Genomic DNA, 115,662 nt, shown 5'->3' on the forward strand with positions numbered 1-115,662 from the left:
AGGTCAAATGACGAGTCCACCAAGGTAGTTAACCACCAAGGAGCTCGTCACCAAGTAGCTCACCACCAGGGAGCTCGTCACCAGGTAGCTCACCACCAGGGAGTTCATCACCAGGTAGCTCTCCACCAGGGAGCTCGTCACCAGGTAGCTCTCCTCCAGAGCTCGTCACCAGGTAGCTCATCACCAGGGAGTTCGCCACCAAGTAGCTCATCACCAGGTAGTTCGCCACCAGGGAGCTCCATCATCCTTTGAGTCACAGGCCACCTGGGAGCAGGTCAAATGATGAGGTACTTAGCCAAAAAATTGGTACGTGACCAGAAACGGTTACATCAATTGACGCCGTCTGTGAGAACACGCTACAAAAAGCAAAGTTCGCATCCTACAAAAGCTAAGTTCTCATCTTACCAAAGCTAAATCCTCACTTTATAGAAATTGAAGCTATCGCTTTATACTTTACATTTTTTATGAACTCAAAGACTATGCAGGGAGCTAACAGACTAAGTAGCTCTACCAACCTTACTTTCAATTAAGATAATGCCTCATCAGTCCTCTTCGCAAGGTCCCCTGTACAAAGATGAGCTCTTCGTGGCTTCCGCGGGAGTTGGCGGCCAACAGACTACATAGGCACCCTTACCGATCGAGCCTTCCAAAGCTCCCGTGTGAGCTGGCAACCTAAAGTTAGTAGTGTTGCCCCCGAAGGTTGAGCTCCTAGTAGCTTCTTGTAGGAGTGGGTGACCGGCATTGCGAAGCTGATGCAGCACAATCATAGCTCGACACCTCACAGGCAAAGCCTACGAGCCACGTTACTGCTTAAGACCCGGTCGCCTCTCTGGCACGGGCAAAGTCAAGAAGAGTGGACTACGAGTCGCTCCCAAAGCCTACGGGCCACACTATTGCTAAATACCCAGTCGCTTCCTCAGCATGAGCAAAATCTGTAAAAGTGAACTATAAGTTGCCCCCAGAGCCTAAGGGCTACACTACTGAACTGGCGGAGACCTCCTCACCTTACAGGCAGCTCGCCACATACAGGAAGCTCCCAAAGCCTAAGGAATTGGATCAACACTTACTAGCTCGTCGACTTATGGGCCAAAAGAAGAAATCTACTCCCTTCGCTGAGTTACTCTCAGCTCGGGAGTGGGGGGCAAGTGATGAGGAAGGATTTGGCCCTCCAGTGAAATTGTGACACCTGGCACCTCATGCAAACCAAGTGATGCCTCTTGACAACTGGGCAGCTCGGCATAGCTCGGGGAGCTCGGTATAGCTAGGGGCAGCTTGGCATAGGTAGCTCGCCACAAGCAACTGGCCACTCCGCAGGTAGCCTAGCGTCTTACGAAGAGCTCACCACATAGGGGCAGCTCGGCACTCACAGGTAGCTCGGCATAGGTAGCTCGCCAGTTGGGGGCAGCTCGGCGTATCGTAGGAAGATCTCCTACCTGACAACTGTACCTGACAGAAATGGAGACCTGCACCCACGTCTCTCGCCAAGCGGCGCCGTGCCTACCAGCCCTGAGAGCTGCCCCTTGACTGGCAGAGCCGTACTCTGCAGCAGCTGCCTGCACCCGCCACCTCAGCTCTGGTAGTAACGGCTGTGGCAGAGAGATAGAGGCGGTTACGCCTGATTTGACAGGACACCACTATATAAGGACTCTGACCCCCAAAGACAAGGGGGAGAGAGGTGTAAAGGATGGTAACCCCTGCTCTCTAGCTCTCTCATTTCTCTCCAAGCTCTCTGTAATCAGAATGCTAACTTAGGCATCGGAGAGTCCCCGCTGGGTAAATACCCCCGGGCCCCCTGGTTCAGTTTTCGCAGGTTCCTCAGCTCTCACCGCCTACAAAGAGGAGGAAAAGATGGAGTTCTCGCAGGTCCCTCAGCTCCTACTGCCTACAAAGGAGAAGAGATCACCTCATGCATAGGGCAGTTGGGTTGCGCTACACCAGGGAGCTCCACCATCCTCTGAGTTACAAGCCGCCTAGGAGCAGGTCAAATGACGAGTCCACCAAGGTAGTTCACCACTAGGGAGCTCATCACCAAGTAGCTCACCACCAGGGAGCTCGTCACCAGATAGCTCACCACTAGGGAGTTCGCCACCAAGTAGCTCATCACCAGGCAGTTCGCCACCAGGGAGCTCCATCATCCTTTGGGTCACAGGCCACCTGGGAGCAGGTCAAATGATGAGGTACTTAGCCAAAAAATTGGTACATCACAAAAAAATTGGTACGTGTCCAGAAACAGTTACATCATGTATTGTATAAAATCCTGTATAATCCATGGTTTATGAACCATTATCAACTTGGATGGTCGGACCATTTGGCCCAAAGATTGTCCAAACAACTAGTTCCATTAAACAATATCATCTTTAAATTAAAGAAGAGAATAATAGAGCATCAAAACTCATTGAAATAAATTTAAAAAAAAATAGCTGTCAAAAATTTCTTCATCTTCAATTCTTCATTGACTAAAGTAAAAAAAGGTCATTTACTAAAACAACCTTATAGTTTCATAGATTTACTAAAACTTATCTTATAGCTTGCATTTTACTAAAACACCCACTATAGTTTACAATAGATTTACTTAGTCGACCTTACATTATTTAATAGTGGAAAATGACAGTTTTGATCCCAATGTTCATTTTAATAAATTTAATCAAAAAAATAAAAATAAAAATATTATTTTTGCACTTAGTAAAACTAAGTGACCACTCTATTTAATTTGATCAATTTTGTTTTTTGTGTGAAGAAGTGTTAGGGGTAATTTTGGAATTAACAATCATGGGCCCTTGAATATTTTTCATTCAGTTTAGGTGATCATGTTACTGTTTTCAGATGGAAAAACAAACAATTCTTAGTTAAAGGTCAAGTAAGTAAATAGGTTGCAAACTATAAGTGGTGTTTTAGTAAAATAAAAACTATGGGATAGGTTTAAATAAATCCATAAAATTATAGGGGATGTTCTAATAAATGACCCATAAAAAGCTTCATCCTCATTTTACAATATATTACAAAGATATTTTGATCAAAACTATAGGAAAATGACACACACTAATTGAAATAAATTCAATTATATTTTCCATATATCTTTTAGAAAGGAATTTTTTAAGCGTTTAAACAAGCTAGTCTGTGCCCAGATCGACTTCTTTAACAAGCTTAGAAGATTCAAGTTTAAGGCTTGATATAGCATAAATAGTCAAATACCAATTAATCAAATTTGACACGTCCAACACTTGAATATCTTACATGCATCTTCCATTTCAGTATAGGGCTTTAATGGTCAAATTCAAATTCAACTAGCATTCTATCTTCACAAGAAAGAATATCTAAGAACTAGGTATTTTTCACTTTCAAATAAAAGTTTTTGTCTCAGAACAAATGAGAATATTTAACTCAACTCTAAGAAAAAAACGCTAACTTTAGATGTATGGTTATACATAGAAAAAAGTATCCACTCCAAATGATGTGGAATCCATATTAATTTTTGGTAATTCATCTTCTTAATTTTAATAAAGGAATCACAATAAAGACTTTTAAATTACAAATTAAACCTGATTTAATAATTTAAATTAAATATAATTATTAGATAAATAATAAATTTCAAATAAAATAATATTATTACAAAAAACAAATAAAAAACAAGCATAGGTGTAATTGCCCCATACTTACTACCGGATCATTCTCTAATAAATTAACAAATGAAAAATAAAGATCTAGGGGGTTTTTTTTTTGAGTAGCCTTATGGTTATTGTGTTGATCCCGACTTGAACTAGTCTAATAGATGCGATGTTTTAATCACCCACCCTTCATTTATTATTTTTTTGTGATAAATATCATTTCAATATTTATATATAAATCTATTTTTGTTTTTTTATTTAATAGAAAATTTTCAAACAATCAATTTATCTATTTATCTATCTATCTATCTATATATATACCCTAAAGTTGAAACATGCCACTAAAATCCAATAGGATTAAACATCTCCCAGACAAAATAATATCCCTATATTAGAGTGCCTTTGTGCTAAACAAACAAATTAATGATAATATCCTAATTGCATAGGAGATGATTCATTCGATGAAAAAGAAGAAAGGAAGCTCAAGGATTATGGCTTGTAAGATTGATATGGAAAAGACCTATGATAAATTAGAATGGGAATTTATTGGAAAAGTTTTGAAGAAATTTGGCTTTCATGAGAAATGGATTGCATGGGTTATAGAGTGTATTAAAACAGCCTCCTATAAGATTTTAATCAATGGGAGTCCAACAAACGAATTTAAACCGAGTAGAGGTATTAGGCAAGGAGACCCTCTTTCTCCTTACATTTTCGTTTTATGTGCTGAAGCACTTGCAAAGAAGTTAGAAAAAAAAGCAAGGGAAAATGAAAAGCAAGTTGATTGTAGAGTTTCGAGAGGGGGTCCAAAAATTCTCATCCTAGAAGTTGCAGACTGTTTTATTTTTGCAAATACTACCATTCCTACATGCTTAAAAGTTAAGGCAATCATTACAAATTATGCAAAGGCCTCAGGCCGATGTCCAAATTTTAACAAATCTGTTGTATTTTTCTCTAAGAGTACACCGCATAGATTCTAAAAGACGCTCTTTAAAATGCTCAAAATCCCTCTGTAGACTAAATGTAATTCTTATTTAGGGGCCCCCATTATCACTGGAAGAGTTACAAAGAATACATTTTCTCAAATTAAAGAGAAAATGATTAATAAATTGGCAAATTGGAAAAAACATTCCCTTTCAACTACAGGTAGATTAACTCTCATCAATTCAACAACAAACATGATGCCTCAATTTATAATGAATTCATTCAAAATCTCTAAAAATGCCAATAATGAGTTGGATAAAATTCAAAGAGATTTTCTTTGGGACAATACCACTAATAAGAAATCCCTCCACTTGATGAATTGGGAAAAAATCTGCACTCCCAAAAGGTGGGGAGGTATGGTAATAAGAAGACTTTATTGAGTCAATGAGGCCAGCCTGGCTAAGTTAGGGTGGAGGATTCTTAACGAAGAAGATAACTTGTGGGTAAAAGTTGTTAAGAGCAAATATTTGAGAAGGGAAAACTTTTTGGTCATTAAAATTAAAAAAGGGATCTCTTGGGATTGGAGAGGCATCCTCCTTGCTAGAGATGTCATTAGTTTGGGGTCTCATTGGCATGTGGGTGATGGAAGCTCTATTAAGTTCTACCTAGATAATTGGGTATATGACAAACCTCTAATTGAAACTTCGAACCATGAAAATATCACAAATATTAATATCAAAGTTGTAAAAGTGATTGATTTTGAGGAGTGTTGAAAGGAAGACAAAATAAAAAATGAGGTCTCTAAAAATGTTTGGCAAAACATTAAGACTATTCATATTGCCCCTAATAACATGGAGGATAAAAGGGTTTGGAGGTGCAATCCTAAGGGGACCTTTTCTATCAAATCAGCTTATTTACTCAAATGTTCCACTTTATCCAATTCCCCTAGCAACTTTAATTAGTTGAATAGCATCTAGAATTTGAAATGCCCTCCAAAGATAAAAGTATTTCTATTTTTTCTGTTTAATAATAGACTGCTTACTAAAAGCCACTTAAGGAAAATATGACTTAATATTGATGGCTCTTGTAGTTTTTGTGGGTTGAGGAAGATACTGTACATATTTTTAAAGTTTGTGATCACACAAAGCAAGTTTGGTCAAATTTAACGCTCCTTTGGAAGGGCTAAAGGAAAATGAAAATCTAAGGGACTGGTGGAATAATGTGAATTAAAGAAGAAAGCAAAACTCCTTTCATTAAGGAAAAATTAGCCTTTGTTTTATGGGTGGACTAGAAAAATAGGAATTTCAAAACTTTTAATGATGGTACTACTCCCATTCCAATACTATTAGATAAAGCTCTAAATAAGTTTACAGAAATTCTTGATGGGAATAAATTCAGTACCTCTACCACATCTCACAAGTGGTGGAATTAAATTAGTTAGAATGCTCCAAAATATGGTTTTATCAAAATAAATTTTGATGCCTCTCGCAATAGTGATGGAAAATGTTCGGTGGCCTATATAGCCTGGGACCATCTTGGTAAGGTGCTAGCGTTCAAAGCATATAAGATTGGTACTTGTTTCATTAACCAGGCTGAAGCTTGGGTTGCATGGGAAGCCCATTTCCAAGCTACAAATTATACGGAGTTTCCTATCATCATAGAAGGAGATTAATCTCTTGTCATCTCCACCCTCAAACGAAAGGTGGATGTTCCTTGGAATCTGGAAGGTACTATCTCGAGATACTTACGGAAGAGAGATATGTTCGAAGGAGATCTTTAGTATCAACATGTCTACAGAGAAGCAAATCAAATAGCTGACTAGCTGACTAACTGGCTCGGGAGGCTCTTTCTTCTTCTTCTTCTTCTTCTTCTTCTTCTTTAGATTTTAGCATCTAATCTCTTCCCCCTTCTCTTCTTCTTATTTGTTCTACTAACTTTTGGGGACATACTACCCCCATTTTGTGTAGTACATTTTTGTTTATTTTCAAAAAAAAAAAACACGCCACATCATGGCCTGAGCTTTCTCCCTTACCCCAACTGAGAACACTCAAACACTCTTCATTTATGCCTTTCTTGCTCCCTCATGAAGCCACCTCATTACTCCCTTCTCCCTCTGTCATAATTAATTATTTAGTTTATTTTATTAATTATCAATAGTAATTAACATTGTTTTATGATTTCTTTAATTATTTAATTAAAAATATTAGCAATACATTATTTAATAGTATTTATTAATTAATTATGGTATTTATTTAATTAAATGCCATAATTAATAAAAAATATTGTTACAAAAATATATATAATATTGTTAATAATTAAATAAATACCATAATTAATAAAAATATTGTTAATTAATGAATTACTAATTAATTATATCAAAATACCATAATTAATTATGGTATTTATTTATTTATTTATTTTAAGTATTTTGGTAATTCTAGTAAGCTTGGGGGGTATTTTAGTCAAATCATGTTCAATGATGCCAAAACAAAATTCTAATTTAATGGTGGATATTTTGGGTTAAAAAAATGAAGGGTGAAGATGGATTTAAGTATATATAGTGTTTTTGCATGTATGGACCAATGAGATTGGCCAAAATGGAATCTTTTATGGGTTAAGTACTCTACAACCCAATGTAGAATTCTGAATGACAACCCCCCATAGTCTACTAGTATCCCCCCTATAAACTACATCCTGCCCGTAAAATTGGCATTAATTCACGATCAGAATTCATCACCCCTGTACGTTAGGGCTACAAAATTCTGACCTGGACTAATCAGTCATTCTTCCTCTTTTTATATGGAGGGCAAACAAGGGTATCTTTTTATCGAAATTTTACAAGGTGGAGTTTTTAGGCATTTTGAATCAATTGGTGAGGTCAGATTGGCCTAAATAGGCTCAAATTAGGCAGATCTAGAGGATCAGTGATTTGGTTAATTTATTAACTTTGAAACAGAATCTTGGTGTGATGGAAGGAAAAATGGGGCAATTTTTTGTTGAAATTTGGCAAGGTGGTGTTTTTGAGCATTATGGGTTGATTGGTAGGGTTAGATTGGCCCAAGCATGCTGAGATCGGGCAGATTCGGAAATGACTTGGTCTAGTCAATATGAAGCTCTAAAATAGAATCTTGGTGTAATTAGGGGGAAAACAAAGGTATTTTGGGCTGAATTTTTGTGGGTAGGGTTTTTAGGGTGTCTATGATCATATGGAAACATCTAATTGATTTTAGAGGGCCAAAATCATGGAAATTTGGGTCAATGAGAGTATCCTAAATAGAATATTTGTTCGATGATAGGGCAAACGGGGGATTTTAAGTTGGTTAAAAATTTATGGGTAGATGTAGGGGTGCAACTTGGGCAGGTCCAACTCGAGCCCGAACTGGTCCAGCCTGAAATTTTAGACAGGCTGGGCTTGGACTTTTAGTCATCAGGCTAGGCTCAAGCCTAAGTAATCAGGCTTCTCTATTTTCGAGCCTAGCCCTTAAGTAGCCCAAACCTGGCCTAAGCCTGGCCTAACTATACACATATATATGTGTGTGTGTGTGTGTGTGTATGTGTGTGTATATATATGTATATATGTATATATGTATGTATGTATGTATGTATGCATGTATAATTTTAGAATGGGTTCATTAACCAACCTGAGGCTGGCTCGGGCCCAAGCCTAACTCGAGTTCATCAAATTACAATGTGGGTTGGACTCGGGTTGGGAAAATCGGGCTTGACCTTGGGTCCGGTCCGGGCTTGGGCCTTAAGTCCAAATTTTAGGGCTGGGCCTAGGTGATCATAAGCCCAGCCCAACCCGCCCAACTTGCATCCCTAGGTAGATGTTTTTGGTGTGTCTAGGGTTCAATTATGTGGTCTAATTGATCTAGAGGTGTTAGGATCAAAGAGATATGGGTTGTAGGTGCTCTAAGCTAACAAGAGGGTTTGAATGGAAATCTTGGTTTGATAAAAGAAAAAATGGAGGGGAATCTTGGGTTGAAGTTTCAGGGGTAGATAAATTAGGAGGTCCTAGGTTTGATGATGGTATTCAGGGATTTTTAGGTACTTTGGAAGGATTAAAATGGTCTGATCGGGTTTTTGGGGTAAATTGGGGTTTCAATGGTGAAATGAGCAAAAATCAGGTGCTAACAATGGGTTTTCTAAAGGTATTGATCTCTTGGATCATTTGGTGAGGTTTGATTGGTCCATAAATGGTATGATCAAGGGTATTTAAGAAACGAATATCTTGAACAATAAGATAGCCCAAATTAAAATCTTAGTGTGATGAAGGGTTAAATAGGGGATACCTGTGATGAAATTTTGTGGTATGGTGTTTATAAGTTTCTAGGGCTCTTTAAAATCCCATTAACTCTAATTTGCAATTCGGTTAAAAAATCATGAGCATCACATGGGTTCTAACTAGTTGATTGCTAATGGTCAATGACCTCATTTATCACTTCAAAACCATCAATTGTCACTTAAGTTATTGTCTTTTTTCTCTTTGAAAAAGGAAGCTCTGCTAGGTCCAAAATGCTATGTTTTACACCCAAATCAACATATTTGCATTGCTTTAAATTCATTCAAATGCCCAAAGACAATTGGTCATATTAGATAGCTCAAATAACTGGCTTTTAATAAGTTTTCCATAGTAGAAACTAAAAACTAATTTTCTATGTGTGAGAGACCAGTATGAGTTTCATGCCAAATAATAAATTTCAAGCTCATCTCTTAACATACAAAAGATATTAATGAAACCAAAATAAGAGGAGTTTGGTGACTTACTCTAGCCATGATCACTTGAACATGACTCCTCTTTTCCTCAGTCTAGAGGATTCTTCGAGTCTATCTAGCTTCCTTATTATCTCTGTTTGTCAATGATGACCACACAAATCTTTTTCTCAGTCTAGAGGATTAGGGCCCATTTGGCACGTCTTTTTGGGAAGATCTTCTAGTAGCTTTGGCATGCAAAAGATGCATTGAGCTTTTGCATGAAGATCTGAGAAGTCCAAAGCATGTTTCGCAAATACACGTCTTTCCACATCTTTCCACACGAGAATAAAATGCGAAAGACACAGAAAACTTCATTTGAAGCTTTCCGAAATCAGCCCAAAGTGGGCTTCTCGCATCTTTTCAATGCTCCATCTTTTGGTGGCTAGATCTTCTGTGAGCCAAACGGGAATAGACCAAAAATCAGTCTGCCCGACTTATAAACAGCCAAAAGGTAGCGCGAAAAGACACACCAAATGGACCCTTAATCTCTGAGTCTATCTAGCTTCCTTAGTCTCTCTGTTTGTCAATGATGATCACACAAATAGAGAATTTCATGGTCTGTTAGACTAGGGATCCTCTTTGTTTTTCTCCGTTTATGTCTTTTCTCCCATTAAGTAAAACATCACATGTAGTTGTGAAGTTAATGGAACCTTCTCCAAAAATAACCACCTATTTAACCAACTAGTGTTTCTTTGTTGAAGAGAAAAAATCCAACAAATTTAGCTTCAACTTCCAAAGCTCATTATAAGCAAAGTTCATGGAAAGTACTCCCATGCCATCATGTATCTACATCACCACCTTCCTAGCTCCTATACAACAATGAAACACATTGACCTTCATGGAAAGTACTCTCATCTCTTCATATACACCTCATCGAGGACTTATATTTAGTGTTGTTGATGTATTTTTCTGATTTATTAAAACATTTATAGTATTTCTAAGTATATCTATGTGTATCTTAGTTTTTCTCTGATAGGCATGCATGTTTTGACACGTATCTTAAAATTGCCTTTCCGATACACTTAACATTTCCGATACTTTGAACCTTGGTCCCAATCTCATGATGACAAATACGAGAGATTTTCCCAATGCGAGTCTGAATCTGCTCCTCACATAGTGCGCCTCATACCAACCTCATAGTATGTTTTTTCCGTACATCAAGAACATCTCCCATATTTATATTTACTCGTGGAGAGATATTTCTGATACAAAATGGGATGTCGCTGTGAGGTTGATGTGAGGCGCTCTGTGTGAAGAGAAGATCTCAATTCTCCCAATGCACGCTGCGGCTGAGATGTACTTGGCGCGCATATGTTAACTCCTATTTTACGTCTTGGTAGTTATCAAAGGGGAGATCTGTTGAATCTGGTAGAAATAGATCCGTTGGAATTGAAGTACCAAACAGCTCCCTCCACTCTCTCTCGCTCGCTCGCTGGCTCGCTGAAATCTGAATGCAAAGAGATGGCCACTCCTAAACCGGGAAAGAAACATCAATATCAGCTTCACCGCCACGGTGGATGGTGGAACCGGGCTAGGAGATTTTCTAACCAGAAACTCTTTCCTTTGCTTCTGATCCTGGCCTTCTTAGCTATAACCCCTCCAATATTTTTACATTTCAGACTCAGGCGATTTCAACAGGTTTAATTCCTCCTCCTCCCTTTTGATCACAGAATTTGTTTCTCTGTGGGTTGGTGAAAAGGGTTAGTATTATTTTCTATGCAGATGCAACTGAGGAAGTGTGGTTGGTTGAGGGAACCTCCCCTTGTATGTGCTCATGGCGGTGATTCATCCAAGGCCTTTCCCAATACAGTACGTCTATGTTTTGTTTCTTGGTTATTGCTTGTTCGATCAATGACTGCTGTTATTTTTTCTTTTATTTTATTTTATTTTCTTTTTGAGTTGATTATCGCCTCTAGGTTTAGGCCATTTCTCCTGTGTGTTGTGTTATTTATATGTAGACAACTCTTTGACGGGTACAATTTGATCTGTGTTCTATTCCCTTAGAACACAAAACTGTGGATCCAAGCTGGGGCCGGTGGTAGGAATTTTATCTTGTGGAAGGGTCCGAAGGGAGACCTCAAATTCCACAAAAAAAAAAAAAAAAAAAGATGAAGAGAAAAGAGCATTGATATCCATACAAGTTAAATAGCAAGTACTAAAGTGACTTCTCAAAGAGTTCTGAAGTGGTTTCAAACTTTGGCTGCTTGATGAGAATTGGAAAAATTGAACGCCCATGAGAGAGGGAGAGTGCAAGAGGAAGATGAAGTGGTTATGTATTTCTATTTTTGGTAGGAAAACTGAGGGTTGATTTAGAGCATTCCATTGTTTTGTAATTCTCAAAAAATAAAAAAAAGGATATATGAAGACAGAGGTTTTCTGGTTAGTAATTGCGTCCATTTGAGGTCTGTGCTGACAAGGGTTTTTTACCATGAGGATGAATAACCTGGGAAGTTCAAGCTATTTTATGAAATACCAATACATGTTCTGTCTATGTCTGTTTCATTCCTTACATCATTATGAATGATCACCCTTAAATTTCTTGAATTTTTTAAATGAACATGGGTGGGGAAATGATCTTACTCTTTTGTGTCGGAGGGGCTACTCACTTGAAACTTTCCGAAAAGGTGTATAGAGAAATAATTGTCATTTTGGGCTTGTATCTTTTTTTTTTTGAAGAATAAAGAGGAAAAATCATAAATAAAAGAAAGAAGTACAAAAGAAAGGTGATAAGATATCCCCTGAGAGAGAGACACAAACAGTGGACTCACCAAACAAATTCAGCAACCACCAAATACATCAAGATTACAATATGACTCAACAAGCAAACAGCCACAACAAACTAGACTCAGCCGAAGACCAAAAGGAGTCCCTTGATCTTCTTCCACGAACATGTCCACCTGGCTTATATCATCCTCATCCCAAATCTCTCTTCCTTCCCCAGAAACTCTTTTATTTAACTTTTCTTTTTTTTTTGATGGATAACTTTTCTTATCTCCTTTTGAATTCCTCAAAAGCCCTCCTAGCACACTCCTCACCACCCCAAAAAACAGACCAAGACTTTTTCCAACCATGACATCTCTCTCCACTGTTTTCTGAAGAGGCACAACTTGGTTCTTTTCTTCATTTCTTTGCACCTTCACATTCCCATCAGAATCAGAACGTTCAATACTCTCCTTCTTGTCTTGATGCACCTTACCCAAATGAGGGTCCAATGATTGAACTTGTATCGTCACCCCATTGTGGCTAGAGACTGATGAAGAATTGCCTTTTGAATCTTTTCTTTTGTAAACCCATTTATAACTTTTTGTAGGTCCTGCCCCCTGCCAGACCAAGCTTCAAATGAGAGAATATTTTAGTCACATGAACAACATGAGGATTTCTTGAACCACATGCTTTCTTGCTGATTTCCCCAATAAATGACTCCACATTCTTCTCATCAACCTTTCTCTTCCGAGCCAAATCGGTGCCCAACCTTCCAGCCTTCACCTCTTCAAAACACAAGTTGTTACAGTTATGGCTCTCGTCCTAGCAACCATCGTTGTCGCCTGTAACAATCCTCAATCCTATTGCCTCATCTCCAAGCTCATTTTCAGCATCAACAGAGACACTTTCTACTGCGGTCTCCTCTTCCCCCTCTCTCCAACCTTTTCAACTTGGCTAAAAGATCCTCCCCTGAATCATAAGAATCAGACTTGTCTGAAGCATACCCTTTTTCCTGAGGCATTGCTGCATTTTCCTCAACAAGAACAGGAGCATCAAAAACCACCATGGAATCTCCAACATCTTTATAACTGGGGCTTGAAGCACCAGCAACAGGAGGACAATGATCAGCATGCTCCACTCCAGCTGTAGAGAAGGACAAGGGGGATAAAGCGAAGATTAAGAGTCTGGTTGGTAGGGAGGTTAAAATTGGGAAGAGCTTAGGTTTTTTTTTTTTTTTTTTTTTTTCTGGGGAAGTGAGGAGTTTGCTAGAAGAGCTTTTGAAATTTTTGAAAACAAAGCAAAAAGGAAGAGATCATGAAGAAGAAGTTGGTGAGGGAAGGAGGTAAGATCTGGGATGAGGACGGTGATTGTTATGATGAGACATTTGAAGCTGAAGACTAGGTGCTTTTGCAGTGTTGGGGGGTTTCCATCATGTTTGGTCATGTCTTTGTTGTCCTTTTGTAGCTGGTTTTGGGTGTTATTTTAGCACCCATGTTTGGTAGTAATCAGTTTTTCTTTTTTATCAATAAAATTTTATTCTTATGGATAGATCTAAGTGGAAACCTTGGAGAGGAGGTTTGGGGAAATTGAAGTTAAGGAAGCCATTTTCTCTATGGATAGATCTAAGTCTCCTGGGCCTGATGGTTTCACTAAGGCCTTCTATCAAGATTGCTGGGAGATAATTAAGAATGATTTGATGAAAGTGTTCAGGGAATTCCATAGAAGGGGAGTAATTAGTCCAGGGATGAACTCAACTTTCTTAGTTTTGATCCAAAGAAGCAAGGTGCCACCCAGCCAGGAGACTTCAGACCTATAAGCTTAGTGACTAATTACCAAGGTCCTTTCTTTGAGGCTTAAAAAAGTGCTCCCCTCTCTCATCTCCCAATACTAAGGGGCCTTCGTCCAAGATGGACAAATTATTGATCAAATTCTAATTGCAAGTGAGTGTGTGGAGGCTCAAAAAAGGTTAAAGAGGGAGTAGCAATTAAGTTGGACCTGGAGAAAGCCTATGATCTTGTGGATTGGGAATTTTGATCACTATAATGAGAAGGAGTGGTTTTGGAGACTTATGGTGTAAGTGGATCAAAGAATGCATGCAAACAAGTCACTATTTAGTTCTAGTGAATGGCATTGCAGTTGATTTCATTGAAGGGACTAGAGGCCTTAGACAAGGAGATCCACTTTCTCCCTTCTTTGTACTTTGGTAGCTGAGCTCTTGGCTAAACTGATTTTAAAGGCTAACTCTATGCAATTGATCAAAGGCTGGTCAATCAGGAGAGATAGAGTTCTGGTTTCACATTTGCAGTTTGCAGATGATACCCTGATTTTCTGTGAAGGGGATACCAGTGAAGATGTGGAAAATCTGAAATTAGTTGTGAACTTGTTTGAAAGAATCTCCAACTTGAGAATCAACTGGTCTAAGAGTCTAGTGGCTGGCATCAATTTGGAAGGGAGTGAGTTGAGAGATTTGGCTGCACTGTTGGGTTGTGAGACTAGAGATTGGCCTTTGTGTTATCTGGGAGTGCCCCTTGGTGGAAACCCTCGTTCGGTCAGTTTTTGGAACCCCTTGGAAGGCTACCTTGTGCACCTTGGAAGGCTGTCCATGATATTCTTCCTTTCTTTCTTCCCCATATATGGTATGACTTAGCTTTGGGTCAGAAAATCAGATTCTGGGAGGACATCTGGGTTGGGGACTCCCCCTTGTCAGAGGTCTTCCCTTCCCTCTTTGCTCTTTCCGGACTCAAGGGTAAACCTATTAGTGATTTTATCAGCTTTTCCTATTCCTCTTCAAACTTGAGCTGGAATTTGGGTTTTACTAGAAATCTAAGGGAATCTGAAATTTCTAATGTCTCTACCTTGGTTGACTTGTTGAATTCAGTAGTTTTGGGGATTCTAGAGTTTGGGTCCTCAATCAGAGGGAATCTGAAATTTCTAATGTCTCTACCTTGGTTGACTTGTTGAATTCAGTAGTTTTGGGGATTCTAGAGTTTGGGTCCTCAATCAGTTAGGTTCTTTTTCTTGCAAAATCTTCTTGAACTCTCTTGTTACCACTTCATCCTCTCCTTCTTTTCCTATTAAGGTGATAGTAGTCGAACAAGACTATAATCTGTCCTAGGTTTAATGAGAAAAACAAATAAAGGTTGAAGAGAAGAAGAAGAGAAGAGAAGAGAAGAAGAGGAGAGGAGAGGAGAGGAGAGGAGAGGAGAACTCAAAGAGAGAATTCAGAAAAGAGAGAGAGACTGACTTGCAATAGCCGCCCCACTCTTATAATTTATTTTTATATTCGAATAACTAGAAAAGGGCTGAATTACCCTTATTGCTTACTGTTATGATTCGGCCTGCCTTGGAGTTCTATTTGTCTGAGATCGGTTATGTAGAAAGAGGTAGAAAGGTGGAAGAAAGAGAGAAAGAGAGAAAGGAGAAAAGCTGGTTCGAACTGGTAGTCAAAAGAACACGACTCCCAGTGGGCCAGGCAGTACTTTTATTATTAAAAATAATTGAAAAGACATATGTGCCCTTGTTTAAGTAAGGAGCACTGGTTCTCACACAACATTACAGATCAGCAACATTAATCTAGGTATAAAGACAGAAATACCCCTACGCTAACACTCCCCCTCAAGCTGGGAGTATATATCATATACTCCCAGCTTGTTACATATGTAATCCACTCTTCCCCGACTCAAGCCTTTTGTAAATAAGTCAGCCCACTAGTTTCCTGTATTAACATATGCAGTGTCTAGCTCTCCATTCAGCACCTTCTCCCTCACGAAGTGACAGTCAACTTCAATGTGCTTGGTTCTTTCATGAAACACCGGATTAGAGGAAATATGAACTGCAACCTGATTGTCACAATGGAGCTTCATTGGAGTGTTGATGTTGTACCCTACTTCCTGTAGAAGGTTCCTTAGCCACACTAATTCACAAGTGGTGTGCGCCATAGCCCTATATTCTGCTTTTGCACCACTTCTTGCCACAACTGTCTACTTCTTACTTTTCCATGTCACCAGGTTACCTCCCAGGAAGGTGCAATAGCCTGTGGTAGACCGCCTATCAGATATAGAACCGGCCCAGTCAGCATCAGAATACCCTTCTATTTCAAGTTTTCTGCCACTCTTGTATATCAGATCGCGACCCGGAGCCCCTTTTAAATACCTCACAATTCTTAGAACTGCATTCCAATGAGGAATCAGAGGTTTTTGCATGAACTGGCTTACCACACTAACCGCAAATGAAATGTCTGGTCTAGTAATGGTTAGGTAGTTCAGTTTACCCACAAGTCGTCGATATCTGCCAAGGTCTTCAAACACTTCACCCATATCACTGCTTAGCCTGGTATTTGTGTCCATAGGTGTTTCAGTTGGTTTAGCACCCAACAAGCCTGTTTCTTTCAGCAAATCAAGCACATATTTCCTCTGGCACAGATTAATACCATACTTGGATCTTGCTGCCTCTATCCCCAAGAAATATTTCAGTTTACCAAGATCCTTTGTCTGAAAATGATCCTGCAGATAAGTCTTCAGCCTGTCAATACCCATGTTATCATTCCCAGTAATAACAATATCATCTACATACACCACCAATAGTAATTTTCCTCCCAGAGAGTCATGACTAAATACAAAATGATTAACTTTGCACTGTTTCATACCAAACTTCTTTACCACCTCACTGAATCTACCAAACCATGCTCGAGGAGACTGTTTAAGCCCATATGTAGCCTTCCTTAGTCTACACACCTTACCATCCTCCCCTTGAGCAACAAACCCTAGAGGTTGCTCCATGTAGACCTCCTCAAGTAAGTCACCATGCAAAAAGACATTCTTGATATCAAGCTGATGTAGTGGCCAATCATACATGGCTGCAAGAGAGATCACAACACGAACTGACCCTATCTTAGCAACCGGTGAGAAGGTCTCTGTGTAGTCAATACCATAGGTTTGGGAGTACTCTTTTGCAACCAATCGCGCTTTCAGGCGTTCAACACTACCATCAGGCAGATACTTAACTGTATAAGCCCATTTACAACCAACAACTTGCTTCCCAGGAGGAAGAGCGGTGAGGTCCCAAGTATGATTATGATGAAGGGCAGAGAGTTCTTCTTCCATCGCTCGACACCACCCTAGAGAGGCAAGGGCTTCCTGGACATCCTTAGGGACAACAACTGATGATAATAAGGTGACAAACTGGTGATGGGAGGCGGAAATGTGAAGTAAGTGAAACATAAATAGAAATAGGATGAAGGGTGCAAGTACGTTTACCTTTCCACAAGGCAATGGGGAGATCAAGCTCAGATGCTGAGTGCGGGTCTGGTGCCGGATCTGTCGACGGAGATGTAGCCGGAGGAGTAGCAGCCGGTACTCGTGGGCGTGTATACACATGACAGATAGGTGGGCCTTCAACAAGTGGTGGCACCGGAGGCAAGGGTTTGGTCACGACTGGAACAAGGGGAAGAGGGTCGGCAATGGGAAGTGGAAGAGGAGGAGGTGATGAGGAGGAAGAAGCATCACCGGACCCCGAAAAGAATGGAGTAGACTCAAAGAAGGTGACATCAGCACATACAAAGAAGGTGACACCCTTTCTGGGTTCGAGAATAGCTAAGGAAGATGCACTTGAGAGAACGGGCATCGAACTTGTCATTCTCGGGACCCAGATTATGGACGAAGCAGACACACCCAAATCCCTAGGCATAAGAGGAAACAGAGACAAAGTGGGAAACAAGACCGTAAACGGGGAATGACCATCAAGGATGAACATGGGCATCCGATTAATCAGAAAGCAAAAGGTAAGCACTGCACTACTCCAAAAGGGTTTGGGAACATTCATGTGATGCATTAGGGATCGTGCTGTTTCCAGGAGATGGCGATTCTTTTTCTCAGCCAACCCGTTTTGTTGTGGGGTGTAGGTACATGAGGTCTGATGTATAATGCTGTGTTGGTCTAGGTATTCTTGAAAGGAGGAGGATAAATATTCACGGCCATTATCAGAACGAAAAACTTTGATGTGGGTACCAAATTGGTTGCGAATCTCAGCATAAAATTTCTGAAAGATGGTAAACAATTCACTTCTGTTTTTCATTAAATAGAGCCACGTCATCCTTGAAAAATCATCTACAAAAATGACAAAATATTTATATCCATTATATGACATCACTTTATAAGGACCCCAAACATCTGAATGAATTAAAGAAAAAAGACTCGACACATGGTTATCAACCCTAGAACTAAAGGGAACACGATGGTGTTTCCCAAACTGACACGACTCACAATCCAAAACAAAAAGTTGACTCAAAGACGGAACCAAAGACTTCAAAACTTTTAGAGATGGATGACCAAATCGGCAGTGCCACTGGAGAGGAGAAAGGGATGACTGGAGAGTTGTTGAAGTTCTGTCACCACCGTCAAGATAATACAGTCCACTAGCTTCATGCCTCCCACCAATCTTCATCCCTGTCTTGAGATCCTGAAAAACACACATAGAAGGATAAAAGGTAATGGAGCAGTTAAGTGATTTGGTCAGCTTACTAACAGACATAAGATTAAAAGGCAATTTAGGAACATATAAAACCGAGGAGAGGGATACGGGGTCTAGGTCAACATTACCAACACCACAAATTGAGGATGTGGAACCATTAGCAAGGGTGACAGATTGTGATGTTGGGCAATGAGATAAGGAAGAAAACATACCTGGAGTTCCAGTCATGTGATCGGAGGCTCCAGAGTCAATGATCTAGGGATTGGGTGTGGGTGCCAGACAAGCCATACCTGAGTGAGCGAAAGTCGCTGTGTTTTGTTGTGATTGGATAAACCTCTCATATTCATCATGGGGAACACTCACCATCTCCTTCACGGGACCATCTGTGGATGTAGGAGGTATCTGATCAGATGAATTATTCTCCTGTCTAATGCTGGAACTAGAGTAACTGGTCGTGACATGATTGGCCCAGGTTGAGGGTGGACCATGTAGATCATAACAATATTTAATGGTATGTCCATCCATACCACAATGAGTGCACTTCCTTGGGCTTGAGCCACGTCCTCTACCACGGGCTCCCCCTGAATCTCTGCCCCCAGTACGACCACCACCACGATTATAAGTAGGTCCACCATTGCCACTTCGGCCATACACAGAACCACCACTACCACCACGGCCAGATTGAGCTCCCCGACCTCCACCTCTCGCACCACAGCCTCTTGATACATTTAAGGCAGATCTATCTGAGATATTAGAGCTCTCAGTAGATCCGATAGAAATCCTCCGAAGTCGAGCAAATACCTCTTCTAAAGAGGGGAGAGCTGATCCTCCTAATATCTGAGTCCGTACTAGTTCATATTCAGACTTCAGTCCCACCAAAAATCTAGTCACATCAAGCTGTTTTCTCTATTGTTGCTGAATCTTGACATCAGAAGTGAGAGGATGATTGATTCAACTCATTATGTATGTTTCTCATGCTGGCATAGTACTCCTCAAGACTCTGATTGCCCTGTTGCAGATTAAAGTACTCTTGATACAACTGGTACACTCTAGTTGTATTGTCTTGACCCGAATACAATTTCTTCGCATGGTCCCACACATCTTTGGCAGTGTCAAGAAACATGAAGTTTACACTAATCCTGGGTTCCATACTATTCCACAACCATGTGATGATCTTAGCATCCTCTTGCTCCCAATCTTCATACTCGTGAGAGTCAGTGGAGGGTTTCTCCTCTCTTATGTGTTTTACCTTCTTCTTTGCCTTTAGAAAGACTTCGACGGATTTAGCCCAAGGCACATAATTCTCTCCATTTAATTTAATGGAGGTCATCACACTAGGTTTACAATCACTGTTATCTCCCATTCTGTTATCACCGATTCTGCACACTTGCTGAATTCTATTACCACTGAATTCTGCACACTGCACACAACTAGATCACACTCGTCACACTGATTTCAGCACTTGTTGTTGCTGAAAAGTGTGCTCTTTACACCACAAACCCTACTCCTACGGCTACCTGAAATCTCACCACTATATGATCACAACTCTTCCTTCGGAATACACAAAAACCAGCATAAACCCTAGCACACTACTGTCTAAAACCCTAGCATATGATCTGAAACACACTTCCTATTTGAACCATAACAGATATCATGCACAGAAATCTCTTGCCTTATCACTGAAGGAACAACCACACGAGCAAGAAACCAGTCCACACGAGACAGCCACTGCACCACACAGATCGGCCCACTATTCTTCATCGATTAGGGGAGGGCGATCTTAGAAACCATAGCAACCGATCACACAAGACCTGACTGGAGGCATAGAAACCTCCAAGGGAAGAGGGCGATCACTCCTTTTCAGCCCTTTCCCTTATCTCCGGTCGAATGCAGGAAAATCAAGAGAAACCCTAGATAGGGTGCGCAGAGAATAGAAATCTAGGCTGACAGAAAACTTGGCAGATTCAAGTTGCTCTGATACCATGTTATGATTCGGCCTGCCTTGGACTTCTATTTGTCTGAGATCGGTTATGTAGAAAGAGGTAGAAAGGTGGAAGAAAGAGAGAAAGAGAGAAAGGAGAAAAGCTGGTTCGAACTGGTAGTCAAAAGAACATGACTCCCAGTCGGCCAGGCAGTACTTTTATTATTAAAAATAATTGAAAAGACATATGTGCCCTTGTTTAAGTAAGGAGCACTGGTTCTAACACAACATTACAGATCAACAACATTAATCTTGGTATAAAGACATAAATACCCCTACACTAACACTTACATGGCAAAATAGTAAAAGAAAAACTAATAACATAAGGCTGAAATAAACTACCAACTAACAAATTGAAATAACTAACATAACTAACTGTCTACTACTGCCATATGAACATAGTGGGGACCACATCAGTGTTCTCTACACTCCCCCTCAAGTTGGGAATAGATATTTGTCATTCCCAACTTGCATAGGTCTGCCTCTAACTTCTTCCTAGAAACAACCTTGGTGAGAAGATCTGCAAGCTTCATGTCGGAGGTGATATACGGAAGACATATTTCTTGAGATGCAACCCTTTCTCTGATAAAATGTCGGTCCACTTCAATGTGCTTAGTTTTGTCGTGTTGTACTGGATTATGAGCTATATTAATAGCAGCCTAATTATCACAGTACAACATTTAGGGCTTCTCATAAGCAATACCCAACTCCTGAAATAGTGATTTCAACCATAGAATTTCAGCTACACTATTTGCCATGGACCTATATTCAGCTTCAGCACTGGAACAAGAAACAACATTTTGTTTCTTACTCCTCCAAGAGACAAGATTACCTCCTACAAAAGCACAATATCCAGAGATAAATCTTCTGTCATCAACACACCTAGCCTAATCAACATCTATGTAAACTTCTATCTTCATGTGATCATTATTCTTGAATAAAACACTTCTGCCTGGGCACCTCTTCAAATATGCCAATATCTTCTCAACTGCAAGTAGGTGAATAGTTCTAGGAGGGTGCATATTACTGACTAACAACACTGACTGCATAACTGATGTTCGCATGTGGGACAAAGATAGAGGAGTTTTCCAACTAACCCTTGGAATATAGCTTTATCTTCAAGAGGCTCTCCATCCTCTGCACTGATTTTGTGTTTCTGTTCAATAGGTGTGTCAACAGGCTTAACACCCAACTTTCCAGTTTATTCCAACAAGTCAAGAACATACTTTCTTTGAGAAACAAAAATCCCATGCTTGGACCTAGCTACCTCAATACCCAAGAAGTATCGTAACTCTCCTAGATCTTTTACCTCAAATTCTTGATGAAGGAGTTGTTTAAGAGACTCAATCTCACTGTTATCACTCCCTGTCACTACAATATCATCTATATATACAGCAAGCAAGGTTAAGGAAGAATCCACTTTCTTAATAAACAAGGTGTTTGCAACTAATCGGGCCTTATACCTTTCAATGGAATCATTAGCATTATGTTTCATAGTAAACACCCATCTACATCCAACTGGTTTCTTCCCTTTGGGCTGATCAAATATCTCTTAAGTATTGTTTCTCATAAGGGCATCCATTTCTACCTTCATTGCATCCTTCCACTCAGGAACTAGCAAGGCTTCCTACACCATTCTGGGAATGGGAATATTAGCAATGGATGCAAGAAAGGACTTGTAAGAGGGGGATAGATGATCATAGGACAAGAACTGGGAAATGTAGTAGGTTGTGGATGTGGTGCAATGGCGTTTGCCTTTACGGACTGCAATGGGGAGGTCATGGTCATCCAATGGAGGTTAGGGTTCAACAGTGGAAGGTATCTCATCTGTAATATCTAATAAAGGAACTGTGGTGCCTGGATCTGGATCCACAGAAGGAATTGGGGCTGGCCTAGACTATTGATGACCAAAATCAACTTGCCTCCACCGTCTGTGCTAGTCTCTCAAATCCCGGAACCTCTGACAATCCTCCCCATTACATCCCTCTTCATGCAATGGGACAGGTAAAGGAACTTCTGATGAATTAATCCTAACTTCTGAACTGTGTGCTTATGCTTGCCATCCATTAATGCAATACAAGTAGTCTTTTTCTAATTCGTGTGCCATCTTTGTTGCCTTTTCTTGTGTTGTTGCTTGTTGCTTAGGCTTATTCGTCGCATTCGAGTGCCGCACGGGGTCCCAATGACTAGCCTCGCGACATGGTGGCGTGTGGCGCCCCCAAAATGCTCTGAGGCATATGCCAGAGGTGTTGATACTTCTGAGGTGTATGCCTCATACACCCTTTTTGGCTTCATGCACTTCACGCACACCTCATATAAAAAGGCAGCAAAAAGAAAAAATGAAAGAAAAAAGAATAGAAAGGAAGGGAAAGGAAAATAAGGGTAAGGGAAAACGAGAAAGAAAGAAAGAGAAGAAAAAAAGAAAAAAGAAATTAAAGGAAAGGGAAGTGAAGGGAAGGAAAGAGAAGGGGAAAGAAAGTTTGGGCCAGGGCAGGACCCCCTTGGCTGGGGGGCAACAAGATCCCTCCTTTCAGTTAGTTTTATGCATCTTCATTCTTCTTAATATATTTTACTAAAAATATAGAAAATGAGTTCCTTCTTTCTTTCTCTTCTTCCTCCTTATCCCCCTCCTATTAAGGGGGCTCAAAAAGAGGCTTACACCTCTTAGTTCTTTACTATGCCTTACACCTCCAGGTAGTGGAATGCCTCACTTCATGCCTCAATGTTTTAAAACATTGGTCCCAACTATATGGGGTAGGTTACATGAATCATGTTTCACCATTCTGTTCTGTTCATTGCCATATATATTGTTAAGTCATAATGCCCTAGCATGAGCACAAAGAGACAAATTATGAGGATCCATGAACATGAGAGTTTGGCATATGAAACCCTCCTTATCCTGGCTTGGAACTGGCTATGTAAGGCAAGCTCAAACTAGTGTAGTTAAAGGAGATGATTTGAACTATTAAAACTAGACTCAAATAAGGAAGGGATTCATCCAACAATATAGATTGGATTAGGAAATAGGAACAAAAACAGGTTGTGAACTATAGAAATTAGTTTTTCCTAGCACAAATTGATTACAAAAAATAGGGGGATGAATTGTAGTTTATCCTAACAAGATAAGAACTATTAAAACTAGACTCAAATAAGGAAGGGATTCATCCAACAATATAGATTGGATTAGGAAATAGGAACAAAAACAGGTTGTGAACTATAGAAATTAGTTTTTCCTAACACAAATTGATTACAAAAAATAGGGGGATGAATTGTAGTTTATCCTAACAAGATAAGAAGAGCAAACATATTTGAACTATAGTAGAAAAGTCAAAAACAAGTAGACACCAGATGAGATGAACTATAGCTGGAAAGGAAAAATGGATGATCAAAACGCAAAAAACTCAACAAACATATCTGAACTCAACTGATAGATATGGAATAATCATTGTTGCCATCTTCATCATTCTTATCAGAGTCTACCTGCTTTGCTACCATGTTGTGAGCGATATGAGAGAAGAGAGGAGAGAAAAGTGAAAGGATGGAAGAGAGAAAGAAAACTAGGGTTTTAAACCACAAGAAATCTCTCTCTCTCTCAGATGAAAACGATGGTTATTTATACACTAGAAATATCTAATTTACTAAGAAGCCAATGGGACAGATATTACATAAATGTTTGATTATAGCTTCACTTCCCAAAGTACCCTCTTTCTTCATAAAGTTATGGTTTGAACACTCCAATAATTATCAAGGTCATCATCATAACTGTCTTTATTTTCTTGCTTGAATACCACCTTGGTTTTCTTGTTCAAGAGTAATCTAAAATCTAAATTGCTTCAAGAATCCAAACATAACAGAAACCAGAAAAGATTAGATCAAGGAAGAGAAAAGCTGAACTAATCTGGGTATAAAAGCCTTTTCATATATCTCAGTACATAATGACTCTAGATTGGAAATGGCAGATATTCACTGCCATCATTACCAATGAATGAAATGGAAAATAATAATTTGACTTCGAAATAACTAAGACCGTGAATACATGTAATGCTGAGATGATCAAGCTTTCTCTTTTTCTTTGCAGATGGCTGCATATCGTATTGCTCTTCTTTCTCAAGTTGATTGTATTGAGATTGATATTTCTCGTTCTTCTGATGGAATTTTGTTTGCTCTCCATGACAGGTTTGTTAGTGTTAGTTTCTTTAGAGAGATTCTACTTCTATATGCAAAATCTAAAGTTCACCTATTATTTAGACTATGGAAGCAACTTTGATTTGTTGTGTTTGCTTGAATGGAAAACTGAAATTTTTACTAATTTTCCCACTGAAGAGATTTAGGGGATCAAATTTAACATCTGGAATGCTTCTCTCTAGTTCCTTTCGTACTTTCTTTGATCAGTACACAAATAAGTTACTAATATTTATGAGAAAGAATGATATGAACACATACAAACCTGTGCCAAAACATCCTATGTGGGTTAGCTTCTGTTATCCACGCCACTGCATCTGCATTTTTACTTTCAAATTATGAACTTCCTCTTGGAAATTTATGCTCCCCTCAAAATATGAGAGGTTCATCCTTGCTCCTTGTCTTTCCAAATCATCAACAATACTATTGACTGATCTAAGTGTCCCTTCAAATGTTTACTCCTAATTGCCTCCCTTTTTAACCTCTCTTATTGCAGGACTATGAATCCAAGGGCCTGTGCTGTTTTGTGTTCACTAACTTGTTGTAATGTGGCTTGTGCCGTGTTGGCACAACACGGTTTTGCAGGCCGCCCGCACTTGTAGTTGGCCGTGTCATGCCAACACAGGGGCTTGTGTGGGCCATGCCTGCCTGGCTCGTAACCCCTTAAAGGTCAAGCTCGGAATGACTTGTGGTATGAGCTCGGACGGTCTTGTGTTGTGTTGGGCCGACCATAGGTCAAGCTTGGGTTTTGAGGCCCATGGGCCAGCACGGCACAATATGAGAAAGTGGGCCATGCTAGCATAGTTGGCGGCCCAACACTACATGACCCACTGGCACAACACGAAGTCGGCTTGCTATGGGCTGCGTGGACCTGCTTCAAATATAGCCATTGGGGGGTCCCCATCATCATTATCAACATCCATGCCTTATCCCAAATATATGGGGTCGGCTACATAAATCCTATTTTTTAAATCGGTTCTATTTAAAGCAATATCCACTGTGAAATTATTAGTGCTTAAATCATTTCTTACTACTTCTATCCATGTCCTTTTTGGTTTACCAAGTGCTCTTCTAGCCCCTTCAATGTGTACAAATCACTTCTTCTAACTTTTGCAATTGGTGGTCTTCTATGCATGCGCCCAAACCATCTTAGTCTATTCTCTCTCATTTTATCACCTATTGGAGCTACTCCTAGGTTCTTACAGATAACTTCATTCCTAAACCTATCCTTTTTACTTTTATCCACTTGTGCATCTTAGTATTTGTGTTTTTGCCACATTCATTTTCTAGAGATGTTTCTTGACTGCCCAACACTTTGCTCTATACAACATAGCTGGCCTTACAACTATTTTATAGAATTTTCCTTTTAATCTTAGTGGTATTCGCCTATCACGTAAAAATCTAGTACACCCCTCCATTTTGCCCATCCTATCCTTTCTAATTCTTTGGGTAACATCCTTCTCAATCTGTTCCTTGTCATATTGCTCTTGCCAGATCCAGATCTAGAAGGTAGAGTCACCTGCCTTGATCTTAATCTTTTCTTTGGGATCTCACCACCCATTCTTACTTTAATACGAACCCACTTGCAAGTTTTCAATTCCTCAGCTGAGTCATCCGTTCCTAGAAATCCCCGATGCTCCCTATTCCCTCAATAACACTCGGGCACCTGAGTGATAGTGGTAGACCGAACACTTTAATTCACAGATCTATTGGATAATGAAAGCTTTCTTTCTTCTGCACCATCTCACAGCCCACTGTCTCAAACCACCAGTTGGTTGCAAGTCGAGCTTGCCTAAACCTCCACGGAGTATAGCGCAACACCCAGTCTGCCTCCACTTTTGATGGGAAGATGAATAGGTACCTATCGCCAATTAGCTTTTTAATTGGAGATGAATAGGTACCTGGAACGGGATTTGGTTGTTCCAGTTTGCCTCCATGGACTATTGCACAACATCAAGATGAATAGGCCCCTGCTACTACACCCCAACTTTTGGCTGCCCAAAACTCTAAATCTTCCATCTTCAACCTCCTACCGGAACAACCAACTAGGCACCTCTTCAAAATTTTTTTCCTTGCTACTCCTTTATTCTCCGTTTCCAGGTATACCTGATCACCCTCCCTACCCAAACGAGTTTCCCCAAATCCCGACCAAACTCCAATTACAACCACAGTTCTGAACGAGAGATTGTTTCTTAGACCTGGGCCCTTTTTGTTTGTTATACCACTAACTCACCCCTACCTTTTGCCTAATGCAGGAGCTGAGGAATCAAATTTGGAATTTTCTGAAATTTTCTATATTTCTGTATATTTGGACAGTATGGGTATTTTCGTCATTTTGACTAGTTCCATGTGGGCTTGGGCTATAACATCTTGTTCCTCTAGCTTAGTAGTGCTTGTCTTTCAATTTTCAGTTTATTTGCATTAATTGATAGGAAGCTATTGTGTTTCTTGATGCACAAGACAAAGAGGGGCATTTTTGTAATTATGATGAACAGTATTCCGGGCCACACAAGTCACTCTATAAATAGATGTATTCTCTTCCTTTAGAAGCTAATGAATGAATGAAGATTTCTTTAGAGCAAGTTTTCTGTATGGAGTGATTCCTACAAAACCCTAGAGTGATTCTAGGACCCCTTGCAGTGATTCCTTGGGATTTCCCTCTCTTTTCTCTTTCTATACCCTTTCTACTCTCTCTCTCTTTCTCTCTTCATCATTTCTGTCTTCTGATAGTTTGTTCCAGCCCTACTGCATCACTGCCTCCTCTGATAGGGAAGTTCCAACTTTACTGCATTTTCTCCACTAGATGAACTTACTTTCTGGCCTTGAATGATCCTCAAATACCTTCGTCGATCTTCATCTTTGTCAGTCCTCACCTTTCTACAATCATATACAACAAATGGTTTTCATAATTCCCTTTAATATTTGTTGTTACTTGTGAAAACCTTACTTCCTTCACACTGAACCATTCAATATATGGTTTTTATCTATTGAAAACATAGTGAAAATCACCTTTGGTCTATCTTTTGAACTGATCGACCAAACCAATAAACCAACCCAAACTGATTCTTTATAGTAGGGTCAATTTCCACTAGTGGTTGGCCGGTTTTGGGTGGCCAATTTCCTAGCTTGACCAAGTCGGTTCAATTGGCCAAACAGCTTGAAACTGAACTGAACTGACCCGTGAACATCCCTACCATCTAGTTTGGAGCAAGTTGGGGGAATTGAAAATTTGACCATGTAAAATCCGCTTGCAATAGGAGTTTTCTCAATTCAAAGGAGTCAACTAAACCATTAAATTTCCTCATGATAGTAGTGATTCCTTGGTTTGGGTTATTTGTTTTCCCCAATAATCTAATAACATCGAAATCACCACACGCGCACACACACACACACACACACACACACTGTGGCCCTTCCCAAAGTCCTCTAACAGTAGACAACTCCCAAAACAAGGCCCCATCTCTATACGAATTAGGGTCATTAGCATTTGTTAAGCATTCATGGATTGGCAGACAATGGTTGGGATGCAAGAGTCAACCCAGGGGTTTCCCGGTGCTCTCCTTGGAAAGCTATTCATGGTATTTTACCTTCATTTCTTATGTCAAATTTGATGCTTGTTCAGGAAATAAGGTCTTATTTTGGGAAGATGCTTGGGTTGGAGACACTCCCCTTAATGAAAGGTTCCCTTTTATTTATTCACTCTCTGGAAATAAAAGAAAAGTGATCACTTCGGTCTTTAACTCTTGGGACTTGTGTTTGAGGAGAGGCCTAAGGGAGTTAGAAATGACAATGGTGGATGAATTAATTAAACTTCTAGGGTCAACTTACCTGGATCAATCTTGTGTGGGTAGTAAAATTTGGAAACCTTCCCCTTCTGGTGTGTTCACTTGCTCTTCCTTTTTTGATATCCTTATTCAATCATCAAACCTTGTAAGGTGCTTTCCTTCGAAGGAGAATTGGTGTCAGCCTATACCCCCAAAAGTTCAGGCTTTTTGTTGGGAGGTGGTTATCCAAAAAATCAATACTCTAGATTTGTTGCAAAGAAAAAGGCCAAATGTTTGCCTATCACCCCATGTTTGTAGCCTCTGCTTGGGATCTGGTGAGACGATCACACACCTATTGATTTCTTGTCCATTTGTATGCTTTATTTGGACTTGGTTCTCTTCTATCTTTGGTTGTAAGGTGGACACCTCCCCCAGATGTGGCAAGCCTTTTTGACCCAAGCTTTTTCAGGCAACCGAAGAGGCGTGGAAGATTAATGTGGAGAGCCACAAGAGCAGATATCTTATGGTCAGTTTGGGAAGAAAGGAATAGTAGAATCTTTAAAGGTGTGGAGAAGTTCAAGGAGGCAATTGTAGAAAGGATAATTATTATGATTATTCATTGGTTGAAAACTTTGGATTTGTTTAAAGACTTCTCAGTTGAAGACATTTACAGGAATTGAGAAGTGGTGGCTTCTACAACTTCCGTGAAACCTATTGTGCAGTAGTTGTGGTCCCCACCAACACAACGAAGAGTGGAATTAAATTTTGATGGGAGTTCAAGAGGTAACCCGGGCCCTTCAGGTATAGGAGGAGTTTTCAGAGATGAAAATGGCAGAATTGTGGCTTTGTTTTTAGGACCAATAGGAGTGGGGGACTCATTGAGAGCGGAGGTGATGGCCTTGCTTCAAGGTGTAAGATATGCAAAACAGTTGGGGTTACACCAAATTGAGATTGAGGGAGACTCTAAATTGTTGATCGAGTGGCTGCAATCTGGTAAGTTGGGAGCCTGGATTTATAGACAGCCCATAAGGGAAATCCACAATACAACAAGGGAGATCGGTGCCTGTTTCAAATGGACAAGGAGATCAGCTAATGGTTTAGCTGACACGTTGGCTAAACAAGGGACTGTGAGGGAGAGTATGTTCTGGGCAGTTTTGTAAGAAAGATAACTGGGGCTCAACACCTACTTAGGGGTTGACAGCTGTACTTAAATCTGGAAAGTTATTTAATGAAGTTATCGTTTCCAATAAAAAAAAACAAAGCATTTGTTAAGGCCCACTCCCTTTCATCTGAGGCTTTTTTAATTTTTAAGGAAACTCCTCCATACAATCCATTTCCTCATTCCTCTAGATAGTAAGAATCCTCCCTAAAGCTCCCCACGAAGGTGCAAAGGAATAGTTAAGACCCCTAGCTCCCTAGATACTTCTTATCCATTTTCTATCTACCACTTGTCTTTCTTTTTTGAAGACATTCCTGATTAGCCTTCTCTTTTCTGCACTTCCTAAACTTCTCACATTCCAACTTATTATCTTCATTTCAATAGATCGAGAGTCCCTGGAATAATGCTGAAATCAACACTCCCCTTTTCTTCTTTCCTTTCTCCTGCTTTCCTCCTTTTCATAATTTATGCCACATTTAAGTTTTTTAATCTCACTCTTTTTTCTTTTTCTTTGCTTATCACTCTTCCTCCAGTAAACTTTAGTTCCCCCTTCTTTCCTTCCCTCTAATCTTTTTTCTTCTACCCCCTCTTTCGTTACTTGGTCTAAGTTTCACCACTCCCTCTTGAATCCCATTGGAATTTTGACATGGGTCTCGGACTTGGGGAGTGAGGTGATCTAGACCTGCTCCCATAGACTCCTTTTTCTAAGGCCAAATATACCACTGGTTCATGATTTTACCACTCTTCTACATTGCTATCCAAGAATTTCCCAAACACTAGGCCAATGCCACTTCATTTAGAATCATTCTGTGAAGGTATGGCTTTGGCTGGACCTGCAATAACAAGAGGAACAACATTAGAGGAACCTTTAGGAGAATGCAAAACAAAATCAGGCAAAAGCCTTCCTTTGTATACTTTCCGCAGGATAGAAATCCTTGTCAGATAAAACAAGGACAGCATTTGTTGATCATTCCTCTTGTGCTTTTTTACTTAGGTCAATGTTGAGACGAAAATCCCAAGTATAGACACCCTGAAATTGTGCCTCTGCTTCTTTTTCTGTTTCGGCTACACCTGAGTCCACCTCAAAGTTTGAAGCAGGAAGTTCATAACCTTCTTCTCTTGGTACCAAAGAAGTCTTGCTAGAGGAGTCTTCAAACAGAAGCTCCATTCCTAACATGTTGTTGTCCCACAACTTACATGCTTCATTGGTATCAATACTTACACAAATGTTTTCAAGTTGATTGGATCTATATTGGTGTGGTGTAAGAGCTGGTTCTTGCCGTACATGGAATCTTTAAGTTGCCTTGTTCGAGAGTTTCTTAGAAGACTTGTTTGACTTGCTACCAAGGTTATAATGTTTTGGCTTGATGGGGGAATGTTGGAGTGTACAAACTATATGATGCATGAAGAAAGGGGGTAATTTAGGAAGAAAACTTATAATCAAGGATTTTAATATAATATCTTCTCATTGAGGACTGCTTTATAATTTGAGTTGTAGTTATAATATGAAGCATCTCTCTCATTGAGAGAGTAAGATTTGTTGTGGTTTGAAGCCCTAATTTTCTTCTTCTCTACCATCTTTTATCTTATCTCTCCTATATTCTCTCTTATCACTCTCGAATCATGATAACATTTCTCTTCTCTTGTCGTCTCTCTCTCTCTCTCTTTCTCACTCACATCTTCTATTTTCTTGAGAAACTGGTGTTCCTTCCTATACAGCCCACAGTATAGCTGCCGTTGTTCATCTTGAGAATGTCTTTCCCTTCTTCGGTCATGTTGAAAAGAAAGCACTGTCGAAAAGGTTTATTATAGTCATTGGAGGACTCTACCTATACCCAGAAAAAGAAAGAAAGCTCCCATGTGCTGGACAAAAGGTATGGGAGATAGATAGGTGGTTAGAAGGCTCAGAACTTGCTCTACAGGGAAAGCACATATATGGTGATAAGCAAGAAGAGGGCCTTCATGATAGATGTTTATTTCCATATGTACTACTTAGTCCCCATTCATTTTCACTTACCTGGGTAAGTTTACCCAGGCAAGTGTTTCCTAGGTAAAACATGTTCAGGTAAGTTCTGTTCCGACGTTCTTGTGTGATATAAATTACTCATGCAAAGAGAGATGCGGGAGGGAGAGAGTGTTATTGGTACACAGGTAAGTTGCTTGCCCACCCTCTAGGAAGGTATTAGCTACCTGGGTAACTGATACTCAATAGTGCAACAAATGAATGCTCGGATCGTGGTCAATTACCTGGTTGACCAACTTACCCCTCGCTAAAAATCGTCAAACAAATGGAGCCTTAATAGAAAGCCCTCACCTTTGGAGGAGATGGTCCTTCCCATACTGCCTCAGTGCTTCATAGGAAAAGAAATCAGATTAGGAGTACTAGAACTTAAGGTCTTAAAGAATGAGACACATAATAACAAGCTTGATGTGGAAATTGACCAAACACTAGAGTCCAAAGAAGATGGTCAAGACAACAACCCTTGAAGAATTCAAAAACAAAGTGCTTCTGGAATTTCATTATCCCTTGATGTTCTTCTGAATCTCAAATCTCAGTTCAGCCTAGATTTAGAGATGAAAATACAATTGGTAATTAAACTCTCTTTGCATTAAGGAGGGAATACGAAGAAGGGATTTTGTCCTTTAGTGGCATATCTCCTCCACCACAGTCGTAAAATATAAATGGTATATTTTAGTAATTCAATGCTCTTCTGAATCTGAAATCTCATTTGAGCCCAGTTCTCGAGATGGAAACACAATGGGTAATTAAACTGTCTTTACATTAAAGAGGGAATATGAAGAAGGATTTTGAACCACCATTTTGTTGCTCATGGGCCCTACAAAGTACTTAATTGGAGCTTCTGGCTTTCAAGTGGATGCTGTATCTACATATTAATTGGTATACTTGTATCCGTATCTATCCATGGCCTTTAACTTAGGAAAATGGAGAGGTCCATGTCCATATCAATTTGGGGATTTTAGCATAATAGAATAGGTAGCAATCTCTGATTTCTTGAATTGCAAGAAAATTCACTCTTTTTTAATTTTTACTTGTTGGAACTTCACCCATTGGCTTCTTTGTTAATCTTTGTTTTCTATGTTTTGTTTTTTGATAAATAATCTTTGTTTTTTTGTTCCTAATTATCAAAACTACATGATAGAGTGAGTTCAAGCAAAATTTAAACTCATACAAAGTGCAAATGATTCTAATAGGTCAACTGAATAATTTACTTATACAATATATAAACTAATATTTAGCTTTATGTTTGGAAAAAATCATTGTTTTCTATGTTAAGCATTGCTGCTACCCTTGTCTGAAAGTTTTCTGAAGTTCCCCATTTTTTATACTGTAATATCAAGTTTCATCTATGTACTGTTTTATGTTTTTATGTAACCGAACTTGTGCACAATAGTATGTGCTTAAATTTTCTATTGACACTGCAGTAATATATTAAAGGTGTTTATTAAAATAACAAAAAATATGAATTGAAATTTGAAGGCTTCTTTTATTTTTCTTTGTTGCCTAAAATTGAAAATTTCTATTGACTTTAGAGACATGTTCTAATAGTTTCAGTTGTCAAGGCATCTAGGTGATTTTGGGCAACAGTGGGGTGCCTATTTGCCTAGGTGATACGAATTTCATAAAATAAATAACTAAAATTTGCTTAGTTCAATAGTTTTATACACAGCATGCACATTAATTTATAAAATAGAAATTTTCTTTAGAGTACAATGGTAAAGATGTCAACTGTGACATGCTGTTTTATCACTGCTTCATGTTTATTGCTTCACATGCAGTACATGCACCATAGATTTTGTCTTTTCTTTATTAAGAACATTAAATATTATCTCAAAACATGGAAATAATCATATCTATGACAATAGTATTTTAATTATACTAATTTGAATACTTTAAAAAATAATACTAATATAATAAGTATTTAATAGAGATTTCATATCAAATTATCAACTAAATAAGGCTATAATTTTATATCAAAAAATTTAAAATAGAGAATAAGTAAAAGAGAAAGGAACAAGGGTAGCTGCTGTTTTATTTAATGTAAGGGAGAGTGATTAGAGAAAAAAAGATACCTCTTTAGACTTTTCTTCCTTTCTCTTCCTCTTCTCAAAACCCTTGGATATAGTAAGATGTAGCAATATGAATATATTTTAATAGGGTATCCGTCTTGTCTTTTTTGTTGGGCAAGTGCCTTATCTTAGACAGGTACCTTGTTTCCATAAGTCAAGATGTTCAGGTGAGGTGCCTTAACAACCATGACTTTTCAGAGTCATAGGACATGCCCTAGATAACTACTTTTAGCAAGCATGGTTTTATTTTCTTGTCAAAAGGTTACAAGATAAAAAGGAAAAAAACCTGCTTGATAGCATTAGACTCGATGCTTGATTTTGGTATGCTATATTTTGTCTTTATTTTTTTGTATGTTTTTGTTTCCTTTGTATCATATTCTATATTGTCATTACTACAATTATTTCATGAAACTACAAGAAGAGATAATCCTCACATGGCACAGGCAGGGATTTGCAGCGGATATCCGGTAACAACACTGTAAAAGTTGGAAATTTAAGCAGTAAAGAGGTCAGATTTTGCTGGCTACCTTTATTCCCAATTTATTAAAGCACTTTTGTAGGTAATGACTCTATTTGATGATATTAATTCTTCACCATCTAGTTCATCTGAATAAATGGGAAACTTATTTAATTTAACAACAAGCAAAATTAAAAATAATGCAGAAAAAAGGAAATATTTAGAGAGGAGGCTGTAACAAGGAGGGAGTGAAGAGTGGAGGGAAGAGCACTCCAAGTCATGGGGATGGTATCAATCATAAAGTAAAGGCATTATTGCACCTATGCCCTTAATAGGGTGGAAACAATAAAACACAAAGGATAATGGCCTAATAACAAATTATAGTGGTCTGCCTGTCAATTCAAGTTTGGAGTAGATATGTAGCATTCCCGACTTGCTAAGAGTTGCCTATTGCTTCAGCTGACAACTCCCTCAGTAAAAACATCTGCGAACTGCTGATCTGTCTTTACTTCAGGCACACCTCTCCAGATAAACACCCTCTCCCTATCTCTAATGAAATGATGATCCACCTCAATATGCTTGGTGCAGTCATGCCTGACTAGATTTTGTGTGATGTTAATTGCTGCCTTGTTATCACAATAAAGTATGGTTTAAAATGTCCATAAATTTTCTAATATCTTGATGTCATATTTCCTTTTCCATGGGTACTGCCATGGAATTTTACTAGAATTGACATGTTCATCACCAATGGACACTACCGGCACTTTGTGAGTACAAGGATATTATAACGTAAGTTGGTGACGATATTTCAGATATGTGAAGTGGCAATGTTATCACGCACCTAATAGACATGATTACCACTTCAAGCCAGCTTGAACTATACCTTGCCCTATATGGAGTTGGCTATATGAATCCCTATTCCACCTTTGACTTTGTTCAGTGCCATATTGTTAAATTATGGGCCTTTAAATCACTTCAATGTTTGGTGTCATTAGATGTCATAAAGATCAATTGTTGAAAGAAGGTCCTTCACCTTTTAGATTTTAGAACATGTGTCTAGAATATCTTGGGTTTGAAAATATTGGTCAAGGAATGGTGGGAAGAAGGGGGTGAGACACATGGTGGAAGAGGCTTGTGGTTTTTCAAAGAAATTGCAAAAGTTGAAGGAGAAAGTGAAATGTTGGAACAGGGAGATCTTTGGTAGAATAGAGGAGAAAACGAAAAGAATTTGTAAGATGATTCAGGAGTTGGATACCAGAGAGAATCAACGATTATTAGGCAACAATGGAAGGGAAGAGAGCATCCAATTAAAAACAGAACTGGGGACGATTCTAAGACATGATGAAATCCACTGGATGCAGAAATCTAGATGCAAGTGGCTGCTAGCTGCTAGAAGGTGATGGAAACACCAAATTATTTAACATCCTAGCTTTAGGAAGTAGATGGAAAAATGCGGTATCTAGATTGGATGTAAATGGGGAAGTGTAGTTTGCACCTGGTTTAACAGAAATTCAATTTGACATTTTTAACCTTGGCTGTCATTTGGTCATATTTAGCAAACAAAAAGAAAAAAATTAATTTATTTTGTTCGTTTTATGTTCAAGTGTGGGTGAACACCGACCCATTCTCCTGTTTGAACCCTAATTAGTAGAACTGGTGCCAATCCACTGAAACCCTTCCTCAACAGTGGCACTTTCTGAGGAAACCAGTGGCACTCTATCAGAAAGAAATATTGTTGGAAGAGAAATAACATGGGTGAAACTCTCCAAGGAAATTATTATTTGAAGAGGAAAACTAATGACAAATTGGCAGAATGGTTTTTGGAATGTGTGAAAGATGATTTGTGTTTGGACGAAACACTGAACCCGGACTATTTTTCAGTTATGCCCTAGGCCTTGGAGATTGATGGGTAAAATTGGAAAGTTACACATAACCCCTAGACTTGATTATGGCACTACACTAAGTGTTGGATTAGGTTGTCTTTGATATGCCAATTAGTGAGATCCATCAAGGGTCAAAACCTAAGTATGTTGGGGCATTCTGAGAATTCATCTAAGTGGGTGGTCATAGCAATAGGATTGGCTTCTTTGTCGAACAAAGTGAATGATAGGGCTTACACTCTCTCTGATGGAAACCTAAACTGTCGGCAGTGGATTTCAACTGTGTTTGAGATTTGGTTTTGCAAAATATATTTATATGATATATATGTTATGTTTTATGAAAAATGTTTGCAAAAGGTTTTAATTACCGAGATCCATCTGAGCATGTGATGTTGTACCTTGCAGCTAGGGGAGAGGTCCTTCCTTGTCGGGCAGTGTTGCAATCATTATGGGCCGAGAGGTTAAGTGTAAGAGACCATTATAGGGCTGATTACCTGATGGGCTTTATCTTACTTAAGTCCATTATCCTTGGATCTTCATAGGATGGCTGAATTCAAGGATCATTTAAGTGTAAATGTTGTGTCCATATTAAGCCCATTGAGATGTGCTCAGGGGTTCACTGCGTTTAGTAGTGAATTCAGCCAAGCCTTATCACAAAGGCTGGGCCGAACCCATGTAGACTTATGTGAGGTCATTGTGGGGTCCCACACCATACAAATCAGGCTTAAGTTGGTCATGCAACACCTTGGGTCGTGAGCCTTAAAGCTGATGGGCCTAAGGACCACAATTAATGTGTCAGCACCCAATTTTTGCTCAGTCCACCGCCTAAACTCCAATTCACCTCACTCCGTAGCCAAACCCATCTCAACCCTCCATTTGATGGCCCAAAAATCCTCGCCATTGAACCAAAAGACATAGTTTGATCCATTTTCTCAAAATTACCAAAATACCCCTAACAAAATTCCCAATTACCCCTTGCACCAAATTCCTGAATTACCCCTTGCACCAAATTCCCAAAATATCACTTGGATCAATTACCAAAATACCCCTAACAAAATTCCCAAATTACCCCTTACACCAAATACCAGAATTACCCTCACCCAAATTCCCAAAATACCCTTTGACCAAAATTACCAAAATATCCATTTCAAATGCCCAAAACTACCACCAAAATCCCCCTCATACCCTAAATTCCTAATTCCCAAAATGCCCTGGGCCAAATTACCAAAATACCCTTCAAATCCAAAATTAACAAAATACACCTTCCAAATTCATGAAATACCCCTTGTCCAAATTCCCAAAATATCCCCCTTTACCAAATTCCCCAAAATACCCTTGACCAAATTCCCAAAATACCCTTGACTTGATTACCAAAATTACCACTTTTTTCCAAAAGTTACCAAAATCCCTTACCCAAATTCCCAAAATACCCCTCCTTCCCAAATTACCAAAATATCCTTTAGAACTAAATTACCAAAATGCCCTTCATTCCCTAAATTATCCGAATACCTCTTTAAACCTGTACCTTCAAACCCCAAATCACCAAAATTCCCTCGAAGTTATCAAATTACCAAATTGTCCAAAGATTATGAAATTGCCCTTTAGATCCCAAAATTCCTTTAAACCTTAACTTGCTGGAAACCCCCCTTCCATCATGAAAGTTGGCAGAACCTTCCCCTCCCTCCTATATAAATAGGAGGCTCCCTTCCCAAGAAAAAGGGAGTTGGTAAGGGGAAAAACAGTGAGAGGGAAGAGAAGCTCAGGGGTATCCAAGTTGAATAGGTGAGAGAGAGCGACTGAGAGAAAGGAGAAGCTCCTTTGAGAGTAGGGTTGCAACTTGGGCAGGCCGAACCTGAGCCCGAACTAGCCTAACCCGTGATTTTACATGGGCTAGGCTCGGGCCCAGGCCCAGCCCTTAGGTAGCCTAAGGGCTACCTATATGTGTATATATGTAAATGTTGCATAAATATTTACATATATATACATACATATTTGTATATATACTATTTGTATAGATATTTTGCATACATATTTACATACATACATACATACATACATAAATATATGCATATATATTTGTATAAATATATTTATATAGGTATAATTTTAGAGTGGATTCATTGACCAACCCGAGCCCGGCCCGGGCTCGAGCCTTACCCGAGTGCATCAAATTACAAGGTGGGCTGGGCTCGGGTTGGAAAATCAGGCTTGACCTCGAGCTCGGGCCTTAAGCCCAAATTTTAGGGTTAGGCTTGGGTTGACTATTAACCCGGACCAACCTGCCCGACTTGCACCCCTATTTGAGAGCGATAGGTAGGGGTGCTCACGGTTCGGTTAACAGAATCATAGGGCTTTTTTTAGGACCGAATCGGTACTACTGGTTTTTGGAAAATCGGTAACCGAAACCAAACTGAAACTAGTCGGTTAACCGTTGGTTCAGTTCGTCAGTTTTTCGGTTTTTCAATTTTTATAATATATATTATAAAAATATATATCAATATATAATAAAAATTAAAAATATATATAAAATATTATATTTTAATTAATATATAATATATCATATATTATAAATATATATATATATATATATATTTATATATATATAATGCATATTTATTAATTTATAATATATAAAAAAAATATATAAAATATATAGAATATATGTATACCGGTCGGTTCGGTTAACTGCTGCTTTTCTATATTGGTTAACCAAAACCGAACCGCTACCTTCAGTTTTTTAAAAGCACCAAACCAATCAGTTCGGTTAACCAATTTTTTGATTCGGTTTTGGTCGGTTTTTTCGGCCGGTTCGGTTTTTTGGTTTTTTTTGCTCACCCCTAGCGATAGGAGAGAAAGAGATGAGGGAGAAAGGGGTTGAAGGGGGCTTGAAGAGAGAGAGAGTTCTATCGACCTAAAGTAGGGTGAGAGAAGGATAAGCCTAGGGAGAGAGAGAACGAAGAGAAGATGGAGGAAGTCTCTGGCTGAGCGAAAAGAAGGGAGAGCCTGAGTGAAAGTGAGAAGTCGGTAGAGGGGTTTTCGAGCCAGAGAGAGGAGGAGAGAGCGTGCAAAGGGAGAGAAGAGTCTTTTGAAAGAGAGAGCCAAAGTCGATATTCATCGTCCTCTTCGATGAGAGCAGATGGAGTCCAACAAGCACCACTCTCGTCTTCACACCTTAATGCAGCCTCTTTCAGTAGGATTCGAGCAAACCTCTGATCGAACATCTACTTTCCTCTGTTATCTCGTTCACAAATTCAAGTTCGGGTTCCAATAGCAGCAACCCTATTTTTCCCTAAAAATAAAGGCCACATAGGTATTGTGCTTGTTATTTACTTTATTATTCTTTCTTTCTTCTTCTTTTCTTTTCTTTTTTTTTGTTTTGGAAAGTTTTTCTTCTTCTTGGCATCTGATATTGTGTTCGTTATTCACTTTATTCCTGCTCGTTCGGGAGTGCCTGTAGTCTCCTCTATTCGAAGGAGGTGACGGGTTCAGTCTTTCAATACCTCGTGGTCAGGCAGCTGAGTCCGAAGGCGGGGGTCCTGACAGAAAAGGGGTGAATCTCACCCTTTTGCTCAGGCCCTTGTGTCCAAAAGGGGTTTGGCCTAAAGGAGGAGAGCAATGAATCCATAGTCACCTTAAACTTTCAATCCGAGGGAATGCAGGCCCTTAATTCAATTCTGAAAGTGCTTATTGTTTAAAGTGCAAAGAGGGAATTTTAGTATTCACACTGACCGGAGAGAGGGGTGCCTAACCCCTTCCCTCTCTCCCTCTCAGCTTACCCTGAATAGCCTTGTCCTGGCCGAATAGTGTGGAGTCACTGTTAATCCCAAATGCTTTGTGAAATTTAAACCCGGGAAGCCCATCACTCCCAATTATTTATTTTTTATGGGTGGTGACTCCATATATTTGGCCATGAAGTGAACTGCCGTGGGCATTTTCCTGACGTTCACAATATGTTAATTAAGATGGCACATGGCAATTGCCATGGGGTGAGTATGGGTTTGGATCTAGGTATGGAGCACCTAATCTTATAAGAAGATAAAGTATATCTCTAATTAGAGTCCAGATCTGATTTAGATTTGGATTATCTCATAATCTAATTAGGAGATAGCTCCATAAGAGATTATAAAAGAGGAGGGGGCAGACCAGTCCAAGACAGCTTCATAGTTTTGCAATTTCTGGTTCTCTCTGCACCCTTTTGTCTCCTAGTTTTTCCCCAGTTCAACATCAGCTATCTGGGACTGATTTAGATAATTTTTCCTCTGATTTTTCCAAGAAAAATTCAGGGAATATCAGGCTCATCATCCTTAGTTTGATCCAAGCAGTTGGATCTCAGCTTTGCTGAAAATTGTGTTGCTGAATCAACTTCACCTATACACTATGCCATCTTCAGTGGAGGCTCTTTTTAGGACTGATTTGGGCGTGAACTTCCACCTTGGGATCTGCATTTGTGGTATCCATATCAGGTATGCATCTCCCTCTTTTGTTTGGTTTCAAATCTGGTATGGTTCAATGCAAGATCAATCCTGAAAAATGTAGTTTTTCAAAACATAGGGAATTTGATTCCCAGAAAGATTAGGAAATTTTTAAAATTTTGCTCAGCCATCTAGCATGGTTTGGCCATCCATATGATGGATCCTTACCCTTCCAACAGATATGCTATAGTTCAATTTCTAACTTCATAATCCAGCACCTCTGCAAAGCTTGGAAGTTCCCCTTCTTCCCAGTTGATTCCGATAATTCCACTTTATTCCAATTTATTCTCAAATTTGAGATTTTCACGAAGTTGTCAATCAATGATTTCAAATTTTTTACCATGTTTAGGTGCATTTGTGAATCACTTCAAGACTATCTTCTGCTATGAAGAGGTGGATAGGGTAGAGCTCCCTGACCTAGAGTGGGATGTTTTGAGTAGGGAGTAGGAAGAGCTTTTAGAGTCTAAGTTTGAGTTATAATAGATTAAATATGTAGTCTTTTCTATGGAAAGATCAAAAGCTTTGGGCCTTGATGGTTTTGATTATAGCTTTTTATCAAGATTGTTGGGATATATTAAAGCTAGATTTGTTGGAGGTTTTCAATGAATTCTTTGACATGGGAATAATAAATTTAGGGCCAAAAACAACTTTCATTGCTTTGGTTCCTAAGAAGACTAGGGCTTGCCACCCAAAAGACCTTTTAGTTCCATCAATTTGGTGAGAAGCCTCTAAGATTCTATCTCTAAGGAGTAGGAAGGTTCTACCTTATATAATATCCCCATTCTAAGGTGCATTTGTACAAGGGGGACAAATAGTTGATACAAATTCTCATTGCCAATGAATTTGTGGATTGTGGAGGAAAGAAGAAAAAACGAAGAGAAAAGATTTTATTTGCAAGTTGGATCTGGAGAAAGCCTATGATATATCTGTTGGTTCGGCAGTCTTAATTTGTATGTTTATCTTTGTTGGGTCTTAAGTCATTAGTTATTGGGCCTTAGTTACTGGGCCTTAGTTACTGGGCCTAATCTTATTTAGTGTTTATTTTGACTAGGTGTCCCATCACTAATCAGGGGCATTCTGGTCTATTTATGTAACATTATGTAATGTTCTTATATATAATAGATTAGGGTTGGCTGAGAATATTCTGCCGCCCATCTCATATCTTCTTCTTCTTCTTCTTCTCCTCTCATTCGATAGCTCTATTTCAGCAAACATGGTATCAGAGCACTAATCTTTTGACTGGTTACAGCAGCCGCCTCTTCTACTCGCATTTAACTCTCTCACTTTTTTTTTTTGGTTGCTGCGAAGAAACCCTAGGGTTGGTCGTAGAACACAACTGGACCTTCATCTAGGGTTTCCCTTGGTTGTAGGGCCCAAGGGGAGTTAGATCCAGAGGCTGATGCCCTAATAGACGTAGTACAGCAGACTGTAGCCATTCGGCTAAGATAGATCTGTGTAGAACAAATCTAGGCGGAAGGACTAATCTCAACAGTCCTAGAACTGTTCGTGGGTGAGGTTATAACCTGCGATAGCAGTGCTTAGCACACAGTAGAAGCCAATACAGCAAGTTGCAGGCTGCGGCAGCAATGATTAGAACACAACAGAAGGTAGCACAACAGATTATAATCCGTGACAGCAGTAATTAGGGCACAGTGTGCAGTGTAGTACTTAGTGTTTCAGCTCTGTGTCGGGGTCTCAGGACTGAGTTTACAGTGCAGCAAGTTCTGTAAGTGTGAACCAGTTCACTATATATTGTGTTTATAGTCTTGACATTTACGAGTAAGAGAAGATGTCTTCCATATCCGGGGAAGTGTCTTCTAGAGATGTTAGGGCTTGTGGGAGGTCTCCTAATTTGGAGAATCCAAATCTGCACAGCCTACAGATCACAAGTGTGTTGTTGGATGAGTACAACTTCAGAGAATGGTCTGTCTCAGCCATGCTTTTCATCACATCCCGGGAACTCACTGGTTACTTGGACGGGCAGAAGAAGGAACCCGAAGTGGGGAGTGCTGAATATGCAGCTTGGCGCAAGGAGAATGCTACAGTTATGTCCTGGCTACTTGCCTCAATGACTCCAAGAGTAGCTAGGACTGTTCAACATTTCTCCACGGCTGCCAAGATATGGGAAAAAGTTTCTAAAACCTATGGGCAGAAAAAGATTAATGCCAGAATTTGCAGACTGAATCAAGACATTGCTGCCTTGAGGCAAGGAGATATGAGTGTTGCAACATATTTTGCTACACTAGGACTATGGGAAGAGTTAGATCACCACCTTATTATTGATTGGGAGAATGCCAGAGACAAGGAAAAGCATGACAAACAAGTTGAAGTGGGTAGAGCATTTAGGAACATTACTTCACTAGAGAAATTGTTGTGGAGATTGCCTCTAGAGCAGAACAGGTTGTAGCACAAGGTTATTATTAGCATTAACGGACCGTCGAGCAACAATTGGGATGCCAAGTTATCTCCTAGGTCTTCTACTGCTTCTCTTTGGAAATCTATCCATTGCATCCTCTCTTCCATTTTTAAACCATATCAGATATGATGCATGGACTGGCTAGAAAATTTTGTTTTGGGAATACTTATGGATTGGGGATGGGCAACTTAAAACCAAATTTCCTTCTTTGTATGCTCTTTCTTCCTAGCATCAGGAACCTATTTCCAATTCAAATTCCGAGTTCCCTCTTCCTATGTGGTGGCTTGGGACCTTGGTTTAGAGAAGGGGAAATTGTCTTCATTGATCGATTTACTTTCCTTTTTGGCTTCTGTTTTCTTGGATAACTTTTTAATGGACTGTCGGAGTTGGTCACCTCCTTCTGGTGTTCTCAACTTCTCATGCACTTCTTTCTTTGATGCTCTTCTTTGGTCTTTTTCTACAGTGGCTAATTTCCCTGTGAAAGAGGTCTGGGGCAACCCTATACCACCTTACTTTGAGGCTTTTTTGTTTGAAGTAGTCCTCAGTAAAACAAACATTTTTTATATGATCTAGAGGCTCAATAGTTGCCTCACATCTCATATCTGCATCTTGTGCAAAGCTAGTGGTGAGACTTAACCCCACTTATCGATCTCCAGTTCTTTCTTGTCTAGAGCTTGGGACATTTTTTCTCTCTTTGGATGTAGATGGACTCCGCTTCAGAACGCAACTAGTCTATTTAGTTCAAGGGTAGTCGACCTACCCAAAAGAAGGGGAAACATAATTTGTTGAGTTACCATAGTAGCAATTCTGTGGACAAATTGGGAGGAGAGGAACAACAGGTTGTTCAAGGAGCAATGCAGGTCCTTGGAGGCGGTTATTGAAAGCATCACTATGAAGGTAATCCATTGGGTGAAGACAATGGAAATCTTTAAGCGTTATTCAGTGGATGATCTAGACTTCTAGTGAGGAATTGGGGTGCAGTTGCAGCCTCCTCTACTCTTCAGATTCAGGTTCAACTTCAATAGAAACCCCCAAGAAGCAACGAAGTAAAGCAGAATTTCGATAGGAGTGCAATTAGTAACCTAGTCATTCTGGGATTGGTGGTGTATTTAGGAATGGTCAAGGGGCATTCAGGTCCAATAGGGACAGAACTCACTGTGAGCTGCATTATTATCCTGCTGCAAGGTGTTGGGGTGGCTGAAGAGTAACAGTCAATGGATTTGGAAGTTCCGGAGGTTCCAAGGGAATTTAATGCACTGAAAAGAGAAATAGAGGTTTCTTTCATATGGATTAGCAGATCAAAAGATGGTTTGGCTGACACACTTGCTAAACGGGAGGGATTCAGGGATCATTTGTTTTAGTTTGTGGTTGTAGATAAAAGGACTGAATGGTGGAAGCTATCAGTAACCTCAAGGGTTTCAGGGATCATTTGCAATGCCAGGTACAGTTAAATCTATTAAAATTTCTTCTGTTACTGGTCAATAAATAAATAAAGATAATATGTTGAAAGACAGACTGAACCATATATATTGGACTTGGGATTTCTGGCATTAACTATGTTTTTCATTGATTTTTTAAAAGCTTTTCACGAGTCATATTGATTGAGAATGTGTTTTAGTTTGTGGTTGTAGATAAAAGCACTGAATGGTGGAAGCCATCAGTACCCTCAAGAGTTTCAGAATGAAGGAATCCCTACCACTGAAGATGCATTGGGGGTATATTCAATAGTTATCCTACTCATCTTATTAATTATTTTCCCCAGCTTATATTATTTGATCTTTTGATTATTATCATTGCTAATGATGAATATTTTACATTAATTGTGGAACCTCTAACAGTGACCATCTTTTGCATGAACTGGATCATGCCATTATATGTTTTTCTTTCTTACCTTTACATTTTGAAACCTTTTTGTATGAGAATTAATTGAGACAAAGAAATGTCTATTCTGAACTCTCTTACAGTTAATATCAAGGTCCGTTCGCCAAGTGATTCTAGATGCAAAAGTTGGGCCTCCATCATATGAGAAAAGGCTAGCAGCAGACATTATTTCAGTTGTAAGTTTGTTGGTTGTTAATTTTATTTAATTTATGCATGCAATATGTGTTTCCTTACTATTCCATCGTACACTGTTACATTAACTAGGGATGCAATTTGTTTTTGGCTGAATCAAAACTTGTCCATGTGTCTATCCATGCATTTACTGCTTCAAGGGTACACAGAAGACCAGTACAATCAGAGGGCAGTGTGGCCCTCCCAGAAAAAGTAACTTACCTTCTTAAGATTTCTTAAGGGCCTAATAGATCAAGAAGAAAATGTTTTGCAAGGCTGAAGGGCTAATCAATTAAACACATGACTCAAGAAGGTGACTTGCAGCTTTTGGAGTGTTTAGTGGAACTATCTACGACTTGGTCTATAAAGGTTTTTAGATCAGTTTTAATAATTCCTTTGTTTCTTCCTCAACTGATGAAATTTGCAATAACCAAGAAAGTAGGTTTAGGAATGGTACTTTTCTGTCAAATTTTGTATGAAAGTTTAGAGACATAGATGAATGGAGCAATTTAACTTTAAAAGCTTCTCAGTAGTTTGGACACAAAGCGGTGAAAATCTTCCATAATGAAAGTCCTTTTTTTGTAACAAACAAAGATTCCCAGCACAGAGATTACACCATTACATCTCAGAAAAAGGAAACAATACAAAAACATGATATTAAATCCATGATTCTCACTCTGGTAAGAGATGTTAACCAGATGATCTTAATAAAAAGAGAAAAGAGACAACAAAGGTTTATATTGAGATGAAACACACATGAATTACACCACTTCAGAAAACTTCAGCACAAAGAAAACATCATAATTCTTATTCTACTTATCATATGACTATGAAATATTTAACCAGACTTAAAAAGCAATAGCTATCAAATTAGACCCCACTGTCATTAAGTAAAATTACTAAAATTCCCCTAAAACAGAAAATTTCTCAAAATCAGAAAATACAAAAAAAAATCAGTATGCTCCTATATTGATCAGTGCAAATAGTTAAGGGTCAAGTGTTGAACCTTGCTCTAACATTGCTTGTTGCACCCTCATACATATCCTTAATTAGTTCTATATACCTATTTTGAACCCCTTTCTTTTTTAAGACCCACCATATATCTCTGTAGGAACTCTATCATATGCCTTTTCTAGATCAATGAACACCATATGGAGATGTTTTTCTTCTCTCTGAACTTTTTTTTTCCTCTCTTGAATTTTTATAGTATGGTTCATAAGTTTAATCCCCCGATAGTTATTACAACTTTGTATATCACCTTTGTTCTTAAATATAGGCTCCATACGTTGTTTCCCCAACCATCAGGCATGTTTTCTTCTTTCACTATCTTATTAAATAGCTTGACTAGCCATAACAAGGCTACCTCTCCCATACCTTTCCATACATCTTTTGGAATTCCATTAGGTCTTAATGTTTTTCCCTTCTTCATCTTATTTAGTGCCTCTTTTACTTCAGTAGGCCTATGAAGGTACCATAGTTGTCAAGGCGATGCTTAGGTGACAAGGTGCCCTTGGAGAATCGTGTCGCCTAATCACCAAGCAATTTTGTACGTTGTTTATAAAATACTTCTATATTCTTAACTTTTTGAGATTGTAATTATAAAATAGACATTATCGAACTAAAATATTCATTTTATATGTTTATATACTAATTTATTTTTATTATTTTCTTATTTGTTAGGGTTTAATCAAGTCAAACCTTGGTAAATGTTATATTTAATCCTCAAAGACTTCAAAACCTGGATCAATAAGTAAGGAAGAACTTAAAATTTTGTTTAATCAACACATTATCCCTTCTTCTTCCTTCTTCTTTTTCTTCTTTTCCTATAACAAATAGGGGTTCAGCCCCCATATTTTTTGAACTTTCTTTTCTTTCTTCTTCTTATGAATATTTTGATTTTCTATATTTTAACATGAGATTTATAATTTTCTTATGAAAATTGTGGATAATTATTTAGGAAATATGGTTATGAAACCTATGGTACCCTAGGAAATACGTTTTTACTTAAAAATAAAAAAGTCCATCGCCTATGTGACAAGGCTCCTTAAAACTATGGAAGATATGTATTTGTTTTTAGCACTACTAGTATTACTAGATTCTCCTTCATTAGCACCCTTTTTCTATTGTTCATTAAATAATTTTTCAAAATACGTTTTCCATCTTTGTTTGATTTCTTCATCTTTTATCAAGACTCTTTGATCTTTATCATTAATGCACCTAGATATGGTTTAAATCTCTGCCTTTCCTTTCTCTCAACCTTGCTAGTTTATACATTCTTTTTTCTCCCTCTTTAGTGCCTAATGTATAATAAAGTTTCATCATAAGCCTTGCATTTTACTTTATTCACTTTCTTTTTAACTTTCTTTCTTATGGTTTTATATTTTCCCTAGTTTTCTACATTTCTAGCTTTTTACCATTCTTTATAGCATGCTCATTTTGATCTAATTATATTTTGATCCTCTTCACTCCACCACCAAGTTTCTTTAATACCTTGCCACTTCCCTTTATATTTTCCTAAGACATCCTTTGTTACTTTTTTTTTATATTATTTGCCTTTTCAAGCCAAATATCATTAATCTTTTATCTAAATTCCAAGTCCCTTCTATTATCAATCTACTTCTAAATTGAGATAGTTTTTCCCCTTTAGGCTTCCCCACTTAATTCTTGAACACCCATTTTCTTTCCTATTTCTCTTCCATTTCCTAATGCACACATCTGCCACCACTATATATGTTTTGTTGTCAAGCATTCTCATGAAATAACATTGCAATCTTTACACATCTTTCATTTTGTTCTCGTAAGGAAAAAATCTATTTGACTTATGTTTGACCTACTTTTAAATGTTGTTAAGCATTCATCATTCTTTTGGAAAAGGTGTTTAAAACTGCCATATCATAAGCTATCCAAAGTTTAGTTTTGTACCTCTTGATAGAATTCAGGTATAGTGTCCTTATAATTCTAGATAATAATAAGAAGAATCTGTAGAAATAGTAAGAAGAAGAGAAAACTGTTCTGGTCGAACTAGAGAGAAAAATCACCCTATCTAGTCGGCCATGCTTTATTTATACCTTTCTAAACAAATGAGAATTACTCTTATGCCCTCACTTAAGTGAGAAAGACATCAACTAATTTAAGATCTACTCATAATTACATATAGCATATAACTTAATGTAAAATGCCTATATTACCCCTCTACTGCCGACTCTAACACCCCCCCTCAAGCTGGTGAGTATATGTCATATAGTCTTAGCTTGTTACATATGTAGTCCATTCTTCCCCGACTCAAACCTTTGGTAAATAGATTTATCCATTGATTTCCTGTGTTCACATATGTTGTACTTATCACTCCATTAAGCACCTTTTCATGTACAAAGTGGCAATCAACTTCTATATGCTTTGTTCTTCCATGAAACACTGGATTAGAGGAGATATGAACTGCAGCTTGATTATCACAATATAGCTTCATAGGAATGTCAATCGAGTACTCCATTTCCTCTAGGAGATGGTTCAACCACACTTGTTCACATGTGTGTGCCATGGCTCTATATTCAGCCTCTGTACTACTTTCTACCATTGTCTGCTTCTTACTCTTCCATGTCACTAAGTTGCCACCAAGAAAAGTGCAATACCTTGTAGTAGACCTTCTGTCAGATATAGAATTGGCCCAATCAGCATCTGTGTGTCCCTCTATCTCAAGACTTCATCCACTCTTATACAACAAACCATGACTTGGAGCTCCCTTCAAGTATTGTACAATCCTTAGAACCGCCTCCCAATGTGGAATTCAAGTATTCCGCATAAACTGACTCACTACACTAACTGTAAATGAGATCTCGGGCCGAGTGATGGTTAGGTAATTCAGCTTACCTACCAACCTTTTATACCTTCCAGGATCTTTAAACTCCTCACCTGCATCACTACTCAACTTGACATTTGGTTCCATGGGTGTTTCAACTGGTCTGGCACCTAACAACCCTGTCTCCTCTAGCAAATTAAGGACATATTTCCTCTAGCACAAATTAATACCATTCTTGGACCTCACTAATTCTATCCCTAGGAAGTACCTTAATTTGCCAAGATCCTTTGTTTGGAAGTGATCATGCAAGTAAGTCAACCTGTCAATCCCTGGTCTATCACTGCAAATGATACATCTACATACACCACCAATAAGATCTTCCCAGCACTGGACTCATAGCTGAATATGGAATGGTCAACCCGACACTGTTTCATGCCAAATTTCTTCCCCACTTCACTAAATCTACCAAACCATGCACATGGGGATTGTTTAAGCCCATAAATAGCCTTCTTAAGTCTAAATACCTTATTACCCTCCCCCTGAGCATCAAACCCTGGTGGTTGCTCCATGTACACTTCCTCAAGGAGATCACCATGTGAAAAGGCATTCTTGATGTCAAGCTGAAACAAGGGCCAATCATACCTAGCAGCAAGGGAGATCAGAAGACGAACAAAACCAGTTTTGGCAATAGGGGAGAAAGTGTCTATGTAATCGATACCATACAGCTGTGAAAAGCCTTTGGCAACTAACTGAGCTTTCAACCGTTCAACACTCCCATCAGGCAAATATTTAATAGTGTACACCCACTTACAGCCTACAACATGCTTACTAGGTGGAAGAGTGGTGAGGTCCCACGTATGAGTACGAGTCAAGGCCGAGAGTTCTTCCTCCATTGCTTGGTGCCACCCTAGAGAAGTGAGAGCTTCCTGGACATCCTTTGGAATAGAGACAGAGAATAATATAGAAACAAATTGGCGATGGGAAGCCGAAAGGTGAGATACAGAAACATAATTGGAAATGGGGTGAAGAGTGCAACTGTGTTTACCTTCCCACAAAGCAATAGGAAGATCAAGGTCAGAAACAGGGAGTGGGGCTGGGGTGGGAACAACTGCCGGATCTGTTGACGATGACGAAGCTGGAGGAGGAGCCCGTACCTGACGATGCGTATACACTTGTCGGATGGGTAGTCGTTCAACAGGGAGTTGCAATGGAGGCAAAGACTTGGTCACAACTGGAACAAGAGGAATGAGGTCCTCAACAGGAATTGGAAGAGGAGGTGATGGTGATGGAAGAGAAGAAACATCCAACCCAGGGAAAAAAGGAACAAACTCAAAGAATGTAACATCAGGACACACAAAAGAATGCCGAGAACTGGGGTTATAACACTTGTACCATTTTTGAGTCCTAGAATAGCCAAGGAAGATACACTTAGAGGACACACAAAAGAATGCTGAGAACTGGGGTTATAACACTTGTACCATTTTTGAGTCCTAGAATAGCCAAGGAAGATACACTTAATAGATCCATTCCAGGCCCAAGATTATGAACAAAAGACACTCACCCAAAAATTCTGGGAGTAAGAGGAAAAGGAGACAAAGTAGGAAACAAAACGGAGAATGGAGAGTGACCTTCAAGGATAGACATGGGCATGCGGTTAATAAGAAAGCAAGATGTAAGTACAACATCACTCCAAAAGTGTTTGGGAATATTCATATGATGTAAGAGGGACCAAGCAGTTTCCAAAAGGTGACGGTTCTCTCTCAGCCACCCCATTTTATTGAGGGGTGTAGGTACACGGGGTTTGATGGATAATGCTATGTTGTTCCAAATATTCTTGAAATGGTGTGAAAAAATACTCGCGGCCATTATCAGAACGAAGAATTTTAATGTGTACACCAAATTGATTGTGAATCTCAACATAAAATTTTTGGAAGATAGAAAACAATTCACTCATTTCTTTCATAAGGTAAAGCCATGTCATCCTCGAATAGTCATCAACAAAAATTACAAAGTACTTCTAACCATTATAAGACACTATTATGTTTGGACCCCAGATGTTCGAATGGACTAAAGAAAAAGGACTTGACATACGGCTATCAGCTCTAGTGTTAGAATGTTAGAATGAAGTCTCTTTGTATGAGTGTTCGGCTGATAAGAGTTCTTATTAGCCCATACTTAAGTTTAAGTTATCCTATAGCTGGGCCTGTGTTAATGGGCCTAAGCCTGTTTAATGTTTTAAGTTAACTGGGTGTCCCATCACTAATCAGGGGCATTCCAGTAATTACTTGTATCATTGTACTACATTCAAATATAAATAATAGCATGGTCGACTGGGCAGTACAGTTCGACATTTACAGCATATCAGTGGTGTTCTTCTCCTCTCCTCTACTTCGAGTACAGCTCTCAAGCTCACATGGTATCAGAGCACTAGCTTCTCTTTGGTTTCAGCCGGCGCACTAGCTTCTACTCTCTCTTCTCTTGCTGTTCTTTCCATCTTCTTTCTTCTTTTCTGGGTTGCTGAAAAAAAACTAGTGTTGTAAGAGAACAAAGCAGATTCGAACCTAGGGTTTCCCTTGGTTGTAGGACTCAAGGGAGGTAAGGCCCAGAAGTGGATGTCCTACTAAGTTCTTTTTTCAGCAAATAGTAGCTATTTGGCTACTAAGAGAGGTCTGTATAGGACAGACCTAGTTGAGGACTGATTTCAGCAGTCCTAGCCCTAGCCGAAAGGGGGAGAGCTTCTCCACAACTGCAGCTTCGAAGCCCCAGCAAAACCAGCATAGCACAGTGGTAAACAGCTCCAAGTTCAGGTTGGTTATCAGTCTGGAACCTCTCACCACTGCTGTACCCGAACTGCTTCAGCTCAAGTGAAGATTACCTAGGGAGCTGCCAGCTCCAGATTGTCCAGCACTGTGAACACTCTGGAGAGCTCTAAACCTACTCTAAGACTGAAGTCAGCATGTCCTCACTATCCGGAGAAGTTTCCTCCAGAGATAACAGACCTGCCGCAAGGTTCTCTAACCTGGAAAACCCTAATCTGCACAGTTTACAGATTACAAACGTGTTGCTGGATGAATATAACTTCAGAGAGTGGTCCGTCTCAGCAAGGCTGTTCATTACTTCTCATGATCTCACAGGCTATTTGGATGGAGACAAGAAAGAACCTGAAGTTGGCAGTCCTGAGCATGTCGTGTGGCGCAAGGAGAATGCCACAGTCATGTCTTGGTTGCTGGCCTCCATGACTCCTCAGGTGGCTAGAACTGTTCATCATTTCCCCACAACTGCTAAGATTTGGGAAAAAGTATCCAAGACCTACGGCCAGAAAAAGAACAATGCTAGAATCTATAGATTGAACCAAGATATTGCAGCTCTAAGGCAAGGAGACATGTCCGTGGCAACATATTTTGCAACCCTGTAAGGCCTTTGGGAAGAGCTTGATCATCACTTGATATTGGATTGGGAAAATGTCAGGGACAAGGAGAGACATGACAAGCAAATTGAAGAGAGCAGAGCCTTCAAGTTTCTGGCTGGCCTAGACCCAGTATATGAGGGTATAAGGTCACAAATTCTAGGGAGAGATGAATTACTGGAGGTTCACCATGTCTATTACCTGGTGAGGAATGAAGAAGTCAGGAGAAGGGAGATGCAAGTTGACTCCCAGACACAGTCAACTGGACTATCTGGAGAACATTCAGCCCTAGTCTCTACTAAGGGAAATAGATATCCAGACAAGAAGTCCCTCAAGTGTACCCATTGTGGTGGTGAGAAACACACAAAGGAGAAATGTTGGGTCTTGTATCCTCATCTGAAGCCAGCTGCTTTGAGAAAGGACAAAAGATAACATAAGGGTCACACAACAAGTGGGAATCTTGCCACCAACAACAGTAGTGACAACTCACAAAGTACTCCGACAGTGTCCTCTTCCTCTACAGGGCAGGTTGCCGACTCCTCTGGACCAAGTACTTTGGGCTTCACGGCTAGTGAGGTAGAGGTTCTCAGCCGGGCATTAGCCTGTCTGAAGAACAATTCTTTAGCTTCCACCTCTCTTGCCAGATCAGGTACAGTCTCTGCCTTTAGTGCAACTAGTTCCATTGATTCCACCTCATGGGTGATTGATTCCGGAGCAACTGACCATATGACACATATGTCCTCCTTATTCTCTTCATATCATTTGTTGTCTGGCCAGGATAAGATGAGAGTGGCTGATGGGTCTCTCTCCACCATCTCCGGAAAGAGGGTGGTTGACCTAAGCAAGGACCTCTCTTAAATCAGTCCTACATGTTCCTAGTCTTACCTCAAATCTTTTGTCTGTTTCAAAACTTACAAAAAATTTGAACTGCAGTATAACTTTTTTTCCTACTCATTGTGTCTTCTAGGACAGATTGACGAGGAGAACAATTGGGAGTGGTCATAACTATGGGGGCCTCTACTATTTTGGTGCAGACATCGGCTCAGCCCTACAAGCTTCTACCACTACTAGTCCAGAAAGTGTGGAGTCAATAGCTAGGTTGCACCTGTGGCATGCTAGGCTAGGTCATGTGTCTTTCTCTTCTTTAGCAATGTTGTTTCCCGAATTGTTTAAGGGAATTCCAAGTCAAGGTTTAATTTGTGATGTGTGTCAAATGTCAATTGATGGCTTTTGATTTGATTTGAGCTCCTTTTGATTTGATTCATTCTGATGTTTGGGGACCTTCACCCATTGTTTCCATTGATGGCTTTCGTTACTTTATCAGTTTTATTGACCATTATTCTCGGTGCACTTGGATTTATCTGTTAAAATGACGAGATGAAGTACCACAGATAACTATGGTTTTTTGCAAGATGATTGAAACACAATTTGATAAGAAAATTAAGCAATTCCGGTCAGACAATGCGGCTGAATACTTTGAAAGATCCCTGAACTCATTCATGGAAGATGCAGGCATGTTACACCAATCATCCTATGCTAACACCTCTCAGCAAAATGGGGTTGCTGAGCGCAAGAACAGGCACCTATTGGAGACAGCTCGAGCCCTACTATTCCAGTACAAAGTGCCCAAGCAATATTGGTCTCAAGCTATACTCACTGCATCATACCTGATAAATCGGATGCCATCTAAGGTATTGGGTATGAAGACTCCTTTCTCTGTTTTGTGCCCCACTCTTCTAGAATTTCCTCTTCCCCCACGGGTTTTTGGCTGTACATGCTTCATACATGTGAAGAATCCAAAGAAAACCAAGCTGGATCCCAAGGCCACGAAGGGAATATTGGGTACTCTCCTACACAAAAGGGGTACAAATGTTATGATCCTGTCTCCAAGAAAAAGTATGTCACCAGAGATGTAGTCTTTTTTGAGTCTCAACCCTATTTCCAGTCTTCTCAGAATCCTCTTCAGGGGGAGACTAGTGGGTTGGAAGATGATTCTCATTCTCCCTTCTTTTTTGTTTCCCTTTCATCACCTTCCACTACTTCTAGTTGTGACATTCCGGGTCAACCTAGTGAGGCTCCCACTATGCCAGTTACTTCTCCTGATACAGTAGATGCTCCTGAAGGTTCCAGTAGGCAAGAGAAAGAGATGCATACAACAGAAGGAAGAAGGGCCCTCAACCTCATGATTGCAACTAGTTGAACTCAGATCAATCTGTCTCTGCAATCCAAGGTAATTCTGACTCACACACTTCGGATTTGGATTTTCCTATTGCTCTCTGTAAGCCTGTTCATTCTTGTACCACCTGGCATCCCATATTTTGTTTCTTACTCACATTTATCTCCTGCCTATCACTCCTTTGTGTCTGCTCTTTCCTCTGTATGTGTCCCTTCCAGGTACTTAGAGGCAGCATCTGATCCAAGGTGGAAAGAAGCCATGAATGAAGAGATGAAAGCCCTAATGAAAGCAAGAACGTGGGAATTAGTGGACTTGCCAGAGGGGAAAGGCACTGTTGGGTGCAAGTGGGTATTCACAGTAAAGCATGTCACCAGAGATGTAGTCTTTTTTGAGTCTCAACCCTATTTCCAGTCTTCTCAGAATCCTCTTCAGGGGGAGACTAGTGGGTTGGAAGATGATTCTCATTCTCCCTTCTTTTTTGTTTCCCTTTCATCACCTTCCACTACTTCTAGTTGTGACATTCCGGGTCAACCTAGTGAGGCTCCCACTATGCCAGTTACTTCTCCTGATACAGTAGATGCTCCTGAAGGTTCCAGTAGGCAAGAGAAAGAGATGCATACAACAGAAGGAAGAAGGGCCCTCAACCTCATGATTGCAACTAGTTGAACTCAGATCAATCTGTCTCTGCAATCCAAGGTAATTCTGACTCACACACTTCGGATTTGGATTTTCCTATTGCTCTCTGTAAGCCTGTTCATTCTTGTACCACCTGGCATCCCATATTTTGTTTCTTACTCACATTTATCTCCTGCCTATCACTCCTTTGTGTCTGCTCTTTCCTCTGTATGTGTCCCTTCCAGGTACTTAGAGGCAGCATCTGATCCAAGGTGGAAAGAAGCCATGAATGAAGAGATGAAAGCCCTAATGAAAGCAAGAACGTGGGAATTAGTGGACTTGCCAGAGGGGAAAGGCACTGTTGGGTGCAAGTGGGTATTCACAGTAAAGCATAGGGAAGATGGGTCAATCGAGAGGTACAAGGCCAGACTTGTGGCAAAGGGATTTACACAAAAGGAAGAATTGACTACAAACAAACCTTTGCCCCTATAGCAAAGCTCAACACAATCCGGGTTCTACTATCACCAGCAGCAAATTTCTCTTGGGAACTCCATCAGCTAGATGTGAAGAATGCCTTCCTAAATGGTGATCTTCATGAAGAGGTATTCATGGAACCTCCACCAGGCTATGATGTTGGAAATAAGGTGTGTAAACTAAGGAAAGCATTATATGGTTTGAAGTAGTCTCCCCGGGCATGGTTCGAGAGACTTTGTATGGCTATGAAGAAAGTGGGGTACACTCAGAGCAGTGCAGATCATACATTGTTTACAAGGAGACAGGATGACAAACTTACATCACTCATTTTTTATGTGGATGATATGGTGATTACCGGAAATGACTTGGAAGAGATGAAGAGGCTGAAGGAGTTCTTAGCTTCAGAGTTTTAGATCAAAGACTTGGGAAATCTGAGATATTTTCTTGGGATTGAAGTTGCTAGATCAAGAGAAGGAATCTACATATGTCAGCGGAAATATGTGCTAGATCTCCTAGAGGAAACAGGCATGATGGGGTGCAGGCCAGCAGACACTCCAATAGAACCGAATCATGGACTACAAGAATCAATGGGTGAGGAATACTGTGATAAAGAGAGGTACAAAAAATTGGTAGGAAAGCTGATATACTTATCCCTTACTTGGCTAGACATTGCCTATGCAGTGCATGTTGTTAGTCAATTCATGCACTCACCAAAGATCCCTCATATGAGAGCAGTGGAAAGAATTCTCAGGTACTTGAAGACTTGCCCAGGGAAAGGAATTCTATTAAGGAAAAACAACAGACTTGAAATTGAAGCCTACACTGATGCAGATTTGGCTAGGTCTGTTGGAGATAGAAAATCAACCTCAGGTTACTGTATATTCTTGGGAGGAAACCTGGTCACATGGCGCAGTAAGAAGCAGAATGTAGTGACTAGATCAAATGCAAAAGCAGAATACCGAGCTATGGCTCACGGGGTTGCTGAACTCTTATGGCTCAGAACTCTTCTTAATGAGCTTGGTATTAAGGCTGAGGGTCCTCTCTGGCTGTATTGTGATAATAAAGCTGCTATCAACATTGCCAACAATCCCGTGCAGCATGATAGGACAAAACATATTGAAATCGATCGACACTTTGTCAGAGAGAGAATTGTCTCGGGAGAATGTGCCTTATACTCCATCAGAGATGCAAATTGCAGATGTATTGACTAAAGGGCTGGCAGCAACAAAGTTCAGGGACATACTTGGCAAGCTAAACATGATTGATATCCATGCTTAGCTTGAGGGGGAGTGTTAGAATGTTAGAATGAAGTCTCTTTGTATGAGTGTTCGGCTGATAAGAGTTCTTATTAGCCCATACTTAAGTTTAAGTTATCCTGTAACTGGGCCTATGTTAATGGGCCTAAGCCTATTTAATGTTTTAAGTTAACTGGGTGTCCCATCACTAATCAGGGGCATTCCAGTAATTACTTGTATCATTGTACTACATTCAAATATAAATAATAGCATGGTCGACTGGGCAGTACAGTTCGACATTCACAGCATATCAGTGGTGTTCTTCTCCTCTCCTCTACTTCGAGTACAGCTCTCAAGCTCACATCTAGGACTAAAGGGAACACGATGATGTTTCCCAAATTGACATGACTCACAATTCAAAGTAGAGAGACGACTCAACGACAGAACAAGTAATTGAAGAGCTTAAGAGACGGATGACCAAGTTTGCAGTGCCACTGAAGAGGAGAAAGAGATGTCTAAAAGGTTGTTGTTGAACCACCTCCATCAAGATTATACAGTCCACCAGTTTCATGCCCTCCACCAATCTTCATCCCCGTCTTGAGATCCTGAAACAAACAAAAATGGTAAAAAGTGATAAAGCAATTAAGAGATTTAGTCAATTTACTAACAGACATCAAGTTAAAGGGAAACTTGGGAACATGTAAAACTAAGGATAGGGATAATGAGTCTGTGTCAACATTACCAACACCACATATGGAAGATGTAGAACTGTTGGCAAGAGCAACAGATTGTGATGTGGAGGACGGAGAAAAGTTTGGATGTTAGTCATATGCTCGAAAGCTCTAGAATCTATAATCCAGTAGGAAGGTTTGGATGCCAAACAAGCCATACCTGAGTGTGCAAGGGTAGCCGTGTTCTGCTGAGACATACCCTGAATGAACCGCTCATACTCATCCCGTGGAACACTCATCATCTCCTTTCTAGAGGCATCTATAGATGTAGAAGGTATCTGATCAATTTGTTGAGATTCCTGTCTCGAACCCCCACCAGTTATGACTACATGATTTGCCCAGGTTGAAGGTGGTCCGTGTAGATCATAGTAGTTGATAGTATGTCCCTCCATACCGCAATGTATACACCTCCTCTGACCATTACTACGTCCTCTACCACGGGCTCCTCTTGAGTCTCGACCTCCAACACGACCACCACCACGACTATACATGCCACCATCACCACAACCATACATGGGTCCACCACACTATCACGGCCAAGCTGACCTTCTAGAGCTCCTCCTCTACCTCTATGACCTCCCCCTCTCATTACTGCAAATGCAAACCTATCTGATATGGTGGAGTTCTCTGTGGGTCCAACTGAGATCCTTCAGAGATGAGCAAACACTTCCTCAAGAGAGGGAAGAGCAGACCCACCTAGTATTTGTGCTCTTACTGGTTCATATTCAGACTTTCAACCCTACTAAAAATTTGGTCACATCCAACTACTCTCTCTGTTGTTGCTGAATTTTGACATCAGGTGTAAGAGGGTGATACACATTCAACTCATTTTGCAGATTTCTCATACTTGCATAATAGTCCTCAAAGCTCTGATTCCCCTGTTGCAAATTGAAATACTCTTGGTACAGTTGGTAAACCCTAGTAGTGCTATCTTGTCCAGAATAAAGCTTCTTTGCATGATCCCAAACCTCCTTGACTGTATCTAAAAACATAAAGTTCACACTAATTTTGGGTTCCATACTGTTCCATAGCCATGTCATAATTTGTGCATCCTTTTGCTCTCACTCATCATATCCTTGAGAATCAGTTGGGGGTTTATCTTCCCTCACATGCTTCACTTTCTTCTTAGCTTCAACAGATTTAGCCCAAGGCACATTATTCTCACCATTCAGTTTGATAGATGTCATCTGCACATTTAGATAATCAGGAGGGACCATTAAACTAGACTTGCATTCACTGCTGTCTCCCATGACTGCACAAGGAAAAGGGAAGAAATTCTACAACTAGTTTATCACTCAACTTCACTAATTAGCCACCACACTACACACCAACGACTGGTTACTACTAGGGTACCTACTATCATAGGTTTCAGCAACAACACTCACAGTTGTTCACCACTTTCAACAACAACACTACTGCTGTTGTCCACTTTCAGCACCATAAACCATCACAATACACCTCACAAACAGGGAATTTGGTTCTACAACACATCACAATCTGTTTCTCACTGCTACACTCATGTAATCTAACTATCTGAATTCCCACCGAACGAATCTGCACTGTCACATCCTCACACCTGAAATCAGCCCTCTTCAAACTGCCGAGTAGAGGGTTTTCTACCAACCACACAACAGCAACAACTCTACTCATTGGAGGCATGAAAACCTCCAGAACAAAATGATCAGTCCTTTTTTGCCCTTCTATGAAACTCCTATCTACCAATGAGAAATCTGCAAAACCCTAGGAGAGTATGTGCTGAATAGAGGGAGAAAAAAAGGTTGATCTGAACTAGTTATCGTGGCTCTGATACCATGATAGAATTCAGGTATAGTGTCCTTATAATTCCAGATAATAAGAAGAAGAATCTGTAGAATCAGTAGGAAGAAGAGAAGAGAAAACTGTTCTGGTCAAACTAGAGAGAAAAATTATCCTCTCTAGTCGGCCAGGCTTTATTTATACCTTTCTAAACAAATAAGAATTACTCTTATGCCCCCACTTAAGTGAGAGACACATCAGCTAACTTAAGATCTACTCATAATTACACTTAACATACAAGTTAATGTAAAATACCTATACTACCCCTCTACAGCCAACTCTAACACCTCTTGATTCATTCCTCTCGCCAAACCTAAATCCTCCATGCACCATATCATATTCTACACTTTTTTTTTCTCTACATATCCATTTAAGTCTCCTATAAAAATCGTCTCTTCATTTGCATCATAACTTGTGGTGCATAAACACTTTTATGTTAATAATTTCCCCACATAAAAGAAGTCTTATTAAAAAATTATTCTATCCCCAAATCTTTTAGCATTTACAATTTCATTTTTTAAATCCCTATCTACTATTATCGCTATACCATTTCTATTATTTACTTCTTCCATATACCATAATTTGTAGCCACCAATTTCTTTAGCTTTTTTACCCTCCCATTTAGTTTCTTGTAGGCATGCAATATTACCCATTCTCTTCATAGTGTCTACCAATTCCATAGATTTTTATGTTAATGTTTCTACATTCCAATGGCTAAACGAAGTCATGTTTCTTGGACTAACTTTTTACCCACTCCCATCCACAGGGATGTGGGGATTCTTGCCAATTGACACCACAACCAGGTGTTTCCATGGTGGGTCACTTACGGGGACCATCCTAGCAAACCTTTGCCCACTCAACACTGCATTCAGGTTAGGGTGCAGTGCATCGTTTTTGGAGAACGCCCTCCTAGTATGGGTACGGAAAGACAAATCAGGATCCATATCATGAGAGTTTGGAAAAAGTTTAGTGTCATCTACCAACCTGAGCACCCTCTTTTATCTGGGCTTGGGACCAGCAGCATAAGACAAGCTCACATTGGTGGAGTTATTCTAGAACCATTTTGATGCCCATGTCAAATTGGTTTGTCCAAAATAATCAAAGACTTGGTATAGTGGGATAGCTCAACCAAGACACAAACTGATGCAAATTGCCTCCAGCATGGAATTCCAATAGATCTTTATTTGACTAGTCACTGTAAAATAGTATTTTTATTTGCTACCACCTGGCTCTGCACTCATGCACACAACAATCACACAAGTGCACAGTGCCATTGCAAACTTGTCTCCAAATGTTGAATCCTGTCTTTTATTCATTTTTCTGATGATCCCAATAAATAGAAAAAGGCCGTTGCTCAATGACACTCCCAGCTATCTGGGGTCTTGGGAGGGATAGGCTGGATGCAGTCCTAACCTTTGGCATTTTTTCCATAAAATGACCACTCTGGAGCCTATGTTCTCACACTTGCTCTCTTGAGATTTTACCATTATACCAAGCAATGGATCCTGGTGATCCCAATAATTCTGAAAGATTATTTGATTTGGACTCCTTATAAGTAATTGAATATCATATTGTTCAGTGCTGGAAGTCATGATGTTATGTAGCTGCTGATGCTGTTATTGTGAAAATCTGCAGGTAGATGGAATGCGATGCAAAAATTGCCTTATTTGGGCTAAAAGTGACCTTTTAGTGAGAGACATTATCAAACTTGCACCAGATCTAATGGTAAGAATGTTCTTTTAAATTTTAGTTTTTCCCTCTCCTTTTTGTGGTGTTTGACTGCCTGCAAGACTGCAATGACTATTTTCTTTAGTAGTGATTCTGCATGGTGTGATTGAATGACTTAAAAAAAATATCTAGATCATCAAGTACTTGTAAATAATTGAAAGAAATATTACTCTAGTGTAGCTCAATAGATCCTTTCATCCTGATGTTGTAGTTCAACTACAATTTTCAATGGATTTGACTAGCATAGCAAGCTTTAAGCCTAGTTATCTCTAAGCTGGACTTGGGCAGCAGTTTTGTGCTTACCAGTTTGGTGTGGATCTAGTTCTTTGACTCCATTATGTCTGCTAGATTCTCTGGCTTTGTTTTGCTCCATTGTTGAGTTGTGAATCCTTATTTTCCTGAGACAATTCAAAACATTCTTTCATTAAATAAGTATCAATAAAAACTACAAAGTACTTGAACCCATTCTATGACACAACGTGACTAGGAAACTAAATATCCGAATGAACTAGAGGAAAAGGACTTGACACTCTATTATCATCTTTTGGACAAAAAGATACTCTATGATGTTTGCTTAACTGGCAAGACTCACACTCTAACTGAGACAACGACCCAGTGAAAGACCAATTGCTGCAAAGTAGGAAAAGGTGGATGGCCCAATCACCAAAGCCATTGATAAGTAGTAATAGAGGATTGAAGAGCACTGTGTGTACCGCCACCATCAAGGTAGTACAATTCTCTAGCTTCATGCCCTCCACCAAAATCATCTTCCCCATCTTCAGATCCTAAAACACACAATATGAAGGGTTGAATGAGACAGTAGTTAAAAGAGGAATGGTAATTGATTCTCCAGATTGTGTATTATGCAACAGAGCAGAAGAATCAGGTGATCACTTGTTATTGCATTGCAATTTTGTCTATAACATTTGGGTGAAAGTGCTCAAGATCTTTGCTGTCAAGAGTTGTCCAGTTTCAGTAGAAGCTTTTGTGAAAGGCTGGTGGATGCAAGGTTTAAGAAAGAAAGGAAAAGTAATCTGGCAAATGGTTCCTGGAGCAGTGTTATGGTCGATTTGGCAGGAAAGAAATGCAAGGATATTCCAAAATAAAGGTTGTCAAGTGGAGGAAGTGTCAGAAAATTGTGGGTAAGTTGTTAACTCTAATGGGACAGTGGTCTAACTCAGGATGTACTCGTCTGATGTACGGCCTCTGGTTGTACAAAGGATTTTTCTTTTTTATCAAATGAATTGATACTTTAGCTCTTCTCGAAGAGAGAGAGAGAGAGAGAGAGAGAGAGAGAGAGAGAGAGAGACCACCATTATTAGCATTACCCAGCATTAGGATCTTCAGAAATGATACAACCTTCTCTTTGACATCATCAATGTCACCATCTTGCGAAAAAATCCCATTGCTACTTGCAGCTTACAGATAAATCCAGCAGGAGACCAATCCAATGACTCAAAGTGGATTCTCAAAAAAACCTCGTCAATGTCGGGCAGGATTCAAGAGGATCATGACTGATATGGTTTCGCCCAAAACCATGTATTTGGCACAAATTATAGTATTGAAATTGGGATTAGAAGTACTCTGCCTGGTGTTGAAAGAATGGTAGGATCCATCTAATGGACGCCATGAAGGTTGTGGAATGGGTGGGCGAATTTCAAAATTTTCCTACCTTCTTCCAACTGGGAATCATATTCCCTAATTTAAGAATACAACATTCAAGGATCCTACTTGAACCATAATCGAACCAGATCTGAACCAAAAGGGATGGGAGGAATTATACCTGATCCAGAGAAACAGTATCTCCCAAAGTTGGTGTTCACGCCCAAAGAGGACACCAAGATCCGCTCTTGCTGAAGATGACACAGTTGTATGTGGAACGGAACCAGCAGGGTGCATCCTACACACTAAATCCTTTGCAAGAATCCACTGGAAACTCTGAGCACCAAATCTTTTCAGTCTTTTCTGCAAAACTGATGTCAAGAACCAATTTCTTGATTTCTTTCTTCTTCAAAGATCGAATCTTGTAAGAAAGAATGGCGGCGGCTGGAGGAGAACTCCTGAGACAAAGATGGCTGAATTGCTTCTCTTCTCTCTGGAATGTGTATGAGATCTCATCTCAATTCGCAGGATGACTTCTTGCACAAAACCCTAGGTTCGAAATCTGATTTTTTTCTCTTAGGGTTTCTCCTCTTTTCTTCTTGATTAAGAAACCCCTTAATTAGGAGTTATCCCAATCCAAATCAGTATTTGGATAGGGGATGATCTTAATCCTATCTACAGATTAGGTTAGCTTACTCTTGATCTTATCAGGAGGTTACCAGATTCAAATCTAATTTGAATTTGGTCTCCCAGAGTGGATAAGGTTAAAGGCCCAATCCTTTTGCTAACTTCAATCCCAGATTCGCCCCATAAATGGGTGATCAAATCAGCCCATCTCGAAATGGGCTTTTGGCCCATTAAGTGTTCAGTGCTTAACTAGTTTCCAATCTGCTGCCCAATTCGGCTTCTTTGTATGGCGTGGGACCCAAGCATTGATCTACACACCAACCACATGGGTTTGGCCCAACCTTTATTACAAGGCCCAGCCGAATTCACTGAAAAGCTCAGTAAACCCTTGAGCCCATCACATGGATCCTAAGGGCCCAACACTTACATTAAGTGGTCCCTGGGCCAAGCCATCTTATAAAAACCCAGGGACTGTGGGCAGGTGCAAGATTAGCCCATTAGGTACTATCCTAAATGGTCTTACACTTAACCTCTCAGCCCTTAATGATCAAACACTGCCCGACAAGAGAGGACCTCTCCCTCGGCTGCAAGGAACAGTGCCGCACTCTCTACTCACATGGATCCTGGGAATTAAAACCATTTGCAAACATTTTGAAACCGTACAAAAGAAAAAATATATATATATATATATATATATTAATTTTGCAAAACAAAATTCTAACGATTGAAATCAACTGCCGGCAGTTTGGTTTCCATCAGAGAGTGCATTCCCGATCATTACCTTTGTCCGACAAAGGGGCTGATCCTGTCACTATGATCACCCACTCAGATGAATTCTCAGACTGTCCCAACATACCCAGGTTTTGATCCTCGCTAAGGATCTCACTGATTGGCATATCAAAGACAGCCCGATCCGACACCTAGTGAACCTAGACTTGCAAGTTCAGTACCTATGATATGAATTTAAGGTTTGCAATGCCCAATTAATTAGGGTATCATGATAATATATATTCATTGTCTTATAATCACAAAACAAGATTAGGGTGCTAGGTATATCAATAATTTACCACACATAATACACGAATATGGATGTAGGCACAAAAGACAATGGATTATGTAAATCTTGCTGATGTAGGGTAATAGAGCCTACCTGTTAGTTTCATTTATTTAATGCTTTCACAAGGTTTCTACCATGATGAAAAGAAATCTGAAGGAGGCTCCTATTGTCTAGAAGTTTGAAGAATCACCTAGTCTTGGTGTTGCCCCTCAACTAGTCTACAATTCAAATCATCATCTGTAGTAGACCTTATTTAGTAGGAGAGGAATTTTGTAATCCATGTTCTTAGGGAGAAGGTTGAAATTTCCATTAGAGTATAGGAAAGTCTATCAAAAGTTTAGAGAAATTGAATTTATCTCTATGATGTCAATCCTTTAAAAAGGATATTGGTCCCTTAATAATGATTTGATACATCTTCATCCTTGCAAAGCTAACAAAACTTCTTCATTCCTACTTTTGGGCATTGATGTTGTGCGATTTGGTAGCTTTCTAATGATAGATAACTCAAACGTTGGGCTAATGAGGTCGCCTGATGGAGCTATAATGTCACAATCGAGTCTAGGGGTCAGGTGTAACTTTCCAGTTTTGCCCATCTGTCTCCAAGGTCGAGGGCAATATTGGAAATCTGGTCCGGTTCAAGGATTCGAGTAATCCCATATTGCATGTGCCTTGGGTCTTACCTTGGTGGCCGAGACAGGCCATCCCAACACTTGGTGGCACACCAGTATCAGCCTTGGCAGGATAAATCTCCCTAGACTTATCCAATGGCTGTGAACATTCAAAACTAACACGAGCCTCAATGAGTGTCCAGTTTTAGGGTCTTACACAGAATTATACCAAACAACATGAATTAAACATGCACTTTATTTATTTACACTAAATATCAAAAGTACATCAATTCAGATTGAAGCCAAGGGCATACAAAACTGTCTAACAGCTCTCACTTGCACTTAGGTCTAATCTGGTACAAGCCGGAGTCCCATACTTTCCACGTGTTTCTCAAACACCTTCAGTGTCAGTGGCTTAGTCAATGGGTCTGCCACATTATCTGCTGATGCTACCTTCTGAATTAGGATGCCCCCTCTACCAACGATCTCCCGTAGTACGTGGTACTTCCTCTCGATGTGCTTTGACTTCAAGTGGGCCCGAGGCTCTTTAGCCTGGGCGATCGCTCCATTGTTGTCACACAACAATAGGATGGGTGATGTGCTAGATGGAATCACTCCCAATTCGTGTATGAATTTCTTCATCCACACGGCTTCCTTGGCAGCTTCACTTGTGGCAATGTACTCGGCATCGGTTGTGGAATCTGTAGTGGACCCCTGTTTGCTGCTTTTCCAGCAAACAACACACGATCCTATCGTGAAAACATATCCAGATGTAGACTTTCTATCATCTAGATCCAACTGGAAATCGGCATCAGTATACCCTAGAACTTGTAGTGAACTACCCTCGAATACCAGACAAAACTCTTGTCCTTCGAAGGTATTTGAGTATGTTCTTCACAGCAGTCCAATGCTCCTGTCCTGGGTTGGCCTGGAATCTGCTTACCACACTCACCGCCTGAGCAATGTCCGGGCGAGTGCACAACATGGCATACATGATGCTCCCTACGGCTGAGGCATAGGGAACGTCTCTCATACCCTCAATCTCCTCAGAAGTCTTGGAAGACATCTTCTTCGAGAGTGACTCCATGCCTGAAAGGAACGTTTCCCTTCTTGGAGTTCTCCATGCTGTATCTTTTGACAATTTTGTCAATGTAAGTAGCCTGGGATAATCCAATTATCCGCTTCGATCTATCTCTATAGAGTCGAAGACCCAGTATATATGAAGCTTCTCCAAGATCTTTCATGGAGAACTGTTGTGATAGCCATACCTTGACCGAAGTCAACATTCCTACATCATTCCCAATGAGTAGGATATTGTCCACGTACAACACCAAGAAGGTGATCTTATCCCCACTGGACTTCCTGTAAACACAGGGTTCATCCGGATTCTGCTCAAAGTCAAACGTTTTGACGGCAGAATCAAAACGGATGTTCCAACTCCTAGAAGCCTGCTTAAGTCCATATATGGATCTATTAAGTTTACATACCATGTGTTCCTGACCAGCAGCAATGAAGCCTTGGGGCTACTGCATGTGGATATTTTCACTAAGATCTCCATTCAGGAACGCGGTTTTGACATCCATCTGCCAAATCTCGTAGTCATGGTATGCTGCTACAGCTAGAAGGATCCTAATGGATTTAAGCATGGCCACGGGCGAAAAGGTTTCCTCATAATTGATGCCTTCTTTCTGAGTATACCCTTTCGCCACCAAACGAGCTTTGTAGGTCTCAGTCCTGCCATCGGGGCCCTTCTTCCTCTTGTAGATCCATTTGCAACCAATTGCTTTTACCCCGGAGGGCGGATCTACTAGAGTCCAGACCCCATTGGTCTCCATCGAGTCCATCTCAGCTCTCATGGCCTCCACCCACTTCTGGGAATCTATGTCTAACATAGCTTCCGCGTAAGTTACGGGATCCTCCTCACTTCCACCAGGTAACTATCCTGGTCATAACCATATCGGACTGGTGGTCTGGATACCCGAGTGGATCTTCTAGGTCGGTCACTACCTAGAACTTGTAGGACATCTCCCACTGCTCCTGAGCTCTCCTCATCAAGAACTATTCCCTGACGATGGGTGTCCAGGATGTATTCGGTTTCTAAGAATTGGGTGTTTCGACTGTAGAACACTTTCTGCTCACTTGGGTCATAGAATAGATAACCCACCGAATCTTTTGGGTAGCCTATAAATAGGCAACGGCTGGTTTTGGACTCCAACTTGTCCGCACTTGTTCTTTTAACGTGTGCAGGACAACTCCAAATCTTCAAGTGTCTCACACTTGGCTTCCTTCCGGTCCATAGTTCATATGGAGTTTTCGGAACTGATTTGGTTGGAACCCGATTCAGCACGTAGATAGTAGTCTCTAATGCGTATCCCCAAAAGGATGTGGGTAATTCTGAGCGTACGAGAAGTGGCCGGACCATGTCCAACAAGGTCATATTCCTCCTCTCTAAAACACCGTTGAGTTGAGGTGTAGCAGGAGGAGCCAATTGTGACACTATCCCGTTGACCTTCAAGTAGTCCCTGAATTTGTCAGAGAGATACTCGCCACCTCGATCCGATCGAAGGGCCTTAATATGTCTCCCTAACTGTTTGAACCTTTTAAAGGATTCTGACTTGTGTCTCATTAGGTACACGTAACCATATCGTGAAAAATCATCTGTAAAGGTGATGAAATACACGTGTTGATTCCATGTCCTACCGTCAAATGGCCGCTTAGTCCTCTTACCTTGGAGGCAAGGTTCACAAGTGGGAAGATCTTCTACGGTTAGAAAATCCAAAGGACCATCCTTTACCAGCCTTGTGATTCGGTCAACACCGATATGGCCAAGTCGGTAATGCCAGAGGCATGTGGGATTTACTGTATCATGATTCCTTTTCTTGGGATTTTCGACCGACGTAATTTCGGTTAAGTTAGTTTCCAGAGAAGGATGTAGAACATAGAGACTGTTCTCCAGTTCCCCGCATGCGATGAATTTGTTATTCCATTTACAATAATCATATTACTAAAATAAACAGTATATCCATTAGCACACAGTTTAGAAACATAAATTAAATTTCTTCTCAAGTTCTGTACATAAAGACAAGCTTTAAGTACAAGCACTCCTTCTCTAAATACTAATTCTACGGTTCCTATTGCCGCAGCTGCAACACTTGCAATCGTTCCCAAGAATAGTGTCACTTTGCCTTCACTCAATCTTCTGCTAACTTTGAACCCCCGCAGTGAGTTAAACGCATGACTTGAAGCCCCGGAGTCAACACACCAGGACACAGAAGTAACTAACATATTAGTTTCTATGACACAAGTTTCGATGTTACCTTTCTTAGATTCCAGGTAGGTAGGACAGTTCCTCTTCCAGAGGCCGGTTTGCTTGCAGAAGTGACAGACATCAGATGCCTTGTTCTTCTTCTGCTTCTTAGGCTTGGAAGCTTTCTTCTGGGGCTTCTTTGCCTTTCTCTTTTTCTTGCCCGACTTGTTAGTTTCAGCAAGCATAACCACAGGCTCATCCTTCTTGAGTAGATCCTCGGTCCTCTGCAACATATTGCTAATTTGCTGGACGCTGACATTCAGCTTATTCATGTTGTAGTTCATTGTGAATGCATTGAAGGAAGAGGGCAAAGAATTCAGGATGGCATCTACTTGTGTGCCAAGATCTAGCCCGGATCCAAGGGCTTCGATTTCGTTAATGTAGCCCATCATCCGAAGACAATGGCCATGAACTTTCTGCCCTTTGGACATCTGCGCGGTCATGAACAGTTTCAAGACCTTCTGTCGAGTAGAACGGTTCTGCTCTTCATACATTGTCTTTAGACTGTCCAATATGTCCTTGGCTAGTTCGATCTGATCGAACTGCCTCTGTATTGAGTTGTCTAGTGAGGCAATGACATAGTAGCGGGCTAGGGAGTTCTTATCCTCCCAATCCTGGTAGTCCCTCCTATGGGCCTCAGAAGCCCTATCACCCGGACGCTCCGAGGCATGATTTTTCATCACCTTATCTAACTTTTCGGAAGTTAGGACCAGCATAAGATTTCTGTACCAGTCGGCATAGTTTGGGCCCTTAAGCTTGTTATCGTCTAGGAGCTTTGCGAATTGACTGTTTGCCATTTTCTGATAAAACAACAAAGACGTAAGTCCACAACCTTAGTTTGATTCATGTTACCTACATAGATATGGTTTTTAATCTATGTTCCATTCTCATTTGTTCATCTCAGAGATTTCCCTCCTATCTCAGTGACGGAGGTGATGAAATGTCTCTGGAAATGTGGGAAATCACATAGGGTGCGTGAGGCCAATTGTTTCAGCTACATAACCCTACCACCTTTCTGTGACGGATCATATCCACTCATCCTATGAGTTTCCCTTTGGCCTCTGTCAGACAAGGTTTAGAGCCATTTTCATGTAAACCTTTCTATCCAGTGAGTGCTCACCCATCATATTCAGGTTACGCCAAGGTACCGTGAGACAATTCCCATTTTCTGGTGAAGCCTCTCCCACATTGGTCTATGACGCCCCTATCATCTTATGAAACACTTTGACAGACCCAACAACAAATGGATAGCCCAATTTTATGGTGCGTTTCCTCACTACTGAAGGACCCATCATTGTGCTAATGACGGAAGGCCTTTAGAGAGTCCATCATATGGATCTCCCTATCACATGCACTCATATTTGCTGGAGGGAACAAAATTACGCCCTATTTCTAATTTAGGTCAAACCAGAGTGGCTCCCACTGACTTTCATTTCTATTAATAAAAAAAAATTTATTTACAGACTGAATTGAATGAAATAAATAAATAAATAAAAAGGAAAAAGGGTGCGCAGACCATCTGCGCCAAGTCTGCACTACGATCTCCAGGTTCGAACAGTGCATTAAATCAAAATAGATAAATTTTGGATTTAACAAAAATTAATTTCAGATCAATTGCCCTTAACAAGAAATAGTTTCTTGAAATAAAGAAAACAATCTGCGCAAAACTTGGCAGAACAACTTCTGTCCACCTACGCAGATTCAGATCTAATTTTCTTTTGGTTCAAGATTCGAACTTGTGGCTCTGATACCACTGAAAGAATGGTAGGATCCATCTAATGGACGCCATGAAGGTTGCGGAATGGGTGGGCAAATTTCAAAATTTTCCTACCTTCTTCCAACTGGGAATCATATTCCCTAATTTAAGAATACAACATTCAAGGATCCTACTTGAACCATAATCGAACCAGATCTGAACCAAAAGGGATGGGAGGAATTATACCTGATCCAGAGAAGTAGTATCTCCCAAAGTTGGTGTTCACGCCCAAAGAGGACACCAAGATCCGCTCCTACTGAAGATGACACAGTTGTATGTGGAACGGAACCAGCAGGGTGCGTCCTACACACTGAATCCTTCGCAAGAATCCACTGGAAACTCTGAGCACCAAATCTTTTCAGTCTTTTCTGCAAAACTGATGTCAAGAACCAATTTCTTGATTTCTTTCTTCTTTAAAGATCGAATCTTGTAAGAAAGAATGGCGGTGGCTGGAGGAGAACTCCTGAGACGAAGATGGCTGAATTGCTTCTCTTCTCTCTATAATGTGTATGAGATCTAATCTCAATTCGCAGGATGACTTCTTGCACAAAATCCTAGGTTCAAAATCTGATTTTTTTCTCTTAGGGTTTCTCCTCTTTTCTTCTTGATTAAGAAACCTCCTAATTAGGAGTTATCCCAATCCAAATCAGTATTTGGATAGGGGATGATCTTAATCCTATCTGCAGATTATGTTAGTTTACTCCTAATCTTATTAGGTGGTTACCAGATTCAAATCTAATTTGAATTTGGTCTCCCAGAGTGGATAAGGTTAAAGGCCCAATCCTTTTGCTAACTTCAATCCCAAATTCGCCCCATAAATGGGTGATCAAATCAGCCCATCTCGAAATGGGCTTTTGGCCCATTAAGTGTTCCGTGCTTAACTAGTTTCCAATCTACTGCCCAATTAGGTTTCTTTGTATGGCGTGGGACCCAAGCATTGATCTACACACTAGCCACATGGGTTCGGCCCAGCCTTTATTACAAGGCCCAACCGAATTCACTGAAAAGCTCAGTAAACCCCTGAGCCCATCACATGGACCCTATGGGCCCAACACTTACATTAAGTTGTCCCTGGGCCAAGCCATCTTATAAAAACCCAGGCACTGTGGGCAAGTGCAAGATTAGCCCATCAGGTACTATCCTAAATGGTTTTACACTTAACCTCTCAGCCCTTAATGATCAAGCACTGCCCGACAAGAGAGGACCTCTCCCTCGGCTGCAAGGAACAGTGCCGCACTCTCTACTCACATGGATCCCGGGAATTAAAACCATTTGCAAACATTTTGAAACTGTACAAATATATATATATATATATATATATATATATTAATTTTGCAAAACAAAATTCCAACGATTGAAATCAACTGCCGGCAGTTTAGTTTCCATCAGAGAGAGTGCTTTCCCGATCATTACCTTTGTCCGACAAAGGGGCTGATCTTGTCATTATGATCACCCACTCAGATGAATTCTCAGACTGTCCCAACATACCCAGGTTTTGATCCTCGCTAAGGATCTCATTGATTGGCATATCGAAGACAGCCCAATCCAACACATAGTGAAGTGTCACAATCGAGTCTAGGGGTCAGGTGTAACTTTCCAGTTTGGCCCATCTGTCTCCAAGGTCCAGGGCAATACTGAAAATCTGGTCCGGTTCAAGGATTCGAATAATTCCATACTACATGTGCCTTGGGTCTTACCTTGGTGGCCGAGACAGGCTATCCCAACACTTAGTGGCACACCAATATCAGCCTTGGCAGGATAAATCTCCCCAGACTTATCCAATGGTTGTGAACATTCAAAACTAACACGAGCCTCAATGAGTGTCCAGTTTTAGGGTCTTACACAGAATTAAACAATATGAATCAAACATGCACTTTATTTATTTACACTAAATATCAAAAGTACATCAATTCAAATTGAAGCTAAGGGCATACAAAACTGTCTAACAGGTGTGGCCTTGGGGGAAGTAGGAAATTGTAGAACTGACAGTGGGGATCTTGATGGAGCTTCCAGAAAACACCTTCCAAATGTGTGGATTGATGCTCTGAAGCTCGGTCACTTTCTTCAATGCCATTGCTAGGCTTTCTATCCCAACTCAAAGATCCATTTACAAGAGCTCAATGAAATCGCATCTTAGGGTTTCTCAATTCAATTGATTTTGATTTGATTGGATCTCAGTTTCAGTCTCTTTTTGTCTCTCCGTCAGGGAAATCCAGTTTGAAACAGAGAACAATATCAAAGGGGTAAACTTGGAATTTAAAAAAATAATTGGCAAATGAAACGACCATAAGCGTTTCTTAAATGTGGCCATCTTAAAAGGTACATATAAGTAGGTTTTGAAATTACAAGGTATATATAAGTAGTTTCCTCAAACACCTAGGTATATATAAGTAATTATCCCAAAATAGGAGGGAATAGAAAAGGAGAAAGATGAAAAGGACAAGGAAGAGGAAATGTTGAAAGGTCTCAATCAAATCTGCCGCCCCTCATTCTATTAGGATATGTACTAGGGTATTTGTATGATTTACAATTATAATGTACCCCCAATTATGAAAAGTAAAGACTGATAGATCCCCCAAAAAAAAAAAAAAAAACAAAGTCCAAATAAACACCTCACAACATGGTCACAAGACTCATGCTCGACCATTATTTCCACTAGAAAAAGTGTTGGGATGCTCAAGTTCAGTAACTGTCTTTGACTATGTTATTGCCGCATTTCAGTAATATCTTCTGCTGTTACAGGTAGGTTACATAGTCATGAAGGACCCTTCAACTGGTGCTCGAACCAACTTATTGAGGATGAGAGATGCGAAGGTTGTTGGCATTTACCACCATTTGGTTGATTCTAAACTAATGAGAATACTGCACGGGTATGAACTCATACTAGAATTTTTTTTGTGCATGGACTTGTTTTTCCTCAATTCCGTCCTTGACAGAATGCATTTCAGGAGAAACAAGAAGGTATATGCTTGGACTGTCGATGATGAAGATTCCATGAGTAAAATGCTGTATGAGCATGTAGATGCCATTGTTACAAGCCATCCTAGTCTTCTTCAGCACCTTATGCAGCAAATTAGAACAGAATGCCTTGAGGAAGGTTTCTCTATTCCATGACAAAATTCATTTTGGTCTAAAACAATTTCCTGATTTAGAATGAAAATTCTTGCACAAGCAATATGTTATGGCTGCAAGGAAAATGCCCAGAGGCTAAATGCTTTTATGAGCACATGCATAACATCCTGAAGTGTCTTCTTCCTCTGGCAGTATGTTGCTTGGGATATAGGCAATACTTTGAGTTCAACTATGGTGCATTCACTAACATTGGCTGCACGTTACACCCAAATCCCAACTAATCGCAGACTATTTTTCATTAATCCACGTTAAAGTATACTTTTGCGTTTAACAAAGTATACTTATTATTACGTTCAACTAGTCACATCTTTTGTTGCATGGTGCATGTAATAGATTTTGCTTACTTTGTTTAGGGGGAATTTTATTCTTGGCAGTGTCAATTGCTGTTAATTGTAGCTATATTGTTTATGGGAACATTGTGTTTCTAATTGTGACATCTGTAGCTATATTATATCCATATACCTATAATAAAAGGGAAATTGCAGATTGGTACCCTGTACTTTTGTGCTTAATCTCACTTTGGTCCCTAAATTTCAAAACGTGTCAATGCAGTACCTAAACTCCCAAAACATACAAATTTAGAACAAAACCATTAACCGCCATTAAGTAGCATATGAAAGGACGCAAATGCCTTTCGAGTGTCATCTAATTTTCTTTATTAACCATCCAAATGCCAAAATCTCTTAAAAATTGATAAAGAAAAGCAATTTTTTTATCAACTATCCAATTAAGAACCAGTGATCCAATGGTTCTCATGCAACTTTCTTTTATCAAGCACAAGCAGCTGAGAACCATGGATTATTTGGAAGCTGAAGTTCATAGAGTTGTGATGATCCTATATTCCTGCTTCCTTAGTCATGAATCATGATGATTGTTTGGAGACAGTATTAGTGTGGCACATTTGTTAAGTTAAAGTAAAAAAGAAGTTCGGCTTTGGTCAGTGCAATGACTGTTTTGAACAGCCTTTACAGCCTTGCATTGGGAATATCTTTATACTTATGTGCTTTATTTCATGGAGAGATATTTTTGGCCGATACGTATCGTATTAGGGCCTTCCCGATATGCCCCTACAGGGGGTGTATCAGGTCAGGTCATGGTTCAGAGGGTAGTCGGGACTTAAACTGATTCCTCTGAACCAATTTTGAAAAAAAATAATAAATAAAACATGAAAAAAGCACCAACATAGGCCGATACGTCGCACGTCCTATTAACGTATCAACCTATATTGATATTTAGAACCTTGAATGAAACTTATGATTTGTCACCACCACAGCGTTATCAAACGCCATCACCTGAGAATGAACCAAAGCCATCGAACTCTACAAACCCAAACCATGACTCATTCCCACCTCGACGCTTCAGTACTCAAACACTAACAATTTAAAAGGAAGAATCCAGAGAAGACTGGTTCGCCTGATCTTTCTCCACCTCAGTGTACCTGTGATTTGCCCGGTAAGGGTGTTTCCCAAGTTTCATTGATGGAAAAAGAAAGGAGGGTAATAGTTCAATGCAAAGCCTCCAAGAAATATCAGGGGAAGGTGGGGAAAAAGAAGGGAAAAGGATCAACAAAGGAAAAAGGGTGGCAGAAGCCTCTTCTTGGGTTTCGTCAAAGCTGCTAGGTCTGGGAAATTTCCTAGGGGTATCCATTGAAGGGTTGGAGGAAGAGATGGTGAGGTACCTAGAAAATATTGAGAAAAGGTATTTGGTGGAGAGAGGAAAATTGCGGGGGAATAAAGGGAACTAGGACGGAAGGAAAAACAGGGAGTTGATGAGACTGTTTTGAGGTTAGAAAGACAGTGCAGAGAAAGGGGATGGCCTGTCAAAAGGGGGAGGGTGAAGAAAAAGACCTAAAAAGGGGATAGAAGACCACTATTCTTCATGGAATTGAAAGTTCTAACTTGGAATGTGAGGGGGTTGGGTTGGGAAGGAGGGTGGTAGTGTCTGCAATGCTTAAAAGATGGAAGTCAAATGTGATATTCCTACAGGAGAGTAAACTGGAATGCATGGATGTTGGGGTTATTAGAAGTATTTGGGATTAGGGTCAAGTGAGGTGAGTGGGGAGGCCGGCGAGAGGCTCTGCGGGTGGTTTATTAAGTCTTTGGGGCAAAGTGAAAGGGAAGTTCATTCATTCTCAGGTAGGAGAGTACACTGTTTTAGTAATTTTGGAGCTTGAAGGAGGAGGTCAATGGTAGTTCACAAATGTCTATGGCCCGATGGTTAGTATTGAAAAGGGAAAACTTTGGGAGGATTTAGCAGAGGTGAGAAGGGAACGCAATATCCCCTGGGTTTTGGGGGGAGACATTAATGTAATGATTTATGGAGGACAGAAAGGGTGGTTATTGGAGAACAAGAGAGATAAGGAACTATGCAAATTTTGTGAACCACTTTGGGCTCTTAGATTTGCCTCTCTTAGTTGGGCAGTTTACTTGGACAAATAATAAAGAAAATCTGGCCTTGTTCAAACTTTATAGGTTTCTGATCTCACCGGATTGGGAAGAGGACTTCCAACAAGTGAAGCGGATCATCCTTCCAAGGCTTGTTTCAAATCATGCTCCTATTCAGCTGTTGTGTGGGATGCCGAGATCGAGAAAAATCTCATTCAAAATGGAAAATGCCTAGTTCGAAGAAGACAGCATAGGATCTTTACTAGCTTCAATATGGTCAGAGTCTGATATTCTGGGTTCCAACTCACATATCCTTGCCAAGAAACTTAGTTTGGTCAAAGACCTAAAATCTTGGACACAAGGTTTTAAAGAACACTCGGAATCAGAAAAAAGGAAGTGTCTGAACCTAATCAAAGAAATTGACTTGGCTAAAGAGGTTGGTCCTATTTCAGAGGAAGAAAGGAAAAAGTGGCTTAAAACTAAGCTGATTCTTGACAAGCTAGCAGCCTATAGAGATGAAATAAAATGGATACAAAGAGCAAAAGTAAATTGGCTAAAAGTAGGTGATAAAAATTCTGGTAGGATGGCTGCTAGAAGAAGGGTTAACCAAATAGAAAGATTAGAGCTTGATGGCCAAGTAGGTGAAGATTGGAGTGGTTTGAAGAGTATAGCATCCCAATACTTTTCCGATCTGTTCAAGGAAAAATGGAAAAGGAGGCCCCCTTAGGGATGATCATTTCAGCCCAGCCCGAAAATTCCGGGCTTGGGCCTGGGTTTTGTGTTCAGGCTTGGCCCAGGCTTGGGCCCATATCAGGCCTACAAATTTTAAGTTCGGGCCCGGCCTACATATATTTAAACTTACACATTTTGTGTATAATGTATACATAAGTATACATGTTATTTTACATTATATTATATATGTTACATATAAATATTATAACATGACATGTATAATTTATATTATATGTAATATTTTATATTATATAATGTATAAAATAAGTTTATATGCATGTTATGCCATTTAATATATAGATATGTAATGTTTTATATATGAGTGACATTGGCCCGGAATTAGGCCCGACCAGGCCCGAGCCCATATAGACTTGGGCTAGGGCTTGTGTTTCAGGCTCGGAACCCCGGGCCGGGCTGGGCCCGGGCCTAAGTTATAGCCCTTATCAGAAATGCAAAGCCCGGCCCGACCTGGCCCATGATCACCCCTAGGCCCCCTCTCTATTGATTTGGATTTGAAGAGGATCTCAGAGGTCCAACAAAGAAGCTAGAAGCCCCTTTTTACTAAGGAGGAGTTATGGCATGTGATAAAGAACTTGGAAATGGATAAATCCCTAGGGCCAGATGGTTTCACATATTTTTTATAAAAAAAATGTTGGGAGGTGATTATGGTGGATTTGATGAAGGTGTTTCAAGATTTCCACTCTAATGCTGCTCTTGAAAGAAGTCTTAATGCGACCTTCATCTCTCTAATTCCAAAGGTTGAGGGAGCAACAAATATAAGAGACTACAGACCAATAAGTCTGTTGAATAGCTTCTACAAGATCCTAGCTAAGGTTTTAACAAATGTTGGATAGTGTCTTAGTGGCAATAAACTAGACTTGTAAAAGGCCTATGACCACATTAACTGTAGGTGCTTGGATTTTGTTTGAATAAAATGAACTTTGTTCAAAGATGGAGGAACTGGATGAAGGTATGTACTTCTTCCCTAAGTTTTCAGTCCTAGTAAATGGACAATCAGTTTTCTTCTTCAAGAGCTCTAGAGGTCTCCAGCAAGGTGACCCCCTCTCTCCTCTCCTATTCATTTGTGTGACAGAGTTATTAACAACTTTTGTGAATAAGGTGGGAATTACAGGCATGTGGCATGGCTTTGAGACCACTCCGAGGGGTGAAAAAGTCCAGTTGCTATAATTTGCTGATGACACCCTTTGTTTCATTAATGCTGATAAAAATCAGTTGGAAGTGTTGTTTGGGGTCCTTTGTTGGTTTGAGATAGTTACAGGGCTGAAAGTGAATTGGGTGAAAAGCAAATTAATTCTTGTGGAAAAAGTAGAGAACATTGATGAACTAGCTGAAATTCTGGCTTGTCAAGTTGGACTCTTGTCAACCATTTATTTGGGGCTCCCTTTGCGGGCTAGATGTACTACTTCAGTAGTGTGGGATCCGGTTCTGGAGAGATTAAAAAAGAAACAGGCCTCTTGGAAGTCAAAATATCTCTCTTTAGGAGGCAGGATAACACTGTTGAAAAGCTCCTTATCAAGTCTACCGTCCTATTTCCTATCCCTTTTCCCAATGCCAAGGAAGATAGCCCAAAAAGTGGAAAAGCTGCAAAGAGAATTCTTGTGGAGAGGGTGGGAAGAAGAAAAGAAAATTCATTTGGTTAGTTGGGACTAGGTTTGTGCCCCTAATAAAAAAGGTGGTCTAGGGGTCAGGAAATTGAGAACCTTTAATGAAGCTCTACTGGGTAAGTGGATTTGGAGATTTGGCAAAGAGAGAGATAGTTGGTGGAGAAGCTTGATTGCAACCAAATACAATACTGATAAAGGTGACTGGGTGACAGCCACTTCCATTACCTCATTAGGTCACTCTATTTGGAAGAAAATCACGGAGATATTCCCTTTGATGGGCAAGGGGTTAGTTTTTGGAAGGATAGTTGGTGCAGCAACCAGCCTTTAGCAGAGTTATTCCCTCAGCTGTTTCAGATTGCAAAATGTCAAGATGTCTTGGTGGCTATTTGCTGTGAGGTTCAAGACAATTTACAGATTTGGAGCCCTTCTTTCAGGAGACACTTTCAAGATTGGGAAATAGATTGGATCTCATATCTATTGGAGTTGTTGTCTAACCATAAGTTGGATCTTCTAGAGGAGGACACATGGAACTGGAGTTGTAGTAGTGATGGAGTTTTCTCTGTTAGTTCCTTTGCTAGAAAATTAGCAACTGGCCCTCAATTAGTTTCCTGTTGAGAAAGTTTGGAACCAGGTTGTCCCTTCAAAGATAAATGCTCTACTTTGGGTAGTGGCTTTAAAAAAAAGCCTCACCAAAAAGAACCTGGTAAGGAGAGGTATTCAGCTCCAAAACCTGGACTGTGTGCTATGCAATCAAGTGGAAGAGGAGAATAACCACCTTTTCCTACACTGCCCTGTGTCTTGTACAATCTAGAGCCATTTCTTGTCTCTTTGGAAGCTCCACTGTGTCATGCCAGACGGTGTGTGATCTACTGTGGTGTTGGGAGTTATAGGCCAGTACAAGATCACAAAGAGTGTCTGGTCTTCCATCCCAGCTGCGGTATTAAGTACTATTTGGGTTGAAAGGAATAACAGAATTTTCCAAAACAAAAGTAGTGAACTGGATCAACTTATTTCATACACATTTGGAAAGTTAATATCCTGGAATGCTGTTGTGAATGGACTTCATCCTAGGACTTTAGGAGCCCAAATGTTGGCTGGGGAGATCTAATCTCATCTGTATTCTTGGTTCTTGGGCCTTAATGATAAGGCACTTTGTAATTTGTTTGTTGTTTCATCTTCATTAAAGTTGCCTTACCTTTTTTCAAAAAAAAAAAAAAAATTGCCCTTATAAATTTCCAAAATTTGTTCTCTACAAAGTATCTATACATCTACATATTTATATTTTATATTAATTTATTAGTTTATTAATACTTTATTATTATTGTTTTATTATTTATAAGCACTTTATTATGAATATTTTATTACAAGTTTCTTAATAATTTATTATTTTATTGATAGTTTACTAACACTATTTTATTACTATTTTATTAGTATTTAATAATTAATATCTTAAAATTTATTATTATTTTATAAATATTTTATTATTATATTACTATTTTCTTAAAAACTCAAATATCTAGTGATGAAAAGTTACTAATCTATATATAACCTAAAGTAGAAGCATGCCATATCATGGCCTGAGCTTTCTCCCTTACCCCAACTGAGAACTCTCAGCCCCTCTTCATTTTAGCCTACCTTACTCCCTCATAAAGCCACCTCATCACTCCCTTCTTCCTCACTCAATTGGACATCTTAGCATGCCTGGCCCATCCCTCTTTCCTCTATGTTTATCCCTTTGGATATCCCTTCCTAAAACTATTCCTAAAATCTCTCTCTACCAAAATCTAATCTAATATAGCCAAGTGGTACCACTATCCCCCACTTTCTCCTAAATTATCTATAATTCCTATTTATCTCCTAAATTATATATAATTCTTAATTATTGTGATGATTTGTGGAGATCGGGGAAGAGAGAGAGAGAGAGAGAGAAGGAAGAGAGAGGTACGGTTGAGAGGAAAAAAAGTCTCTTTCTGGCTGCTGCCAGTTTTCTATTTATATTAACTTCATAAAAGAATTAGAAATTACAAGTATGCCCCTGGCGGCACATCCTAGAATCAAAATAATAAGAAAAAGAAAAAGAAAAAGAAAAAACAAGTAACTGACCGACAGCCTACTAACAGCAGCTATAAAGTAACAATTAAGTAAGCCTTACAACACTCCCCTCAATTTGGGCTGAATATGTCTATCATGCCCAGCTTGTCACATAACTCATTGTGTCGCGAGCATGGAAGCCCCTTTGTAAGGGCATCAACAAGTTGTTCCTTAGAGTTGACATAAGGAATGCAAATTTCCCTTTTTTCCAGTTTTTCCCTTATGAAGTGTTTATCCACCTCAATGTGCTTGGTCCTCTCATGTAGGACTGGGTTGCTGGCGATGTTTATTGTAACCTTGTTGTCACAGTAAAGGGACATACGACTATGAACAACAACTCCAAGCTCCCCTAGAAGATTCTTTAGCCAAAGGACTTCAGGCACCCCATGTGCCATAGCACTATATTCAGCTTCAACACTTACCTTGCTACCACACTTTGCTTCTTGCTTTTCCAGGTCACCAGATTTCCTCCCACAAATGTGCAATACCCACTAGTGGACTTTCTATCATCCATAGTTCTTGCCCAATCAGCATCTGTAAAGACTTCCACCTTTAGGTGATTGTGTTTACTGAATAGTAGGCCTGTTCTTGGATATTTCTTCAAGTATCTAAGGACTCTCTCTACTGCCTCCATGTGTGGTTTCTTAGGAGAGTGCATAAACTGGCTCGGGACCCCAACGGAATAGGCAATGTCTTGATGGGTCATGGACAAATAAATCAGCTTTCCCACTAACCTTTGGAACTGTTTCACATCTTTCAGAGGTTCACCAACACAGTCACTTAGCTTGTGGTCCGCATCCATAGGAGTATCTGCCAGCCTTGCACCTAATTTTCCTGTATCCCGTAATAGATCAAGGGTGTATTTCCTTTGAGAGACAAAGATACCCTTTTCTGAGCGGGCAACTTCAATCCCAAGGAAATACTTCAGGAGGCCTAGTTCTTTCACTTCAAATTTAGATGCAAAGAATTGTTTCAAGTTCTGTATCTCTGAGCTCCAACTTCCTGTAATGATGATATCGTCTACATACACTATCAATACAGCAACATGTTCCTAACATCTCTTCACAAAGAGTGTATGATCAGACTGACATTGTTTGAAGCCCATCTCTTGAACTGCCATGTGAAACTTATTGAACCAGGCTCTGACAGACTGTTTTAAGCCATAGAGAGACTTTCGCAGCTTGCACACCTTATTTTCACTCCCCTTGGAACAAAATCCAGGGGGTTGAACCATGTATACTTCTTCTTCTAAGTCGCCATTTAGGAAAGCATTCGTTATGTCCAGTTGATGCAATTCCCAGTTAAGATTAGCAGCTAAGGACAAGAGAACCCTAATTGAGTTCATCTTAGCCACTGGGGCAAAAGTCTCATCATAGTCAACCCCGTATACTTGTGTGTACTCTTTGGCTACTAATCTTGCTTTGTACCTTTCAACTGTTCCATCTGCCTTGTGGTTAACCGTGAACATTCATTTGCACCCCACGGGGTGTTTCCCCTTTGGAAGATCCACGAATTCCCAAGTCTAATTTTTGTGGAGGGCATTAATCTCCTCCTTCATGGCATCTACCCATTCAAGGCATTTTAAGGCATCTGCAACATTCTTGGGAATAGGGATGCAATCAACTGCCGATAGGAAGGCTCAGTACGAGGGGGAAATATGGTCATAGGAGACAAAGTGGGTAATGGGGTGTTTGGTAGTGCAAGACCTGACTCCCTTTCGTTGGGCAATAGGAATGTCAAGGTCATCCACAGTAGGAGTAGGGTTAGGGGGTGGACTTACCTCTTGGGAGTCTGATGTCAGTTGCTCAGTGTTTGACTGCTCCATATCTCTATCACACCGCTGATCTCTCCGATGTGTACGTTGGAAGACACAGAAGGGAGTAAGGTCCGAAATAGAAGGAAGAGATACCTGAACTTGCTTCTCCTCTTCCACACTACGACTCTCCCCCTGAGGAGGAGGGAAGAATGGCTTGGACTCAAAGGACGCATCCATAGACACAAAAAATTTATGACTAACTAGATCAAAGCACCGATACCCTTTTTGAGAGGAGGGGTACCCCAGAAAGACACAAGGAATGGACTGAGGGTCTAACTTGCCTTGGGATGAAGATAAATCATGGACAAAGGCCCGACAACCAAAGACTCTCATGGGGATGGAAAATAAAGGAGACTGAGGGTACAATAACTGATGAGGGGCCATGTAGTTTAGTACTCTGGAGGGCATGCGGTTGATGACATATGCAACTGCAAGTATAGCATCCACCCAAAACCTTTTTGGGATATTCATGTGTAACATCATCCCGCGGGTTACCTCAAGAAGGTGTCTGTTTTTTCTTTCTGCAATACCATTTTGTTGTGGTGTTCTGGCGCATGAGCTCCTATGAATAGATCCGTGGGAGGCAAAGAACTCATTGAGCTCCCCATGGAAGTATTCCTTTGCATTATCAAATTGGAAGATCTATATTTCAACATGGAACTGCGTAAACACCATCATCTGGAAGTCTTTCACTATCTTTGGAACTTTGTCTCTACTACGCATAGGAATTACCCATGTATAGTGAGAGTAATCATCAATCAACGTAATAAAGTATTTATATCCGCCCTTAGAGATTACATTTGTAGGCCCCCATACATCAGAATACACAACATGAAAAGGAACATTTGATCTTTTATTACTTGAGTGAAAAGTTGTTCTACATTGTTTGCTCAACTGACACGTTTGACACATGAACTCTAACACTGAACATGACTTAAATAAAACTGGAAACAAGGATTTTATTATTTCGAAAGAAGCATGACCTAAATGACTATGCCACAAAAAAATTTGACTCTTATTGAACTGACTATGCGATTCTGAGGATGACACCGAGAGACCAGCTTTGTTGTCGAGAATGTAGAGACCATCCACTAGGCTTCCTCTACCAATCGTCATCCCAGAAATTAGATCTTGAAAAACACATGAGTCAGCAAAAAATGTCACACTGCAGTTCAAGGAGCTTGTAATGCTACTAATTGAAAGCAAATTTATAGGAAGCTAAGGGACATGCAATACACAATTCAGGTTAAGGCCATGGGGAAGGGATATTGATCCTTGGCCTGCAATGGAAGAAAAAGAACCATCTGCAAGTCTTACTCTATCCCTTCCTGACAAAAGGCTATAAGACTGAAACAAGTTAGGCTTACCGGTCATGTGGTTGGAGGCTCCTGAGTTAATGATCCAAGGGGAATCTGTAGGAGTGACATGGAATGCAGAAGCCATATTACCTGAAGTAGATGCAAATGAAGTAGAGGGAGTACCAGTGATTGAGCTGTCCATTTGCCGCAAAGTCCTACCATAAGATTCCAGGTGCTCTCTGAAAGAATTCATTATATCCTCCTTGGGGTCAGACTTATTAGGGTGGTCCCGGGTACTACCGGCAACTTGAGTATCTTGGGTTGCCACATGTGTTGTGCTCATTTTCTTCGGATGACCTTGACCTTTACCATGTTCTTGATTCTTTGCTACTCACTTGGGTTTCCCATGGATGTCCCAACAAGTGTCATCTGTATGTCGTGAACGCCGACAGTGGGTACAGAACAACTTATCTTTATCATCTGCCTTCTTAGGGTCACTTTTCTTTCTCGTGGAGTTATTATTCATTGCAGCCAAAGCAACTTGTTGCTCCCCCTCAGCTGTAACCATCACATTCCGCCTGCTTTCTTCAGATTGAACAAGGGAGTATACCTCGTGAACCGTAGGCAACTCTTTGCTTCCTAGGATCTGCACCCTCAACGGTTCATATGCAGGGTTCAGTCCCAACAAGAAAGCAAACACCCGTTGCTGAGAGACCAGCTTCCTGCAGACCTTAGCATCACCATCGTGCTTCCACTCTATGGCCTGATAATGGTCCAATTCCTTCCATATGGAGGTAAGGGCTGAATCGTATGAAGAAAAGCAACGGTTTCCTTGTTTACATGTTGAGGATTCATCTTGTAACTAGTAAACCTTGGCGTAATGCCTTTGCTCAGAATAGGTAGTTCTGGCCTGTTCCCATATCTCACTTGCGGTGTCTGCCCACATAAAGTTCTTTTTCACATCAGGTTCCATGGTTGTGAGGAGCCAAGACATCACCATATTGTTTTCTTGGTCCCACCTATCATGTTCAGCCGTCTCACCCTTGGGTTCTTTCACCCTTCCATTGATGTAACCAGCTTTACCCCTTGCCGTTACATAGAGTTTTACACTCTTAGCCCACTCCAGGTAGTTCAGACCGTTTAAAGGGGTAATTGGCATGGGAAAAACCATGTTTTCACCTCCCATACTTGCTGTGCTACGGGTTGGTGTAGCCCTCGATGAAGTTAATTCATGACTTGCCATCGAATACTATTGAAAAACAATCCAAACACCACCTGACAACACAACAGCCACAATCAGAATACCAATCCTCAGGGAGTTTACTCCTAGAATGTGAGCAAGAGAACAAAAAATACTACTGAGAACAAAGGGTTCAGTCAACACAACCAGTCATTAAACTAGTCCGGTAATCGGTTCATCACCACCAATACAGACATTACAATCAGTCTGATTATAGTTCACACAGCCTAACCATCCAACGTCCAAAGAAATAACTATATAACCAAGGTTTGAGCCCTACACACCATCAGTCAAAGAAGGCTAAGACAAACTGAAACAAAACACACACCCGTTCAGCACTTGTACGAAGGTGCTAATCTGAACTTGACTTCACAGCATTGAATAGAGGAGTCTGCACTAGCATCGCCCTTCTCCGACTAGGGTTTTCTTGGTATTACGACCAAGAAAAAGAAATCACAAAAGCTGCCGCCAGAAAAAAACTGCTAGGGTTTCCCCAAAAAACTACCGCCAGAAAATTGCCAGGGTTTTCACAAAAATTGCCGCCAGAAAACTGCTAGGGTTTCTGCAGAAACAGCTGCCAGAAACCTACTAGGGTTTCCACATAACTGCCACGTCCAAAAACTTTTAAAAAGTGGGCAGGAGGGATCGTAGGTCTTTTTCAACCCAGAAAAACTGCTCTGATACCATGTGATGATTCGTGGAGATCGGGGAAGAAAGAGAGAGAGAGAGAAAAGGAAGAGAGAGGTACGGTTGAGAGGAAAAAAAGTATCTTTTTGGCTGCCGCCAGTTTTCTATTTATATTAACTTCATAAAAGAATCAGAAATTACAAGTATGCCCCTAGCGACACATCCTAGAATCAAAATAATAAGAAAAAAGAAAAAACAAGTAACTGACCGACAACCTACTAACAACAACTATAAAGTAACAATTAAGTAAGCCTTACAACAATTATCTCTAATTTAGTAAAGAGTTTCTCTCCTAAATTATCTCTAATTCTATTTATCCTATCCCCCACTTTTCATCTATATTCAAATTATTAATAATTTTATACTTTTATGAAATTCATAACGAAATTATGTACTAACAATATAAATTATAGTTTTATGACTTAGTTAATTTAAATTTATTCAAATAATAAAAATTGAGAATTAAAAAAAATAATATTTAAAATTTTCAATAAATAAATATTATAAAGAACATAATATTAAGAATAGCTAAATATTATATAATAAAATATTTAATATCATGTAATAAATTTAAAATAATGAAAACTTTTAAATATATTACATTTTATTTAAATATTTAAATAACTGAATATTTTAAATAGCGAAATATTTAACATAGCTAAATTTTAAATAGTTAAACTAATGAAATTATGTAATAAACTTAAAAAATTTATTAAAATTATAAATTCTTATAATAGATTTCATAATATTTGAATTAATAAAAATTTTATATTTTACAAAATTAATGACAAAATTATGTAATAATAGTATAACATAATTTTATGGATTATGAAATTCAATAAATAAGTAACATTTAAATAACTAAATAATGATATTATTTAAATGGATAATAATATTGTAAATAACTAATTATAAATATTTTAAATATTAAAAAAAATTAATAACTAAATCATATTTTCAATATTATTTAAAAACAAATAAAATAGATTAAATAAAGAAATTATGTAATACCCTTAAAAATTTTATCGAAAACACAAAAAATAATTATAATAGATTTAATAATATTTGATAATAAGAATATGAAATATAAATAATTTAAAAATTTTTAAATATTATTGAAATAATGAAAAATAGATTAAATAATTTAGAGGTATTGAAGCTTTCAAATAACAAAAATAGGTAATAACCTTAAGAAAAATATTTTTAATAGATATTACAAAGTATAAAAAAAATATAATGATAATTGCAATTATTAATGCACTAATAATAAAAACATTAGGGTAAATTCCCGATTAGTACCCTGTTCTTTGGGCCTAGTGCCACTTTGGTCCCAGAACTTTAAAATGCGAAAATTCAATACCCAAACTTTCAAACTGTGTCAATTCAGTACCTACCATTAACTAGCTGTTAACCAGCTATTAAGTGGCATTTAAAAAAGACACAAATGCCCTTTGAGTGTCATCTGATTTTCTTTATCAACCATTCAAATGTTGACAAAAAACTTAACAATCCCAAATCCCTACTTCTTATATTCAATAAAGTTGGGGTCACATCTTAGTGGACATTTTGGACCCCAACTTTCTTGAACAAAAGAGGCAAGGATTTAGGACTATTAACTTTTTGTCAACATTTGGATGGTTGATAAAGAAAATTAGATGACACTCAAAGGGCATTTGTGTCTTTTTCAAATGCCATTTAGCAGCTAGTTAACAGTAGGTACTGGACTAACTTTGAAAGTTTGGGTACGTACTAAACTATCGCATTTTAAAGTTCAAGGATCAAAGTGCCAATAGGTCCAAAGTACAGGGTATTAATCGAGAATTTTCCCAAAACATTATTTCACTTATATCAATTAATAATTCTAGAAAATAAATTTTAGAAAATTGATATTTATTAATAATAATTTTAAAATCTTAATATATATTTATATATACTAAAATTTATATTTATTGTATTATTAGTAATTATTTATTGTATTTTGTGATAAATATATTTTCAATAATTATGTATAAATCTATTTTTGTTTTGTTATTTAATAGAAAATTTTCAATAATTATTGGAGATTAAAATATTGTTATTTATTAGAGATTAAACTATTAGTTTAGTTAAAATTGGGAGTGTTCACAAGTTGGTCCGGTTCAGTTGTAGGTTGTTTGGCTAACCAAATTGACTTGGCTGGGTTGCAGAGTTGGTCACCCGAAACCAACCAACCATTAGTGGAACCAGCCAATTTGGGTTATATTGGTTTGGGTCAATTTCTGGTTTGGTTTATTGGTTCAAAAGATTTAAACTTAAAAAATTAAATTTAAAAATTACAGTGGTATTATTAAAAAATAAATAAATAATTTAAATTTATAATATAAAATATTATAGACTAAGGAATATGGGAATTTTCCCACTTTTGTGCTTTTATTGTTTAGCTTTTGCTTAACAAAGCCCGTGCATTACATAGGTCCCTACTAGGTGCAACTTGAGTGGGTTGGGTCGGGTTGAGGGTCAATCCAATCCTAAGTCTCAAACCTCAATCTTAAGCTTGGTCCAATTCAAGGTTAAGCCATAGTTTACCAACCTAGGCTCAACCCAACCTTAACTAAGCATCTCAGACTTAGGGATGACAATTTCTAACCTACCTAGTGGGTATCTACCCCTACCAAGAGGTGTAAAGTGGGTCGTGTCGGGCCCAGCACGGCACGACTCGCGGGCCATTACGGGTCGTGCCGCTCTCCCCAGTGAAAAATTTGGGGGTTGGTCGGGTACGGCCCACGGCCCAGGCCCGTGTGGGCCCGTGCCATGTTGTGGGCTGGGCTGGCCTGTGGGACAAACCTTGGGCCAAGTCAAGTCGTGCATCGGGCTAAAGCTATTTATTTAAAAAAATTGACAAAAAACTTAAAAGTTTAATTTTATATGAATTTTGTGTATACAATTGCTTACAACAATTAAATAAATTAGTATAATAAAATTAAAAAAATTATGTATTTTATTAATATATCATATACTATATATTATTATATAATATAAATATATATATATATATATATATATATATATATAAAATATATATATGGGCCATGCTGGGCCAAGCTACGGGCGGCATGGCCTGCTTGGTCGTGCCATGCTGTGCCAACCCGTGGACCGCAGGCCCAGCATGGCCCGCATGATCGTGGCAGACCTGGCACGGCCCACGGATCATCGTGTCGAGCCGTGCCGAGCCAGTCCAAGTTCGTGTCGGGTCGTGCCTTGCCGCGTGCGGTACAACCTGATTTACACCTCTACCCCTACCCACCTTGATAGGGCGGATTTTTCTATTTGAATGATGGGTTTTGGGATTGTATAACCTGTATGTTACGGGTAGGGTATGGTATTAGGCTAAACCTGACCCCCTCAACCTGCATATTGTTGGAAAGTATATAAACTTTATGTAGTAGATGGTGAATTTAATAATATTTTGAATTGGATGTAAAGGATAATTGATAATGTTTGTGTTCTTTTACATCTTAATCAAATAATTGGAAAGTTTGTTGTTTATTAATGTTATTTTACTTATTTATTACTTTTATATAACAGAAAATAATAAGAAATTAGATGTGGGTTTTAAACCCAACCCACCACTACCATTGAATATAGGGAGGGTTTTGCATTTTCATATGCGGGGAGGGTTTAGATTCTCAAAATCCAACCCACTAGGTGAGTAGAATCTATAATTTACAAAACCCTCCCCGAACTAGGCCCAAGTTTTTTGCTCAAGCCCATTTTAAAGTTCAAAAACTCAAACCCAACCTGTGTAAAAGCTTTGATTGAATCAAGTTGGACTTGAATTGGATACACCCAACTTGCACCCCTAGCTCTATTGCTTGAAATTGTTTTAACCAAGCTGGCCCGTGCATCGCATGGGTCCCGCTAGTATATAGTATATTCTAAAATGCAGTTGTCCATGTCAGATTCTTCATATTGTTTTCAATCCCTTTAAAATTTTGTGGTTTTTTGGAATTTTAAAAATAAAAAATTAAATACGGGGATCTTTAGATTCACCTACAACAAATCCAGTGTAACATAAGCATCTTTATAACACCAACTTGTGCAGTGCATAGGTCCCATGTTAGATTTCTCGAAATTATTTGCAACCCCTCTAGAATTTTGTAATTTCTTTTTTACATTTTTATGATAAGAAATTAAATATAAGGCCATTTTAGCTCACCCACAACCAATTTAGTTAAGAAACTGAATGTAACATTAGCATATTTTGAATACCAATCCACGCAGCACTGGATTTTAACTATATTCTAAAAATGCAGTTGTCCACATCAGCCTATTCCCTCTTCCTTCCATAGACCATACCTATTCATCATTGTGATTTTTTTTTTTTTATTTCAAAAAGCAAAAAAGATAAAGCGTGGGCTATTCACAACCGAATCAGTTTTCTTTTTATTAGGAAAATGTAATCACTTAAAACATAGTCATCTTTTTAATACTACCTCGCATGGGGCTCTTTTAGGGGTGAGCATTCGATTTATTCGGTTAAAAATCAAATCGAATAAACCAAAATTTAAAAAAATGAAATAAAAGATGAAAATTGAACTAAAACCGAAATTTTCGATTTGGTTTTTAGTTATTTTGGTTAAAATATTATATATATTATAACCTATAATATATATATATATATATTATGAAATTGAATTTCATAACACATTATATATAATATATTAATATATAAATATATAGCATATTATATGTTATATATTATATATTATATATTATACAATGAATTTTGGTTAATTCAATTTTTTCAGTTAACTGAATTTCTAACTCTGATAACCGAAACTAAAAATCAAAATTCCTAAAAATCGAATTAATCAAACCAAATTACTCAAAAACCAAATAAAATCGAAACCAAAATTTTCTATTTGATATTTCGATTTTAACCGAATAATGCTCACCCTTAGGCTCTTCTAGTGTAATTCAAATTAAACTATTCCAAATCTTAGCCATTCTCTTAATTTTATTTAGAGAAAATATCTAATATTTAGTTGGCATGTTAAGAGAATTTGTTTCAACGAGAGATTTTCATTCACTCTTCAACAAATAGATGATGTGGCAATTGACGGTTCTCCTGTTTGAGGTTTCCTTTCCTTTGCCTTAATTAACCTGTGACATCTCTCCATAAACCATTAAACTTCCCTAGCTCCCGTTCCTTTGCCCTAAACCGTTACTCCACAAACCTCCTTAATTAGAGCTCGTTCTCTCTCACACACATATAATAAGGTCCGACCACCTTTTCTTTCTTTTCAATTAATACGGCTGTTTCAGAATTCCGACCAAAATTCGTCTGAAAGCATATTCTCTCGTGATCAAGGAATTCTCAGGTAATGGAGTAGAGGTTTGAACATTCTATTTTATGTAAATAAATTATTCTTGTATGCTTTTTAATGATCTCTTTTGAAAGTTAAAATAAAAAGTTAAAGCTTTCTATTACATTTTGCATTGATTCATAGAATGTTTAAATCCCATCAGTAGTGCTAAGAAGGATTAAAAAAAAATATTTCTTTGAGAGAGCCCTTAGGCAACTTCATTGCATCAAACCAGCATCAAGTACAGGCCTGATAAAATCAGGAGGGAGAGACCAAGACATTGGTCTTAGGATAGTACAACAAATTTAGCTATAGAGTAGGAGACCAAAAAATGAGAAAAAGGATGACAAAAGGTTTCTGAAGTCGTCTGTGACATTGTTTAGCCGCCACGACGATTGTCCAACAGAAGAGAAATAACCTTCTGTGCGTCTCCTTCAAGCCAAATGTGAGATTTAAAGCCATTTGAAGGCCTGCAGAGATGGGTCGACTAGGCCTTCTTTTTAGGTACCTACCAAGATAGGCTGATTAAAGTATTTATAAATAAGACTGTGTTTGAAAACGATGCAAATGGAGTATAAATTTCGGTTCAAGGTAAATTTGTATGGGAGAATGATGGTTCAGCCCAATGTCAGAATTTTTAGGCTTAATTTACAATTGGGGTAGGTGCTAGTTCGGAATTGATGTCAATTCACAAGGGGGCATTGATGTATAGGGTGGAGGTATTTGACATTTTGAATTTTTGTAGGTTTACAGTGGAATTCAGAATTCTTCAATGAATTATATCATACTTTTCCAAAATTTGCATTCTGGTTCACTCTTATCCGTTTGGCAACATTGCATTTATGCATTGACAAATGACAGAAAACACAGTTTCAAATGCATATTTACATTAACAATAAGATGTAAAAGTACATCAATAAAAAGAAGTAAATTTGTACTCAAGTGGGCTTTTGATACAAAAAAGACATACTTTATTGGAATTGGTGTTTGCATCCATTATAACTAAAAATCTATTTGGTAAAAAAGTAATTTTGTCCATGCAAAACTAACCCAACTTTACAATTTATATGAACTATTTTATATCTACATATTTACATTCAAAGTTAATTGAAACAAGAAATGGCCCATATCCTGGTCCAACCACGTTGATCCATTTGATCTACCCGATTATTTAATAACATTTTCTATGAATCCCCCAAACCCTTTTCTCAGCTACGAGGCAGGTGACATAACCAATAAAAAGTCCATGAAATTTCCTTTTTGTTTTCCACATTTTTGTGTCTTCTTCAGCCTACTTTATCCCCCTCATTCACCTATTATTTATTCCAGTCGTTTTACTCTATAATATATTTTATACCATATGCGTAGAATATTATGTTTGGGACATATCAATTTACACATGCGAGAATCCATTAAAAAAAACTAATTAATGACAAAATGTTTTAGATGTTTGTGTAGGATGCATTAATTATGAAGCATATAGAAAATAAGCTCATATAACTATAGGGTGGGCTCATGGTCAGGTCAGGGATAGGGTCATGTTAGGGTTTTCATCCTTCAAAGTTCAAACCCCAATCGAGTTGGTGTGTTGCTGCCCCGGCCGGCATGATCATGATACCTACATATAGAAAATAAGCTCATATAACTATAGGGTGGGCTCATGGTCAGGTCAGGGATAGGGTCATGTTAGGGTTTTCATCCTTCAAAGTTCAAACCCCAATCGAGTTGGTGTGTTGCTGCCCCGGCCGGCATGGTCATGATACCCCTACATAAATATAAGGGTATTTTTTAAGTTTGGTAATGATTTCTAAGCCCATAACTTTTAAAGTAATGGGTTTGTTCTCATGTTTATTTTGGTTTTCTTTTTCATTCAATATGAAGTGACACCTTGGAACCCATAAACCACATTTCAACTTAAATTAATTGTTGTTGGGTTTTCAAAATGTACTATAAAAATACAATTGGAAAGGAGGGGGTGAAGCAAACCTATATCGAACTAGATGGTTGACATCCCTAACCTAAACAGAAAAATTATTTCATGTTCATAATCTTTGAATTTTATATTTCATTTACATTATCAATAAAACTAATTTTTATTTATCAAACCTACTTTTATCTAATATGATTAATATATATATATATATATATATATATATATATATATATATAATATTAGAGATGTATTTAAATTTTTATATATTTGAATTTTCTACAATTCTATGTATTCTTTCTATTTAAAAAAACAAATCATTTAACTATTAGAGGTGTGTTTAATTTGAGTGGCTGAACCTTGACCCGCAAACTGAGTAGTAAAATTGTTTCATTTCTAGATCAGTTTTGCTTTTGTATTCCATGAATTTCCCTCATTAATAAAAATACTTCCTATTTGTCAAATTTATTTCTGTTAAATATGACAAATATATAATAGTATATATATGCCCAAAATTTTCTAGAACATTTCTATATTCCTTTGTATTTTTATCTACTTTTAAATTTTTAGGATCTAATTATGGCATCATGGGATGACCAATTTAATTATAAAATTTAATGACGAGAAACAAAAATACCTCAAACATAGAATTCAATGAGAGATAGCATGAGTTAATACCTTAAATATGGGACTCAGTTAATGAAAGGAAATAAAATAAAATGAAAATTACAATTTCTGCTCTCACAAATCACAATAGGACAAAATAAAAAAGAGGGGCAATTTAGCCAAGAAGATGTGCATAAGACTTGAAGAGCTATTTTTTTATAGTAATATAATATGAATATAGATATAGATATAAATTATATCTAACATTTTTCTTTTATTCTTAGATGCCCATGATAAGTATAGGCCTTCTGCTAGTTTGGATTTTAAAATAATGGAATTAACTTCTAAGCCAAAGAATGATGACATTCGTATATGGCATGTGAATTGTTTTTAATTTAATTATGACTTCCAAAAATAAATCAAAACCATCAGGTTTGAAAACAAGTAGATTCTTAAAAGAAATACGCAGAAAACATGTTCTTGGTTGTATGTGTTATTTGTCTTTAAAACTAAAACAAAAAACATATTCTTGAATCCTGGTTGGAAAAACATGTTTTCATGTGATACCATGTTTCTTTAGTCACATAATAATGTACTTTAAATTTATTCTTTGCTCCGCTTTTTAAAATAAAAACACTTTTTAAGAACATGTTTCAATTATTTAGGGGATTTTTGACAACATGGTTGGTTTTGTTTTTGAAAAAGAAAACAAGTGTCACAACACCAAAACCAATATAATTTTGCTGATGCAGCAGTTCAACCATTTTGTCATACTCCCTATAGTGTTGAAAAATTAAACAGAAAATACCAAGGTTTTTAAAACCGACCTGGAGAGTGAACCGGTCAGGGGTCCAGTTCCCGGGTCCGATTTTGAAAAACATGAAAAATACTAAGGTTTTTAAAACCGACCTGACCGGTTCCTGATTTTTCCGGTACTACCATCCAGTCCAGTCCGATTTTGAAAACCATGGAAAATACACAATAATTCATAATTTGTGTACTCAAAAAGAGTGCAAACAATGATCACTAAATTCTATAATTAATGAATCTACTTTTTTTCCTTTTTCTGGCTAACATTTTATTGTCTCATGTTCAAAAGTCTATAAAAATATCGGAACACATAATCCTTCTGTGAATGTGGCAGGTTAAGGGTCATAAAACTACAAAGAGATTAATGGAAAATCAAGCTAGCCAAGGCTCTCAAGGTTTGACACCCTCAACAACATTTGTTCAAGCAGATGTTAAGGACGTCCAAGAGTTGGTTCAGTGCTTAACCAGAGCACGTGGCGATCAGCAAACACGAACTGTAGGTGCAGCAACTGATGCAGCTAATGAAGGGGTACCTTTGAAGGTCACAGGAGGAGCCAGGAGACCAACTTCAAGGCTCCATGAGAGATGGCAACACACAAGGCCCAAGCTGCAGATGGTAATTAATAAACCGGGTTCTCAATCCAACTCTGGTACATTTTTTCTTCAACCAGCTGGATTCGGCTTTCCTTCACCTACTGAGCAAGCCTTTTCCCCTTCCAACAAGTCTGCTAACTCTAGTTCCGCAAGTCCTTTGTCCACCCCAACTAAGATTTTGTCCAGCAACATTTCCATCTTGAATGATAAAAAGGAAGGTACAACACTCGTTAAAGTAAACAACAAAGATGTGGAACAGAAAGCAATTAAAGAGAAACACTTCTATTTGATTTCACCCCGGTCTAAACCAGGAAATTCTGAACCGGAGTTGCTCACCTTGTTTCCACTAACTTCTCCCAAAACAGCTCATGAATCTTCTTAGTATGGTTATTGGTTTACTTTCTTTTGATATCAAATGTTTTTGAATTATATACTTTAAAAGAAATAACTGCAGCAATGATCATATAGACCCCCCCCCCCCCCCAACTCTAATATAGAGGGAGGTCAAAAGAGTCCTCTCACCTCAAATGTTCATATAGACCTCCCTCTCTTATTTGTCACAAATGTGTTTATTTATATTTAAAATAAATTATTTACAGTATAAGAAGTCATATATAATTAATAAAATCCCTCTTACATCTTTTATTCTTTCTTAATTTTTGAAATAGCCCTCAGGCTTGTTTTCATTCAACCACCAATAAAACAAGGTAATTACATAGTTATGTTCTCCTGGAAAGAATAGCAGCAATATATACATTGAGGACTCTGTAGCCAACTAAAACAACCATTCAAAGAAAGAACAGATGATCAAAGGCTGTGAGCCACTTGATTAGCTACCATGTTAACATGATTTGTGGAGAAGAAACTGAAATTCCAAAGGAAATCCCTGTAATTGGCTACAATAGACTAAGGTTGTGTTTTGTATCAACGTTTTCGAACCGCCTTTGACCTGGATGATTGGACCGTTCGGCCTGGGAACTGTTCAGGCAGCCGGTTCTGTTTTACCCCACCCGGAATCTAAGCAAAAAACGTTGACTCGGGCAGTCGAACCGTCAACCTGTTCAACGGTTTTTTGCCGTTTTTTTATTTTTTATTTATTTTTTAATTTTATTGTCAGAACGGGCCGCCCATTCGAACCGGACAGTTGGACCGTTGACCCACAAACCGGTCGCCAAAACGGTTTCATTTCCGGGTTGTTTTTTAAAATGTTGTTTTGTACCATAGCAACTTGTAAAGTTATATGTAATTGGTCAATACAAATTTTTTTAAAATTGTCTTGTCATATCACATCAAATAACTATTCCCACTAAAAAAATATAGGCATTAGATTGGGTGTTTGGCATTTATAGTAGAAACACCAAATTTGAGTTTCCTCAAGAAACAACAATGATACCAAATGTTGAAATGATAACTCAAAGCATTTGTGATAGAAAAAAAAATATTCTCATAAAATTTATATTGATTGACCTAAAATGTTGCAAGTAGAAATGGCAATGGTATTAAACACAACCTAAGTATGCCAATGTAAAGAACACGGCATTTCCAACAAAGATGAACCATTTCCAAAGAGTCTCCCTAAAAAATTACTTGTGTCTAAATTTTAATTTGAAGAGCAAGAATAATCCTTTCTTGAAAATGCTAAGGCTTGCACATCAGAGTCCAGATTACCTGCCAACAAAGTACTTTCCAACATGATCTGAGACCACACATCTCATATATAGCAGGTCCCACTTTTATGGTAGGTCCCAGCTTTAAGGTGAGATATGCGATGACAGATCATGTTGGTATGGTGTTGAAATGTGTTCTGTTGGCAGTAGATCCCAACTCTCCACTTCAATGGGGTACAAACGTGGAGTGGTTTGGCACAATTGACCACATGATGACCTCTGGAGTATCTAATTACAACACCCAAACTCGAATTACCATGAAAAGAAGCTCCATCCACATTTACTTTTCAGAAAGCCATGCTTTGGGCTGGACCATCTCATTGCACCATAACTACTATCTGCAATATTGATAGAATTACCATGTCTTGAGTTACTTTTTCTGCCTTCAATCTTATTAAAAACAATTAGTGGGGACCATGCGATGCACGGGAAAATCTGAAAGATTTAATAATTTTATATACTATTAATTAATATTAAATTAATAATCAAAAGTTGTTGTTAATTAACTAAAAATATTCAAAGTTATTGTTAATATCTAACATTTTAATAATTGTATTTTTCATGTAATGGTAATTTATAGAAAATAATTATTGTTAATTTAATATGAACAAATATTCTTTAATAAGTTTAGTTTTATTAATAATTTGTAGTAATTTTAATAATTGTTATTATTTTTATTGTTTTTAAATGAAATTTTGATTAACTTTAAATAAATAAAAATAATTACAAAAGCTAACATTTTTATTAATTTCACTAATAATTAACAATTATATAGGAATGACAACATGGTGGGTTTAGGGGGAAGCACCCCATCCCTATCCCTGCCCCATAGTCAAGACACTCTACCCCATCCCCGCCCCATCCCTAGTGTCAAGCAGGTTCAAGGCAAGGCAAACACTCCTCAATGTCGGGCGAGTTCAGGGGCAAGACACCCCACTCCTCATCAAGGATGGGGAATCCTCGAATTTCCCCGTCCCGTCCCCAGTATTGGGAGGGTTCAAGTAGAGGTGTAAATCGGGTTGGGCTGGGCTGGCATGGCACGACCCGCATGTGGCCATAGGTAATTATATAGGAATGCCATGTTGACCCATAGGGCATCCTGAGTTGTGCCTCCTTCCCTTCGGATAATTTGGGGGGCATGGGCCTGTGTCGTGCCATGGGCCGGTCTAGTCCATGGGCCGAGCCATGGGCCAAGCCAAGGTGCGGATTGGGCCAAGCTATAAGAGGTCCATTTAAAAAAATATGAAAAATATGTTTAAATTTTTATTTCATATTATTTTTGATGTATACAATTGTTTATATATACAATTAGACCTATTCATGGATTGGGTAGCCCGACGGCCCGGCCCGTGGGCTCGGGCTCGGGCTTTCTCAAATAAGCCCGACCCGATACTATTACATATATAAAAAAGTACTTATGTTATATATAATAAATATATAACATTAGGAATATACTATTACATATATATATATGCTTCTTAAATTATTAATAAATATCAATTTACTATTAGGAAATACAAATTACTTTATTAATTTATTAAATTACTACTAAATTAATATAATATTAGTTTATAAAAGTATATTGAAAATAAGACATTTTGTATATAGATCAGGCTTCGTGCTTTAAATAAGGGCTTGGCTCGAGCTCAAGATCTAGGCTCGATGGTCGGGCCGGGCTCGGGCTCGGGCTTGCACATTTTATGCTGATAGAGGTTTGTGTTAATTATAAAACTATGGTTTTTTTTTACAAATTCAAGATTTTATTTAATTCTAGTCTAGTATAAAAAAAATATGTAACATTTCTATATATATTAATATAAAATGTGTTATTTAAATATTATATAATAATATTTACCATATATGCATATAACTTCAAAGTTGAGCTTATTAGGGGTTGTTTAGCTTGAACCCTATCTGCTAAAGCCACCATTGGACTCCAAAAGTTTGATACCCAATTAGACTTTGATTTTGATTATCCCTAATAATGTGTGGGCATGGTGCATATCTTAGCTAGACCTAAATCAAAAGAAAATAGTTGCTTAAGTCTATAAAGTTATAGATCTGATCGGGTTAGTAATTATTCAAATATTGTTATCTATTAAAATATTTTAATTATTTATTTAAAAAACAGTAATTTTTGGAAATTATCATAATTTTAGAAATATTGCTAATTTTTTGGTAATTAAATGCAATTTTATACTATTTATAGATTAAATTATAATTATTGTTAATTACAATTTAAAAATAACTGTTGTTAATTATATTACAATTAATAATCAAAATACATTATTTTTTTCATTATTATTCAGTATTTTTGCAATAAAATACAATTAATTTAATTTTTAATATTTTAATTAGGCTTTAGTTTTTCAGAAATTTGGGATTTTTAATTATATATTGGTGTTTTTTCATTATTATTCAATATTTTTTTCATATAAGCATTTTTCAATAATTTCCAGTATTTTCAGCATTTATTTTTGCATATTACTCACTACAAAATTAATTTCCATTTGATTTCATTAAAAATAAATTAAATAAATAAATAAATACCATATTTAATAAAAAATACAGCTAACTTTCGATATTTTTCAATAATTTCTGGCTTGGATATTTTTTTAATAATATTTATATTTTTAATAATAAAATACTATTAATTGTACTTTTTAATAATTTTCAGTAAATAGCTTTATTAATACAAAATATTGTTAATTTTCGATATTTTTTAATTATTTTTAGTATTTTAATTATGTTTAGGTTTTCCAGAATTTTTTGGATTTTTAATTAATTGTTGGTATTTTTTCATTATTATTCAGTAATTTTTTCATATGAGTAATCTTTGCAATAAAATATTGTTAATAAAATAGGTTCTATATTTTAAATTTCCGCTAATTTTTATCATTTTTAATGAGTTCATTATGCACAATAAAGGCCTCAACTCATAAAATTATTAATTAATTAAAAATTCATTAATACAAAGCTATCTAATAATATTATTAAAACTATCAATTAATATTTTTATATTTAAATTTTTTATTTTTATTTAACTGTTGGTAATTTTTCATTATTATTCAATAATTTTTGCAATAAAATACTGTTAATAAAATGGGTTTTGTATTTTAAATTTTCATTAATTTTTATCATTTTTAATGAGTTCATTATGCACAATAAAGGTCTCAACTCATACGTTATCTAATAATATTATTAAAACTATTGATTAATATTTTTATATTTAAATTTCTTATATTTATTAGCATTTATTAAGCTTGATTTTTAAGTGGAATTGATACACATTTTTAACATTTACTAAGTTTTGTTAATATTTATTTTTAGTGAAAGTTTAGTGGATTTTTAAATTATAAATTTTTTGATTGTTTAACCTCAACCTATTTATATTATTTCTATTCTCTCTCTCTTAAATGTAATAATAAATTGTATTAAAATAAGAGGCCTTAGAAAACCCAAAGGTCTCTCTCTAATAGTGTATAATTTTATTAATCTAAGTAATGATTACTATTTTATATTTTTAAAACAAAAGATAATAAGAAAAAAATGCAAAAAATGGAGGAAATAGATAAATAGACACCCTTTTAAAAAATCCAGCCCAATCACGTTTGGGATAGTAGGCCGGGCCTTGGTTGTTGGACTTCAACTAACAAAAAGTCCACTTTTTAACCAAGAAATCAACATCATTAAACTTGATTGTGAATCAAGAACTAAACCATGCCCTTTTTGCAAAATCACACAACATCAAGAACAAGTGGAATCGACCCATAGATCAAGAAAGAAGAATCAAATGCATTTGATCTCTTTGCAAACAAGCTTTGGAGAGGGAGCAGCACTCCTGTCATACATCTCCAACCAAGTATTTACAATATGTGAGGGTATAGCTCTGATCAGCACCCAAAACTTCCTCCACTCCATTAAAGCAGTTGAAGAAGATCTAGGTTACTCGACTTGGATCAATTTTGTATGCTGATTTAACAGAAAACATCCTCAAAGGAATTTTGATCCATACATGCCTATCTCCTTCATTATTCGAGAAACAATCCAAGTTGATTCTGAAGGGGCATTCGTTTTTGGGATTTTGAGAGGGGGGAAATTGGTTAATGGGATTGTAAATTCCACTGACCAAGAACATGGGTTCTTTTTTCAGATTTATGTGGGACAAGGGAATCATCTCCTAGGTGGGTAATTTAACTTTCTCATATAGGGGAAAGTTGCCAACACTTGGATGGGACAATAATGCCCCTTTTGATATGGAATTTTTTATGGCTAAAATGGCCATTATTTTATTTACCTGAAAAATAAAAGAATATGGATAAATGCACTTAGTCGGATAAATGTTTCCCAGGAAACACTTACCTGGGTAAGTGCATTTACCCAGATAAGAAACTTACCAAAAAGCGAACGGACCTAAGAATCACATTATGAGTATCAAAATTAAAAAAAGGCCTTGTATTTTTAATATATACCATTTGTGGTTTGAGGAGTCAATCAATTCAGCCATTGTTGAGAACTCATATCAATCACTAGCACCTACAGGTATAAAGCTCGGTAGATCTAGGGTCTACAAATCCCTTCAAATGTGAATATCTTGGTCATTACCAACTACTGATCAATAGACACCCTTTTCAAATATGATACGCCCTTAGGCTGGATTTAATTGTCAAAAAGTTACTATTCTTAAATTAATTACTTAACTTTGAGGATGGAGGTCCAAAGGTTTGAAGGAAGAGATTTAAGCTAAAAATTGTTTCATTGTGCATCTATAATTCCTAAGCCACCATCATCCTCAGTTTATTGAACTCAGGTCAAGCTTTGAAGTAAATGTGGTTCGAGCTGTCAATGAACCCTACCAAAAAAACCTCTAATCACAACATCAATCTCATCATACACGGCCATAGGAAGAATAAGAATGCTCATGTGATCGATACAAAGGAATTGTTGAGTGCGTGGATTTAATGGGAACAAGCTTGCCTGCATGTGAGATTAGATTTGGTTTCCAATCCACCAGTTTTATTTTAACCTTCTCAGCAAGGAACTTACATGCCTTCCTCTTTCTGTAGAAGATAAATAGTGGCCCCTCAAGATATTCATCATCCTTACTCATCAATATTGCTCCAAAGGGTTGTCATAATATTCAGCAATGTCTTCAATGAACGTTTTCACTTAAGAGAATTATATTAATTAATGATTTCTGTAGATTCATCGCCTAACCATTGAGAACATTGAGTAATGTTTTCTTAGATAACAATTATATGATTGGTCTTAGCATGACCAAAAATTAGTAAATCATTTGTAGGCATATGATGGTTCACAACAAGGGCCAATATTTGCACTTTGATCCCTTTTCCTTTGACTAATATGTTACAAGTTTTTTAACATCTTAGACAAAACTTCGACCATAAATAAGAAAGGGGCAAAGAGGAGCCTTGCCTAATCCCTTGAGATGGTGGCTTAAATGATTTGGTTAAACATTCAACAATGTTCAGAGAATCGGATCAGACATATATGGAACCAGAAAAGAGAGGTTCACGGGTCATGGGTTCAATCATGGCTAGTTTATTAATTTTTATAGAAAATGACCGAGCCTTTGAACTCATGTTTTGCTTAAAATATATGTGTACTAATGCAATATATACATTAAAGAGTTATAAATAAAATAAGTAAAGAAGTGGATTAATTATAATAAGACAATACACACAAATCAAATTTGAGCAGGAAGAGACCCTCTTTGTCTTTCTTTCTTCTTCATAGAATGTAGAAATTTCTATGTGATGAAATTATTGTTTATAATGTATCCATGGGGATACAAGCATCTTGATTTGAGATTATTAGTTTGGGCAATATAATTTTTTAATAAAGAAGGCAAAATCTTAGAAACCACCTCATATAAGACATTACAAGGGCCAATAATATAAGTTTGAAGTTTGTTGGAGATTCTAGACAAAGTCTTATTTGGGATGAGAGTCAATTGAGTATGGTTCATTGTTTGGTGGAAGCTATTGTCCAAAAATATTTTCTACACAAATAGGATCATATTTGGGCCTATGATGTCCCAACTTGATTACTAATAGAACATGTAACCCACCGGGATGGGCCTAAAGAATTTAGAGGATCCAAAGAGAAGAGAAAAATATATCTTTTATTTCATCAACAAAAGGAATATAGCAAAGGAGGTCATTATCAATATTTGTAAGCTTACCTTTACTAGGAAGTGCCCTTCCATTCGTTGGTGTAGGATGAACCATTTGAAAATACTATTGAACTATTGAAGCAATTTTGTTTCTATCTTCTTTGGTCTTGAGAGCCACTCCCCATTCTCTCATTTGAGGCTAGTGATTTTGTTTCTTTGTCTCTTGATATTGGCTATATACCACATGTTACTATATATTGCAACATGATTTCTTGTGTATTGTTTGGGTCTCAGTTATGTTACCTTGGTTGCCTAACCCAAGAGGAGGATGAATTGGGTCTTACTATTTTCTTCCCCAATTATTGCCTTCTTGAAATGAAATAATATGAAGTACAATAAATACAAGGATAACAAGATTAAGAATGAATATCACTAGTTGAACCAATCTGAGTAAGACTTAGATGGGAGAGAGAATGGATTACTAATAAACCAAATAATGATTTTTGATATAATTCCCGGAGGTCACATCACCTCCATTTCACTTAACTGATGGGTGGCGACTCCAAATCAACCCAAGTGAGTTGTTTCTCAATGCTTACAAATATCAACAAGAAATAACAAGAACAAATACAGAAAAAACAAAGATCACACATAAAATTTTGAAAGGTTTGGCCAAAATTAATCTATGTCCTCTCCCCAATCATACCACTTGAGAATTTCACTATACCATCTCGACTTCTAGGTGCCAACAAAACCTTTGCACAAGTTTGACTTTTAGGTGTCAAGAAGATCTTTACATTAGTTGGAATTATAGGTGTCAACAAGACCTTCCACCAAATATGCTTATGTGTGTTATCTAACCTCACAGTGTTCAATTTCATAACACTCAACTATAGAACCATTGGATCATCAAATACAACAAATATATCAATGATAAGCAATATAATGTCTATACAAGGTTGAAATGTGAATAGAAAGTAAACTATTTAGATGCAACAAAGTGTATAGTGAAATATGGGACATAACACTCGAAGAGACTCAAATTTCTTAGTGAGGATCAATTTAGCATAAACCATTGGATCACTCTCCTTTCCTCTCTTGCTTTTTGCTCTCTTTCTCGATTAAAACATTTTCTCAACACTTCCTTACAATATTTTGTTCAAACTCATGCATAAATAGAGTAGAAAATAAAAAACAATAATATGATTTGATAATAGTGATAAAGAAGAGATAAAGAGAGAGTCTTAGTGAGAAGAAAAGAAGAGATGGGGAGAAGCCAATAATGACCTAGCCACCCCACTCATTACCCTATATACTCCTAAAGATTGATTACAAAGACTAAAATGCCCTTAATGGGACAACTACTATTCATAACATAAAAACAACTCCCAAAAAATAACATAAACTAACGGGCCTTGGGGTCAATAATACTAACTAATGGTTATAAACAAGAAAATCATAAAAAACTGTTGAATCTCAACACTCCCCCTCAGGCGAATCGATACCCTTTTTTTTACTTTTTTATTTTTTTCAAAAATGGTTTAGGGGGGCAATTTAGGGATCCACCACCCCTTGAACCGGTCAGACCCCCAATACACCCACTATAGGGGCGTATCAGAGGGGTCTCAGAACGATACGTATCGACTGGTATGGGTCGCTACGTAATGATTTTTTGATCCTTGCTTTTGTGAGAACATTAGCTAACTATAAATCAAATGCAACATATGGTGCACACACTTCTCCAGATCTCACCATTTCTCTTATGAAATGTCTATCCACCTCTATATGCTTTGTTCTATCATGTTGAAATGAGTTATGTACAATGCTAATTATTATTTAATTATTACAGTACAACATCATAGGTTCTTCTGCATCAACTCAAATCTCTCCTAATGAGGACTTAACCTAGAGAAGCTCTTAAACAACTGTGTCATAGCTCTATATTCATCTTCCACACTTGACTTGGCTATAACCGGTTACTTCTTACTTTTCCATGAAATCATATTACCTCCAAAAAGAGTGCACACTCTTGATGTAGATTTCCTGTCATCTAGACACCCCCTACCTAATCAACATTTGTTTAAGCTTCCAACTTTAAAAGTCCATGGTCAACAAACAATATCCCACTGCCCCAGATTTCCTTTCAAATGGGCAACAATCATGTAAATGGCTTCTAATGTTGAACTCGTGGGTCATGCATATACTTACTCACCACACTAACTACATAAGATATATATGGTCTTGTCATGCATAAATATAACAACTGGCTCACCAATATTTGATACCACCTCCCAACATCCTTTACTAGCTTACCATCTAAAGCATTAATTTTGTGATTTTGATCAATAGGTGTATCAACTAGTTTAACTCTAAATTTTCTTGTCTCCTATAATAGGTCCAACACATACACCCTTTGGGAAATGAAGATCTCATGTTTGGACCTTGCCACCTCAATACGCAGAAAATGCTTTAGTTCACCAAGATTCTTAATGCATCAATCTTACTCTGGTCATTTCCTGTGACTACAATATTATCCACATACACTATCAATACTAACACCAATGATCCCCTTCTCTTTACAAATAAAGTATTATCAAACTGAGTTTAAGTATAACCAAACACAACCAAGCTCTGGGTGATTATTTTAAACCATATAAGGACTTCTTCAATCTGCATAACTTTCCCTTATACACATTACTGTAAAAACTAGTTGGAAGGTCCATGTACATCTCCTACAAATCTCCATTAAGAAAAACATTCTTCACATCAAGTTGGAAACGGGGCCAAGAGTAAGCAATTGCTAAAGATAAAAGGATCCAAACTGAACTCATCTTGACTACCAGTGCAAAAGTCTATCCTATAAGTTTGAGTGTACCCTTTTGTAATAAGCCTTGCCTTATACCTTTATATGATTCCATCAGCCCTGTACTTCATAGTATAAATCCATCTAAAACCAACTGTCTCCTTCCCATAAAGTAGATCCATAATTTTCTATCTCTGATTTTTAATCAAGGCTTCTATTTCCTCATGTATTGTTGTCTTCTACTAAGGTTTTGAAAGAACTTCACTAATAATCCTAGGTATAGACACAGAGTCAAGAGAAGAAAGAAGGGCTTGGTAGGAGGGAGATAACCCACTATAAGAAAGATGATGTGAGACAAGGGTGGAGATAATCCTAAATTGTGCACTTTCTCTTCCCCTTCCAAAGTGCAATAGGAAAGTTTAGGTCATCTGCAGTGGTGTTAGAGACAAGGGTGGTAATATCAATAGGAACTAAAACATTAGATGGAGCAAAAGGCATACTTGGGTCTATGTCAGTCGAACCTGAAATCTTAGATGAACTAATGGGAAGAGGCATGAGTTCCTCTGATGTGAAACAATATCCTTATGTTGCAGTAGGTATTGTCATGTAAAAAACTGAGAAGCAAGACCTAATGAAGCAAGCAAAGTGGGTGGAATAGGTGGGTTACACATTAAAGTAGGCAAAGGAGCTAGACAGGGAATAGTGTGGTTGCTCATTTCCTCCCCCAAAACACTTACCTAAGAATGACTCGTTAAGAAGAAAGGTGAGGATTCAAAGAAAATGACATCCATGGTGACATACCGACTCCCTAACATTGGATCATAACAACAATACCCCTGGCCCTTTTAATCTCCTGCATACCCGTGTAATACACACTTCTATGCTGAAGGTCCAATTTCGAGTAGTGTGGACCAAGGATATGGACAAATAATACACACCCAAACAACCTTAATGGAACATGAAACATTTTACCTTTAAGGAAAATAATGTTGAATGGAGCAATGTATCCAAGAATATGAGAGATAACTCGATTAATCAAGGAAACTGTTGTGAGAACTACATCACCCCAAAACTAAACTGAAACTATAGAGCTCACCATCATACTTCTTTCCACTTCTACAATGTGTTTGTTCTTCCTTTCTGCTACACCATTTTGCTATGCAATTGTTTTGATGGACTACTCCATGCTTTATTATATATGATGCCAAGTTTTTATTAAAGTATTCCCTAGCATTATCTGTACTAAAAAACGTACCTAATCATGAGATCTCATCAAATATATACAAGAATATCGTGAATAGTCATTCACAAACAGAAGAAAATAATGGTAACCACCTATAGAAGGAACATGATATGGTCCCTAAACATCAATATGAATAATGTTAAAAACTAAAGAGCATCTTTCATTACTTACCTTAAATGAATGTCTACAATATTTTTCAAGTTAACAACCCTCACTCCAAACTAGAAAAATTAATTGACTCAAACAATTTTGGAAAAAACAATGCAAAAACCCAAAAGACAAATTCCTGAACCGATTATGCCAAAGCATAACTTGACCCACTAATTCTAACTCATTACTCCTACTATTGACATAATGGCTCTGATGACTAGGAAGAACATCAAGAAGGTAGACTCCATTCACCTTATAACCACTCTCAATCGTCCTTTTTTATTCTAGGTAGACACCAAGCTTAGTTGTCACAGATAGTCAACTATTGCATTTTGGGTAATTGACTACTAAGTGTAACCCAACCATAGTTCATTCAAGTAACTAACTCCTATGGTTTGAGAGTTGATTCCTTGGGCTCTCAAACCAAGATTTTTCATGTTTTTGTTCGAAATAGAGTCTAAGAAAAGACTAAGAACCTTTTTTAACTTAGCTTTTGGTCTCTAATGTTGTAGTAGAATTGAGGTAGGTCTGAGTTTAACCTATAGTAGTGCATCTTGCAATCTGATTACATCAAATCCTAATAATTGTAAAGACTTTATAGACTATAGAACTTGACAACTTATTCTTTTCCATGAGAATAGGTCTACACTCTTCAATCCATCTGAGGGAATAATTAATATATATGTACACTTATATTTCAAACTATTAGCATTCACAGTGAATTTGTTATCATCAAAATACATAGGGTCAACAATTTATGGTGATAAACCATTAATGGAAATATAATATCAACTATAGGTGCATATGGAGAGTGCAAATTTAACCCTTGTCAATATGCTACTTTTCATGACATAGATATGAATATGAATGCAATAAATAGAGAAAAAAATCAATATAAAAGTATAGACATCTTGATACCACTTTGTTTCAGATCATCCCTTATTTCATGTAATTTATTCTCAAAGATTTCCCCGATGTATTCTAGATTTAAAGGATTTTTTCTCTCAAATCTCCCCCCTTCTATGTCTTCTACTTGAGGAGTGTTCAATCTCCAAGACCCTATTTCCTCCTTAGTCCAACATAAAAGAGAAAGGGCTCTTAAGTTTGAAAGAAGAGAGAAAAACAAATGTCTCCTACATTATATGTTTTCTTTTGTTTTCTGCTAAAAAGTCCCTCTAAGGTGGGACAATTACAAGGTAGCCCCCTAGACCCCAATTAAGTAAATAATCTTTTTTTTTTTGTATTTTACACTTTCATTTAAAAAATTCACTAAACTGAAGAGAATTTTACCTTAAATTGCTCTTAAGGTAATTCACTACTAGGTCTATTTGTTCTCTTGAATTGTAGGTCCACATGCTTGGCTTTCATAATATTGGTTGACTATGAAAGTAACTACTTTTTTAATTCAATTATAGTTCATTATCCATGGGTTGGCAAGTGGCCATGTTTGGTTGTACTTCTCTTGTCAGTTTAGTTCATTTTTTTTGTTTTCTTCAGATTGTCATGATCACCCCTACCCTTGCATTTGCTACCTCTATGGCAAAGTAGGTCATTTGTTTCATCATTACTTTACTCTCCAAGCTCACACTCATGGTTGTTCATATGACCAGTTCTTCAACCAAAGAGTTATGAACCTACCAGACACTTGGCTCCGACTGAAAAAGTGAAGGAACTGGTGTTGATCATAGTTGTTGGAGTTTGTTCATGTTCTTGTGAATCTTCCTCAACAAACTGCCCCAGTGCATACACTAGAACCTGTTGTAGACCAAAAATCTTCTTAAACATATGGCAGCTTTTGTTTTGTCTTCCCAATCAGTTCATCCTGATAACTCAACCAATACTACTAGTCTTCCTATTAGTGCGTCTCCTGAAACCTACCGCCTTTCATCCCAAGCACAATCTACTTTGAACCACCTTTTCTCTCCTGATACCCCTTGTTCTTCAACTTCAATTTGTGGGAAGAGGCCACATATTGATTTCATCTTGGCCTTGAAAATTGAAGATGGCAAACCTGACTTACCAGTTTTTGAAAGACCTAAAACTTCATCTATTGCTTTCCCAATTGATAGGCTTATCCATCTAGACCTCATTATTTTGATAGCTATAGATAACTAGACTCAGAATAATATTGTTACAATTGTGGGCAATGAACCAACTTAGGAACTTTCTCCTTAGGTTACTCCAATAAGTATCTCTTTTACTTTCTCTAACTATTTTTACTTTAGGCTGCGTTTGGAAACAATGAAAATAAGCTTGAATGCAAATATGAAGAGTGTAAAATGGTCCATATAAATTGCAAACTTGGGTTAGTTTTGCACTAACAAATTTACCTTCTTATCAAACAGACTTTTAGTTGTAATGGATGCAAACACGAATTCTAATAAAGCATATGCCTTTTTTTTATCAAAAGCACACTTGAATGCAAATTTACTTCTTTTTTATTAATGTACTTTTACATCTTATTTGTTAGACAGTGTATGCTCTTAGCTCCAATCAGCTTGATGCACATTATGGAATTTATTGTGAATGAATAAAGTACATATTTGATTCATGTTATATTGGTGTGTTTTTGTGTATTACCCTTAAACTGGACACTTATGAGACTGGTGTTAGTTCAGAATCTTCACAACTGTTGAATAGATCTGAAGAGATTTATGCAACCAAGGCTGATACTGATGTGCTGTCAAGTGGGTTGGGGTGGCTTGTCTCAGTTGCTAAGGTGAGACCTGAGGTATATGCAGTGTGAGTTTTCTTGAAACCCTGAACCGGACCAAATTCTAGTATTCCCTAGACCTTGGAGATAGATGGGCAAAACTGGAATGTTACACCTGACCCCTAGACTCGATTATGATACTGCACTAGGTGTCAGATTGGGCTATCTTTGATATGCCAATCAGTGAGATCCTTGACCGGGTCAAAACCTAGGTATGTTGGGGCAATCCGAGAACTCACCTGAGTGGGTGATCATAGTGATTAGATCAACCCTTTTGTCGGGCAAAGTGAATGATCGGGGAATGCACTCTCTCTGATGGAAACCTAAACTATTGGCAATTGCTTTCAAACTTGTTGAAATTTGTTTTGAAAAATATATTTACATGGAAACATACTTATATGTTAAGGTTTCACAAAATATTTGCAAAAGGTTTTAATTCCTGGGATCCATGTGAGTAGAGAGTGCAACACTGTACCTTGCAGCCGAGGGAGAGGTCCTCTCTTGTCGGGTAGTGTATAATCATTAAGGGCTGAGAAGTTAAGTGTAAGACCATTGAAGGTAATACCTGATGGGCTAATCTTGCATTTTCCCGCAGTCCTTGAGCCTTCACAAGATGGATCGACCCAATGACCATTTAGTGTAAATGTTGGGCCCATTAAGAACCCATTGTGATGGACTCAAGGGTTTACTGATGCCTATAGTGAATTCGGCCAGGCCTTGTAACAAAGGCTAGGCCGAACCCATGTGGTTGATGTGTAGGTCAATGCTAGGGTCCCACGCCATACAAAGAGAACCAAACTAGCCAGCATATAATGGGTTAAGTGAGCAATATGACTTAATGGGCCTAAAGCCCATTTCGAACTGGGCTTAAGTGATTTAATTAAAATGGATCATTTTGGGTTTATAATCTGACTGGGTTTAGCAGTTGGATAAGATAAGTCTTATCAACTTGAGAGTCCATATCTAAATACAAGATTTCGATTAGGAAATCTCATTCCTAATCAGATTAGGAAGCTGATCCTGAAAGGATTATAAATAGGGGTGAATTCCACAGAAAGAACACATTCATTTTTGCAATCTTTTCTCTCCCTCAGCTCTTGGCGCCATCCCAGTTCGATCTCCACCTACTGGAGTGATCAAGAAGTGTTCTTGATATTGTTTCTTGATGAAGAAACAATCAGAAGTCATGCTCACACCACCCTACTCAATTCTTGGTGAAGAATCCCAGGTTCTTGTTGAAGAACCATTCTTGCTAATCCTACCTCAACATACGCTATGTCATCTTCAGGGAGGTGGATTTGGTATCCTTTTTGGGCATGAACCAAATCAGACTTGATTGGAACCTACGCAAATAGGTAGAAATGTTTTACCCTATTTGTACAATTTACAGTTTCTCTGGGAATTGGTTCCTAGCTTTTGGGTGAATGATCTGAAAATTAAATCTTTCTTTATCTACAATATTTATAGAATTTTTCTATTTATATTTCTTGATTTTTGGGTTGTTCGTATGGTGGAGATCAAAATTTTATTGGCGCCAAGAAATTGCGCCCCTACTGTATTATTCTATTCATTCTTGGTCTGTAAATAATTTTTTTTAGACGGAATATATAGGATTTATTCTGATGTAATTAATAAAAGATTAGGTTTTTCTATTTTTTTCATTGGAAGAAATGCTGGAAGCGCTGGAGGAGAAGTTTTGCAGAATTGAGTTTAGCCATCTGCATTTTGCGGTTCTGGAACCCGCAATCTACGAACTAATCTTTGTTTTGTACGGTTGCAGCCTTACGAACATCCCTCTGATTGTTGTTTGCTAATTCTTGATTGTCTTTTTTTCAGCCTTTTAGTTTTCATATCATCTTCTTGAATTGATCTTGCAATAGACACCCAACCCTAGGCCCATCTAACATAGATTGGACCAAATATGTGGTTCAATAAGGACTGTTTTCAACACTAATTTTTTTATTATGGGCCAGGGGTTTGATGACCCATTGCAAGATGCAATTCGACCCTCCCTGTAAAACCACAGTTTAATTAAGTTAAATCTGCATCAACCCTAATTTAGCATAAATGCTATATGGGTCGAACTGCCTTTTGCAGTTCAGCCCATATACCTAGATAATGTTATATGATAATGTTATGGGGTTTAATGGGCTGACACTAATTTAACCTAATTAATTTAGGGTTTTATAGATGATTTAATTGATTGGATCAATTGTCTTATTATTTCATGCATGTGATGTATGATGTGTGATGTGCTACGTACATGGGTCAAAAGCACTTGGCCCATGATAATTCGATAGTGGTTCTTTCGTAGACCATCGTTGAATGCACATCATTTTCATGGTGTCCTTAAAATCATTGAATGATCTCCCTTCTTGATGGGCCCCACTTTAGCTTCTTCCTCGAGAGGAACCATGCGGAACCCTAGCTGATTAGGGCCCACCTGAATATGACTTTAAGAATGTCAGTGGGAGCCACTTTGGTTTGACCTAAATAAGAACTAGGGCATAATTATTCGTTCCTTCCAGCAAAATATAATTGCATGTGATAGAGAGATTCATATGATGAACTCTCTAAAGGCCTTCTATCATTAGCATGAAGATGGGTCCTTCAGTAATGAGGAAATGCACCATAAAATTGGGTTATCCATTTGTTGTTGGGTCTGTTGAATTGTTTGATAAGATAATAGGAGCATCATAGACTGATGTGGGAGGGGCATATACTAAAATTGAAGACTCTCTCACAGTACCTTGGCATTCACGAATATGATGGATAAGCACTTACTAGACAGAAAGGTTTAACATAAAATGGCAATGAACCTTGTTCGACAGAGGCCAAAGGGAAAGCTCATAAGATGAGTGGATATGCTCCTTCACAGAAGATGGTGGGGTTATGCAACTAAAACATTTGGCTCCATGCACTTTATGTGATTTCCTACATTTCCAGAGACATATTTCTCAGTCTCCGTCACTGAGATAGGAGGGAAATCTCAAAGATGAACAAATGGAACATGGAACATGGATTAAAAGCCATATCTATGTAATAAACATGAATCAATTTAGGTTGTGGACTAATAATCTACCTTGCATTTTATAAGAAACGGCAAACGGACAATTCACCATGTTGTTAGACAATAATAAGCTTAAGGGCCCAAACTATGTTGACTAGTTATGTAACTTTATGTTGGTATTAACGTTTGAGAAATTGGACAAGGTTGCTAAGAACCTGCTCCGAATCGTTTGGGTAATAGGGCTTCTGAGGCACGTAGGAATGAGTATCAAGAACGGGAAGAGAATAACTGTCTTGCCCAGTGCTACATCATAGTCTCCCTCGACAATCTGATACAGAGACAATTCGATCAGATCGAATTGTCCAAGGATATCCTGGATAGTCTGAAGATCATGTACGAGGAGCAGAATCGTTCTACTCAGCAAAAGGTCTTAAAGCAGTTTATGACCGCTAAAATGACCGAGATCTAGATGGTTCATAGACATTCTCTTAAGATGATGGGTTATATTAAAGAAATGGAGGCACTCGAGTTAGGGCTAGATCATGTCACCAAAGTTGATGCCATCCTAAACTCTTTGCCTCCCTCCTTCAATCAGTTTATCATAAACTACAACATGAATAAGTTAAATGTTAGCATTCAGGAACTCAGCAATATGTTGTAGAGGGCTGAAAAACTGATTAAGAATGACAAACCGATAGCCATGCTTGTTGAAGGTGGCAATTCAGGTAAGAAGAAGAGGAGGGCAAAGAAAAAGCCTCAGAAAAAGGTTAGCAAGCCTAAAAGGCAAAAGAAGGACAAGATATCAAATGCCTGTCACTTTTGCAAGCAGACCGGCCACTGGAAGAGGAACGGTCCTCGATATCTGGAGACTAAGAAGCAAGGTAATTTCAAATCTTTTATCATAGAGACCAAATTTGTTGGTCACTTCTGTTTCCTGGTGTATTGACTCTTGGACTTTAACTCATGCATGTAACACATTGTAGGGGTTCAAGACAAGTAGATGACTGAGTGACGGAGAAGTAACGCTCTACTTGGGGACTTCTGCAACAGTTGCAGCTATAGCTATAGGAATTGTAAAACTAGTTTTCAGAGAAGAAATCGTTGTACTGAAAGATTGTCTTTATGTACCAACACTTAGAACAAACTCGATTTCTGTTTCAAAATTGTGTATGAATAGTTATTCTATTTTGTTTAGTAGTGTGATTACTATTAAATAGAAAAACAAATTCCTCGCATATAGAGAATTTGAGAACGGTCTTTATGTTCTCCATCCTTCTTTGGAAACAAACATAATTGAAACTATGTCATAAATGATCCCCAAGAAGAGAACTCGTGATACATTTAATCCCACGTGCTTGTGGCATTACTGACTTGGCCTCATTAATATAGATCGTATTACATGGTAAATGATGGTCCTTTGGATTTTCTAACTATAGAAGATCTTCTAACCTGTGAACCTTGCCTTTAGGGTAAGATGACGAAGAGGCCATTTACGAGAAAGCCTGAAAGATCTACAGGCACATTTAACCTTATACATACTAATGTATGTGGTCCCATGAATGTTAGGACACGTAACCAATACATTTATTTTATAACATTCACCAATGATTTTTCACGGTATGGTTGCATGTACCTAATGAGATATAAGTTTGAATCATTTGAAAAGTTTAAAGAGTTCTGACAAAAGGTCAAGAAACAGTTGGAGAGACACATCAAGGCCCTTCATTTAGATTGAGGAGGCAAATATCTTTCCGACGAATTCAGGGACTACCTAAAGGAAAACGAGATTGTATCATAATTGGCTCCTCCTGCTACACTACAATTAAATGGTGTATTAGAGAGGAGAAATCAGACTCTATTAGATATGATCCGTTCACTTCTCGTCCACTTAGAGTTACCTATATCCTTTTGGGTTTCGCATTAGAGACTGTGATTTACATGCTGAACTAGGTTTCAACTAAATCCGTTCCTAAGACTCCATATGAGCTATGGACTGGTAAGAAAACCAAGTGTGAGACACTTGAAGATTTGGGATTGTCCAGCACATGTTAAAAGAACTAGTGCTGACAAATTGGAATCCAAGACCAATCACTGCCTATTTGTAGATTACCCCAAAGGCTCTATAAGTTACTTATTCTATGATCCAAATGAGCAAAAAGTGTTTTGCAGTCAAAATGACTACTTCCTAGAAGAAAATTACATCCTAGATAATCTTCATCAAGAAGTTGTTCTTAATGAGGAGAGCCTAGGGGAAGTGGGAGATGTCCCACAAGTTCTAGAAAATAACCAACCTAGAAGGTCTACTCGGGTATCCAGGCCTCCAGTTCGTTATGGCTATGACCAAGTAAGTTACTTGGTGGAAGCTACGACTAGTGAGGAAGATCCCATGATTTATACGGAAGCTATGTTGGACATAGATTCCTTGAAGTGGGTAGACGCTAAGAAAGTCAAGATGGACTCGATGGAGACCAACAAGGTCTAGACTCTTGTAGACCCACCTGCCCCTTGGGGTGAAAGCAATTGGTTGCAAGTGGATTTACAACAAGAAGAAGGGCCCAGATGGTAACATTGAGACCTATAAAGCTCATCTTGTGGCGAAAGGGTACACTCAGAAGGAGGGAATCGACTATGAGGAAACCTTTTTGTTAGTGGCCATGCCTAAGTCTATTAGGATCCTGCTAGCTGTAGCAGCATACCATGACTACGAGATTTGGCAAATAGATGTCAAAACCGCGTTCCTGAATGGAGATCTTATTGAAAGTATCTATATGCAACAACCGTAAGGTTTTATAACTGCAGGTCAGGAACACATGGTATGTAAACTTAATCGATTCATATATGGACTTACGCAAGTTTCTAGGAGCTGAAACATCCGGTTTGACTCTACTGTCAAACAATTTGATTTTGAGCAGAATCATGAGCCCTGTATTTATAGAAAGATAATGGGAGATAAGGTTACGTTCTTGGTTTTGTATGTAAATGACATTTTACTCATTGGGAATGATGTAGGGATGTTAACTACGATGAAAGTGTAGGTTTCACAACAATTCTCCTTGAAAGATCTTAGAGAAGCCTCCTACATATTGGGTCTTCAACTCTATGGAGACAGATCAAAGAGGATAATAGGATTATCCCAGTCTACTTACATTGACAATATTGTAAAAAGATACAGTATGGAGAACTCCAAGAAATGAAATGTTCCTTTTAGGCACAGAGTCACTCTCTCCAAGGGCATGTCTTCCAACACACCCAAGGAGATTGAGGGCATAAGAGAGACTCCCTATGCTTCAGCCGTAGGGAGCATCATGTATGCCATGTTGTGCACTCAGCACGACATTGCTCAGGCAGTGAGTGTGGTAAGTAGGTTTCAATCTAACTCAGGTCAAGAGCATTGGACAGCTATGAAACACATATTAAAATACCTTCGAAGGAAAAACGAGTTTTGTCTGGAATTCGATGGCAGTTCACCACAAATCATCAGGTATACTGATATCGACTTGCAGTCAGACCCAAATGATAGAATGTCTACATTTGATTACATCTTCACGATGGGGTCCTGTATAATAAGAATAATAGTCCACAACCCAAGTTGAGCACATTGTCATAAGTGAGGTTGCCTAATGAATGAAGGTGTTCATTCTAGAATTTGGAATTCAGCACATCACCCATTCCACTATTGTGTGACAACACTAGATCTACGAGATATTGATGTTAAAAGGTAGCATCAGCGGAGAATGTGGTAGACCCATTGACTAAGCCACTGACACAGAAAGTGTTTAAGAAACACGTGGAAAGTATGAGACTTCAGCTTGT

General features: G+C 38.4%; 2 protein-coding genes across 2 annotated transcripts; both read left to right on the forward strand.

Annotated features, from left to right (window-relative positions):
- Positions 1 to 10,523: 10,523 nt before the first annotated feature.
- Positions 10,524 to 73,468, forward strand: GDPD4 (PLC-like phosphodiesterases superfamily protein). The gene is made up of 9 exons (XM_010254089.3): positions 10,524 to 10,919; positions 11,004 to 11,090; positions 24,512 to 24,609; positions 34,075 to 34,135; positions 44,484 to 44,567; positions 44,817 to 44,909; positions 60,788 to 60,877; positions 72,580 to 72,707; positions 72,786 to 73,468. The coding sequence occupies exons 1-9, from the start codon at positions 10,593 to 10,595 to the stop codon at positions 72,949 to 72,951; spliced, it is 1,134 nt and encodes a 377-aa protein (XP_010252391.1). The 5' UTR covers positions 10,524 to 10,592; the 3' UTR covers positions 72,952 to 73,468.
- A 16,580-nt stretch (positions 73,469 to 90,048) lies between these two features.
- LOC104594031 (VQ motif-containing protein 31-like) lies at positions 90,049 to 94,783 on the forward strand. Its single transcript, XM_010254146.2, has 2 exons — positions 90,049 to 90,202; positions 93,868 to 94,783. Exon 2 carries the CDS (start codon positions 93,898 to 93,900, stop codon positions 94,507 to 94,509), a length of 612 nt encoding a protein of 203 aa, XP_010252448.1. The 5' UTR covers positions 90,049 to 90,202; positions 93,868 to 93,897; the 3' UTR covers positions 94,510 to 94,783.
- Positions 94,784 to 115,662: the final 20,879 nt, after the last annotated feature.

The sequence above is a fragment of the Nelumbo nucifera genome, chromosome 5 (assembly GCF_055504915.1).
Source record: "Nelumbo nucifera cultivar China Antique chromosome 5, China Antique-T2T, whole genome shotgun sequence".
Lineage (NCBI taxonomy): Eukaryota > Viridiplantae > Streptophyta > Magnoliopsida > Proteales > Nelumbonaceae > Nelumbo > Nelumbo nucifera.

Excerpts from the sequence above, each read along its gene's own strand:
- LOC104594031 (XM_010254146.2), top strand. The coding sequence starts at position 93,898 with ATGGAAAATCAAGCTAGCCAAGGCTCTCAAGGTTTGACACCCTCAACA.
- GDPD4 (XM_010254089.3), top strand. The coding sequence starts at position 10,593 with ATGTTAACTCCTATTTTACGTCTTGGTAGTTATCAAAGGGGAGATCTG. Across the intron at positions 11,091-24,511 it reads CCAAGGCCTTTCCCAATACA|ATGGCTGCATATCGTATTGC; the intron begins GTACGTCTATGT and ends TTTTCTTTGCAG. Across the intron at positions 24,610-34,074 it reads TTGTTTGCTCTCCATGACAG|GGATTTGCAGCGGATATCCG; the intron begins GTTTGTTAGTGT and ends TGGCACAGGCAG.